Genomic DNA, 141,308 nt, shown 5'->3' on the forward strand with positions numbered 1-141,308 from the left:
TGCTCAGCTGCATCCGGTTAGACTGGAAGCCGACCCAACATAGTTGGGAAAAGGCTAGGCAGATGATACAGATGATACAGACATTTTACAGTTCCCAGTTATCACCCAAAACAAGGTTTAGATGGTAAGTAATAACGATAGGAGTAATACAAAAATATGTACAATATACAGCACTCGTAAATAAAATCATGTGTGAGTTATGAACAATAGGAAAATCCAGAGTTATGATATCCGAAAATTGAGATCTAGATTTATGTTCGCAGTTGTTATTAGAGCTAGTTTCAACAATATTTTACTGCAAAATTGGACTAATCTGTTCCTGCTGACCTATATTTTTGTCAAGTTATGTACGTGGGCACTATTTGTAGAGCCTCGGGAATCACGGCCTTTATGAAATCTAACATCGTCGATTGTGGTATGAGGTGTGATGCACAAATTAACGTTTACTGGTACCTATCACTCCTTTCACCACACCTTCACATCTCCCGAGCCTTTTCCTAACTATGTTGGGGTCGGCTTCCAGTCTAACCGAATTCAGCTATAACTAACCGGATACTCCTTTCACACTGTCCTGAATAATTTAATAATAGCAGTCTAATCAATTACTTCATGAAACACGTGAATAGGTACTGTAAACAGAAAAGAAAAAATGTATGGCCAAAATGATCAGTAACAAAACAAATTTGTTACTGACCAAAAGTTTAGTACTATTTGTAAAACCATTGTCCACAAATAAATTATGTTATTAATCAAAGTAACAAAATATTCATCGATTAAACAACCAAGTTTCTTTTCTAACTCACAAAATACAGCATTAAAATTGTATTTTCATCACAAAAGACAAATAAAACGTGTTTAGAAGTCCGACAGACGTTTTTAAATGCGGAGCGTGTCCGTTCATCGCTAATTGTATTGAAATAATTAGCAGCCATTGTGATCATTTTAATTAGAACGTTTTGTTTTATTGAGTAGAACATTTCTGAGTGGCTTTTTTTCGATGTTACTTACAGAAATCTTTGCTGTAAGATTTTTTGCATTGATTTGTTTATAAATCTGTCAATTGTAATTTTATTTTACCCTTGTAATTTTTGTTTATTTTTTTTGGGAATATGGTCTTCGGTTTTATTTTTTATTTTTTACCTAGGAGACAATGTCAAAACTTATTCCTATAAACTGAGTGACGGTAGACTAACTCGGTTTTCGAAATGATGATCTGAAGTAGTTATCTTGGAACACCAAAATCTACTATTATCCATAATCTATTCCACTCAAAGGCTATAAGTACCTTCCATCCTTACTCCAAAGTAAACAATCCCTGTTACACCCGACCGTGTACTGGTCTGACAAACTAACAACCCGCTGATCAAACACATGCAAACCAATTCGATCACTTCACCCACCTATAAATAACAAGAATGGGCCAAATTTACGTGCACGCACGTGTAAATGGGGGGTGGAGACAATAGCAATGTTGTGTACTGCGTGAGTTACAAAGATTGAAGTTCAGTGGAAAATTGAAATTGGAAATCTGCACAGAATTGGTACTATACGACACCATGTATAATGAGGAAAGGTAGGTCGGTGACTTATTAGTCATTGATGTAATGCTAATTATTTTGAAGAAATTGTGTCCAAAAAAACCCAGATAATTTATTGATAATTAATGTATATAAACTTAGTCATTATGTAGAACTAATGTATAACTGAGAATAAGCAAAACATATTTATTTGTAAATTAAGATAAGGATCACACAAATAAAACCCCAAATTCTGTCTATTAGTCTCGCACACAAACGAATAAATATCCCTCACATGAAGCTGACAGATTAACGGGTATCGGGGGCCGAAGGTACCCCAATAAATAAAATGCGAGAAAAATCGCTGGCAAGACGAGACCCTTCCCGGGGGATGCAGTGCCCGAGGCATTTACATACATAATGATGAGCCCTTGTGGTTCCCGCGACCGTGGACGATCGTTTACGACAAACCAATACCACTTTTTAAACATTTTACCGATGGCTGTGAACGCTGATTCCAATTTTGAAAATTGTGTGAAAATAAAAATATGTTTAGTGTAATTTTTTTTTTACTTATCGGATTTATAGTTTCAATCAATTATTTTTTTTATAAACACTCAGAATTTTATAGAGATAATAATTTTCTCATGAAATATGAAATGCTCGTTTTATTAGTATTTGAAGAACATCAAATAGTCTGACCAAGTTATTAGGCTAGTACGTCAGTTCATTAACGTTTTAGATAGAAAGCTGGTGAAAACCAATACATCATAAGGCGATCTTTTAAGGGGTCGTGTAAACTGGGGAAGGGATAATACTTTTTCATGTATTAGGAAGATTTTATTCATGTTAACTGTGGACTTCGCCCTAAGTTAAAACTATCTCCTTATAAAATATCTAAATAAATTATGTTCTTCTTTTAACCAGAACAAATCTTATTATTCAGAAAAAAAACGTTACAGTCGATACATACTGAGATCTTTTCGTGTTAGGAGGTACTAACTACTAACTTGAGGAAACTTCTTAAAAAAAAAACTCGTATGATAAAAAATATCAATATCTAGAGGCATAATTATCTTCTCCGTTTCTGTCACGTTCAGACCAGCAAGTTCTTTTAAAAACTATCAATAAAAGCGAGCTATATGAAGGAGCCCTAACAGTGATTTCAGCAAGGAAGTGCCCACACAGCCATCGGAAATTACATTTTTAATCTCCTCTCACACGCGTTACCTCGATTGCGGTTTGCGGGTAATAATACTTCTATGTGGGAAATAGGAAAATAAGTGCACTAGCCAGAAAATAGTGGAGGACGCTTTAAAATATATGAATGAGTAGTATTTTAAGTATAGGTAGGTTTTAAATCTTCGTGATTATATACATATGCAGATTGAATAAGAAGTGAACTGAAACTTGGCGCTACTGACGACCTGTGAAGAAACAACAGACAGAAAAAATCTTTAGCAGACTGTTAGGTACGACCGACCCACTATGAGTAACTGGTTGCTGGAAGGTAACTCCTATAGGTTCAGGAAAGATAGGTTAGGATATTATGTATCTTTATGTAGTTTTGCGTAGAAAAGGAAAAACATCCACAAATCACAGTTGTAATATAGGTAGGTACAGACTTTATGCAACTACCAAAATAAAAACATCAGACCGAACAATAGTGGCTTTTTGTGGGCCAGTGGCGCTCTCTACCGACTCGCGGTCGGACTAATGGCTCATTCATACATAAATAAGGTATCGAACAAAAGCTCTTAACTTCTGACTTTTTGTTGAACCTGAATGTTCCAAAAAATAACACCTGTTTTGTCGGAATTTTACAGCAAAATACCTTTGTGGTATGATGAACAGTTATTTTTTTAGTAAGAAAATTCTAAAGGACTTAAGTCACACTTGACTTCACAAGGTCATTCTTTGTACCTCTAAAATACCGCAAAGTCTTCGTCTTCCTGCGCTGTTTCCCAATTTTATTTGGGGTCGCCGCAATATGTCTTCCGCTTCCATTCTTCCCTGTCACTCGTCATACTGACACTCACTCCCTTGCCTTGTAGAATGCCGCAAAGTTACTAGTTTCAAATCTCATAACTTCGGATCCAAAAGGGAGATCTTTACATGGCGCACTCTAAGTAGCATTTTTCGATGCTGAATGGTAATTTTCATCACGATTAGGTTCGCATATACCTACATACGTACCATAAGTATTACAAGACCAGATTTTTTTTGCACTAGTATTTGGAAAAGATTATTACAGACCAAAATTATTACAATCTAAGAAACAATGCAGGTGAAATCCACTTAGGAAACCTAGATTATTTGCCTTCTACTGTCCATCTTCTTGAAGTGTAATCTCCATTTATAGGAGGAAACAGGTGGCCTATTTTTGTAAATAAATCCAACTAATAATTTTATAAATAATGCCAGACAGATGTTTTAATATTCATAATAGCTAGGTATTACAACGGGAGTATCCCTATTAAATTAATATTAGTTTCTATTTTTACCACATTTTATTAATAACCTTTAATTTATTATTTAATACAACACTTAACTATATAAATGTTTTTCCTTATATTTGTGTTTGACTGATTTGTGTCTGACATACGAATGTTCACTAATAAATAATATACTTTTAGTCAAACCACGGCATTAAAGTTAGTCACATTCCTAACCAAATAGGTAAAATATAGGTATCTCAAATGAGATAATGCAACTATATAATATGTAATTTCCTGTGTGAGATTCCACCCATTCTATACCTACCAGTAGGCCCTACCTATCTACATACATATTATTATTAGTGTCTGTCGATCTCTCGTAGCACGGTACTTTCCCGAACTTATCAATTTATTTTAGCGTATACCGTTCAGTAGATACTTATCACGATAAAACCAATTGACCTAGTAAATTGACCTTACAATCCTCGTATACTTAAGTCAAGTCAAGATGTTGTTATAATTTTATGCATTTAGAACTAATTTTCAATAGAAAGACGTGAAGTAGAAAATATTTTGCAAAGAGATCAGAATTCATCGGGGAGTACCTACTCGGGAGTGTTTAGACTAAACACGAACAAGGAAATAAAACTAGAACAAAAGTAATGGTTCGTGACATTTAATGATGTCCTCCTAGCTGATTATCGGCTACGGCGGCTATTCACGTAAGGAGATTAGTCAACTGCGCAGGACATATTATAGTGCACAAGCATTTGCGCAGACACAGGTGCACTCACTATTCCTTCACTCTCATAGCCCGATGGGACTTCAATCCTACACGACCGGAGAGAGGAAAGGCGCAGGACCGACATTTACGTGCTCTCCGAAGCACGAGTGTACCAATCAGCAACTTCCAGGCTCCGGGCTGCTTTGTGAAGTCTTCGAAAACCCACAAAGCGATTTCAGCCGGACTCGGGAATCGAACCCGATAACCCCTGTAACAGCTAGACCAACGAAGCAGTTAAAACAATAAAACAATAGAAAATCAATTGTGTCTCGCGTATATCTGAGCTCCGGCATACAACGGGTAATTGACTCCCAGAGTGAATATTGACAATAAGTTATTATTACCTGCTTCCATTTCAAAATCTTTAATTTAATCTGTACGGATTTGGTCAGAACTTCTTCGAAATTGTGCTAGTAGAAACTAGAAAGAGTTTCTGTCTACTGTGACTAATATAATTAATTAAACAAACTAAAACTGAATCATACCAAATTAGAAGAAGTATCAATTATCCAATAGGTAATGTTTACTGAGCTTTCATCGATTAACACTAATCTTTTGTTATCAACTTGACAAATGAAACTCAAACAGTCACGCAAACGAATTTCTCTATTCTAATTTCTATAGCAATAAGATATATTTTTGAGTAAATATCTAAAGTGCATTGATTTCTAACAAATAAGATTAGGATTAAGTAAGTACCTATAGTCTATTCGCTAAACCAGTGTCAACTTTAAAAATATTTTTTGTTTTAATTATTTGATTGAAAAAGAAATCTTCATTTTAGCTTAGTACAATGTATTAACAAAAATGACTTTAAACTCAGCGTCATCACAGTCAAAAACCGAACGTACGTTCTTCAACACAAGACTCAATATTGTCCAGCCACTGCACTGGCTTAGAAATCTAAAAAAAAAGTCACATCGTTACTAATAGGACGGAGCAGCCCATAGGTAGGTACTTCCCTATAAAATGGAGTATAAATATGAAGTATGAGTTCATTGATTCACAGTCACAGTTCATTTGTTTTGGTGTAACCTTGTTCTACTTGCTCCATAGACTTCATAATGAAACTCCTAGGCATTTTGTTCGTAATCAGTGTGGTGCTCATGGTAGCATTCGCTAAATCCTTGTCTATGAACCACGTACTGAAAATATACGAAATCACTCACGCGGATACAGGTTAGTGATGTTTTGATTGTGTTTTTTTACTATTTACGTATTAATATTATTTTTAAAAAGAAGCCAACCCCAATATATGTAGTTTTGGGCATAGGCTCGGAAGATGCTGATGATGATATTAATATTATTTTAATCATGAATAAGATTTTTTTATTTTCATTTCATTTAACTATGGCATTTTCTTGAATACTCCTTATTCCTATGGAAAATTGAATTTAATAAAACTTTTTATTTCTGAAGCCACTAGTCACAGTTAAACAACAAACCGTTTGATAGCTTATTTAGGAGACGATCTGGTTACATGCTGCGCTCGGTTTGCGTTTTACATATACGGATAGATAAAATTCCTCTTCTTCATCTTCCCAGCTTTTCCCCACTTATGTTGGGAAGCCTTCCAGCCAGAACCAACTCAGTACTAGCGATTTAGAAGGAACGACTTACCTGACCTCCTCAACCCGGTTAGGTTTGCAATATTGACTTAGTGGCTTCTGACTATCCCACTGCCAAAGATGTTCAAATGGCAGCCGGGACAGTTCATCTTACCATCCGAAACACAAGAACCCGTTATAGCTAGACAGTCACCCATCCACGGACTAACCGCGCCAAGCGTTAAAATTAACCTTGTACTGATGAATTGATACGCGCGACTTTGACATAGCCACGAGTTCTTCCTTCTTCTATAGATAAAATTCCTCTTATAACAACAGTAACCTTAACTTTCACTTGACACTTGAATAGCACTAGATTGGCTATACTCAAAATCAAAATCAAAGTAATTTATTCAAAGTAGGCTGAAAATCTGCACTTTTTGAACGTCAAATTTACAAAAGACAGCCCCCAAAACGCCCGCCCTTCACCACTTCCTATGTGTTTTTGTTGGGAAGAAGAAGTGGTGGAACTAGCTCCCCAGCAACTACTTTCACAGCGATATTTCCTGTTTTGTGATACAGCTGATATACCTACATAATTATTCCGCCATATATTCACACGACTAGATTATCCACAAGTAATGAATAAATATGAATGTTATGATAATACACATTTCCAATGCACAATAAAATGTTGATTACAATAGGTAATGTGGGAAAAATTAGACAAAGTTTCCTAGCTAGGCTTTCATGTCAAAAAGGGCATATCTTAAGCTGAACAATTAGTTTGCTTGAACGAGCTACCTCAGGAACTACCGGTAATATTAAGAAGCTAAATAGTTTTTTTGTTTGCTTGAACTCTCAAATCACAGGAGATACTGAACATATTTCGTTGTTAGAAACCCACTAGGAAAGGAACTCTGTATCTAGATGCTCTTAGCAATTTCTACTACTATAGTTAGCGGACATTAGTAATAAAAATATACCTATAATAACTACCACTAAATTTAACAGCCACCACTAAGAAAAACGCCAGTATTAACTAAGTATTTTTGTTTTGTTTCAGGAGAAACGACCAAAGTAGCGACTGAAGCTTTATACATACCGCTGACGTTGAAGGATTGTTCTAACTCGGCTTGTGACTATGTTTGCAGAATGCTGGGTTATAACCACGGAGCATGCATATCTTCTACAACCTGCCATTGTACCAATTAAGCCTATTAAATAAGATTTCGTTTATTTTTTATGTTTTTAAATGTCGAGCCGTGTGTTTCTAAGTGAAATAAATGTTTGAAAGTCTTAAAAAGGTTTATTTACTTAAACATACATATTTACTCTTTACTCCCATATTGTATTAAAAGGCTACCCCTAAGCTTTTTCAATTTCAATACAGTTCTAACCGTCAGTTGCACAAAGCACCATTAAAGTTAAAGCTTCTTTAAGTCTATTGCTGTCTCTTTCATTGTCAACAAGATAAAAAGTGTTAGCAATAGTAAAAATGTAATCTTAACCTTTACTTCCTAACTTATATACAAGAAAGAAACGGATATATTCCTCCAAAAGATGATGCCTTCCACTGATCAATTTGTAACTTAATAACTCGGTTGAATTCATAGAACTCAGTCTGTACTACGATACACGCGTAATCTATGTAGGTACTATGCTTCGAAATTTCGTAACAAAATACAATGCTACGTAACATCGTAGCATCCAATGAACTTCCTTATGTACTTCCCTTATGAACTTCCTTATGTACTTCCTTATGTACTACCCCTATTTTATTGTGATGTACCTATATAAAGGTCGTGATAAAAACATATTTTTTATAAGAAAGTGTTTTTATTGTTTGTCATAAAAATAGTGTTTTTATCACGACCTACGCTACTAAACTATTAGTGCAAGTAACCGGATTGTCCTACTGCAGGTCACTACAGCAAGACAATCCAATAATTCTTATCAATTTACATTGATAAGAACGATTGTTTACCGTAATTCATCTACATATGTGTACAGCACATCACCTACCTCAATCTGTGACTTCAATAGATTTTAACCTTATCACAATAGTGGAAGGTTAAAATCTATTGAAGTCAAACTTAAGAATGTAGTGCCACATATTTACACATCCCTACTATCCCTACTAATATTATAAATGCGAAAGTAACTCTGTCTGTCTGTCTCTCTGTTACACTTTCACGTGTAGACCACTGAACTGATTTTAATGAAATTTGGTACACAGATAGAGTTGACCTTGAGAAAGAACATAGGATAGGTAGTTTTTATCCCGGACTTTTGAAGAGTTCTCTTGGAAACGCGATATAACCGAACTCGACGCGGGCGAAGCCGCAGGCGGAAGCCTAGATGGAGGGAGATGAAGATGAAGGATGATAGAGGAAGAAGAATAGCTGTGACTACGCTATTATAAAAGTGAGGCAAGGAAAACATAGATATAAACATATAAAGAATACGGTCAGAACAAGGACATTCTGTCCTTCGTCAGTTCAATACAGATGAATAAATAGCTTCATACAATGATGCAACAGGATGGTCATGCGATATGCGTTCTCAAGTTCAAATGTATGCGTCGTACCTACGTACTGGCCCCTTATCTTGATGTTGTTTAATTAAAACTTCATGTAGGTACCTACCTGAGGACTATAGATAGAGGTACACTTGTATACCTTAAGGTTAAAGGGATTTGAAGGTACAAAAGCCGAAAATCGATCTCAGTGGCGTGCACTTGTAGAGGCATATGTCCGGCAGTGGACTGCGATAGGCTGATGATGATGATGATGATGAAGGTACAAAAGTAAGAGCAAGTTTGATTACTTTGAATAAATATGCATTTAATACAATGGAGGCTTGCTCATTGTCTACTTGAGAAGTAAAGTTTACTAAAATTATGCGAAGGTCTGTCTATCACACTTTCACGGCAATTTGAATGTTGGTACTTACCTAATACTATACGGTACACAGATAATCTTAAGCCTGGTTTTTATATGGTTGCTGGAAGTAGTTCTCTAGGGGTGAGAGTATTCTGAGAATACATGTAACAGATTGTCTACAAGTTCAAAAAAATCTATTAGCTACTTCAAGGTTAGGTACTGGGATAGAAAAAAATGCAACACATAGAATCATAAACATTTATTTATAATGCTAATAAAAAGAAATACAAAGATAAAAAAGAGCCGGTGTTTCCTACATCTACAGTAAAAAAAAAAAAAAACAAATTTCAGTGAAAACAGAAAAATCATGATTGATAACAGTTTAACTGTAACAGCGGCATGTTTCAGAAGAGACACATGTTCCATATTTGTAACCAAGGAACTTACACACGAAGTTGCAAGCTCCACTGGTACATGACCTCAGGTTCATTGGAACGTATAGAGCCTGATTGGCTACCTGCACCGAGTTGTCACCTAGAAATAAACATATTGACATTAGTTTATGGATATCATCACAAACAAGTCTTAAAGTCGAAATCTTTTTACCCAACTGCCAAGAGGGGTTAGGTTATTTTAAAGCTATTGGTAACTATTTAGGTACTGGATAATATTGTTCAGTAAACAATTTACGGTAGGTCTATGTATTTAATCAAGCCAGTGTGAAAAATACATTTTCAATACCTACTTTCACAACTGAATACAAAGCCAGTCGTTAATGCTGAATTATCTAGTAAGTTGGTAAGTAAATAAGTAAGAAAAAAAAACGCATATCATAAATATTTAAGAAAGACAAGTGCCGTTTGACCTCAGTTAATTAAATAAGAAACCGATATCAAATATTTTGTGTCTCGATCTGAGAGAAGTTAGTGCTTTTGAATACAACATTCATTTATCACACTACTAATTCATATACCTAACGTTTGAGAACTTCACACAATTGGCTTACTAACCTCTTGTAAGTCGCTAATTATGAAACAATAGAAAATCAATTGTGTCTCGCGTATGTCTGTCCGACATACAACGGGTTTATAACTCTATGCTATGTCTTTCCAACTTTTAATCCATCTCCATTGATTGATTTAGATGGGCATAGTCACTAATTGAAACTTTAGGGAGATCTAAAATAGAATCATCCCAGTAAATTAGAAAAGTTGCTTCAAAATTGGGAAAACAAGCTATATTATTACTTACTAGCATTCGCCAGCGGCTTCGCCCGCGTGGTGTGTTGATAAAAAGTAGCCTATGTGTTAATCCAGGGTATCACCTATCTACATACCAAATTTCAACCAAATCGGTCCAACCGTTTTTGCGTGATTGAATAACAAACATACATCCATACATTCTCACAAACTTTCACATTTATAATATACTAGCTTCCGCCAGCGGCTTCGCCCGCATGGTGTGTTGATAAAAAGTAGCCTATGTGTTAATCCAGGGCATCACCTATCTACATACCAAATTTCAATCAAATCGGTCCAGCCGTTTTTGCGTGATTGAATAACAAACATACATCCATACATTCTCACAAACTTTTACATTTATAATATAAGTAGGATATAAGTAGGAAGTAGGATAATAGGTAAATAAGGATAAACAGGAAAAACTAAGACTATTTTGACTTTACATGTATGTGTATGTATATAGGTGTACGTTGTCACTTACCAATTTCGTTTGTGTTCAAATAATATGCCTTTAGCAGGTCATCCATTGAAATCACGTCGGCATATGCAGCCAATATGATGGCACTTATAACAACCAGCACAAGCTTCATTTTGGTATAGCTTTAGATATTTCACACACGACTGACTTCAACGGGCTCAGACCACAGATTGACCATATTCAAGACCCGTTTAAACTTTAAACTTTGTAAGCAAAAAGTACTATAATCAATCTTTCATGTACCTACCTATATTGGATTGGGTAGTGATATGCTAATTTGTACTCTAACTCTTATGAGGTAAAGTTGAAATTGTAAGAGTAGGTATAGGATCTTGTTTACAAAGCCTTGTTTAAGTGGGTTATGGTGAGTTTGTGTGAAGGGTGAATCAGAATGAAAGAGGCAGTCATCATGCTGTCATTGAACACCCTTGGCAGTCGTTACGGGTAGTCAGAAGCCAGTAGGTCTGACACCAGTCTAACCAAGGGGTATCGGGTTGCCCGGGTAACTGGGTTGAGGAGGTCAGATAGGCAGTCGCTTCTTGTAAAGCACTGGTACTCAGCTGAATCCGGTTAGACTGGAAGCCGTCCCCAACATGATTGGGAAAAAAGGCTCGGAGGATGATGGATGATTAAATCATAAACTAATACATATGTTACATAGATAACTTAAAAACTAATTCACACGAAGTATCGGCGTCGTGTTACGCTGCGAGGTGTCGCGTAGCCATCCTCGGAACCTCCGATATACGACACCCTTCGGCCAAAACTCTTCCTTAAGGAATGTCTCGATGTGATGAGTTGGAACTCGCACCATGAACGAATTGAAGTTCGTATTGTGGCGCGACTCCAACTTCGCCACCCTCAAGGTCAGGTCCAGTTGGACATACTCCACGATCTGCTCCACCGTCGTGGTGTGATGTAGACGGGACACGTACAACTGCGTCGTTGGTACTGCAGGATGCAGCAGGATATTTGATCCAGTTTGTGCAGTTCCGCACTTATTCCTACAAGTTGGCCTCTTTTTTCTCCTTTCTACCTTTATATGAGAATAAATACAGGCTTGAGTAAATAAAAATAAGACAGCGTGACTACGAAAGATAAATACGAGGGACCTATTCTCATCAGAATGTTCGCAGCGAGCCCTGACCCATTGCTCCCTCACTTCCTTATCTTCTCACTTGCCCAGCAGATTGTACGGGGAAAACCCGAACCAGCGATATTTTGTAAATAGGTATTATGTATACTGACCTACTTAAGTAGGTATATTTCATCTACTCTTACTGTTCCTACTCCTAATATAGGTACATACCTACTTAGCTAGGTGTAGGTAGCTAAACCTGGTCTGGTTCAAGCCAACCTTCAAAAGTCTAATAATCGAGCTTCGATCACATTAATATTAGGCAAGTATCTGCCTACTACTGTCATCATCATCCTCCGAGCCTTTTTCACAACTACGTTGGGGTCGGCTGAAAGTCTTATCGGATTCAGCTGAATACCATTGCTTTACAAGAAGCGACTGATCAATCTAACCTCCTCAACCCAGTTACCCGGGCTACCCGATACCCCTTGGTTAAACTGGTGTCGGAGGAGGCCCAGAGTATTTATAAATTAGTAACTTTAGCATTTAAGCGTAGATAGTAAGTTTCTCTTTGTGAGGACAATGAATCATCATGGCATGATCATGTCTGATCAAACCTTCTTAAAAATAAAGAATAAAAATAAAAAATAGATTTCAGTGTTAAAATAACTTCTCAAAATAAAGTCTCTTAAAATACATACCCCCTACCTACTACTTTAAGATTTTTTATTTTGGTTCACCTTGTACATATAGTCAATGGGTACTTGACTACCCAATTCACAAACTGTCAAACGCCCAGACGATACGAAAACACAGTCAAGTAGGACCCAATATTACAAAAGTACCCAAGCCGTATTCCGATCACAAACGCTTCGTTTGTCCAATTCTCTTCAGACGCCTTTGTGAAGACATTAATTAGCTCACAATGCTAAAATAATTAAATGTGAAAATTATACGTCATTCATCAGATCTTAATTAAGTCCCAGAATAGGATGGCGGATTCAGATTTAATTTTCAATTGTATGACAATGATTATGTTTTAATCTTCGATGTCCAATCATGAAGAACAGTTTTGTAATATGATTGTAAAAGTTATACAATGATAGAACTTTCTCTTGTGAGTTGGTGCCTATCGAAATGTTTGTAGCAAATCTTCTTTAATCTTTAGCGTTTTATTTTACACAATGCCAAACATTTACCCGGTATGTGCAATTGATATAGAACCGCGTATTGGAGAGCTCCGTAGATACCTGTGAAACCTAGCACAGCCACTGTACTTTTAAGGAAAAAGTTCTAGATTTTAGGACTCAAGGGGACTCCCTCCACCTCCCCGCACTTTACTATCTTAATCCAGCACTTATTTTGTTACTTACATCCTTAATAAACAACTTAGGTAGGTATACCAAACCACTGCGATGTCTACTTAAGTATAAAAGAGAGGTCAATTTCAGGTAGGTAAGTAGGTACCATAAACAAACCTTGGGAATAGAAAAAATAAGTGCACTATTTTACTACTACTATTTTGCAGGTTAGTAGGTAACTAAGATACAATTAATAACTAGGTAAGTACGCAGTAAGATTATGAAACTAATTGCATGTTTATTTCAAGCACCAGGAAGGAAGTTAATTAAGTCAAGATTGATAGTTTGAGTAGGTATTCAAGTTTTTTTTTTAATATTATACAGTCGAACAATTATTTGAACGCGGTCATCTCAGGAACGGCTGGACCGATAAAAAAAAACTACTTAGTTACCTACAAGTGGAGGCTATTTTATAAGTATTCGTTAAACCAGAACGGAAGTCGTCAGACATTTAGATAAGTTAACTTCTAATAACAAGAAGGTTAACCAAGACATTTTATCGTGTGGAAATTCCTAGATCTAGCTATGAAACATAGTATATTCGGTAATGCCTAAACCTAAATTAATATAATAAATAAGTTTATTAATGTTATCATAGCAAACAGTAACAGCTACCAAGGTAAGGTATTGAAATAAAATTAAACAATTTCTTAAAAGTGATAAATCAATGTTTTATTTTCTTTCTAGACACACTAGCGACTGGTTCCGTCTCGTATTCTATTTCAACGCGTGCCTTCTTCTTCTGCGGAACTCTTTCAGCAATATCCTGAAAAAATTAATTAAGAAGTGATTTTTCTATTCTAATATCAAGAGGAAATATTTGTGTTTTTGTTTGTTTGTTCGTAATGGATAAACTCAAAAACTACTGGACCGATTTCAAAAATTCTTTCACTGTCGGAAAGCTAAACTTTTCCCAAGTAACATTTTATCCCGGTACGGCAGTTGTTCCCACTAGACGACTAGTTTTATATAAAAGATGGCCTATGTGAGGTGTGAGGAAAGTGATTACAGCTCTTGATATTGTGCAAGTACAGTAATATGTATCATATTTTATGTGGCTATTTAAATTACAAAATGAATATCTATAATTACCTCAATATCTGATGTCTCAGACTCAAAGTCACTGCCAACATCAACATTTTCCTTCTTCCCTGAATCAGAATCCTGAAATACGCAAAAAGAAAATATTAAATAAATCTACGGTTTAATTACAGATTTATCAAGGTTATAAATTCAATCTATTTTTCTCCTTATAATTCATTTTATTATATTATAAGCAAGTTGCAGAATACGGTGTTTTATTTAGAGTGCTTACAAATGAGTAGAAGTATCAGCTCAATTTGTCCACAGGCGGTATAGCAAACAACTGACTGTCTGTTAGAATGATGGACACCTGGAACCACGCACGTGACAGATTTTTTGCGCTCGGAAAGTGTCGCGACATAATCCCTAATGAAAGCGCCCTAAACAACATACAAGTTACGACTCGACTTACGAAAGGTAAAAGAAACTATACGCCCTTCAACATCTGCTTGTGAAATTTTGAATTTTTTCTCTATATACCCTTCAGAAAAGGCCTTTTAGATAAAGCCATCTTACCTCATCACTGTCCATATCACTGTCAGCTTCAACAAACTCGTCTGTCTGTTCCACTGTTCTCTCTAACTCTCTTTCCAACTCCGGTTCCATTTCTCTCTCAACTTCTTCTTCTTCCTCGTCCTCTTTCTCACTCTCACTTGATATCTCTTCAGCTTTGAGTGCAGAGTCAAACGCCATTTGTGGGAAGTTGTAGATGTCATTGTACTGAAAATAGTAAGAAAAAGTTATTCGGTTAAAAGTACATTGATATAATTAGGAGAATTTTTTAATTTCAAAAGTTCTACAGCAGAATCCGTTTATTATGACTCCGCTTATATTGACCAACCGCTTATTGTGACGTAATTGCAGTTGAAGTTTGGTTTTCAAATAAAATTTTCTAAAAGAGTCAGATATAATGACTTTGCTTGCTGACATGTCGCTTATTATGATGCATTTTTATCAAAAATCATCACAATAACTGACTGACCTGCATCCTACCTTCAACAGTAATTGGGAGAGTAATGCGTTAACCGATGACTTGTTCTAATTCTGAGGAAAAACATGGTGTCCTTATTGCATATTATTTCTATGTTATCTCCCTTATGGTTTGTCTACTGACAAAATGAGGAGATATTTTTTTATTTTCTACTTAATGCTTTGTATGATGTCCGCTTCGTTTAACGTTTTTGTATATACCCTTCGATGTCGTTATAAACGGATTCAACTGTACGTTTATTTCCTGATATTTCTCTAAACCTTTTTTTATTCTAAAAATGTTTATCACATTATTTTCATGATGGCATTTTAGTGGTGTAGCCCTATATCACACATATTGATTGACTGCTTGTATATTGTGTCTCGCGTATATCTGCGCACTGACATAGCAAGGCAAGCAACAACAACAATACAATGACATGGCAAGGGGTTAAATTATCCAGATTTTTAGTGTTAAAACCGTATATTATCTGATAATTATACTCACAGTGCCCTTCTTCAATCTCTCGAGCAATTGTTTTTCTATAGCATTGTCTATTCTTGCAGCAACTAAGGCCTTCTCTTCCCTCCTTCTTTCACGTCTTTCTATCTTACGCTGTATTGGAACTAATTCTTTCCTGTAAATGTAAAAGAACATGCAGTTTTACGTTGATATCTAAAATACTATTTATGTGAATATGGCCTTATGAAACTCAAACCAATGTTGTGTGAAAATTGTTTTTCTTTAAAATATGGAGAAGTATTTCGACGGCTCCTAAGTATACTGAGTCAACTAATAAATTTTGCGAATTGCCCTTTTTTGTGTATTTACAATATTGTTATTGTTATTTGTGTTAATACACAAAAAAGTGCAATTCGCAAAATTTGATAGTTGACTCAGTATACTTAGGAGCTGTCGATTTATATAGAATTGTATTTTAATAATAACACTTACACTCTTCTGAGCTTAAGTTTCCTCATGCGTATAAGATATTGTGTTATTTTGACAAATCTCTGCTTGCATTTTGCTTTGATAAAAGCAGGCCAGTATAAAAGATTTTCATTTATTTGATGTATTGCTTTCTCAAAGTTTCTTGACAGCTTCACTTTCTCCCATTGTTTGGCTGGAAACATTACCCTGAAAATTACAAGAGATAGTTCTATTTTATTTTAATAAATATGTAGTTGTAGAAAATGAATTCTTTTACTGACTAAACTTATTTCCATGAAGTGACTGGTTAATTTAGTATGTTATTTTAATTATAGTATGCTACAGGTAGTTAAGACTATTGCTACCCATTTACAACTAGCCTATGTAAGGGTGTCTGGCATAGAACAGAGCAACAACAGATTATTAATGTTACACCTACAAGATGAATTTTCTACAAGAGCTTTTGATATTAGCAGATACAACATGGTCTTACCTTTCAGCAGTCTTCATGAACAAATAAATAATACCATTCTCTTCCCTGATCGTCGCATATTTACTGTTTGCAAGCGGACAAGACGCACGACTGCACAAACCAGTCAGGTTAAACTCATTTCGACAAAACTGCTGAGTTTTTGTTCTGGAAAATCATCCACAAATATTAATTATACAATATTTAAAGAACCAATATTATTTTATTTATTAAACCTTGTCGGTACTTACGTTACTTTGTGAGAACAGTGTGTTTTGTTGATAATAGCCCACACTACCTATAAACGGTAATTAGATATTATTAATATGAACCAGTATTATATATATTTCGTAACGTAACTATACTTACGTCGTCGTGCTGCATTTTGACTTATTTTTCTAGCTTTGCCCACTATTTTTAAAAAATCACATGGATACATACAACATAACCTCAAATTCACGTTTGTTAATTTGTTGTCATGTCGAATCTGTCATAAAAATAAATGCGTGACAGTGTGACAGTCACTCCTTACATGCACCTTACTATGGCCTGTCTCTGGTATAATTTTAGTGCGGCAATAATCATTGAATTTAACTATTTATAATATTAATATAAAAATCCAACTAATTATAATACACAAATCATTTGGTGGTATAATATTAGTATATAATAATTTATTGTTGTTATATAATTCTTATTGCTAATTGTTTTTGCTCTGCTAGTGGTGGGACCTTTAACGTAAAATAATAAGAGTGTTAAGTGTATGAGTTACCTCGGAAAATAATAAACTTTCGTAGGATTCTAAACGAGAGAACTGTAACTTTGAGAATTACTTTTTACCTATTTATAATACTCCTATAAAAACGGATAAAATTTTACTAAGAGTAAAATTCTGCAGTTTATTTTTCTTTTAGTAGTAATATTTGTGCAATATATCAGTGAATAAACCCGAAAAATGCACCTCTCTAAATGAATCGATTACATTTCAAATCGATTATAGTAGGCTCACACATCACTAACTTCTAAATTCTATTTTTTCAGTTTGAAATCGCATGTCGGTTATTTTAGTGTTCTGTTTACGTTTGTTTTCTAAACGCTGTAATTGCTTAGGTCGCACATTTTAGAATAATGATTGTGTTTCATTTCCAGTCCTACTTTTGCTAATTCTTATAACTTATTAGGAAGTTGTAGAAAATAATGAAAGAAAATGAGTGACAATATAAAAGTAGTTGTCAAAGTTAGACCTCTAATTTCGCGTGAAATTGAAGATAAACTTTCTTACCAGTGGCGGGTCAAGAATAATACGCTTTACCAGCTCGGTCACAATGGCAAAGAAAACGGCCAATCTTTCACTTTTGGTAAGTGAAACTTTTAACCATTAATTTTTGCTCAAGTCTTGTAATGAATTGCTGTTCATACGTCACAGAATCGAAGGCTATTACGTTAAGCGAATGCTAATCGAAGAAAATGTTATTGCAGAAAAAGTTTACGACAAAGATACGAACACTGCAGAGGTGTACAATGATATTGCGAAGCCGATCGTGGAAGCCGCGACGGCTGGCTTCAATGGCACCATATTTGCTTATGGACAGACGTCCTCAGGCAAGACTTACACCATGACTGGGACAGACAGCTCGCCTGGAATCATTCCACTGGCAGTCATCAACTTGTTTGAGATTATCAAGAACATTCCTGACCGAGACTTCTTAGTGAGGTGAAACATATTCTAACTTGGTTCGCTTTGAGTATAACTTTAGCACTAAGAACATAAATTCCTTAAAAACTGAGGGTGAATGCTTCTATTTGTGTTGTTACATAAAGTTATTGAGCAAAATTTTAGGTACTACTTTCCTAGCAGAATTTAAAATGAATGAATCAAGGTTATACAAACAGAAGCTTTAACTTGGCACTAAAATAATATACATAAATCTGATTGATAGTAAACCTAATCAGCAAAACGTTGGCATTGTTATCACATAGCTAGATAATGATAAAAATTTACATTGAGATCACTACTACAATACTTTCAATAATCTATTCAGTAGACCTAATTTGAATATTTTAAATATTTTCACTGCCAAGTTCAAGTGGATATAATAAGTTACATAATCGATGTGTGTTTTAAAATATGTTTACACTATTGTGGTGGCTAGGGTAAGTTGAATTTTGGTCTTACCAATGTCTGAGAGTGAATTTGTATGTGGTTGTAAAATAACAGAGGTACAAATTGGCTGTATTTGTACTATATTACACTAGCTTTTAACTGTGAATTAACTGAAAATCCTTTCCTTTCATTTTATATGAGAGAGTAACATACCAACTTACATTTAGACTTTCATATCAACATTAAGGCATATTATTGCAGTCCTATTTACTGTCAGGAATTACTTAGTTGTGTAAAAATTACAAACAAACAGGTTTCATCACAGCTCCGACAATATGATGATTACCCCAACTATTTAAATAAATGGTTATCCAATTGAATCTAGTTATGCAACACAACAGTGTAACTTATTACATAAAATAATTGTACTTTCAGAGTGTCTTACATAGAAATATATAATGAGACGTTGAGAGATCTGTTTAATCTGAGCAGAAAATATGTGAAAATCACGGAATCCCATCAGGGAATTAAAGTGGAAGCCACTGAGAAAGTCACCTCTTCCCCAGAAGAAATTCTAGAAGCTATGAAAGAGGTAAGTTTAGATCACATAATCATTTATTTTTTATTGGCTATGCTGGGAAAAGCCTCCCCACAGTCATTTTTCTTCCATCGTTTGCTATTTGTGGCCAGTTTGCGACATGAATATATTATTATTTTTAATATAATATTGTGCCCTAGTCAATTAAACGTTTCTCTTTATAACTGCTGAACTCTTAAAAATTATGTCTCAGATTTTCTAGAAAAATACATAGGTACTTGTTTAAACAAAATATTTTTTACAATTATTTTGTCTTTAATTTCAGGGAGAAGCGAACAGACAAAAAGGTGCCACAAATATGAATGAAGAAAGTAGCAGGTCCCATACAATATTCCAAATTGTAAGTATTTTAATGCAACATTAACATATAAGTTGTTTTTCCTTTTGTATTGATATCTGATCTCGACCTTCATTTTGTTATCGCATTGCATCACCTGCTATTTACTTTTCAAAACTGTTCAAATACTCTTGTGTACATTGGCAGTATAAACATTAAAAATGCATTTAGAAACCAAACCTAATTAAAAAAAAAGAAGCACTTAGTCAACCAGTATTTTTATCACTCTAATGAGCAATTTTATTCTAAGTGATTCCTTATAAAGTAGTATGAAGAACAAAAAATGTTGTGTGGGCCTTGATTATGGCTTTCAACCTTAATCATTATACAACTGATTTGGATGTACTCTGATGTAATAAGATACACCCACATTCAAGCATGTTATTTACTTTACATACATATACATGAGTGACCAAGTTTTTAGCACACATGAGCTGGGAATCATCTGTAGTCTCCTATATGTATAAATTGCATACACTATTTACATACTTGCATTCTTCATAAGCCCAGGCCCGCCGCTAGCTGTTTGTTCGCCCGCGTGCAAAACTGATTATGCCGCCCTACGACTACATACGTTTTGTCAAAAAATATGGCGGATACAGGGGGTCCGGACCCCCCCCCCCCTCCGCCCATTCATATCCATGTTACAGTCCAACAGAAAAAAATATGTACATGCACCGCTCTGATTGCAGAAAACCCACCTACTTTTGGATAAATAACTATTGCAATACATAACATACGTACATACGTAAAGTACTTGAAATGTTCAGAGTAGGTAACCTAAGCAGTCCTGGGTTAGCCCATAAGTAAACTAAGCAATTGCTTAGGGCATCAATGCAGTGCAATCATTACCCAAGTGGCCTCTATGTATTGAAAGATTGTGATTAACTTAAACTAACGCACTTAAATATCTATAACAATGTTTAAATTCAGTAAAATATGCTATTTGGTGGGTTTCCCGTTGAAAAGTCAACTTATAAGACACATGCCATATGTAAGGAAGAATTATGTAACGAAAATTTTTTAGTCTAAGAACAAAACAAATAAAAACCACTGTAAATTAACAAAGCAAAGTCAAAAAGTAAGACATGCACAGAAGTGAAGTGCAAAAGCCGCGAGCGAAGCGAGCGCAATTTTTTCCTTAGAGTTTTCTTGAAGTAAACATATCATAAAAAGCCATAACGGACGTGCGCGAAAAATATTTTTTCGGAATTGAATGCCTCAACAATTAAACTAAGATAAAATGCGAAATCTGACATGGAGCCGCGAGCGCAGCGAGCGCGAATTTTTTTGGGGATGCAAAGGGTGAAACAGTCAAAATTGATAGGAGACGACCAAAGCTAGGGCGGCTTTTTCCGAAATTTTATTGGTTTAATTTTGCCGCCCCCTAAATAGCATTTGCCGCGCGCTACGCCACTGGTTAAGAATCTTTTATTTTGAAAATGTCCTTTTAACAGATGTACCTAACTGAAACTGGCAGTGTAAGTAAGTTCTTAGCGCTATTGCTGTGTTCGGAAATATTGAAATCAAATCATAAGTAAAAAGATATTGTATTTTTTAAATATTACGTGATAACTCGCTGGATTTGCCGCCCCCTAGGACGTGCCGCCCGCGTGCTGTGCACGCGCTGCACGCCCGTGTTAGATTTGATACATAATAGAGCAATTTAATGTATTATTTAATTATTGAAATCCCAAGAATAAGTGTAGAAAGCAAGGAATAAACATAAAGGTATAAAAAAATAAATAAAACATTTTCTATGATCAATATCAAATCGAAATGAAAAATCATTTATTCAAACTTGGCTGCAAAACAGCACTTTTAGAACGTCAGGATTTTACAATAGACAGCCCCCAAAACGCCCACCCTTCACCACTTCCTATGTGTTTTTGCTGGGAAGAAGAAGTGGTGGAACAAACTCCCCAGCAACACAATTCTGTCTGTATGGTTATAACCCATTAAAACATAAATCATATATATCATAAAGAAATAATTCCATATGGTAACCCAATGTAATACAGCATAAATATATCTTAAAGACATGTATAAAGCGATAGATCACTATACATTTTAAACATCAGCACAATAATACATAAAACAACAATTACAATAATCATATCACAGTAAGAAAATATAAATCAGGAAGAATACTTAACTTTCGTGTGTTGTCTACACCTCAACGTCCACCAGAAAAGTGCCATGACTATTTTAAAACATTATTTCGAACAGTCATACTATCCCGCCACAATTGACCAATCACAGACAAGTAAGCTTTATACACAAATAACTAAATTCACAATTGAAATAAACTAATTTAAACACACCAAATCTTATTTAAAACTTATAACGATAATTTTAATATTTATTTTAATCATTAAACATGTAAGATTTTAGATATCAAATTTAATGAACATAAAACAATTAAATAAAGGTACCCTCGTTTTGATGTGCGTTTACAGAGACAGTAAAAATATTCAATAATTTGTCATTCAAAGTTCGTTTACAGAGATAGTTTAAATCAAGAAATATACAATAATCTAACACCCGCTTACGGCGGGCCTGCATATGCCAAACAAAATGGCAGCTCAGAACAACTACCACTTCATTATCTACCTAGCCTTTTCCCAACTATGTTGGCGTTGGCTTCCAGTCTAAGCCAATGCAGAGAAGTACCAGTGTTTTACATAGAGCAACTGCATATTCGACTTATCTGGCCAACCCTTTGCAAGACTGGTTGTCAGACATTCGGGCTTCTTTTTACCCATAAAAACTTCTGAAGATGTTCAAATGAAAGCCCTGATATCATGCCAATAATTTGGCAAGAACTGTGCTTATGTTAATTCGAATTAATGAACTGTAGTCATTTGCAGTTGGAATTTCTAAGCTTCCGCTTAGATTAGATAGATAAGACCGATTTTGAATTATAAATTAGACAATAAGTTATAGATAATTTCAAATAATGTGATAATTTTTGGACTGTGTTATACCTTCTGTTCAAAGAATGTAAGATTAACTGTGTCATCAATATTTACCATAGTATTTAGTATGTATAGATAGATAGATAGTGTTTAGTTACTTGACTCCTTAGCCAAGGTCGAGATTGTTGCATTGATTTAGGAAAAGATAGCGTAATAAAAAAGGCTAACTTCACTTATTCTTGAAATGATGACAGTAGTGTAGGCGTGAGTATTTACAATAAGGTAATAGGGTATTACATGCATTTTTGAAATATATCTTAAATAAATTCTTTAGTCTTAATATATCTCTAAAAAATTAAAAATATTTTTTTTTCTCACGTTATGTACGAATATAAATTAATTGTTTTATCATAATTTCAAATTTCGCGCGTATTTCGCGAAAACGCGGCACACAACGGACGCCATGATTGTTTTTTGGTCATGACGTCATTACGTTAGTAAACAAACTACAGCTGTCAGTAATACATATTTTGATATGTATTGAAAATTTTAATAATGAGTAATTATGCTCCGTATCGTTGGTATGTTGTTTCTGAATGTGAGAACACTAGTGTAAAAACACCAGACAAATTATGGATTCAAGTACCAGTCAGGATATAAATATGAGAAACACTTGGTTAAAAGTTGCGAGACGAGATCCCGGACTGTTATCAGATAAATCTCGTTTATACTTTTGTGAAGATCACTTTGATGTAAGTAACTGTATTAACATTACCTATCTAATGAAATATACTCTTTAATGATAGGTTAACTACTTCAAGAATCAATACTTTGGGAAATGTGGATAATATTTAGAGGTTATACACTTTTGTTTACTACCGTAATGACGTCATTAGCATGGCGGCGACATTTCGTAGTGTTCAAAGACAGATAAAAAAACCTAAAAACTTTAAACTGCAATAAAAAATATATTTAAGTACCTTACGAAGTGAAACTAACATTTCCCGATTGCTTTTCCTCTAAACAATCATTGTAATACACTTTTAATTTTTTTCTCATCTAGACTAAAATACCCTATTTCTGATTATCTATACTACTATGCTCTTTCAAAACCGAGATCCACTATAATAGCCAATCCAAGTATTCTATCTATTTTATTATATTTATTTATTTATTTTCACTTTCCTACTGATAGGAATTGAACATTACTCATATGAGGTTAGTGGCAAAATTCTATCTCTAGTAAGCAAAACATCTTATAGATAGAATATTAGGAACTTCCGTAAGCAGTAAAGTAAGCTCCTAGTGAAAATTGCACGTTCATCATCCTCCTGCCCTTATTCCAATTTTTATTTGGGGTCGGCGCAGCATGTTTTCTTCTTCCATACTCTTCTGTCAGCAGTCATTTCACAAGTAACGTTCTCTCTAGCCATGTCAACATTCACACAATCCATCCATCGTTTCTTTGTTTGAAAAATGCTTGTTGATTCCAGATAATAGAATCTCGCGAGCACGTAGAAGGGGAAGAGGAGCCGGGCTGCGTGAACGTGTCGCAGCTGAATCTCGTGGACCTGGCGGGGTCGGAGCGCAGCGGGCAGACGGGCGCCACGGGCCGACAGTTCATAGAAGGCACCCATATCAACAAGTCTCTCTCTGTACTCGCTCTCGTCATCAATCAGCTGTCAGAAAACCCTAATAGGTACGTATTTACTTAGTATCACATTTTTTCTGCAATTTCGTCCGAGTTCTGAGGTAACTAGGTCTCGTACCGGGATAAAATATAGTCTACTTTACTCGGGTAAAGTGTAGATTTCTAACAGTATGAGAAGTTTTAAAAGTGGACCATCATTACAAGCAAACAAAAATACATTTTTCCTCTTTATAATATTAGTACGGATTAGATGTTTTCCGCAGTTTCGTCCCTGAGTCCTGAAGAAACCGTAAAGCGCACTGGATTAAAAATGGCCTTTACCATTCTTTAATAAATAGTGTATAAAATTTTGATCAGTAGTTACTGAGATTTACTCGCTTTGCATCTGGCAATCAAGCATAACATAGAAAAATGTCTAATAAACTTTACAATATCCTTTCAGATATGTGAATTATCGCGACAGTAAATTGACGCGTATCCTGCAAAACTCGCTCGGAGGTAACGCAAAGACGACAATCATTTGCGCCATCACACCAGCCGCTGTTGAGGAAACTATTTCTACATTGCAGTAAGTTTTCATATTCATATATCGCGGATATATGCGCTATATATGGTGAATTGCATATTAAACATAGCTCATATATATGTGCATTAACTAAAACGCACAAGCCTTCATTTGCGCTGTCGTCACGTCAGTTGGCTGTTGAAGCAAATGATCTAAATATAATATGTCATAGAAATTATGTAGTTTATTATTACTTAGCCATGTGATCATGGTATTCAAAATAATATTCAGACACTAAAACATTGGATGTAAACTTAACATTCTTCGATTTCTTCAGTGTTTAGACTCTAACAGCCAGTTTCTTCATCAAAAGTTAAAGCCAAAGTAATGTCTAAAGTAAAAGTAACGGTCAAATTCAATTTTTCTATTCGTTTTGCTGTCACTTTAGCCTTGAAAAAACGAATTTGACCGTTACTTTTACTTTAGACATTACTTTAACTTTTGATGAAGAAACTGGCCGTAAGAGTCAAAAGTCCTATGTGTTTTTAGATTCGCGAACCGAGCCAAAGCTATAAAGAATAAGCCTGAAGTGAACGCCGTAGCCACTTCTAACAACACCATGATCCAACGACTCACGAAGCAGATGTGTGACCTCAAAGCTCAGTTGGAGAGCAAGAAGAATATAGAGGTTTGTCTCCTAACTTTACATCACACTAATATAAAAGTGAATTTTTCGACCATGCTTCGTATCATTCGAGGTCACGCCTATCTACTGATAACTTAAGTAAATCATCAAAAAAATAATATTTGAATACCCTCCTACCAGTTGGAGCATTTACTAATTAATTATTTATTTACAGCAAGACAATCATAAGTTACAAAGCAAGATACAAAACCTGCAGAAGTTAATATTGAACGGGTTTGCTCAGAGACGTAGTATGGACCTTATTAGTGGCCCTCGACGAAAACTACAGCAGCCTAGGAGAATAACTATATCTGCATTTAATTCTATATCTGAGGAAGAGCCGGTCGTCAGTATACCTAAGTTTTGTACACCCAGTTTGAAGTACAAGTAAGTACCCACATGCTTTTGTTCAATATTTTCTGAAGTCCAGTCTGGAATCCTGTGTTTTATATGGAGTGATTGCTTATCTGAGCTTGTTGTGACTGATTGTTAGATTTCCTGGCTTCTGAATAACACGTAACAATTGCCAAAGCCTCCACTTTCACGTGCATTCTGGAAAACGGAGAAACTCATCATGATGCCAAGCATTACTTAAACGTGTGACTGTTACTTCTCGAGCTAGCCATTTTGAAGTTACTCACATCCCGGGTACCTAATATTCTTTTGTACCAGGATAAAATACAGCCTCAGTTACTGGGTAGCAATTTAGCTTCCCAACAGTGAAACTGACCTACATTCATGGATTTTGTCGCAAAAACTCGTAAAAGTACTTTTATTTAAATGTGTAATATTCGCGTAAGTGTCAGAAATGAATAAGTGTGGTATTGTATTGCAGCCCCCTGGTGGTCCCGAAGCTGGGCGAGCTGGCGCCGGTGGCGGAGGAAGGCAAGCTCTCGGCCGAGGCCGGCGAGCCGGCGCGGGTGGTGACGCCGCCGCCAACAAGGACCGTCTTCTTCAGCAACGAGGTCATCGAACTTGGTCAGTTCTACTGCATCTATAACGCAGGCTTTGAACTTTTTGTCAGTACTCAGTGCAATAAGTACTAAGAAAGATAGCACCCAAATTCAAGTCCCTTCTCCTTTTACATAAAATAAATATATTTTGAGTGATAGAAGGCCCAATCTTAGTACCAAACATTTGGACCAGTACCTGATTGTTAATGTCTACAAGGACACAAAATGTTACATTGTTAATGTACCCTGCAATTGCATGTAATTTGCATTTAATGTTGCATATTTCTAGCTTTTTATGATGCGTTTAATCCGGTCGTTATTTATAATAGTAATATTATAGATAGATTTATGTACTCATACACAATACAGGAGAAATCGAAACGAGTCGAACCGCCGTAAAGTTTGGCGAGAACTGGCTATAAGAAATACTATTGTATTGTGAACTTCACAATGTGATAGGCATGTGCAAAAAAAATGTGTTTATGGAGTGTCTTTCCGGTTCTTCTCCAAGAGCCCTACCCCTTGGAACCATGCAACTAACTTGACATTTCAAAAGCTTTTATAGACCTATTTGAAATAAGAAAAATTTAGTTTGAAGGACATTCTCATAATATGGCCATACCCAGCAACAACTAATGACATGTTTTTTACTTTATAGATAGCGATGACGACTCGACACGAGACGATGTACCGACATGCTCACCCATTCACAAATGCTATGGTAAGTAAATAACATATTTAATTTCATAATATACAGTGTAATTCGCGCCAAATAACTGTGCGCCTCTGAAGTTGACATTCGACCTTGCCTTTGCGCATTAGTATATTGTTCATACATTTTGATTATTCTAAATTGGGTAGTACATTTATTTATTTCATAACATATTATTTATATTTTTAAATAATAAATTAAAAAAAAAATAAAAAAAAAACATTCTAAATTTATTAATAACCACCTTTGGACAAGTAAAGCTACTCGATAAAAACTGTTTACTAAAAAATCATTTTTCTAATCATGTAAAATAGGGTGCGTTATATAAAAGTTATTATTACTTTCAGGTGCAACAAAAACACCGCCATGCGTACTCAGGCGAAATGCTAAAGAGGCTGAAAGAAATTTAAAAGGCTTAATCGAGCTAACCGAAAGAGAAAAAATGTATTCGCCTGAAGTGGTAAGTTTGACTATCATGCTTTTACCATCTCACAAGTTGTTTATAAATTACACCGTTTTCCCCACATAAACTCCCTTCCTCAGAAAATGTGCAATCTATCATCATCTTCCAAGCCTTTTCCCAACTATGTTGGGGTCGGCTTCCAGTCTAACCGGATGTAGCTGAGTACCAGTGTTTTACAAGGAGCGACGGCCTATCTGACCCCCTCAACCCAGTCACCTGGGCAACCCAATACTCCTTGGTTACTCGTGACTGGTGTGGTTAACTGGGCTATCTACCACTGAAACAATTTTTCAAATCGGTACAGGACTTCATGAGATTAGCGCCATCACAAGCAAACAAACCCTTCAGATTTACAATATAAGTATAATATTGTAAAGACTTATATAATATATGTAAATTATTGTATCTATTAACTAATAAGACTTTGTGTTTTTTCAGATTGAATATATAGAAAAATTAGAACAAAATACCACTGTGATAGCGAAACTACAAGACGAAATTGAAGTACTGAACAGAGAAAGCAAAGAAAAAGATTCAGAAATGGACTTATTGAGAAGCAAAGTTAAGAAGTCTGAGGAAGATATGAAGGCTCTAGTTGCTGCTAAGGTAAGCTATATAAATTAGTTTTTACCAATTTATATGTCCAGTTTAATTTTACAAAGTAATAAATCATTGTACAATGTACAACTAAAACTGTCAATACTGCGTACACTAATATTATGACCTTGAATGATTGGTTGTACGGATGGTTGTTACTTTTTAACGCACAAAACCAGTGAAAGGATTTTGGTGAAACTTTGCAGTAATTTAGATTATTTATCTGCCAATATAACATAGGCCAATTTTTTGTACTTGGGGATGCGGGCAGCAGCTACATTCAAAATAAATATATTATACTAGCCGTTTTCCTGCGTTTTCACCCGCGACCCGTGGAAACTACTGCCCATACCGGGATAAAATATAGCCTATGCTAATCGCAGATAATGTAGCTTTCTAATTGTGAATGAATTTTTAAAATCGATCCAGTAGTTTTTGAGTTTATCCATTACAAACAAAGTTTTCATCTTTATAATATTAGTATAGACTCAAAAAATATTCATATTTGTTCATAAAGATCGAGCTGCTATCTCAATGTGACAACTTTAACACTAAATTGACGGACGCGGAAGTGAGTTACGAAACCCTTCGGAATAAAGCCAAACTTCGTGAAGAAGAATTGCTGTCTTTGTTAGAAGAACTCACTGCTAAAAATAAGAAGCCTGAAGATATTGGTAAGTACATAGACATAGAAATAAAACTTCAACTTTGAAAGTTCAACAAAGTTCAAACTTTCAACTTTAAAAGGTATTTTTGTATTCATGGCGCAATCGTATTCCTTAAACTATTGAAATAAAATATTTGTCAGTTATTTGGACACTCTTAACTAATGATAAAAAATTTAAAACGGTCGCATATGTGGTAATTTGACCGCTTGAAATGGGTCAGTCCTTTGTCTCTCTTCCTAAATCTTTCTTGTGTTACAAAAACTGTATTATTTTATAGGTAAAATGCTGTCCCGTACGTTAGACAAAGAGGTACATTTCATGGATATCTCGAAAGACATTTCTCTTGTCAATAGTGACAGTGATAGTGTTGTCAATGGGAATGATGATGGAACCGATCATATTAATGAACTAGTCGCCGAAACTCAATCTCAACTCGATATGAGAAATCAAACAATCATAGATTTAGAGGCTACCATATTTTCCCAAAAACAAAAGATCTCCATGTTAGAGGACCTGAATAAAAGTCTCCAGGAAGAAGTTAGCGCGGTTAAAGATAAACTCGTTTACATAGAAAATGAAAATACTTTACTCAAATCTACACTGGATACTCTAAATTCTACAATAAAAGAACAAAAAATAAATTTGGAAACCGCAAAAGCTGACATAGATTCGTATAATACTCTTATACGGGAACTGCAAATAAAATTAACCCAAAAAGATAGTTCATCATCCATTGACATCAATGATAGTGCTCTTGATAATATGATAGCCAATGAAGAAAAGTTCATTGCTAACAATGAGAACATGAAAAATATAATTCGGTCTCTTAAAACTGCCCTCGAATCGCGTAATAAAGAAGTTGAGAGACTAAAATCTGCAGCGCAAGTGAATGACAAAGCCTCATTAGATAATTTAGCTTTAACGAAAGAGCTTGAATTAAAATCAAAAGAAATTGATGCATCACATGAAAAGGTTGAAAGCTTAACAAAACAAATTAATGAGAATGTAACTAGTATACACAAACTTATGCTTGAAAAGAATGTTCTCAAAGTAGCCGAAAACGAACTCTCTGAGAAACTGGCAAATTGTGAAAACAAAATTAGTGAACTCGAAAAAATTAATCTAGAGAACTCCATTTCTAATGAACGACTCAAAGAAGAAAATCTTGAACTAACGAAATCAATAGCAGAAAAAAATGTCACGGAAAAAGAATTACTTGAATTCAACAAACAATTTGTTAAACAAATCGAGGAAATGACTGCCAAGACTAACCAGTTAGAACAAGAAATAAGCGAAAAACGTGATCTTATATCTTCTCTTGAGAAAGAAGATAAAGAATCCAAGGAATATTTGCTTAACGCCAAAGCGGCCGTACTGAAATCACAACTTATACTCGGTACTTTGACCGGGAACATGCAAGAAGTACCAGAAATTATTGACAACTTTGTAAACGTTTTTAGTGTACTAAGTAACAGCATGAATACTTTGGAAAAGGTTGCCAATGATGTTGCCAAACAAAAAGAGGAAGCTTTGAAAAATAACAATGACTTAAAAATCAAGTTAGAAGAAGTGATTTCGTCACATAAATCTGAGATTTTAGTACTGCAGGAACAACTTGACATACATAGCATCTCTGAATCCAACGTCAGTCAGGAAAACTTATCATTAAGTAACAGAATAAGTGAGTTAAACAATGAGCTCGAAATGAGCCGCCATGAGCTACGTACTCAAATAACACAAAACGAGAATTTGGTAGCTAATTTAACTCAAGCTACAGAAAACGTCGAGACATGCAATAAGATAATGGATGGTTTACGGACAGAAAAACAGAATTTAGACCAGACTGTAATAAACTTGCAAAAAGATATAGAAAATCTAATGTCGAAGCTGCAAGAAAAGGATAGTTTGTTAAATGATAAGATCTCCGAAATCAATATTATTGAGGAACGAATTATTAACTCTCAACAGGAGCGAGACGAGCTGTTAAATAGTATTTGTAATAAAATTACACAATTCACGATCAATTTCAATATTCAAAATGATATTGGGGATGAAGGCCATGGTGACTGTAGTAAGGTCCACGAACGTATTCTTCTTACATTAGACAGTATAGGAAATCACATATCACTAATGAACGTGAAAAACGTCAATGATGATAGTGCCAATGTAGACGAAATATTGTTAGAAGCCCAGAAGGAAATAGCAGCTCTGACACAACAGAATCTCAGTCTCATAGAACAGTTATCTCAAGTAGAAAACAAACATAGTGAATTATCTTTTGCAATGAAAAAGATTCAAGAAGACAATAAACAACTAAATAAAGAATTGACTATGAGTCAAAATATACTACAAAGTCTACAATCAGAACTTGAGCAAAAATCTGATGATTTAACAACCATGGAACGCAAAGTTCTGGAATGGAAAGAACAGTTTAAAAGTCTTGACACTATAATGACAGAGCAGATGGCAGAACTTAAATTGGAAAACGAAAAACTTAAAGCTCGCATCGCGGAAAATAAACTGCAACCGCAAGCAGTAGTAACTTATGAACATAAAGATTCTTATGACAATAACAATAAAAAAGCTGGTGAATTAAAAGAGAGCTCAAGCACATGCAGCGAGATTTCTTCTCCTCCTAGCCTGTTAACGATATGCTGCAACAAAATAGTAGATTCCATACAACCTAAAGAAAATGAATCTAAAACTTCGACTGTAAGTTCTAACACTGAGTATTCAGGTGAAACTCACAAAACTTACATAGTCGAATGCAAATGCAAACTACTTGCCGCAGAACTAGAAGCTTCTAAAGAAGAGAACTCTAGAATCATTGCACTTTTACAGCAAATGGAAGCAGGAAACAAACATCTTATTCGAGAACAAGAAACCTTACAGTCTGAAATTCGGCATCTTCTTGGCCCTGCCGAAGAATTGCAAAAGAAAATCGTAAGTCATAAAACTAATTTAACTATCTTAACTGCCACCACTAATGCAGAAAACAAATCTCTAAAATCCCAAGTAAAAGTATTACAACATCATCATCGCCGCTTCCACAATGTATGTCAGCGAGATTTACCAGAGTTTAAAAAACAATTACGAGAACTAATGATTTTGTTAAAGGGAGATCCTTCGGTTGCTGAACAACAAAATGCCAGTTTTAAACGATATTCGCTGCCCGATGTGCTAGACAGCAGCACTGCTCTTCCTAACTTTAAAAACGAATCTACTTTAGATGGAGACCTTTTGATGCTTGATACCAATGTAACCATAACTACGGCTGCAGATAACACCTTGACTGGTCAAGATCAAACATGTTTAGATTTAACACAATTCTACAATGAAGCTTCTTGTCAGACGAATGATTTAAATCAAACTGATAACCAAACTATGCAAGACATGACAATTCTATGTGATCATAACCAGAACATGACAGAAATGATAAATATGTTAAAAGAAGAAAATGCAACTCTACGTGAGTTAGTAAATAAATATGGTGAGATTAAAGAATTTACGACAGATGCAGCAGTGAGTCCTGTCAAGTCGAATGAACCCGTTACTAATTCTGTGGATGACAAGATCAGTGTAATTTATGAGTGTGCTAATTGTAAAAGGCAAGCAGAGTTACAACAAGCACATGCAAAACTATTTGATGATTTAAAAACAGTAACTCAAGAACTGACAGAAATAAAAGCACAAAAATCTGAAATCGAAGAAAAGTACAACTATCTGGTCCTAGAAACACCCTCAACTGATATTCTAATAAAGAAGTTAAATAGTTTAGAAAAAGATTGCAATACTAAAATCCAAGAAATTGCCAAACTTAATAAAATATTGAGTATTAAAACGGAGCAATTGAAAAGTTTACAGGATGAAAACGATACATTGTCAACACAAGTTTTTGAAAATGTTTCCGAAGCCGATGACTTGAACAGAGAGTTAGACAATGTGAGAAAAATTAATACTGAATTGTTAGAGAAATGTAGCAAGTTAGAGCAATCTGCCAAGGAATCTAATGAAAGCTTAAGCAATATTGCTACTATTTGTTCTGAATGTATAACCAAAGATGAGCGTATAAAGGCAATGGAAATGAAGCTAATGAAATCGCATTCAAAATTAAACAGGAGTCTAAGCGATTCGGATACCTCTTCTAGGTTTAACAAAATTGTTACTTTACAAAGTGAATTGCACGCGGGCAGAGAAGAATGTAAGGAGATAACCGAAGATGTAGCCAGTATTAAAAACCATTTAGACCGCAGCAATCTCGCGATGGATTTAGATGATAGTTTGAGTGAGTCGAACATCTACCCATTCACTAAAGATTATAGCATTAGTAGCCCTCAATCTATCAAATGTACTATGCCCGACATTCCGGAGGAACGCACCTCGGATATTTATGTGATGGAAAAAATTGACTGTCTTAATTACTACGTTGAAAAGACAGGCTTCAACAAAGATAATGTCGGCCGTGATATCAAAATTATCGATCTCATGAAAACGTTTTACGAACATCTAATCACTCAACACGGCAATGAAGTACAGAATCTAACCAATAAATTGAAAGACTTCGATGAGTCTAAAAGCCAGTTAGAAATCCAAATCTGTTCCCTAATAGAAAAGCATTCTCAAGTAGCCACGGCATTGCAACAAAAAGATCAAGATTACAACACAGTAGCAAACACATTATCGTTGATAAAACAGAATATTCATACTCTTAATCAAGAAGTTACTAAAGCATCTGACATTGACATCAATAAACTAGTGAACATGTACAAAGATAATTTCTTTAAAGTGCTAGACAAAGATTTAGGATTTTCGAGCATGCAAATCATCGATGCTCTAATCAATAACATTGTAAACAAGCATCAAACAGATTTAACGGAAATCAAGGATCGTTATACCAAATTACAAGAACATATGGAAAATGTTACTCTGGAATTGAAGACGGTCAATGAAAACTTGGCACAGATGAAAGAGCAGTTGGCTGCCAAAGAAAGCGAATACAATTTACTAAAAGCCCAAAAAGAAAGGATCCATCAAATAAGCAACGCTGTAACATTAGATATAATTAAAAGAGACAAAGAGCTAACAGAGACACTTAATAATGGTTATAACAAACTTATGGAACTTAATATAGTAAATAGCGAAAACGTCGATATGACATTGCCAGCAAATGTGAATGTTAGCCTTCTCTTTGATCACCTGATTAACAAACATAAAGACAATAACCATCTTGATAAAGAAAAGGAAAAAGAAAATCTTGCTCTAGAAGTGAAGACTTCGAAACAAATCATAGAAGAAAAACAAAAAGAAATTGAAGCACTTCAATCACGTGGAAGAAACTTACAAGAAATCAATAACGGAGTAACAATAGACTTAGTTGAAAAACAGAACAAACTACAAGCCCAGAATCAGATATACGAAAGTCAACTCGAAGAAAATAAAACTAATGTTGAATTAATAAAAAAAATGGAAGAAGAAATCCAACAGTTACGGAATGTCGTTGTAGATAAAGAAAACACTATCGAAAAACTTGAAATGAAAATAAGTACTCAAGTTGAATTAATAGAAACTGTTAAAAACTTACAAAATGATATTTCTCACTTGAAATCAATGAATGATATCATAGTGAAAGAAAAAGATTCTTATTCTTCCGAACTTGTGAAATCTGGTGAGACGCTCAAACAAAATAGCATGGAAATGGATAGGATGACGTCAGATATATTAGTGCTGAGGGAATCTGTGAGGGAAAATACTATGATAATAGATAATTTGAATACGGAAGTAAAGAATTTGTTGAAGCAGAATATGGAGTTGAAGGGACAGTTGGAAGAAAAGTCAAGGGAGTGCTTTAGATTGGAGACTAACATGAAAACTCATGAAAAGACAGCTGAGATTCAATCGAGAATGATAATGAGGTGAGTTTCCTATATTCTTAGTACACTTACAGCTTTCTTGGGTGTTTCTGACATGTATTCCCAAATATTGTACTTTTTTTGTTCATTATTTTTCAATACGTAACTATATACACCAACCGACACAACTAAATAAACAATAATGACACAATACCCCTGCCTACCCGATTTCAGTACGAGATCCAGATTTGAAAGTAAACATGATTGTATCCATGGCACCCTAACATGATTAAAAACTTGTTGCTATGATAACGAAATCCTAAACAACACTTAGCTATTTTGTAATAAAAAAGTGAATAATTTAATCAAAATAAATTAATGAATAATTGATTTGAAATAAAATGTTACAATATTGTAGGTAAGGATAACACTACACTTGAGATGAATTTCAGAATTAAACAATACATACTATCCATCAGTGGACAAAATATTCAAGGGCATCATAGCGATTTTATCAGCACTTATTATTACAACTTTGATCATGATTTAAAAAAATATTACAGGCTAGAAAAACAGAAGAATGAGGACGACAGCACTATAAGTGAGAAGAGCAAGCTAGTAGATGAGCTCAAACAAAAATGTGCTGCCTTACAGAAACAATGCGATTCAGTACACAATGGCACAAATGAAATTGACGCCTTGAGGAAGAGTAAAGAGACTTTAGAGGTATGTTGATAGCCTAATTGTATGTATATTAACTTTTTCGCTAACTTGCTTTTCCGCTTTTTCGAAAATTGGGAGGTTTGGCATCTTATACACTGCTCTGTGTTCGTGTTTTACATAAAGGGCCTGCCTGTCGAATGTACCTCAATCCTGTTAGTGTAGCCTTGTTAACACTGGTGGTCACTTTTACTACTTGCAATCATTTTTCTAATGAATGCATCGACGTCTTAACCTGCTTCCTTAGGTTTAGAAAAGCACTCGTATCATCCTGACAATGATACAATGAATTTAAGAATTAAAAAAAAAAAAAAAAAAAAATTGAAAAACAAAAGAATATTCTATTCTGTTAAGTATAATTTAAATTGTATTATTCAGGCTCGGGTGATTGAACTGGAAACGCAATTGGAGGCGAAATCCCGGCCGTCCATTGATGCTATCGCAGATTCGTCGCGGCGAAGACGGCAGAGCTTACACGACTCCAAGCGATTGTTTGGTGAAGATCATCATGAATTGGGAGGTAAATAAACTGTCCTAGCCAACTGGTTAAAATAGACATTTAATCATACCAAGCCCTTTGACTGAACAATGCCATTTAGTCACACGTTTAAAGCCCTCATATATGCAACGCCTGAAAAAGGCCGTTACTGAACTTTAGTACCAACACCTGTAAATACCTTAACAAGCAAATAAATATTTTGAATTTGAGTTTATATGCCGTTCAACCGGATTTTTCATCTGCAACATTCGTGATTACAACTAGACCATGCTTAGCAAACTGCTTAGCTGTAGTAAAAGTGATAGATTTATTGCTATTTCCCTCTTTCAATCAGCAGTGTATTTATGTAATTATTTTTTAAAGATAAAATTGAGAAAATCACTAAAACTGTTACTATTATATTATCTAAAAATAAAGTAATTTTCTATGAAGTAATTAATGACGTTGTTTGTTTTTTCAGATCACAGTAACGCGGAGGCCATATTTGAGTCTCGTGCAAAACCTGATGACTTGTTTATGGATGTTGACGATGATATTTCTAATAGAAGCAGCCCCATTATGAGACTCAGTAAAGGGTAAATAGTTGTTTAAATAATTCTAGTTAGGTACTATTATAACAGCCTACAAAATCCACCATTTTGTTACAAAAATGTGATAAATGAAGAACTTTTAAAATGATGGTGCAAACTTCACTTAAACCATCTACTGAATAATTCGAACAAAGCCGAAACATTGGGTTGGATAGGTGAACCCTTTCTTGACAAATCTAATTACAACGAAAAGTGGCATTAATTTTTATATATTATTTGTAGCAGCACTATCACTTCTACACTTGAAATTGTTTGTTTGTTATGTTGTGTTATGTTGTATGTTATGTTATGTTGTAAGGTTAAGCAATAAAAGTGACCGTTCCCGTTGGCTGTGTTTATTGAACTAAAAAATACATGTTATAAAGTATATAGTTTTTTTTTTCGTAAATGCTATCTGCAATTCAGAAGTCAACTTTTAGTTTAGCAGTTATACAGTTAAGAGAAACTGAATTGAATTTATTTTTATTTTTGTTTCAGACGGGATAGCCTATCTCTTTCGCGAACTGATCAGGTAATTATAACACTCCGTAATGAAATGGTTTAACATAATACATCATTGTGTTCATATTTCGTAAATGTATAATCTTCTAAAAGTTTATAAATATGAAAATAAATACTATCTCATAAAATATAAACGTCAGATAATTTTGCCCCTGAAAGTAAAGTACACATCAAAATGGCTGACTATAAAATCGTGTATCCTATCTTGTTATAAGGAGGAAGAGCATCCATCTCGGCCGAGCAGTGTGGTAGCAACTCGACGTCGCAGGCAGAGTATACACGACCTGCATAGAAGTGTGCTGCGTCATACGCCTTCACCTCACGGTAAGATAACTAGTATTTTTTGAAATAAAGGAAAATATTTTATTGACAATAATGTCAATAGAAAAAGTTACAGATAGTAAAATATATTTTTTTTGCGCCAATATCTCACAGTCACCGTTCAACATATCTTTAAGTGGTCAGACTGCACAATAGTACTTTCCACTTGACTCTGGTTTTCAGCTGCAACCCAAAAGTGTAATACGCTCGAAACAACGATATTATTTTTTTATCTTTTAAAGTTATTGCAATTCCTGAAAGCTAAAATTAACAGTACCAGAAATCTTTTCAAACAGCCTTGTCATTATTTTTTTTAACTTTATCTTCATATACAATGTATTATCATTTTGTAGGTATGGACGCATCGCACAGGATAATTGATGAAATCAACCATTCGAAACCTTCTGATATGTCCGGTGATTACGTCAGGTTGGTAGCAAACTGCTTACTTCACTAGTTCAATTCTAAACAATTCGATTGTGTAAGTAAGTCAGGTTTTGGTCATGTAATTTAAATAAGAAAAGAAAAAGTTAAAACAATTACGCACTATATGGGTGGTATACTCTTTATATGGGTACAAAATTGCGAAACAATTTAAATAAACCTTCTCTTCGAATTCTTGAGTAAAATACCTTAGAAATATACACATTCTTTTTGTATAACTATAATTATAGTAAATCATAATATAAATACTTCATCATCATCACCTCAGCCGGCGGACGTCCACTGCTGAACATAGGCCTCCCCCTTAGATCTCCACAGATACCTGTTGGAGGCGACCTGCATCCAGCGTCGACGGCGACCGACATAAGGTCGTCTGTCCACCTTGTTGGTGGACGTCCTACGCTGCGCTTGCTAGTCCGTGGTCTCCTCTCCAGCACTTTTCATAAATACTTACATAATTTATTTTTTACCAGTGAAATGACTCAACTGAAAGACCGTCTATCAGCCTGTCAGCAAGAGTTAGAAGAGTTGAAGGAAAAATACAGAGAATTAGACGACGAATGTGAAACTTGCGCCGAGTACCTGCGCGAGAGGGACTTACAGTGTGCACGGTTGAAGAAGGAGAAAACCGCTTTGCAAGTTAGTACACTACAATTTTATACCGAATATTGTTTTAAAAAAATATATAGCATAACCCATTTATTGAGTAGGTATACAATCTTGTAAGACTTTTACTACAAGTACATTAAACAAGTAAACTATCGCTTAAAATAATGAGTCTTGATTTAAAAATTGTTATTGTAACTACAAGTAAAAGTAAAGTTAAATATTCGAACGTAACTAACATCAAGTTCATAAGAACATAAGAATAATGTTTGACCAGTATTTAAGATTGAGTGACGTGTTCCAGCATATGGCAGAATATAACCTGAAATATTAAATGTATTTTTCGAATGAAGTCGAGTTCGTATGAAGTCGTGGTGGCCTAGTGGGTAAAAGACCAACCTCTCAAGTATGAGGGCGCGGGTTCGATTCCAGGTCAGGCAAGTACCAATGCAACTTTTCTAAGTTTGTATGTACTTTCTAAGTATATCTTAGACACCAATGACTGTGTTTCGGATGGCACGTTAAACTGTAGGTCCCGGCTGTCATTGAACATCCTTGGCAGTCGTTATGGGTAGTCAGAAGCCAGTAAGTCTGACACCAGTCTAACCAAGGGGTATCGGGTTGCCCGGGTAACTGGGTTGAGGAGGTCAGATAGGCAGTCGCTTCTTGTAAAGCACTGGTACTCAGCTGAATCCGGTTAGACTGGAAGCCGACCCCAACATAGTTGGGAAAAGGCTCGGAGGATGATGATGATGATTAAATGTATTTTTACAGGCAACAGTGTCAGAACTCAAAGAGAAGTTACAGTCATGCAATCCAGCCCAGTCCATGAATCAGAGCCAACAGACTACTGCCAAACCAACCGTCTCTCACGTTGGAGTTAACACTGACGAAGGTAAAAAAGATTTTTTATTGAAAAGATATTGCAACAAGCAGCAGAGGTACACAAAACATGCTCTTTATTTTGGCGACCTCGTTGGCGCAATGGTCGCATCGACTACCGAACTGATGGTCCCGGGTTCGATTCCCGGTACGGTCAACACTGGTGTGAAGAGCATGTGTGTTGGTTGTGGTCTGGGTATTATAATATTGTTATTACTATTTATCAATATGTATGTAACGTTTAAACTAATGAAAGAGCTAGGTCTAAAAAATATAATACTTCAGAATTCAATTTTTTCTCTCATCCATTTAATTAAAATCATGATAATTTTAACCAGATTGGACGAACCTGCACTCGGTAGTCGTAGATCGCATGTCGTTTGACGCCGAGGTGGAGAAAAACAAAAGGCTGACGAAAACTATTGAAGAGCTGCGATTCAAGAAACAAGACTTGAAGAATACGCTCGCTAAAATGCAGAAAGCTTTGGAGAAAAATACTAGTAGCAGGTAAGACTTACGAAGCATAAGTAATAGTCTATATCAATTATTAAGATATTAAAGGTAATATATTTTAGGCTAGATTAAATTATAGACTATTAAAAAAATGTCAGCCATGTCTTTTAGGCCCATTTTCATCGACAGCAAAAATATCAGTATTTTTAAAACAACTGTTTAGTTTTAAAATTGAATCTGAACATTTATAGTAAACATTGTTTTGCGAAAACTGATGTTTATTTTGTCAATTTACATGGACCTTATATTGCCAGTTTTTTTTTGTCAGGTTTTCCTTATGACATTGTCTATCCAAGTTCCATCCGACGATGCTAATCTCATCATGAGTGTAGTCAATGAATTTTGTACTCTATTTCTCAGGGAATTAGAATCAACTCGTCACGAACTGCAAGCGTGTAAGCATGAGCTGGCGCAACTCCGACAGAAGTACAAAGACTTGGACGAGGAGTGCGACACTTGTGCGCAGTACCTGAGGGAAAAGGAGGAACAGTGTCGCCGGCTCAAGGAGGCTAAGAACGCTTTGGAGGTAATTATTAATGACTAGCCGTTTTCCCGCGGTTACACCCGCGTCCCGATACCCATACCGTGATTATATAATATAGCCTATGTTAATCGGGAAGAGTATAGTACAGGAGTGTACCAACTATCAAACAAAAATGTAAAAAAGTCTATGCTAATATTTTAAGGATGTAAAGTTTGTATGTGTCTGTGTGACTATATAGCGAGCTAGTGGTTCTGCTGAAGCAGTTAAGAAAATTGTTGTATAAACAGGAAGCTGTTTAATGGTTCTTTGTAGTGTATTTGTATTTATATTTGTACTCATATGTGTCTAAGTGTTAGTATAATCATCGGCATGGATATTGAGCCGTGACCTTCACCTGCGCAGAAGTGATTTATTGGTTTATTGCCTTAAGTGTACAGTGCGCAAAGCGATCCCCCCTCTTCCGCCGAGAGCTCATTATCCGTGCCGATAACTATACCAACATGGTTTTTTTTAAAGTTTGTACTAAATACTGAGGCGCTTTGAGCCGTTGTCGCCCGACAATAAACGATTTTTATTTATTGCATTAGTACAGATTTTCGATAAAAAAATGCCCCTTTTGAGTTTAACAAATTTATTTTGTTGTACAGATGAAACTGCACGAGTACCAAGGCACAAACGCGATGGCGCATTCAACGCGTAAGAAACGACAGAGCTTACACGATCAGAACCGATCCTCTACCGTCGAACTACAGGACGCTTCTACTGAAACTTGCGATGGTAAGATATTCCGATCAAACAAAACTCCATACTTTACGTACAAGAAATTCGATAAAAAATATCATGTGTTTATTGACCAAAAGTATCTTTATACGTTATGCTTGCGTTTACGTTGTATTCGATTCTTCAATTTTAATTAACTAGCTTCCGCCCACGATTTCTTCCGCATTCCAAGTAAGCTTGTCACAAGTGGATAAAAAATTGCCAAATATTACCAAAATCCATCCCTTCGTTTTTGTGTAAAAGAAGAACAAATATACATAAAAACTATCGCGTTCATAATATTAGTATTTCATTTCATTTCTTTATACTTTGCTACTATGATTAATAATCCGCTTTCCAATAATTATAGATTTCCTCAGCAACCAAGTGGAGCGCGATGCGCGTCCCTTGACCGAAGACATGCAAGACAAAGAAGTCAGGCGAATGAAATTGGTAAGTACTATCAACATTCAACACTAGCTTTTCCCACAGTTTCAAGTTTCAGTTTCCACGTCCCAAGGAAACTACTTCCTGTATATGGATAAAGTATAGCCTTATATAGGCTCGGAGATAGCTCCCTAACAAAGAAAGAATTTTTCAAATCGATTTAGTATATTCGGAGCCTTCAGGGTACAAACAAATAATAGACAACTTTAAAGCTAAGGGGAAATCTTTAGTCTTCCTCAACTTCAAAACATTTATTTCAAATAGGCCTGTGCAAGCTCTTTCAAAACGTCAAATTAAACAAAAAACAATTATTTACAATAGTTTTCTAGCTATTCCTGAGAAAGTTATACGTTGTTTACAGATGGTAGAGAAATTATCTCAACAGAAGGCGCTACTAGAACAACAGTTGGTGAGCATGTCGCATCCCATGTACGTCGCGACCGGCAGCGCTATTGTACAGGTATGTGTCTTTATTTACATAGATTATTTCTTTAAAACAGGTATATGCTTCAGTACAATTTTGTAACATGAACTTACACTCACAGCCAATATCAATTAATGCTGTAAAAAATCTATAGAACTAATTATTTCGCGACTAATTTCAGAACCAACAACTAACAGACGTGATGAAAGAAAACCAAAAACTCAAGAAAATTAACGCGAAACTCGTTAACATTTGCAAGAAAAGGGGCAAAGACTCTAACAGAGAAAACGAGGACCCCGCCGGCCAGGGCTGAGTTATATCAACGTAGATTTTATAATATTCATTTGTCTAAACAATGTGAATGAGTTGCACCATTTAAGTATAACGATAACCAAGCCTTCGAAATAACGCCCAGTGCTCAAACCGTCTATTTCGCAGCTATAGTTATCGTTATAGTTAAATGGTGCAACCCACCCTTAGTTAAATTTCCTTTGACCAATGCACAAATAAGACGGGTAACGACATAATAATCATAATAAGCTGGACTTTTTGATTCCATAATACTCATAATGTGGTATTTTAATTGTGAGAAATTTTTAAGTATATTTTCGGCATGTTTTTATTCGCCTAAGCGTAAAGTTTAGATGTTCGGAATTATGAAGGAACTGTCCGCGAGATATAACTTTACGTAAATGGACATGTTTCTAGCACTTTTGTTGTAAGGACCAATCGTTGTTCATTGAAGCCACAACTATATAAGACTGAATGTTACAACGACATTCCATACGCATTTATAAAAGGGAATGGTGCAAGAGTAATGTGAGTTTTTTGTGTTTGATCAAATTATTTTAATCATTAATAGAATTTCATTTTATTTTTCTTTCTTAATTGATTTATTTTATCACGTCCCATTGATACCATTAAACGTTACTTTTGCGCTGTAAACTTCGAAAAGTATTGATAAAATGTGATTGTCTGACTCTAAAGCTAACGTTGTGAGTATGGGTGCCATTGTAAATAGTTTATTCTCATAGATATATTGAATGCGGTACAATATAGTATTATTAGGGTGTACTTAAAATGTTTGTGCCTAAAAGTATTTAGTGATATTAGTTTGAGAATGCAGATAATATTTATTATAATGTTTATATTGTCCGTCTGTAAATATAAAAATTAATGTTTACATGTTGGCAAGAACATATTTAGCTTTGCATAAATTCAGTCCAAATAAATGAAAAATCAAATCACCACACACTGATAAAGCCGTTTTTTTTTTCTAGAATTATCTTCGCTGTAATTTTCTGTTTCTTTTCATTCATTTCATTCATTACTCCTAAAGCTTTATATGTATGCATACTTTCCTATGTATGTCTAGCCTACCACTAACTTAAAATAAGTAATTCGTCCATGAATAAAATAAAAATGCACAATTAATTAATTACTCAAAGAGAATGTCTAATATTATTGAATTAATATTGTTTTACTGCAATTTAATTTTAATTCACTGTTAATCTTCCGATATTGATGGTACCGATACAAAATAAATGTTTGATTTATTATATCGCAATTTTATTTCGACATACTGTTCCTATAGTATAGATTATAATTTAAAATGTTATCTCTCACAATCAGTTTTTTAAAGTTGGCTGCAAAACTGAACGTCAAAAATTTACAAAATACAGCTTCCAAAACGTGCGCCCTTCACCGTTTCCCATGTTTTTGCGGGGAAATGGTGCAACATACTCCCCTGCAAAACATGCCAGTCTGTAAGTTAGGAGATCAGGAAATTTAATTGAACCAAATAATTATTATTTTAAAAACATTTAATTGATAAAGTATTTACTGAAAAGTTGTTACACAGAAAACATAACCCTTGGCAGTCGGGCAAAAATGCAATATCATAAATGGAAGAGACTATTTTTTACAGCACACTGAGATTCGACTCAAGTCGATAATACACATTAAAGTTAAAATAATTCGTTGGTTTAATGATCACCATTTAAAATATCACTGTTAGAGGTTTCGCCGTTTAACGTATCACTATTTTGAACCTTATTCTCCTTCATAAGGAGTTCAATTTTCGACGGAAGTTCTTTTAATATCTCTTCAGTCTTTTCAGATGTTTGTGATTTCGATTCCTTAGCTTTCTTCTCTACTTGGTCAGCGAATGTGGTCCTGCCTGCAATTTTAGCGATCTCCGCAGCTAGGCTGAGACATTCTTGATCGTGGGACATCGCTAGCACTTGAGCAGCTTGAGATAGATCATCCATGGCGATATAACTGAAATAATAAGTTTCGTTATTTTCAAGCCCCGTATTCGTGGTGAACTGTTGATAAACAAAGTTGCATCAACATTTTGCTGAGTTGCTTGCAACATGTTACAATGATGACAGAGTTGATAATAAAATGAAAAGTACTTTTTTCCAGGAACATTCTTGTTGCTCATCAACAATGTTGCTTAACAAAAATTTGCCATGAATGTGGGGCTTTATGATAAACTAGCTCTTTCCTGAGTTCCAAGGGAACTATTTCCCGCACGCGGATACAAGTCTCTAGACTGTGCACACATTTAAATCGGTTTAATAGTTTTCACGTGAAAGCCGAGAACAGACAAAATTAATTTCGCAATTATGATGTTAAAGTAACTATTGGCTAAAATAAACTAAACGTACCATACAGCCGCCATCGGCATGTTCCCAGTAAGCTTCAGATCAACAGCCAATTTCCTTAACATTTCCGTAGCAACACTGTCCATATATCTGTAAGAAAATATACGGTAATATATTTTTATATCTTGTTCAACAAAGAATAACAACAGGGCCGCGATTCTCCTAATTTTACTTAAGCGTCATACGATTCACGTTCGACTCGATTCGACTGAGATCCGATCCCGACTCGATTACGATTGAAGTGTATGTGGCATTCCGCTATTTTTTCTTTGAAATAAATGTTTTTATCCTTTTCTGTCATTCAATAATGAATCATTTTGTCTGCAAATGATTTACGATTGCAAAATGATTGCACAGCAAACTACCGTATGGACCAAAATCACCAAAATAGCAGACCAATCGCACACCAATCAAATGTCAATCGAATGCGATTGGTCTTTTATTAGTAGCAGAATGCCCGATATGGTTAAAACTGCTATTGCGATTCGATTTCTACTCGATTTTGACATTATTAACTTAGGAGAATCGGGCCCCAGTATTCAAAATTAAATGTAGTAGTTCTCAAGTAGCTTTGCTTGTCCCAAATTGGCATTTTCATCAATGACACGATAGAATGGCTGACTTCAGAGGGACAGAATTACTTGAGAATTGTTGTCAGTAATTAATTTTTAATTTTAACAACATTAATTAATTTTTTACCTTATCCGACATAGTATGTAAGCTTCTTTGAAGAGTTTTCCGTCACAGAGAGCTTTGACTGCGCCCATCACATCGTGCATACTAAGTAAGATGGCAGCCTTGCGGTATGTCGACCCACCATAATGCCTGTTATCTAAAACAAAGCAAATGTCATTATTACACAATCAGTACTATGTAGTTACGAAAGCTAGTAGTAGTAGGAACTTACCATAAAGTTTTTCTTCTTCACCTTTGGCTACGAGTCGATCTATTTGCGCTAAATAAAGTTGCGTGGCGTCTTTCCAATATCTATAAACAATTATATAGTTTGATAAATACAAAACATTTATACGTTTTTTTGGTTCACGTAAAACAGTTATACTACAACCATAGTTTTATCACATACTTATGTAATTTTACCACACACTTATGTAATTCGTTTCAACATCATTTTTAACACAGGATAATAACCCTTTTGGCATGAGAAAATGTCTTCTAACTTTTTTCAACTGTAAGTTTAATTTTCGTACCTACTTCTCATATGAACAGACAATAATTGGAAAGTTTTGGACACCACTATTATATTGGGTAATACCGTAAAGATAGTGTGTATGTTTAATAATAAATAAATAATAAATTGTTCTTCAATACTTACTTGAATGACACGCAAGGCGCCATACTAAGCAGGAAGGGGCAGAGCATATCACGCTTACTTGCGAATTGTATCATAGTGTCGATATGTCCGCGGAATATCGACAGCATGATCCAAGATTCTGGGTGATAGGACTGCAAGTGACTGGCCACTATAGAATAAAACAAGAATTAAATGGGAGAAAAAAATTCAGGAATCAAAAAGAGGATGTCATAGTTTGAAGGTCTATATATGTTTACTAGCTGTTCCACGCGGTTTCACCTGCGTCCCAGAGAAACTCAAAGAAACAATCAAATCTTTCCTCTTTACATATGATATTGTTTATAATGAAATATAAATCTGTATTTAATAACTGATTGCTCAAAAGGCTAATCAAAATAAAATCGCTCAAAGAGGAGATATAAAAATAAAGTTAAAACGGGATAACCAAAAAGGGAAGTCGATAGAGTTCATTTGATAGATAAGTAAAAATAAACTTACTCTCCAAATCCAAATATTCGTTAACATCTCTTATGCTGCCAAAAATCTTGAGGAAATCTAAATTGAATTCTCTGGAATTCTTGCGTGTTTCCTTTTTTTCTTCTTCTATTTTAATTTTCGAACTTTCTCCTACTTCTACTTCAGTCTTAACTGTTTCTTTAGCATTAGTATTTTCAATACCATCGCCTTTTTCTTCTATGTCACCTTGGTCTTTTACGGAAATTGAATCCGCCTTTTCATCAACAGTATTCAATTTTTCGTCGTTTACATTATCTATTCCGTCTCCCCTTTCGCCTTTACGTTCAGTCTTTTCCAAAAACATTTGTAGCATTTTCTTCGGTGCCATTATTTTAAGCGGATCATAAATTCGTTTGTACATAATGGGTAATAGGAACTTTTTGGGTGGTTTCGGTGTTTTGGCAGTAATATCTATTTTTGTGGCAACATTTTCTGGTTCGGCCGCTGTTGCGTCCGGTTCAGTTCGGCTAGCATTTTCTTTCTTACGTTTGGTTTTTGAGTGAACTTCGTGTTTCAATTCTGGTGGCAAAAAATAATATAAAACTACATATTTATGAATTGATAATACTCTATTACTATGAAAGAAAAAATAGATTTAAAATAAGTTTAATATTTTGGCGGAAATAGGATTTGGAGACAAATTAATCCCTACTCTCGAGTCAAATATGACTTAAAACATTTTTATATACACAAAATTCATCTCAGCTCAACTGTTTTTCAGGATTTTTTACTACATTCCCAGGTGATAAGCCGTGCCTTTACTAACCTTCATAATCTTCAGCCTTATGCTGGTAAATATCCCAGACCCGCAGACAAGCATCAGCGCCGCCCGTGATGACGTGATGCGGTAACTGCGGCTCGCTCACCCAGGTGACGCCTAACGACGATTGCGCGTGACCACCGAATATTGATATACAGGAGCCTGATGACATTTCCCATACCTGTAGACCAGAGGATATGAGAAATTAGTAATAAAAAATAGGCGAAGTCAAATGAATGTTTACGGCAAAACTGTAAATTGAATTAAACTTTTTTCTTCGATGGCTACTTATTATTGGTTACTAGCTGTTGCCCGCGACTTCGTCTGCGTGGGCAATATAGAATTGCCAAAGTACTACTCATCCCGTAGGTGTATTCTTTCACATGACAGCATAATAAATATGCAATTTATTGCGGAGCTAGCGGATAACTACTTAGCTGCCGCACAAGTTGACCGATCAAGGTTATGTTGTGGATGTGTGACCATTTATCTAAACAAACGAAGTAAAGTTTTTGACGTCGTGAAAATCTCTGGATCTAGTCAACCGATTTAAATAATTACTACGTATGGTGCGTAAGTAATTCTCATAGGAAACAGCTATAATCTATATATGGTCTGAGTCTGACAAAGCTGTCATTTGTACATTTTCTGCAGCTGCTGCGACTAATCGGAAGCAAGAAAGTCTGTCAAACAGTCTTACCATGGATAACGTGGTGTGTAGTTCACTGGGTTGAGAAGGTAGGTAGTCAATCCGAGTAAAAAATTTGGTTCAAAGAGATTCGATTCGACTGGTAGCCAACACCAACCTAGTTGGTGAAAAGTTAGGTGGATGATGACTGAATCATCAGGCAGGCGCGTAGTTTCACTACAGGGGGGAAACACTTGTAAGCCGCGGATTTTCTGTGCACTCACTCGCTACTTTAAGGTGGGATTACACCGAAATGTTTGCATTAGTTCACGAATAGGTAAAATGTACGTATCTACGAGAGTCCACTTCATGTGTTCGTACGTGAAACCTGCAGTTTTGCCAAGATGTTCAAAATGAACGTAATTTGTCACTTCTTGGTGGTGCTAGCAGAACAGAAGAAACATAAGTGATGTGCCTCTATACTCTGCGTCACTACCGCACACTGTTAGAATTTCTCCTTTGTACATAGCACACACGTTCGTTTTCTTGCGGAGGACATTTAAATACCATATCGTAACATACCGTTGCGTGCAGGACGATAATAGGTATCCTCCGAAACGCTTTCAAAGATCTGATGAGGGAACAAAGACCTGACTTGATCTACTTGGGCCAATGAGAGCTCTGTGAAGCAATCGTCTGCTTTGTTTACTACCATAATTGTTCTGCAATTTTTTCTATCATTCAACGATAAATGCAGTTCTGAACATACTATTACTGCTACATCGCCTGAAAAATGCTCAGTGCAAAAGCTGCCGTTAGCAGGCCATCGGCGCCAGTATGGACCATAATGCATATCAATTCTAATCAGGAAGGATTACGTTGGAATTTTGTGAATTACACTAATAATATTAAGATTACCTTTTCAAGATTTGATGCAGAAAGGTTCGACAGCGGGCTATAGTAGCGTAGATAATATAACAAACTAAAACAATCTTCAATAAAGCTACAGAAGCGGGTGTGCATGACGACCACTAAGAATTGGTAAATACGCGATGAAGACGACCAAGTCCCCGCGACCAAAACTATTGCGCGTTACAAAAGACGTCTTGTTTTAATTTGTGCATGTACCGAAATCTCAAGTGAAGGTGAAGGAAAGGATTAAAAGGCTCTCAAAGCCCTGGGCATTTGCAATACGTTGTATTGCCTCCTGGAGATGGATGTAATTCTCAGCCATCAGTTTGACTTGTTCATAAGAGAATGCGGTCTTCTGTCCACGACAATGTAATTGCACTGGTCCGGCTGCGGTCCGTGAGGGAGTGTCAGACTCTTATTGACTAAAACCCACCATGTTCTTAAGCCTTTTGTGTACCAGGGCTGCGATAAACTCTTTTGAACAACTCCGCAGCTCTGGCAGGCTTTGGCCCGGATGAGCCCCACTGGGGTTTACTGACTCTCCATAAGGGGTGCTGGCACGCGCCTGTTGTCTTCTAAGAGATAAGATTAGGTCGATAAGCCACCCGAAACTCATCGCCCCACAGACCCACGTCTTCGGTGGCCGGGAATCGTCTCTCTCCCAGCTCTCGTGGTGTCTTTCACGTCCACCGCAGCGGCTGGGGTGAGAGGTGCAAGTTTTCCTTTTTCGTCATCCCATTTCTTCTCACCCCGGACCATAGCTTAAACCAGGGCCGGGTGCAAGAGGTTTATAGATATGTATGGCTCATTCAAAGTAAAAATTACTTTTAGGCCACCGTATTACTGGAAGATAAGCTAAACTAATAAAACCCCAGCTCAATTTGGTCGAAAAAATGCACAACTCCATCTATGACCTTGAATTGTTCTGCTAATGTCCTTATTTTTGACGTTAATATTCAAAAAATAATGTAGATGGCATCGTTTTAAATTTGACTAAGAACTATCAATTTGCCTTGCATCAAGGTATGTGTTTTTGCGGCATTTTAATGTGGCGCGGCAACCTGACAAATTTTATTAAAACATCTATCGAAAAATCACACCCTGTGTTACAATATGGTGAATTACGGAAAATGCACAAATGTTATTTACCACCTTGGTGCTTTGATAAATTTGATGTATTTTATGTACGGTAGATGGAGCTACTTTAACCTTGTCTAAACACAGTTTTCATAAATATTATTTTTCTTCCCAATTTACTTATAAAGGCGTTTTTTTTGTTTAAGGATTGATAATAGGCCGATCAACTAATATATAAGTAAAACGTTCAAATACGTGTTATTAGTGCATACGCTGTTACAGAAACGTTAACAGAAATAATGGTTCATTGCTAATCCCCCGTAGGTGATAGCGTGATAATATATAGCCTATATGTTGAACCGGACTCTGAGTAATTTTCATGCCAAATTTAGTTGAAGTCCATGCAGTACTTTTCGAGTTTATCCGAGACAAACATACAGACAAACAGACATACAGACAAAAATTCTAAAAACTATATTTTTGGGCTCAGTATTGATTATCGATCACACCACAAGTATTCTTTAAAAAAATATTCAATGTACAGTTTTGACTTTCCTACCATTTTATTATATGTATAGATTTATTTATCATTTACTAGCTTCCGCCAGCGGCTTCGCCCGCGTGGTGTGTTGATAAAAAGTAGCCTTTGTGTTAATCCAGGGAATCACCTATCTACATACCAAATTTCAATCAAATCGGTCCAGCCGTTTTTGCGTGATTGAATAACAAACATACATCCATACATTCTCACAAATTTTCACATTTATAATATAAGTAGGATTATACTTTTTGCACACATTTTACAAAAAAAAAAAAAAAAAAACAATGTGAAAAGGTGGACTTAACGCCTTAGGCGTTCTCTACCAGTCAACCTTCACCTTTCGATTTTTTCATGTTTTACCCGACTGCACCGGATGGAGGTGTACAGTCTTATTCTTAAGCTATTTGTTTTCCGTATTTAGTTTTACTCACCCTAACAGTAGCATCTTGTGATGAAGACACCAACAGACCATCACGATGTGGATTCCATGCAACTTGAAGCACCGGATTCTTGTGTCCCACCAATGTCTTCCAAGTAGTAAACTGTCTAGTACCATCTAAAGATAAAATAATTTTAATTTTACCTGTTGCTTTTATATCTATGAGGCTTATTAAAATATTATACTTTTTTTTATTTTGTCAATAAAAATATAATTATTAAAAAAAAAACAAATTCGAAAATTACTTAAAAGATATGCAAGTACCTACACATTTAGCCAGAACTTACTTCCTAAACTTTTTTTAAATTACACTAACGTTATTACTGCTATAAAATACTCCAGTATATTTATTTCTTATACCTTCTTTGGTCCCATACTCCAGTACGACAATGTTACTCTCTTTAGCCAATGAGGTGACAGCAATCAGATTTTTGAATGGAGACAGATCGCTTGAGCTTGACGTCTGTTGAGGGTGCCATTCCATAGCATGTATCATTTTACTGAAAAGAATTATAAAAATAAATTATTTGTTCTGTATTAAAAGGTTATTTGACAGTTCTAAATGTTTTTAATTCCTATGTTTTGTTTTCGTCACCGACATGCATGCCAAGCGTAGTGAGTATGGGCAAATCCCTCAGCTTGGGGGAGACCTTTGTCCAGAATTGGACGTTTTTCCAGCTGTTATGAAGAACACTTGACCGAAGCTATTCATAGTGTCCTCTCAAATTATTAGGATAGAAGTTGTCAGTAGAAAAAAAAAATGTCAAACAGTTTTTTTAAAGAGTAAATTGGTAAAATATTTTTTTTTGTTCTGTGACCAAATATCAGTTTTTTAAGCCACTTACGTAAAAACAAAGGCAGCAGCGATAAGCGTATGCGGTGCGAGCTGAGTCAACAACGCGACCGCACCCGCCTGTGACCCCACCAGCAGACCCTGTGACGTCCACGACACGGCACAGATCTGCCACGACTGACCTTCTATGTTCACGTTTATCTGTTGCGGAGCTAGACAAGAAAACACAGATTTATGGTTTGAAAGTCTAGCCATAAACGGACCAGTGACAACTTAGTTATAGCCAACAGATCAAGCTACCCGAATCTGATTTTTAGCAATCGAATATTAACGTAAAGCTATTGTGATAAGGTTGAGAGTCTATTGAAGAAATTTGATAGATTGAGGTAGGTTGATGTGCTGTCTGTACATTAATTTTTTTATAAATAAATCCACACAGATCACGACTTACGTTCATCCACATTACTAGCGTTGTAGACGACAAGAGCACCGCCGCCGCTGGCAAACAGCTGCATGCCGTCCCCCCAGCACAGCGAGTACACCGCCTTGCTCAGCCCCGGGTGCAGCACGCGGCCCGGCCGCTCGTAGCGACCGCCCGTGTCTAGCAGCCCTACCTAATGTTATAATAGCATACTGTAGTACATAGTAACGTCCCGTCAAATACACAAAAATAACACCATAAAGAAATGAGACTTACCCGAGCCTCTCCCGTAGCGAAAGCCAGTAAATTCTCTCTTGTCGGATGCCAGGCGATAGTCAGCACTTTGCCTTGAACATTCTGCCAGTAGGACATGACGCTAGGAACTGTTAACTTTGTGTCATCGTCAGGTAGGGTCGCCATTTCTAGCACGCGAATTGTACCGTCGCCCACGCTTACTGCCACTCTAGGGAAAAAAAGGATTTTTGTTATGTTTGAATACTGAGCCAAAATGATCGATACACTGTTTGATAACACGTCAAAGTGATCAATAAGGGTCAAAGTGATCAAAGGTCTAAAATAATAGTGGATGGTATTATACGTTACAAAGGACCAAAGAACTGAACTTATACTTAGATCCAAATCATGAAACATTTTTTACCATAAAATTAATAAAAGTATAACTAGAACTTACTTCCCAGCATCATACGGGCAACTCAAGACCGTATATAAGAAACCTCCACAAGTTGAATGGACCGCTAAAGACTTCTTACTCTTCAAACAGTATCGTATAATGTTGCGGTCTTGAGAGGCTGACCAGACTGACCAATCGTCTGACGGTACTGTTGTTTCAGTTTGTACGCGAGGAGCATTCGTGACTATGCAGTACATACCACGCTTGTGTTGTTGATGAACTAATTGGCAAGCCAGTTTGTTCTTGCTGGGGAAGAAAATAGAGTTCAATTTTCATTGGCAGGCAGTAGTATCAATGTTAGGTTAGATACTATGGATAATATGATTTGAGGTAAGAAATTCAAGTGTTAGAAGTATTTAAAGCAGACAACATGACAGCTTAATATGTCTGCTGTTAGTTTCATATTATTTTTCATATGGGTTGGTGGAAGACATAAGGTTAATATTTATTTATTTACAACTTTATGCATAAGAGAACTTACTTGTTAATTTGTAGTGGATTAGTCTCCAACAGTTGACTCTTGGGATCAACAATGAGCAGGGTATCCGCTTTGTACCAGAGAATTGTAGATGCTACAGGCCCTTTCTTGACTGTTTTTTGAGAGGCATTTACAATACTAGAGCTAACTAGCTGACCAGATTTAGACCATACTCGAACACCTCTGAAATATAATGATTTGCTTATGATTTAATTATAACTATGATACATAGCATAAAACTCATTATTTAACACTATTAGCATCAAAAACAGTTTTTAACATTAAAACACATGAATCAGTAATATTTAAACTACCAGGCCTAACTGGTATCAATATATTTAAGAGCCAGAAATATTGTCTAGCTAGTATAATATTGTGAAAGGACAAACTCACCCATTTTTTCCTATAGAAGCAAGTAGATGTTTGTGATAGTGACTAGATTCGTTAGCGACTTTGGCATCAGTATTATCACATTTTGCCTTACTAGTGCTTGCCTCAACACTTTCAGACTGCGTTTGTGCACTATCAACTTTAGTATCAGCCGAATTAGCAGTTCCCACATGAGTTTTATCTAACGCATCAACCAGTGACTCAATACTCGGTTCAGTTTGATTCTTCCTTCTCAAGATCTCCTCCTTGAGTTTCAAACATTCAGCCAAATAATCAACATCAGCAGCTTTCTCCTGCTTTACCTTAACCACTATATCTTCTGGTACATACTTCTTGTGACCAAACTCTTCAGCCTCATGGTCAGCATAGATATCAAAGGTATCATCTTCTTGGACTATTGAGTCATCAAAACTGTCATCCGGAAGGGTTTTACCAATACCGGATTGTTCTAGAACATTTGTTTCTTTTGTTTTTGAGTTTGTGCCTTCACTCCTTATTGATGCTAGTCTGTCTGTTAGGAATGATTTGGTCTCTTTGAATGTTTTCTTAACGGTCACTTCATATTGTGGACACCAGCTTAGATTTGCTACTTCTTCATCTTGGCTTCTAACTTTGTATAATATACTTCCTTTTTCTGTGGGCAAAGATTTTGTTATACTTTATATTTATTGTTGTAGAATACTGTAGTGTAAGATCAAAGAAAACTTTACCATGAAGATCCAAAACAAAGATGACACCCTGCTTTGTTCCGACAGCAACTTGTAATGGCAAATGAGGTGAGCAAGCCATGCAGGTTGGCTTCAAGCCCTTAATTAAGTGAGGGTATCCTGTGGTAACATTGGAAGACAAGTCCCATTTCACTACATTACTGTAACCCCCAACTGATATGGCCATTGTTGAACTACTGTAACCTACTCCAACAACATCCTGGAATAAAACAAAAATCAATTAATTACAATAATTTTCTCAACCAAAACAAAAAAATATAGAAGTTAAAGTGAAGCTGTCTACAGCTAGGTGTAATCAGCAAATACTTAGCAGAATCAAAAACCTAGCTCTAACCATTGAGAAATAGAGTCCACCGAACTTTACCCATGTGAGTTAACTTTACCTAGATGTAGCCGTTATGATGAAGGCTACATTTATTTATTTATTTATTTATACTGCATGGAAGACTTACAGCAAGATAAAACACATTGTAATTATGAATGGTAATCGGATAGCCAATAACAAGTCCTCACGTTTAACACTAGAGTATAAAAATAACCATGAACTACAAATTTGAAAAAATAAGAATACTAAATTACTAAGGAACAGTACTTACTACTTAGTTATATAATAAAAGCGCATAAAAAAACTATGTGATTACTCCACATCGTTGTTTCTGAAAAACTCAAGACTCAGACGCCGCCTGGCCGTGACTATAGTAGTATTAAACAAATCAATATCATGCTGTTTCCTTAACTTATTTAAGTTTCTGCTTGCACGCACAATACAAGAATTTTTCCTATAGTTTGTTGATGCAAATGGCACAGAAATAGGTGGATTATATCGGGTTCTGGATGGGATATTAAAACTAAATTTCGATAAAAGTTCAGGGCAATTAATGTCATTTTTGAAAATTTTTAATAGAAGTATGCAGTCAGAGATCTCACGACGAATTGACAGAGGTAGTAAATGATACTTTTTACAAAGATCAAGGTAATTTTCAGAATTATAAGGAACTTTCTGATGGAAACATAAAAATTTTAAGAACCTTTTTTGGATATTTTCAATCCTATCAATATATTTTTGGTAGCAAGGATTCCAAATTTCTGACGCATACTCTAACTGGCTTCGAACAAAGGTACAATATAATATTTTTAAGGTTTTTGCATTTTTAAAAGATTTAGAGACCCTCATTATAAATCCCAGAGATTTAGTCGCTTTAGAGACAATAGTATCCACATGTGTTTCAAACAAGAGTTTACAGTCATGGTGTACACCTAGATCACGAATGGAGCTTACTCTGGGCAAAGGCTGACCACCCAAAGTGTAGCTCATTTCGATTACTGAACGTTTACAAACGAATTTAGTAATAACCAAAGGTAAGGGGACCATTTAAGGTAACTAACAAACCTAGGTGTAGTCGCACTTCAGGGTCTAGCCGCTAGCCGCTGATATTACTTTGACATTTTCATTTCATGGAGAGCCTTAATTACTAAATCTGTGTACTAAATGTATTGTTTAACTAAGTGGTTACATATAAAAATTATATGTACTATTTTTTATATTCTAAAGATGTTACAACAAACTAAACTATGTACTGACTTCTTGTTCTGCTTGATGTACATCATTGACATTTTGAGCTTTGATTTTAATTCTATTGTTAACAGTTTCTAGAACCCATTGCTTGACCACTCCGTCTTGACTGCCGGTGAGTAAGGTCCTTTTTTCTGACCATTCCGGCGAAATATTCACTGCTACAATACTGAAAGAATAAAAATATTGTTCACATTTACTTGGACATTACTGTCACGTTTTTAAGACCAGAGTGGATAGAAACAATATGTGATAGTTACCGTTCGGAATGTGCCCTGAGAACCACATGAGCCTGATATTTTTCATTTGAAGAAATAACTCCTTCATCTGCCTTTCGTGGCTCCAAAACACAAAGACTTTTAGACGGGCCACCGTAAATAAGCCAGCCATCAGAGCTTACGGCCAAATTTGAAACAAGAAACCAGTTCGGTGAAGGTAATAATACTGTTTCGTCCATGCTTGAAATCAAATTAAACGTAACGTTTCGACAAAACTAAACACCGCCCGGTAAAATACAATTTTTCGCCCGCGCCGTATTTTATTCACTTTTATTTCATAGACAACGGTTCACAGATTATGACACAATATAGACTTTTTTAGTGCTGTGGCTTATCAATCAAATGAAAGAATCAATCAATTTTGCTTCGTCTATAACCAAATATGAAAAGGTTGATATCCAAATAAAGCTGCTAAAAACCGTTCCGTCATAATAGAATGTCTCTGGTCTATTGTTGATGTTTCTGGAAACTGCAGCTGTGTCTTCCTTCGTGTTTGTGCTTCGTAAAGTTTAATTTTATAAGAAAAGTCTTTTAGATCTGCTTTATATTGTGTTCCTCGTAATATAGATACATTACACAACCATGGCTCATTACAAGGGAGCAGCATCAGAGGCTGGCAGAGCCATGCACCTGATGAAAAAACGCGAGAAGGCTCAGCAAGAAGTAAAACTACGTAAAAAGAAAATAGAAGAAGATCTCAAGATGGTGAATATTGAGAACAAGTTTGCTACGCACTACGATGCTGTGGAGCAACAGCTGAAGAGTTCCACTATCGGTCTGGTGACTCTTGACGAAATGAAAGCAAAACAAGAACACATAGTTCGGGAGAGAGAGAAAAAGTTGGCGCAGAAGAAAGCTGAGAAGGAAAAGGAAAGGCAGAAAGAGATTGAAGCTAAACAAGCACAGAAGAACAAACAAAAGAGACAGGTGAGATGTTGCACCTCAATATCTATGTGGAATAGCCTCTAGGCACCAATGGAATCAATTGAGAAGATTGAATTACATTAAGTTAAACATGCAGGCATTTCGTTTTTACTTTATTTACAGTTGTCTTTTACATGAATATTTGCATTGTTGCCCAGGTAACTGGGTTGGTGGTTTCTCCTTGATAAATATGGTATTCTGCAACATTAGGTTAGACTGGAAGCCAATATAGTTGGAAAAAGACGAGGCAGATGATGATGATTTGTGTTGTTGCTTACTTACCATTACGCTGCATGCAATGTACCTCTTTTGGTTAACATTATTCTAACACATTTTATACCAATTCCTTCTACAGATTCAAGCATTATCATTTGATATGAATGAGGAAGAAGAGGATGATGATGAGGAGAGAGAAGAGGAAGCTGCCGAGGAGTCCTCGGCCGATGAGAAACCACCAGCTGATGATAAGTCCTGGAGGGACAAGGAGGAACCGGTATTTTTCTTTACATCCCTTTATGTCTATAAATGTTTATAGACTGTATTTATGTAAAAAAACAAAAACATTTTTGTATGAACATTGCAAAAAATAATCTTCTAAATTCTTAGGAGGTCTAAAAACCACAGTAGTATTAGTAAATCAATGTATGTATTTTTCAGGTGTTCAAGAAAATAAAAAAGAATCCAGATGTGGACACATCATTCCTGCCAGATAGAGAAAGGGAGGAGGCTGATCTCAAGTTACGAGAGGAACTTCGGCTAGAATGGGTGATGACTCAAGCAAGTCTTAAAGATGAACCCATAACCGTTACATTCAGTTATTGGGATGGTTCTGGGCACAGAAGAAATGTTACCTTGAAAAAAGGTATGTTGTACAATTGAAATTCTATTTTCACATAGAGGTGGAGTGAACCTATTGGATGAGGTCTCCAAAATTTCCAAAGACACCCCCTGTCCATGTTCCAAAATATGACTCTGGAAAGATACCTAGTTTTTTAATCCATGAGCTTAAGAAGTAGAATATATTTTAAAGCAGTGTGGAGGTATGAGAGCAGAGAGTAAAGCTCATCATACCTCGCAGTAAAGGGAGGCTCCTCCGACCGGACAGCTGTATTTGTCCAGTGGGCTACTGCCCGACAGTTGTTGTCGGGGTGATCTATCTATATTCACTGCTTGTGCGATGCAGGTTAGTTGCGTCTCCGAATGTGTAGATGGCGGTGTTGTGAGTTGTAGCTACAGTAGTTTTGATTAAGTACTATACCAGTAACAGATGACAAAAGAAATAACATTATTTTTTCAGGCAATTCCATATATCAATTCCTACAAAGATGCCTAGACACATTGCGGCCTGAATTCAGTGAACTGAAAACTGTATCTGCAGACCAGCTTATGTATGTCAAAGAAGATCTCATATTACCTCATCACTATACATTCTACGATTTTATAGTTACTAAGGTAAGTTTCAAATATTCCAGATTACCCTGTAAAGTTGTAAAAGCCTGAGAGCTGGTTCACATTGTAGATACGCAACAAGTCAAAGAATTATTAATTTTGGCTTCTTCACATCAGCTTTTAACGTCACATCAGCGATTTTGATGCGGTTTTCACCAAAGTATTTATCAGAAAAAGTTTTTGGGTTTAATGTCGGGACACCTTTTCACACACGGTTGGTTAGCCTCATGGTAAGTTATTAATTAACTTGTGTTATGGGTGCTAACACAACTGATAAACTACATATATGTATACATATTGTAACACCCAGACCACAGCCAACAAACATGCTCATCACACAAATGTCTACCGAACCGGGAATCGAACCCGGGACCTCAGGTCCGGCAGTCCGGCATGGGTTTAATTTCTTTTTTTTTTTTTAATTTTTATTATATACTGCGATCTGCCTCCACAGTGGACAATAAACAGTAGATTTGGAGTGTTGTAAAGGGTCATGTTCAAGGAAGCAGCCAGTGTCGCTTCCTACTCACTTCTATATCCTTAGGATATATCTTGGGGCATCTTTCTCTTTAGTCTCCGTCTACCAGATTTCTCCATTAACAGCCAAAATGTTTGGGTGACTGGCAATCCTGTTTTTGTAGGTTTTGGTGTATTTGCGTATTTCATCTTGAACTGTAGGCATTTTGAGGTCTTTGTGAAGCTGGTCGTTTGTCACAAACCATGGGGCATTTGCTATTATCCGCAACATTTTGTTTTGGAACCGTTGTATTATTTCTATATTAGAGTGTGAAGCAGTACCCCACAGCTGGATACCATAGGACCATACAGGTTTGAGGATAGCCTTGTACAGTAAGAGCTTATTTTCTAGTGATAGCTGGGATTTTCGGCCAATGAGCCAGTAGAGTTTCCGCAGCTGAAGGCTAAGTAAGCTGCTTAAGCTTGGTGAAAATATGTTTTTGCCAAGTGAGGCGTTTGTCTAGATGCAACCCTAGGTATCGGACATGGTCTGCTTGGGGGACATCTACATTGTTTAATCGAACAGGTGGGCAGGATTCTCTTCTCAAAGTAAATGTGACATTGACAGACTTATTTTCATTGGCCTTGATTCGCCACTCCTTTAGCCAAGTTGCTATGTCGTCTAGGGCAAGTTGGAGTTTTCTGGTTGCTATGTCCGGCTGACTATCAACGGCTAGAATTGCTGTGTCGTCTGCGAATGTCCCAGTAGTAACCGTTAAGTTACCTACTGTAAGTCTGCAGTATATAACAGGTAGAGAATGGGGCCTAGAACGCTACCCTGTGGGACCCCTGCTGAAATTGGACAAAGGCCTGAAGTAGCATCCCCGCTTTGGACCATGAAATGGCGGCCAGTTAAGAAGCTTTTTACTATTTCATACAGGTAATGTGGCAAGCTATATTTGATTTTATATACTAAGCCCTCGTGCCATACTTTATCGAAAGCTTGGGATATGTCTAGGAAGGCTGCTGCACAGTATTTCTTGTCTTCAAAACATTTCATGATCTCGTTTGTGAGTCTATGGACCTGGTCTATGGTTGCGTGCTTATGGCGAAATCCGAACTGATGATCTGGAACCAGATGCTTATCGTGGATTACAGATAGGATGCGAGTCAACAGTAGTGCCTCATAAACCTTAGAGGCGATAGGCAATACACTGAGAGGCCTGTAGGACCAGTGGCGGCCCTAGGGGTGTGCGAACTGTGCCATCGCACAGGGCCTCGCGCTTGGGGGGGCCTCGCGCTACAACCCACACTAATATAAAAAAAAATATTATAAAAAAATATAAATCTGGTCCAAGAAAAAAAATGTGCATTTTTTCTTTACTTCTAATTCATTCTGCGTTTACTTTTTGAGTCCTCAATTTAACAAAAAGTTGGCACCAAAGTAACAAAAACCACTGGCTCTCGATCCAGTCACGAATTCTTTTTATTTGTGCTTAATTCCGAGTTTAATTTGAGAGTCCTTAAACAAACAATTTAAAAAATTCGCGCTCGCTACGCTCGCGACTGTTCACTTCGCAGTACCTTTCCTTCTAACTTGATTAGAGTAGTTTTATGTCCCAAAACTACGATTTTCGCGCTCGCTACGCACGCGACTTCACCTTCCACTGTTGTTTCTTATACAAGTTTAGGTGTTTCAGTGACCCAAACATCAAAATTTTCGCGCTCGCTACGCTCGCGGCTTCACCTTCCGCTGCTGTTTGTTATACAAGTTTAGGTGTTTCAGTGACCCAAACATCAAAATTTTCGCGCTCGCTACGCTCGCGGCTTCACCTTCCGCTGCTGTTTGTTATACAAGTTTAGGTGTTTCAGTGACCCAAACCTCAAAATTTTCGCGCTCGCTACGCTCGCGACTTCACCTTGCACTGTTGTTTATTATACAAGTTTAGGTGCTTTGGTTACCCAAACTTCTAAATTTTACTTGATTTATTTTTTCATCGATCCTTTTTTAACTGAACCTAGACGGTAGCGCCGCTTTTAAGTCCTTTTATTAACAAGAAAACAACTCCTAGTTTCCGTATGAACCTTCTTATTTACGACGTTCGAACTACTCAAGTCACAATCTTTCAATACATAGGGGGCGCTTTTGTCATGATTGCACCCGAACGCTACATGAGCTAGAGACGGCCCTGAATCAGTTATACGAAGAGCTGAATATTATCTCGGTGCTGAAATATATATTAGAAAATAATTTAACTGAAATTTATCCCACTACCGAAATAGTCTTGAGAATTCGAATAATAAAATATTCATATCGAAAAAGCAGTTTTTCGAGGCTTAAAATTATTAAAACATGTTTAAGGAATTCGATGACACAAGATCGACTTTCAGCCCTTGCTATTCTTTCGATCGAAAATGACGTTGCACATACATTCCATTATTCTGCTTTAATTAAAGATTTTAGTCTTAAGAGAAGTCGCAAGCATCAGATCATTTTAATATTTGTTAATTTTGTGATTCTTTAAATATAAACTGTAGTAAAATTAAATTTTATTAATTTGTTTAACTTGAGCATTTTTCCTCAAACATGACGTTTAGCTAAATCAAAACACCAGCTTACTTTCGCAACACATACTTTTCACGTAGGACAAAGGGCCTCGCATAGACCTGCCGCACGTAGCCTCGCAATGGCTAGGGCCGCCGCTGTGTAGGACTTCGGGTCTTCCGGTTGTTTATCCGGTTTTGGAACCATTATTATTTTTGCCACTTTCCACTGAGGTGGAAAGAATTTTAGCCTGGTCATCGCATTGTAGATGGAAGTCAGCAGTATCAATCCAGCATACGGCAGTTCCATGAGTACGCGACTTGTGATGAGGTCGTATCCAGGAGCCTTTTTGTGATAGATTTTTTTAATTTCCCGCAGTACCTGTTCCTTGGTAAATTTAGGTGTCTCATATCCTTCTACCTCCTCTTGTACTGCATCTTCAGATAAAAATGAGTGTACTTTTTGCAGATGTGAGGTTGGGCAATCATTGGGGTGGGGAGTAAATACTGACTTCAAGTGGGTAGAAAATGTTTCTGCTTTTCCCGTATCTGTACGGGCCCATTTACCATCAGGCATATGTAGCGGCGTCGAGGCATTTATTGGTCGTTTCAGTTTTTTGGTGGCCTTCCACAAAGAGTAGCTCGAAGATGGAGTTGCATCAAGTCTACGAATGTATGACTGGAAGTGATAATTTCGATCCTGATCAAGTTCTTTTTTAAGTGCTCTGATGCTGTGATTCAGTTTCGTTTTTATATGCGGACATTTTGTTGTTTGCCAAAGCTTTCTGAGTTTCCTTTTCTGAGACACCAGTTCTAAAATATGATGAGCCACTTGGCGACTTGTTGCAGAATGTTTAGTCAAAGACGTAGAGTCCCAGGCTGCATTCTGGACAGTTTCCGTAAAATATTCGACCGTATCACAGATATCGTGTTCGGTTTTCAACTGCACCGGTTTTTCGAAGGCAGTCTCGATGAGGTCTCGAAACACTGCCCAGTTTGTCTTTTTATTATGTAGGACACATTTTGGTTCTTTTTCCAACAGCTCAGTGGACAAGCTAACAATGACAGGCGAGTGGTCAGACGATAAATCCAAGGAATTAAAACAGGAGAGGTAGCTCCTTGAGATTCCCTTTACAACACAGAAGTCTATGAGATCTGGGGTTTTCTTACGGTCAGTCGGCCGTGTGCCCCGTTGACAGTACATCCATATTTCTCGCTTGTATGCATTTGAGTAATTCTCGCCCTCGTGGAAGAATTAATCTAGATCCCCAGAATGTGTGTTTTGCATTATAGTCCCCACCAGCTATAAATCGACTACCAAGTGAGTTAAAGTACTCCTCAAAGTGTGTTTGCTTAACTTTGTGCTTTGGTGGACAATAGAGGGCCGAGATAATGATTTCACTAGTCCAGTCTAACACGACTACACTTGTTGCCTGGAGATACTCTTTGGAGAATGATGCAGATTGGTAATGTTTAATTTTATTTTTTACTAAAATTGCGGAACCTCCATGTGCCCTCCCATCGGGGTGCATCGTATGATACAGAATGTATTCTGGTATTTTGAAGTAGCTTTTATTTGTGAAACGTGTTTCGGATATCTGCATTATGTAAATTTTTGTGTTTTCAGAAATAATTTTAACTCCTCGGAGTGTTTTGACAAGCCATTAGCATTCCATACGCAGATTTTCAGTGATTGAAATGTAAGGCCATTTTGGACATGAATTCTGTTAGCAGTTTTGTTAAGGCTAGCATTTGATTCATAATTGATGACATAATTCTCAGTATTAAATGTATTTTGAATAGCGTTATGGTCTTTAGATGTTGAGTTGGTTTGAAGCACTTCGGCATAAGATTTAATATCGTGTTCTACTGGATCTGGTCTTTTAGTTTGGGGTGTTGGTTTAGGTAGCTTTTTCGGACGTGGGGCTGGGTAATGGATCTTTTGTAGCTCTTTGTACACGGCGCATCCTTTATAATTGGCTGGATGGTTGCCTCCACAAAGAATGCATTTTACTTTGTCTGACCGTTCCTTTCTGGGACAGTCTATGGTGCGGTGGGTACCGGCACACTTTACGCACTTTGGTTCTCTATGGCAGAATTTTTTTGTGTGCCCGTATTGTTGGCAGTTTGCGCACTGAGGAATTTGGCGTTTCGGTCTCGGGGCTTCGAAGAGAACCCTATAATTAAGTAAATTCTTAATGTTGTAAATATCCTTATTGTTATTGTGCGGCTTTAAATCGATGAAGAACATGTTCAGAGGCTGTTTCGTTTGTCTGTGTTTAATATTCCCTATATTCCTCACTTCATGCTGTAAGTCCCCAAGAGCGAACTTTATTTTATCCAGGTCCGTAGTCGGATGGATATGTTTCAATACTACTCTAAAGCTTCGTTCTTCTTTAGGTTGGTAGGTGAAGAATTCAGTGTTTCTTTTCTTTAATTCCTTGCAGGCAATAGTATATGATTCTGCAGATTTGACTTAAATTTTGACGCGCTCTGATTGTAGTATTTTAATCTCAAAATCTCCTTGGGTTTTTTCTTCTAGCATTTTTGTTAAAGGTTGAATGTTGCTAACCTTGTCCACAAATATAGGTGGCGGTTTGATAGGTTTAGTAACTTGGATTTCTCCTGAGGCAGGGTCATTTTCAAGTTCAGAGAAACGATTGTACACAGGAGTCGGTACGGCTAGCCAGTAGTTTGGTTTACTTTGCTTCTGAGTACTAGTTGTTCCGTCTGGGCTGTTGCGTTGTCTTTTCCGACTTGAAACTTGGGACCATTCTGGTTGAGGTGAACTGTGATTTTGGTGATTGTCATCACTGTTTTCCAATCTTGAAGAGCCAGATACAGTGTCCTCAATATCTAAATCAATTATAGGTGGTCGTTCATTAGAGGCATGACTGGGTTTAGTGCCCTGCTTACTTCCCAGGGAAGCAGACCTTGGTCGGGTGAGCTGGCCTGGATGGAAGGCTTGCTGTACGAATTTTTTACTGTTGTTGCTGTTACTGCTGCCAGGAACATTCACCGAGACGGGAGCCTGGTCGCCCACTCCCGTGCGGTCTTCGATATTTCACACCTGCAGGCCCGGGTACCTGCAAGCGCCGGGGGTTAGCCGGATCGCATGACATCGTATCCTCATTATTTATCATTTTCATATTTAATTGATGGGAGGGTTTGCGTAATACTTTCCCAAGGCATTACGACCACACTTTCCAGACTAGTTTAGATGTTATTTAGTCCATCAGGGCTAGTGGGAGCCCAAAGACAGGTTAGTTGACCGCCGCCTGTGACTCGGCGTTATTGCTCTTTTAGCACCACCCGGGGAGGACGTGTAGGGTGGGCCTAGGAAAAGGTGGTAAATCCTACGGACGCGAGCAACTTACCCCCCCAAGTTTAATATTGAAGTTGGTTTTATTGTTTTGTAAAAAAGATTTTTTTACTTTTTAGGCCAGAGGAAAAAGTGGACCACTATTCCAGTTTGACGCTTCCGATGATGTCAGACTGGTTAATGACGCTACTCAAGAAAAGCAGGATTCACATGCTGGCAAAGTGTTGTTGAGGTAAGTTTATAATACTTTTGCATATTCATGAGACCTTCAAAGGTTTGGTTAACAATGGCAAGGTTGACCAAACCTTTGAAGGATCTTGAATAGTTAATTTCTTATCTTTGTTTGTTTGTGTTAATGATGTGTTACTTGCATTAACATAAGATTTGTGTACATTTATAAGATCCACACTTCTGGTGATGTTTTGAAAAATACCTACTTAACTATTTTAAATATTTTTTCAGATCCTGGTATGAAAGAAACAAACATATATTCCCTGCTTCAAGATGGGAGCCCTACGATCCAACTAAAACTTACTCCAAATACACAATCAAGGGAAAATGAAGTAACAGCAACAATAAGATTATGAAGTTATCGTAAAGCAATTTATTAGACAATGTAGTGAACGCAATAATACCAACGAATGTATTAAATTATGTGTATTATAGCATGTTTCTGTTTTATTTACTTTTTGTAATAAGATAATACAATACCATAGTACATATTTCGTTTTTAAGTATGTAAGTCACCGTCATGCCTGAAATCTTGTGTGCTATCAATGGAACAGAAAATATGGAAATGTGAAAAAGAAAAATAAAACATTTGTTAATCTTTTTTATTACTGAAGTGTGTCTGTACAATGATGAAGATAATGGAAACAATAAATATTTTAGAAACTACCAACATTTCTAATTTTTATACTCTCTATGGAAGTTTTATCCAACAATTAAAATAAACAATAAATTCTATGAACAGCTAACAATTTTCTCCATTTGTTGCCATCTTTGACTTTCTAGTTTATTCAGAAATTCTTTCTTCGTATCACTGATACTTGGCAAAGCTTTTGGAGCGGGGGCGTGTCTTTGAAAATGTATAATGGCAGACAAAAGGTTCCAAATACTAAATTCTGGCCATAAAACGTCTGTGAAGTATATCACTGTGTTAGTGTTTGCAACCTGAAAGAAAAAACTCAATATTAATAAATGTAAATGTTACACAACCACAAAAAAAATACCTGATTTTTATTCATAAGTTAAGGTCACAAGTGATGGATGACAAAGGTTCCATAAGATTACAGGTAGTTCGTAAAGCGTCTAATTATAAATTTTCATACCTGCCACAACATAAAGTCTGACAATCTGACTTCCCCTGAAGTTCTGACAAGGAGTTCAGCTTCCCCAAGTTCTAATGTTCTGGAGACGAGATCAACATCAATGTCTTCTGGTGATATTTCATTGTTTTTCACACCATCTACTAAGTGTGAGGCTGCTCGGCTAATTTCATCCCTTCCTGTAACAATACAGTATGTTCAAAAAAAAATTTGAGGTTGAATTGAGAACTTCCTTCTTTTTTTAAAGTCAATCAATAAACAGACATTTAAAAATGTAACATCAATTTTTATGCAGTAGTACAGAAGTAGTTATAAATACGAAGCAAGAGCAAAAATAGTGGAAATAATATTTTGAAAAGCAATTTCTTGAGCTCCTTATCTGCTAATTTTGTCAGCAATGCAAGATAGATGGATTTACAAAAGAAGTAATTTACCTGTATATGCATAAGCGATGTTAAGTCTTAGCTTATAATTGTGTCTGGTAGCAAGCATTGCTTTTGATACAAGTGCTCTTAAATCTTCTGGTAATAAGGACAGCCGACCCGCCACATGGATTCTTACACCCCATTCATTGATTTGATCACTGTTAACAAAAAATATATTTGTTTAAATAATATTTTATATTCATATTTAAACTTATACTACTGGGATTATATTTTTAACATTCATAAATCTGTAAAATAATAAGTAAGTGCATACATTTCATCCAATAATCTTTGAAACTTGTCTCTGGCCAAATTCATCAAAGCATCAACTTCTTCTTTACTCCTCTTGAAGTTTTCTATGCTGAACGCATATACTGTCACTTCTGGCACTCCTAGGTCTAAACACCACTGAAACCAAAAAATAACAATAACACTTATTTATGGTCAAAGGATTTAAGATGCAAAAACAGATTTTAAGAAAGGTGGCCAGTTCCTGTTCCTTTATCAGTCTTACAATTTTTGAACGAAAATTGGTTGATAAAACAACGCTCAATATACTCAGAACAGGACATAAATGTGCTATCCGGATCCACAGCGCATTAAGAAGATGGTTGTAAAATGCAAAAAATATAAAAAACCCACCTTCAAAGTTTCAGACAACTTGTCAAAGCCTTTAACATGTCCTGCAGCGCTATCAACACTGTTTTTCTTGGCATACCGACGATTTCCATCCATTATAAATGCTAGATGCTGCGGAATGCGACCAGTCTTCACCACTTTAATGCAAAACAATTGGAAGAAGGAAACACAGTTTTCTTTAACCCAAGTCGACATGGCTATTCCTTGTTCCAAGTTATAATGCTAATATAATTTATAAGATACACAATTTGCTAACTATAGCTGACCAAAACCACGTCAGTGCTACACAATGACACTTTGTATCAGTTGTTGACGAGATTACAACAAGGTATTTATTTAAAAAATAGGAAGTATCATACATTAGTCGTGTTGTTTAGTTAGTATACAAAAACGATGATTTGAAATGCATAATTAATTTGGTTTTGTCCTTAATTATCATTCAAAGTAACCAACTATGTATCTCAAAAACACCGATGTATTTCGTACTAGAGACACCTGTCAAAGTCACGCACTGTTTCACGATGCGACGACAGCGACGACTTTAGATTACATTGACAGATCTGAAGTCCTGCCAACCAAAGAAAAATATTATTCAAGTGTAGGTATAGACAATGCCTACCTACCTGTCATTGTTGTGAAAATCTGTAATCCTTGTTGCAGTGTTTATGGTTCCAAATCGCCGGAATCGCAGGTTATTATTGTGGTAAAGTCGTCGATAAAAGGCGAAAATTTTATTATGAGCACTATATTTAAGCTTAAACTTAGTGCTTTGGGCCATCCTAATCCAGAAGATTTCAACTGTGATGGTAAGTATCCAATTACAAGACTTGTTACTCCTTATTGACTCCTACGCGACGATTTTACTAGATTCTGTTCCAATTTGCAGATGAAAAGGAGTACAGGAGCGTAATACTCTGGCTAGAGGATCAGAAGATCAGGCATTACAAAATAGAGGAAAGGGATGGTCTCAGAAATATAGAGAAAGACAGTTGGAAGGAGGCTTTTAACACTTACCAGAAGGATTTGGTCAGCCCTGTCGCTGAAGGAAGTCCTCACGAACAGCTTAACTGGATACTATCGTATGCCGTAAGATTAGAGTATGCGGATAATGGTGGGTTATACTTATATTCTTTATTGATAATTTACAAAGTCTTGGCTGTGGTCTTGGCAATTTGTTACTTAGCATATGTTTGGTTTTTTGTTCAGTACAATTCAATATTGTTTGTACAGTATTCCATCATTTATTTCAGTTTGTAGCAGTCCTAGACCATTAAAAATTAAAATGTACTGGAAATATCTGCATAATATGGAAATTAGTGCAACATAATTAATTTGTTTCATTATCATTGCATCATATTGATTATGACTGATTGATGACTAAGCTCTTGCATAATTTTGATTTCAGTTGAAAAATATAAGAATGCCAAAGTGGAGAAGCCAAAACAGGCTACACCTAATGTAGTGTCTTCCAATCCTCTGGATAACCTTGATTGTGAGTTAATAATTTGTAAATATTACCATCGTCCTCTTGCACTTACCTAATCCATTATTTAGAGACAGTCTATATCTTATGTTTCCATACTTCTCTGTCTGACATTATGTCTTAAGTCACTCTTTCTTGTCATGTTGTCTTTCACACAATCCTTCCTTTATTTCTTTAATTATCCCCTTCCTCTATATCCATCCACATTCAGGTTCAATACCCCATTTTTTTTTTGTTTTATTCATACTTTTAATATGTTTTTCTTCACAGTTTCAAGTCCAGCATTCAAGGCAGGTGTAGAAAGAGTATCTACATTAGCAGGAGTTGGGCCACACCCTGACCCCAAGTTCCGGTTGTCAGCCCTAGCTAAAATACTTAAGACAACCCCCCACCCTGATTCACCACAAACCGAGGGGAACATTATTCAGCAGCCATCCGATGTGCTCAAGCTACTATTTGTTCAAGACCTAAGAGATTTGCAGACTAAAATCAACGAGTCCTTGGTTGCAGTCCAAAATGTTACTGCAGATCCTAGAACTGATACCACTTTGGGTAGAGTAGGCAGATAAATCATTAATATCAGTGGGCATCTTTGGAATAATATATTATCTAGTCTGTTGTGTTGACTAAATACAAATATTTAACACCATTTTTCTTGTAACTATGGTATTGCAGATGCCCATCTTATGTACTAATTAATTTAATCTACATCACTGCATTTACTTATTAAACAATTAAGTTTCAGTGAGAGTTGACACTATTCAAAAATATGTTAAGCCCAAAAATATTTTGAAACTCCTTAAAAAGGTGTACTTATATTTTCTAAATGTAAAGTAGTGCAGTGAAAAGTACAGACTACAAGTGAACTGATTTGTAAACTATTTATATCAATAAATAAAACAATTTAATTTAAATACCTTAGTTTAATTCTGTCATTAAATCAACAATTTCTTTAGGTACTAAATGTACATTTTTGGTACAGCAAACAACAGCATGGCCACTAGCTACTAAGATAAACAAAAATGCACTTTCATATGAATCTTGAACCTAAAATGCATAACAGTTGCATACATTGACTGAGCTCTTATAGACCAGTTTATAACAAATATATAACTAGGAAGATTCAATGCATTCCACCTCCTTTCTCAAGCATCTGTGCGAATCTATTGGTGATAAGCAGAGAGACATCGATAAACCTCTCTACACAGTTTGTAATGCAGGTTTCTGTGCGAGAGTCCAGCTTTGCTCCAGGCTTGTCAACACACTTGTCCCAGCAAAAGTCATTGAATTCATGAATCTGGAATTGAGAGCAACCTTTTTATTACTTTTAAAACTCGTTGTGCAGTTAGCTGTGCAACGAACCTTTACAATGATTTAAGATCATAACTAAATCATTTATTAGTATTTTTTCATCCCCGCTATCGGTATGTTCACAAGTCAACAATTTTTAAAGTCGTTTTTATACAAATTTAATTTACGAAAAAATACTTCAGATGTTTGAAGAGAAACAATGATGCAAGTTACTGTAATTATAATAATTTGTATGAAATTTACCTGTGCATGGAATTGAGCCTTTTGCTTTTCTGCAAGGAGAAAATCTTGCAGCTCAGAGTCTGCACCCTTGGGGGCCGAGAAGTCTGAGAGATCACTCATTGTGGAATTTCAATTTTTAGCGATTTCTTCAATGTTAATTCCCTTCAGCTTGATGACTTTTGGAGGTTATATTTCTTGCGTTACGATTCACGTCAACGAATAATCAGCTTTACGAATTTTACCCCTTGTATTTAACTATTAACACAGCTCTAGAAACGGAACGTATTTTTATGGTCTATAGTCTGTTTTTTAATCTCGTAGACTAAATTGACACTTGCAAAATGTCAAACTTTCTAATAATTTTGCTAGCTCTGTGGTGCAGTGTTGTACTTACGATACCGGTACGTTGAATCGTAACTTTTTACAATAAGTCATCCTGAAATAATGGGCTTATCCTTGATGATTACGCATGGCTTTGCGTGGTCAGATATCCCTGGCAGTTTGTAGCACGTCGTACAGCCATGTGTACGTACGTGAATTTTAAATATAAAACTTTGAATGAATATTAAATTCGTCTATTATAGATAAAAAGTTACGATTCAACGAACCGGTATCGTAAGTACAACACTGCACCACAGAGCTAGCAAAATTATTAGAAAGTTTGACATTTTGCAAGTGTCAATTTAGTCTACGAGATTAAAAAACAGACTATACGCTGGTTATTTTTTCGTTGTTTAGCACAAAGGCCTTTTGTCTTTTCTTTCAAATTAAAGAATAATTAAATGATGATTTAAAAATCGATGACCAAAATTCTAGAATTAGATTTTGAAAATTGTTTAGGAGTTTAGAACCAAGTAACGGTTATAGGATATTTTTATTCTCATCCGGGCACGGGAAGTAGTTCTCTCGGGACGCGGGTGAAGGGGGTAGTTTATTTGTAAAAGCGCAAGTTATTTAAAATGTATTTCTTTAATACCCTGTACTATTACAAAACAATCAAAAGCCAAAATCACAGAGAATTTTTATCAATAAAATTGAGTAATTTGTCGTTGAGCGTTTTACGAACATTATCGGCAAAAACATATTGACAAGCGTTCAGGGCCAATCTCGCAGTCTGATAGGATGTAAGAGAAAATGTGTTCACACATATTTGGTATTCTCGTGATAGAGATGTTGCGAAAACTCCTTTGTCATCCGTCTGCAAAAATAAATGTCCGATTAGCCTTTTTCTTCATCAAAAACATTGTTAGTTCTCGCTGAAACCTTTGGTGATATTGAGAGAGACGTTCTGCACAAAAGGGCGCGAGCGGTAAGGCCCACATGCGTGGACTTCTGCTCGGATAATAGATGCGAGCCGCCATCAAGTTTTGCAAAAATCTTCTTCCATTATTATACTACTTACGCATATTATAACGGGTATTTCTGCATCGTAAAGTAGTTTGAAGTGGTGCGAATCATAGTCCGGGACTGACTTGGTATTAACATTGCTTGTTAGGCACACCTCTGAAAAGTAATTGAAAAATATAAAGTACTTACGCACAGTATGTAAAGGTATATTCAGTGATACCAAAAACTGTTTTAGTTTCTTACCAACAGGTATTTTAAGTTTACAAAGGGTTGACCAAGTTTCTTCAGTTCCTCCATATTTTGGATGAATACAAATACCATGACCGATTCTGTCAGGTTTGAATTTCAGCATTTCCATTACTTCCTCTGGGTTGCAAACCTCACCACAGTGTAATGTTACCTGAAGTAAAAAGAAAAGTAATTACATTATTTTGCTTTTAATTGATGCTTTATTTTATTGACTGACTTAAAAAAAAATGGAGTTTATCAGTTTGACCTATGAGTATGTTTGTGCCCTACTATCTCATGTTTGACTGAACCAATTTTGATGTAGTCTTCAGTAGGGTATTTGTCATATATAGGATTTACCTTCAATCCTGCTTCCTTTGCCTTTAATAATGCTGGAACAAATTCTTGAAAAACTCCAGCCATGGGGTCACCACTTAATTCAATACCCACTATCACATCTGGGTATTTTTTGTAATATTCTATGGCTAGATCAGCTATTTGTTCCGCCTCCTCTAAGGGTGACCTTCTATTGATTGAAACTATGAGCCGAGTTATCATGGTGAGATGTAAAGATGATTTTCTGTAAGGGAGTGAAATATTATTTAAATAGAAGCTTTATTAGAAAAAAATCTTCTTAGTATTGTCTTGTCAATAGATAGACTTGTCTGTTTGCAAGTATATTATTTTAGAGCGACAAAGGCTAGTAGGAGAGCCATATATTTTTAATAGGTAATATGACATTATGTCACTTACTGTATAGCCTGAACAAGTGTTTCAATGTACTGCAATTTGGTCATCTGTGGTGTGTCTCTTGGTGTACTTCTGAGTTCAAGATAACAGCAGCCGTCATCTTGAAACTCCTGAAGGGTGAGGCTTGTAGCCAGAGCCAGTGTTTCAGGGGTACTTGTCAAAGAATGTGCGATGCTGAACACTTGGAAGCAACTGTAAGATAAATTACATGTGATGTAGACATTATATCTGATTTTATACAGCTGTGATAAACTCCGGAATTTGCTTCGAATGGTGGATGATATAATTATGTCATTTTTATATTTTTTACATAAAGAATAAGTCTTTGTCTTGTGATACAGATTAAATTACACATAATAAATGAATCTTAAAAGCATCTTATTGGCAGTCAAGCCTGCACTTGGACTATAAATTATTGTTTGCATCAACATACACTTATTTATTTTAATTAGATTTATTTATATGTACCTAGAACAGGCAGCGGTGAGTCATAACACATTTATAGATAAGATTTGCATAATGCAATGGTAAACTTCCAGTGAGAATGCCGAGATAAATCTCATTGTTTAATTATGCACTTAACAAAATTGATTAGTACGCTGCAGTAAGATGCATTGCATTTATATTATTTTAAATGGAATTCATAATCTAAGCAATTCAATATTAATGCCACCTATATAAAATTAGGTGAATTTATATTTTAAATCATGCAATTCGTCAAAATGCATTTTATTGTATGTAAGGTAACAAAAGCTTGAATATTGAACTTACTCCGTCAAGTTTCTCGAGTCACCGGCGCCAATTTGAAATTCATCAAAGAAAGCATTTGTTTTATCTTCTAAACCAGAATCGGCGTGATATCTCTTTAGTTGTAGCATCGTAGCCGGACTTAAAGACCCATTCAAGTGAGCATGCAACTCCTACAACAAAGAAAAAAGGTAAAAATATATTGCGATAAATAAGAGAGCGACATTGTTTTAATCTACTTACAACTTTTGGTAAATCAACAAAAAAAGTTTCTGAATCCATGGTTACTAAAGCAAGGTTTCTCTATAAACTTTCCGTGCGTCGCGGTGCAAATGCATGCACTACCGATATAATAAATTCAATTCACAGTTCATGTGTTCATCAAAACAAGGAAAAATGACAGTACCTACTGACGTTGTGTTGTGATCATAGTTATCTTTGGAAATGACGATGAGCCAATCATAGCTTGGTAACTTATCAATCTCTTGTCCTATTGGCTGAGGAACTTTTTTTTTGTTCGTCTTAATGTTGGCATTTTTGTAAAATGAGACCCCACATATTTAGCGAAAAATAATTAATTGATTAATAGACATCTTTTGAAAGCGTTGTTGCGGTACAGAATAATCGCAAAAAACACATTGTAGGTATAGCTATAATATAAGAGCTGAACATTAAAAGCTGGTTAACTTTTAATCTTTAAAGACATGTATTCCAATTTTGTAACTTTAAAAAGTAATCATTTTAAATGTGGCCTTGGACGACCGAGCCTGGATTCAGGCTACTCTTCCCGTTCGCATGGGAGGGCTTGGCGTCCGCAAAATTTCAAGTATTAGCCTACCGGCCTTTATATCCTCCGTCCATGGTACTGAGCAATTGACCAGGAAAATTCTTCCTATCACACTGGCCAATTGCTGACTGACTGAGGTTGTAGAGGCTTGGAAAATCACCTGCCCGAATACTGATCCACCCGTCAACCCGTCCTCCCAGAGACAGTGGGATGAGCCGCTCTGCAGAGTTATACGGAATAATCTGCTAAATACGTCAATTTCTTCTGCAGAGCGAGCGCGCCTTCTGGCTGTGGGCGAATGGGAGTCGGGTCTATGGCTTCTGGCACTTCCGTCGTCAAACATAGGCACATTGTTTGACGACACCACTTTCCGGCTTGCTGTTTGCTTGCGTTTGGGTGCTCCGTGCTGCTCTCCTCACCGCTGCCACTGTGGTGAAGCTGTCAGCAGCCTTGGACACCACGGCTTGTCGTGCAGCCGCAGCGCGGGACGATTTGCACGGCATGCGAATATCAATGACATAATCCGTCGTGCTCTTGTTGCCGTAGGCGTTCCAGCCATATTAGAACCCAGTGGTCTGGCACGCGACGATGGCAAGAGACCAGACGGTATGTCGTTGTTCCCGTGGAAGATGGGTAGGTCTTTAGTATGGGACGCGACTTGTGTCGATACTCTTGCACCATCTCACCTTCCTAGCTCGGCGCGATGTGCTGGTTCCGCTGCTGCGGCTGCAGAGAACCTCAAACGGCGCAAATATAGCACCCTGGTTGGTAACTATACCTTTGAGCCGTTTGGGGTTGAAACCCTCGGGCCGTGGGGTCCAAGTGCTCATCTGCTTTTTAAAGATCTGGCAAAGCGACTTGCTGACACTTCAAGTGACCCAAAGGCTGGTTTTTATTTTGGTCAAAAATTAAGCATTGCCATCCAACGTGGCAATGCTGCCAGCCTCTTGGGTACACTCCCGGTGGGCAGCGATGAGGAGTTTTTTGATGCCATTTTTTAGTTGTATATATGTATAAATAAGGCTTTTTTTTACGTCATGTAAATATCTAGATTTAATATTATATGGAATTTAAAAAAAAAAAAAGTAATATTGTCAATGTTGAAGGCATGTTGAAGGTCAGTGATGTCAATATTGATAACGATAAGAATCTCGGCTTTATTGAAGTTGTTTACTTTTGAAATAGGCCGGTCTTTATAATGTTGTGGTTGTCGCTAATATTACTTTCAAGTTTTAATTATTATGTAGTTGATAGCGAACCAAATGTTCCAGTAGTCATAACAACGTGGTGGTTTTCAAATGCTACAGTAAAAGGTACGTCCTCGGACGAAGGTTTTTCTGTTAAAATATAAAACTGTTGATAATAATAAATACTTAACATTTCAAGTTTTACATATTTCTGTAGTATCCTACTTAGAAATTGCCCGCGTGAGTCTTATGGCTAATACCATTTATCATTATAATATTTTGCAGCCTGGGAGGTCCTAAAAGAAGGAGGTACAGCATTAGATGCAGTAGAGCAAGGTGCTTCAGTATGCGAGGTCCAACAGTGTGATGGAACAGTGGGCTATGGAGGCAGTCCTGATGAGAATGGTGAGACAACACTGGATGCTCTCATTATGGATGGGTAATACAGATTTCACTCCTCTAGCTTTTCATTTTTCACAAAAATCTACAATAAGTCTGTTTGAAATAAAAACTGTCATTATTTCACATAAAATATGAGTAGTTTCAATGTAACATCTCCTAAATAAGTTACAATACAAGAGGAAATATCTACCCATATTTTAAATAACAATCCTACTTATATTATAAATGTGAAAGTTTGTGAGAATGTATGGATGTATGTTTGTTATTCAATCATGCAAAAACGGCTGGACCAATTTGATTGAAATTTGGTATGTAGATAGGTGATACCCTGGATTAACACACGCGGGCGAAGCCGCTGGCGGAAGCTAGTATCGCTATAAATTCTTCCTGTTATTGTCTCATGAACAACAATTTTCTTGAGTTGTCTTGAGATAAACTGTATTATTATAATAGTTTTAGGTACTTCTAGGTACATGTAATGATTTATCTCATGTAAAAAAATGTTTTTCAGGAGGACCATGAATGTGGGAGCTGTAGCAGCTCTCCGCAGGATAAAAAGTGCAATATCAGTCGCTCGCCATGTCTTGGAACATACAAAACACTCATTCCTGGCTGGTGAACTGGCAACACAGTTTGCTGTCCAGATGGGATTCCATGAAGAGTCTCTTACTACTGCTCATTCTAAGCAGCTTTGGTTGAAGTGGCATAATGAGAATCACTGCCAACCTAACTTTTGGATGGTAAGGTATTAAGTCTGTTTAAACAAAAAACTTGATGTAAAAATAAGAACTATAATTTTTGGTTAATGTTCAAATGTAATCATTTCACATAAAATATAAGCTATTTAGATGTAAACTTAATTGCTTGCTTATAAAGTAGTAACAATACAAGAGGAAAAATTTGCCCATATTTTCAGTCACAACATTGCCTAGTTTTCAGTCATTACTGTGTTAAAAAAATAGTAGAGATCTGTGTTATTCAGGGCCTTTTCTGACATGCTACACACAGATATTTCAAGTACTTACACAAATCTTTTATCTAATCTCAGGGTGTCAAGCCAGATCCTACCAAACAATGTGGTCCTTATCATGAAATTAAGAAGAACAGTTTTCGAGATACACAGCCTGAAGTACATATGATAGTAGATAGATATAATCATGATACTATTGGGATGGTGGCCGTTGACAGCAATGGCGATGTCGCAGCCGGCACTTCAACAAATGGAGCTAAATATAAAATTCCTGGGTAATAATTACATTAAAATAAAAATGAGATTATTCATGTATCATGCAATTAATATGTTACTCAGGTATGCCTTTTTTAGGGTTCCCTACCCAAAGGGTAAAACAAGACCCTAGTGTTTTTTCCTCTGTCCGTCCATCCGTCTGTCACCAGGCTGTATCTCATGAACCGTGATAGTTAGAGAGTTGAAATTTTCACAGATGATGTATTTCTGTTGCCGCTGTAACAACAAATACTGAAAACTAGAATAAAATAAATATTTTGGGGATCTCCCATACAACGAACGTGATTTTTTCGCGCATTTTATAAATAATGGTACGGAACGGAACCCTTCGTGCGCGAGTCCGACTCACACTTGGCCGTTTTTTTTGCCTAAAGACACTTCTAAAGCTGTTAGGTGTTCTAAAGGTGATATTTGACGAACAGGAGGGTTGGTGATTCCCCCATACCTGGGGCTGGTGCATATGCTGATAATGAAGTAGGAGGAGCTGCAGCCACAGGTGATGGCGATATCATGCTCCGGTTCTTACCTAGGTAAGTCTTTATGACACGGAATCACCCAAAAAAACTTTAGAGAGATACCCTTACATGCTCCGAGATTGTTATCGAGTTGAGCGTGACTACCGGATCGTCTTGCAATTTGTGACGTCATTTACCACTATACATAATTCCATCGGTCGCCAAAACTAACGAACCCTTCAAAATTGACGACCGCGAGCGCTTAACGCGATTACCCTCGAGATTATTTTGTGCAAAAGCATCAACACATGCTTAGGGTCAATCCCCACTGAAAGAGCAGCGGCCGGCAGCGGCCGGCAGCGGCCGTAAATGCAAGTGATTGAGCGCGAGCGCGGCGGGCCGCCCTCTTACATTGTCCGTGCTCTTACGGCCGCTGCCGGCCGCTGCTCTTTCAGTGGGAATTGACCCTAACTGTCCTTTTAGTATTAAATACATAAATTCTTAATTTTTCAGCTTTTTGGCTGTCGAAGAAATGCGTCGAGGCGCATCGCCTACAGACGCCACGCAAACAGCCGTTAAAAGAATAGCAGCACATTACCCTGATTTCATGGGAGCTGTTATAGCTTTAACGAAAACTGGGCAATACGGGGCTGCATGTCATGGAATACCTACGTTTCCATTCGTTGTACAAGATAAAACTCGAAATGTGTTTGAAGTTATTACTATAAAATGTTAATGTTTACAAAATAATTTTATATTTAATAAAAGTCACATATTATTTGATAATAATATCTAGCTGTTTCCTTTACGTTGTGAGGGCACTACTTCGCACATTTAGATGATAGTAGCTAAGAGACTATCCCAACCCCATTAACTCAGAAGAAATCTTAAAAACTCGAAGTATATTCCTGGTTTGTTTGCCTGCAGTAGTCGTCCCGAATGTCTCTTAAGACTCCAAGTAACCCCTCCACTGCTTCTGCGAGTCTGGTCTCAACCTGGATTCACCTCAACTCCAGATCATAGACCCTACGAGATATTGACCCCCTCTTTGTGAAAAAGAAAATTGAATAGAAATTGAATCGCAATAGCAGTTTTAACCATATCGGGCATTCTGCTACTAACAAAGACCAATCGTAATCTAACGACATTCGATTCGTTTGCGATTGGTCTGCCATTTGGTCTATATAGGGTAGACTGCTCTTCAATCATGTTGTAATCGTAAATAATTTGCAGACAATATGATTTATTAGGTCCTCCCGCGAGCAAGTTTTAGTGCTTAGGGCACAACGGACATGCGATAAGGTGAGACATGGTCTGTACAGCAGCCCCGCACTCGCACATGCACTAATATAATGTCCAGTTGTAGATATTCTCCATACCGATTTTTTTTATCCAAGATTAAACAAATAAATATATAAAATAATCGCAAAAGACCATGGGTTGAAATTAAAAAAAAGGTACCATAAACAATAAATGCCGCTGGTGACTCGGTAAAGTCAAAAGGCAAATTCTTCGGCCATTTTGTGTTTGACTGTCTCACTGCGCTCACAGTTCAACGTAAGTTTTATTTAATTTATTTTGATAGACTTTTAAGTTTAATATTTAAAAAAGGTTGGCTAAATTGACAATAATTACAATAAACAATAATATTTCTTTATTTAGAAGTCATAACATTTCTTTCTTTAGCTAGCGACAATGTAGCAACCACCACGTGGTTTTAAATTTTCATGATGAGACTTAAATCCTATTTCATTCGTGGTATCTACCATAGTGTTTACACGGTGATGGCCTTAACGCGTCTGATTCTCTCCAGAAATTCATAATATTGTGTTCAATAAGTACCATGCGTCTTAACAAATAACCTTACTTGCAGAATGGCGGACGCTGCTCCAGCCGGTGGACGTGGCGGTTTTCGCGGCGGCTTTGGGTCTCGTGGTGGCGATAGAGGCCGTGGTGGTCCTCGTGGCCGTGGACGCGGTCGTGGTCGCGGCCGTGGACGTGGAAAGGAAGATCAGAAGGAGTGGGTGCCGGTGACTAAACTGGGCCGTCTCGTACGCGAGGGAAAGATCGACAAACTCGAGAGCATCTACCTGTTCTCTCTGCCCATCAAAGAGTTCGAGATCATCGACTTCTTCCTCGGCCCATCTCTGAACGATGAGGTCCTCAAGATCATGCCCGTACAGAAGCAGACCCGTGCCGGTCAGCGTACTCGCTTCAAGGCCTTCGTGGCTATCGGCGACAATAACGGACACATTGGTTTGGGCGTGAAGTGCAGCAAGGAAGTCGCTACCGCTATCCGTGGTGCTATCATCCTTGCCAAGCTGTCTGTCCTTCCAGTCCGTAGAGGCTACTGGGGTAACAAGATCGGCAAGCCCCACACCGTGCCCTGCAAGGTAAAACTGTCTTCTAACTGTTTACAAACTATTTCCACTAGTATTTTAATGATGAAGCAGATAATCATTTCATTCGTGGTATCCCCTGAGGTTTTTCCAATGAAGTTCGTTAACGCGTCTGATTCACTCTTGTAACTAAATATCTAGAGTATTTTAAGTACAAAAGACTATAACAATTGTGATTTATCCTTTCAGGTCACTGGCAAGTGTGGTTCAGTCACCGTGAGGTTGATTCCTGCTCCTCGTGGTACTGGTATTGTGTCTGCCCCAGTCCCCAAGAAGCTGCTTCAGATGGCTGGTGTCCAGGACTGCTACACCTCAGCTCGTGGTTCCACTGGCACTCTTGGCAACTTCGCTAAGGCCACTTATGCGGCTATTGCCAAGACCTACGCTTACCTTACACCTGACTTGTGGAGGGACATCCCATTGACCAAGTCGCCTTACTCTGAGTTCAAAGCCTAAAGACAGTTATGATTAACTGAAATAAAATGACTTTAACATCTTACTTCCTGCATTTTATTTACATTAATCCTACAGTAACAATTAGTAACTAATATGTCTATATTCAGTTGGCAAAGTATTACAATACTCCTGTATTGGTTTCTGAATGAAATCAAACATGAATGTATAATTTTAGCATGGAATGGTGGAGGGATTGTATCAGACTAAAACAAAGTACAAAAACTGAAGACGGCAAACAGTGGAGGAATCTGGCATTCATAGCTGTCGTGCAGATTAACCTTCGCTTATTTAGTACTAGCTTCTGCCAGCGGTTTCACCCGCATCCCGTGGGAACTACTTCCCGTACCGGGATAAAAAGTAGCCTATAGCCTTCCTCGATAAATAGTGTGCGTTCGCGCAGCGGAATGTTGTTGAATTTAAAGATTTTAATTATGCAGATAATTAGTGTAAGACGTCCTATAATTGTGTATGGTAAATAAAAATTTGTGTATGCAGCCATTGTGGAGAAATTCACCAAAAACAGATTCCGCTGGGCGAACGTTGGCGAACGTTGTCCTGGCGGAACTTTTTTTAATCCATAGACTTTAGAAGAAAAGAGATGTGTCCGAAAATTAGTGTGTATTTGTGTATAATTGATTATGTATGAATGAAATCAGTGCATGCATAAACTTCGGAGAAATTCAAGTTTCCGCTACCCGAACGTTTGGCCATTAGCTAGTTTTCATATAAAGCGCTTACATAGAGAGCTGTAGATTTTTACATACGTTGTTTTGAATTTGTTTATATTTGTTTAAAAAACAGATTTAGAAAAAGCCGTAGGGTTTAAAAGATAAAAATATAAACGTAAAATACACTTATTAGGTCTTAGTTCTTAAAGTATGCAGTTTGGGGTCTAGATTTTCAACTTGGAAGGTTAGTATATTTATTAATATGGTACAGTTGCGTACACAAGCGTTAGGAAAAAATAAAACAATTGTATTTCTTGATTGAAAAATATTTTTTTAATAATAATGCCACTATCTACGATAAAAATAAATCTTCAATTAACAAGTACTTCTCTATTTAAATATCCGTGTACAAAAATATTTTTATTTTTGTATGTCTCTAACCGACCACGGGACTACAGAGTCCCGGATTTTTGGAAGGCGAACGTGGGGCCGAAGCCAACACGCTGAAGCCCTTTTGAGGCAACTTTAATGAAATGGTAACACAAAACCGACGATTATCCCTGTATACACTATAGAAATGTACCCAAGAACAATCCCCGGTTCTGTGCTAAACTATTGCTAACTATGGATAAAAACTACTTAGGCTATTGTGATGGGATGCTAATGGACTAGGAATGGGGAAACTACGGGAACTATGGCACCTGCCGATGACAATGTATTAAATACATGTTAAAATGGCAGGTGGAGACTCGCCAACTCACTTACTGGGCCCCCGGGAATCAGTCACTGAAAAGCAACAAGAGGGCAACAGGGACATGAGCGGCTGAGAAGGGTGAGGATACCTCGGCGGACTTTAAACGCAGATCACGCGCTCCCTGTGGGTCCAGCATCACCGGCCCACTCGCCACTTACCACGAGGCACCTACCCTCCGAGCAGGACTAACCTTGCTCTAGCGACTCCACTCTGACCGGCCGATGAAGGCAAGCCAAGAGGCGGGAGACCTATCCCCCGTCATGCTTCACTCCGGCAAGCCGGAGGTGGGGGACAGTATACTCTCCCTGGAGCACTCGGATATATAGCCCCGCGGGGTCGCTACTCCCCGTCATCCGCCTCAGATGCCCTGCGGGGCATATTTTTATTATTATTACTTACATAAATTACTTAACTACGTGATTAAAAATAACGTTAATAAACGTTACGTATTTTAACTAAAATGTCGTAGATAGTGGCGTTATTATTAAAAAAATATTTTTCATTCAAGAAATGCAATTGTTTTATTTTTGCCTAAAGCTTGTGTACGCAACTGTACCATATTAATAAATATACTAACCTTCCAAGTTAAGAACGTTTCTTAGACATATGGCACGGCCGCTTTTTTGTAGCTATCCGAACTTGGTCGGATTATGTAGGTTTTCGATGCTCCGTCAGTATTATAATTGTCTTTCTTTAATTACTGAATTTAATGACATACAATTTTGCAAGTGAATAGTTGAATGATTAAACTAATTATTGGCATACATTTTACCATGCAATTCCTTTAGAACGTCGTGATATTCGAATGCTTTGTAAACAGTGATCTATTCATGGTAAAATATCCTATAACTTTTTAATTACTAACGGAACATCATTGATACTTGGCAACATGTTGGAGACACTTACAAGGTTTGTGTAAACGTGAAAATCTAGACCCCAAACTGCATACTTTAAGAACTAAGACCTAATAAGTGTATTTTACGTTTATATTTTTATCTTTTAAACCCTACGACTTTTTCTAAATCTGTTTTTTAAACAAATATAAACAAATTCAAAACAACGTATATGTAAAAATCTACAGCTCTCTATGTAAGCGCTTTATATGAAAACTAGCTAATGGCCAAACGTTCGGGTAGCGGAAACTTGAATTTCTCCGAAGTTTATGCATGCACTGATTTCATTCATACATAATCAATTATACACAAATACACACTAATTTTCGGACACATCTCTTTTCTTCTAAAGTCTATGGATTAAAAAAAGTTCCGCCAGGACAACATTCGCCAACGTTCGCCCAGCGGAATCTGTTTTTGGTGAATTTCTCCTCAATGGCTGCATACACAAATTTTTATTTGCCATACACAATTATAGGACGTCTTACACTAATTATCTGCATAATTAAAATCTTTAAATTCAACAACATTCCGCTGCGCGAACGCACACCGATAAATATATCGATAAAAATGTTTTTTCATTTAATGAAATAACCTTTAAGATATGCATTATTTTGGTTTTATTATTGCCGAACAAATTTAAACTAAGTCCTAGGAAGTCATGTACAAAATATGATAAGAATCCGCTTAACCATTTCAGAGATCTAGCAAAACCAAAAACGTTACCCCAGCAAAATCTCGAATAACTTCGCAACCGAAGAAAGAACAAATACAAAATATGGCACAACATTTACTTTATCTAGACAACTAATTTTATAGGTAATATTTATTTAAATATTCCCATCAGAAAGAAAAAGGTCTGGCTGGGGTAACGTTACGCCAGCAGGAAATGTTTTTGTGAAATAATTAAAAAACTATAAGCGCAACAAATTTAAAAATGTGCGCAACAATTACAGAAACCGCACAACTAATTATCTATAAGATTAAAATGACGATTTTCGACAACATCTGGCCTGGGTAACGCACACGAAAAAGAAATTTTCAAATCGGACCAGTAGTTCCTGAGATTAGCGCGTTCAAACAAACAATTCAGCTTTATAATATTAGTATAGATGAATACATGGATTATCTCACCTACTCTTGAGGGATTTCTTACACCTGGAAAAAAATTGCATTCTTACTCTTATGTTACTTGGCATTACTCAACAGCCTAGCCAGGTTATACTCTGTTACTGCTGAGAAATGGCTTTAGGTTTTTAGCTTACCCGTGCATGTTCATCTTTAGGTTATAAGTCAGTTATAAGGTATGTTGTCATAGAATAGAAAACTGGATAAGGAAGATTATCATACTATATAAGGTATATGATAACAGGCATGCCAAGGGTGAAGGGTATGGTAGTTATGCAAATAGTAATTAGGTACCTATACACTGGCTCGGTTTTACAAAAAAAAAAATACAAATAAAACAAAATCTTTATGCTTTCCCAAAATCATTTACTTCTTTTTCGAATAAATCTATTGTGTGGTCACATACTTTTTCTAAGTCTTTCAAACCTCTTTTTAGTATTTCTAGCGCTGGTGTTTTATGTGCTTGTATCCTGAAGTGCATTTTAGATTCTGCTGGATGAGGTACAGTGTAGCCACAGAATTCTACATCCTCACTGTGAACAAAAAAATAAAATAAAATAAATAGGCAATCATTTGAAAACTGTTTTAGTTATTGATCTATATTCCTAGGGAGCAATTTGGCATGTTATCTTGTAGGTCCGGATAAGTTAAAATTTAAAAAAAATATTAATCTGTGTAGGTACCATCTAAGTTTGGCGATTGAAACCAACTAAAGAAGAAAAAATTAATCCAGTAAGCAGTAGTATACTTACTATCTACTGATAATACATTTTAAGGCATTTCCTAGCGTGTGGCTCTCATTTTGGAAAACATATGTCCTACATGTTGGAGCTGAATTCTCATCACCTGGAAGCTGAAATATAAAGAAATAAATCATTAATGAAAATGTGTGTTAAGATCTTGAATATAATAACTACAAGCTTATGACGATGTCTGAAGTAAATTCAACATTTTAGAAGGCAATTAAACATTATGAACATCCAAGTGGTTTGTTTTGAATGTTTGAAGGTTATGTTATCATGTGGACATAAAATATTTTGCTTGAATAAACCTTAACCACTGAAACACAATTAATTTCACGTTATATGTTAAAGTAAAGTGATTATGTGATATTAATATTTACATTTTACCTCCGATATCATCATTTTTCAAATCAGGTACTGTGTGTGATGGAAATGTTTCTGAAACAGTCACCGTTTATACTGAGATAGGTAAACGCAAAACCAAGCTGGGGTATAAAGACGTCTGAAATATCCTTATTTATATGGCTTTAGTTTATTATTTATCATCTGTTAAATTCAAAGATTTTGTAATAAAATAGGTTACAAATTCAATGTTTACTTTTTTCTCTGACACTTCTGAAATATGAAATGACAGTGACAGCTCAAAACAGAAAATCTGTCATCACTAGACTTTGCACGCGCACGTAGTCTTTTAAGCCATGAGTAAAGCTTACCATACATGCTTCATAGATGGCTCGGATAGATGAGTCAAGGAAGTCTGATTTTAATATTTCCCTTTTAGACCCAAGCACACCAACAACACTTTATTTTGAAACTTAAACGTGAAGATTCATAGTAAACAGTCGTGAACTTGGGCCAATCGCAACGTTGTGAGTACTTGTGAGGGAACTACTCATGCATCCAGATAATAAGTAGCCTTTCTTCATAAATTGGCCACCACGCATGGTTTTTGTTTCAAGTCAGACTAGTTAGGCTTGAAATTAGCGCATCTTCAAAAAGAAAATAAATTATATCTATTTATTTATCTTTTTTAATCGATTAACAAGCAACGAGCTGGAAATTAATAAAAGCGTGGGTGCTTACCGTTTACCGTTGCTTATAATGAAGTGCTTATAACAGACGAAGTAATTCCCCTTTAAAACGTTTGTCACCAAGTTTATCTCATCATTGCGTCTCGCGTGTGATCTTTCTCGGGGTAAATTAAACTTTGCGGATGGGGTGTGCCATTAGGATTGATGTTGACATCGCAATATTTCAACGTCGTCGCTGATTGTATTATTTTACTAATTATGACTAGAGGTGTTCCCCAGGTTTACCCAAGTCCCGAAGGAACTACTTTCGATACCTGAATACGAAAAGCGGCATAAGCAAATTCGTTCAACTAACTTTGGTCCAGAGAGTTGGTTTTTTCAGCTAGAATAAAGAGACTGACGAAAAAAAAAAAATTAGAAATTAAATATAAATATTTAAAAATATTGATTATAAATTATATCTAATATTTAAAAGTTTGCTAATAATATACAACATGTAACGTAATTAACGCACACCCTCAAACACGCCAATTAGAATATTATGTTATAATCATAATACATACACTGAATTTTTAATTTAACATGTATATGCATTGTTATTTACTAAATTAGTTATACCAATTCTTGGAGAACTTTTTGGTCATACTACTACGCACGCAAATATCGCGCCGCGCGCCGCTCGACTCGACACAACATAACGAAACTACGGAAAAAGCCGACAATACACGAAGTCTTATTACTTTGAGTTACGGTCTATTTGAATTTGTTTTGACTGTACAGGGTTAATATGACAATAATTTCCGTAGTTTTAATTATTTTTGGGATAAATAATTACCTATATTAAAAATGATATAAACCGATTCAGTAAACGACTGAACAAACTAATTTCAGGATGTGCGTTAATTAAGTTACATGTTGTATACAAAGGAAAATTACTGGAACTGTGACCATGTAAAACATCTGAGTCTAAAAGAGCACAAACGTAAACTTTCACGAATTTAAAAATAAAAGTCCGTTTAAAACGTTCTAAGACGTAAAAGAAGTAAAAAAACGGGTGTTCTTTACACAAACTAGTCTAGTTTCTAGCTGAAACGGCGTGTGGAGTAGCCTAATTACTGCTATAGGTATGTAGTTGAGGGGTAGTAAGCGCGACAGTTCTGCTTTTGTTTCTTCACAAACTGGGTAATGCTTTGATATTTGAACAAGTCTAGTAAGCGGTTGGATGGTCTTCTTTTGTCATATATTTTGGTCATGTACCTAATGGCATAGAACTAAGTACGAAAAGCAACTTGTTCATTTGTGTCAAATAATGGTCTCAAACTTTGAAAATATTAACCATTAGTAGCACTGTTTTTGGTTAGATAGATATTTTTTATCAAATATCGTACTTATTTATATAAGCAAGTCGGTACCTACTTACCTATTTTATAATCTTAAAAAAATTTGGTAATGCTATTGTACAAACTTCTTGGTCATTTCTCATTTCTTTCTTTTTAATTTTAATGTCCTGGCACGACGAGTTTCGTTTTTGTTTTCTGTTTGTCAAATATTTTTATCGCCCGCGGTCAGTCAAAATATCAAAAACCCTCGCTAGAAGAGCTGTCCACTAGTGCCCGTACCAAGCAGACCCGAGGAAAGGCTTTGCCGAAGAAAGTGCGGAGGAAGCTTCTCGCTGGCCGGCCGGCATCGAGTGCCCCGTCGTTGGCGGGTCTTTCCCCGTCCACTTCCCACTTCCCAGGTACGTTTGCCTTTTTCACGCGTTTAGAGGGTCACGGGGTTTCAACGAGGACTTCAACGGACTTCAGTTATAATGAGTAAATGAGCTAGATACCTAAATTACGACACTTTTTTTTTTTTTTTTTTAACGACGTCAAAAATCATCAAATGATCCCTCCCGCTGTGGGTTAGCAGCGGTGAGGGAGTGTCAGACTCTTACTGACTAAAAACCGTCGTGTTCCGTCATAGGCCTTTTATGTGCCAGGGCCGCGGTATCTCTTTCGAACAACCCGCAGCCCCGGCAGGCCTTGGCCCTGCTGGGCCCCGCTGGGGTTGCTCACATCTCTTTGAGGAGCGCGCGGAACAACGCGCGCCGTCGACACGGGTCTGTCGTCTAAGCAGACAGAGGGACGATGAGCCACCCGAACTCACCGCCCACAGACCCACGCCTACGGTGGCCGGGAGTCATCTCGCGACACCCGGCGCCCATGGTGTCTACCTGGTCCAGCGCGGCGGCCGGGATGAGAGGTGCGAACTCTCTGGCGTTCCGCCTCCTCCTTCTCGAGCATGACCGCTTCGCAGAAGGAGGCGACGGCATCCCATTCCCTCTCGCCCCGGACCATGGCCTGAACCAGGGCCGGACGCGAGAGGTCGCCGCCGCCCAAAGCCTCGACGAGGACCCGGCGGTGCCCTTCCCATGCGGGGCACACCTGGACTGTGTGGTCCACCGTGTCCTCGGGGCTGTCCGCACAATGGTGACACCCGGGCGCCTCCTCACGACCGATTCGGTGCAGGTACCTCCCGAAACAACCGTGTCCGGTGAGGACCTGCGTCACGCTGTACGTGAGGGCGCCATGGCTCCTCCCGAGCCACTCCTCAAAGAGGGGACTTACCGCCACGATGGTGGCGTGCCCTAAATTACGACACTTCTGCCTGACTTGGATTGTGTTGGGTTTAAAGTTTGAAGAAAACTACTTTGCAAAGCGAAAAAAGATACGATACCTCACCTCGGTACCTTATTTAATTTAATTTCTTCATTTGTTTGTTTTAACACCGAGTATAAAATCCACAAGTCACTTCATTCAATTTACTAGAACTCGTAAAACTTAAGGGTTCACTCATAAACGTGGTTATGGGTTATAGGCGACGGTATTAAGACTCGTCTGAATGTGGCTTTTGCCTCAACATCCCCAAATAACTTGAATTCCACGTCATCTTACCGAGGTTGTTTAACCCTCCCGCGGTTGCACTAATTAAAGTAAATATGGCCCATAAAGCGTTTTGTTACGAGATTAACATTTATGGGCATGATACATTTGAAACGATATACCTAGTAGCAGGTGTATTGTTGTCATTACTGTAAGTTCTAAGCATCGGATTGAATACTGAAATACTAGTAAGAATCTAGTCTATACTAATATTATAAAGCTGAAGAGTTTGTTTGTTTGTTGTTTGAACGCGCTAATCTCAGGAACTACTGGTCCGATTTGAAAATTTCTTTCAGTGTTAGATAGCCCATTTATCGAGGAAGGCTATAGGCTACTTTTTATCCCGGTACGGGAAGTAGTTCCCACGGGATGCGGCTGAAACCGCTGGCAGAAGCTAGTGTTTTATAAAGGTCAGCCCAAACATGGAATGTTGCGTTGTTTTCCTCGAAGATCGTCCACCCACGGTTGAGTCGTGAGCCTGAGCAAACTATATTGAAATTAGTTTGCAAAGTGTCATTGTTTGGCAAGGGCTCAACTTTGATGGTTACAGATTAAAGGTGTCTTGACGTGAAACTCCGATAACTAGCTAATTTAAAACAGGTGGAGCGAGATATATTAAGTTAAGAAGTAATCAAAGTGCGGTTGACCGTGGTCGATGAGTTTCAGATGACTGATGAATGTTCAAATAATAGTACCTAAGTGTGGAGATTTTAAATGAGATTTTTTCTTAGTAGCAGATTATTATAGCGTTTTTTCGGTTTATTTGGAAACTGGTTTGCTTAATGTATAAAAAAACTTTGATTATCAAATACATATGGGTGACATGCAGCAGTTTAAAATAATCGCAAACCTCGTATTTTGATTAGCTACACTATACGCTTAGCCTGTTACGGAAACATTCGTTTATGTACCTAGGTAAACCGCTTTTTAAAACAAGTTTACCTTTGCTATTTGCTTAGCTGATTCTCTCAACTTAACCTTGGACTATGAACTAAGAGGAAAGTAGTGAGCTCATTATTATTATTAACGAATATCGTCTATTGCTTCAGTCATAACATTTAATTCTTAACAAGTAAAAAATCTCATAAAATATCACAAAATTAAATCATTATTTCCTAGGCATAAGTTTAACGTGGACTCCATTCTTAGATCTTAGTACGATGTCTGCGCTCAGTTCAGGCTCTTGAGATGCTGGTAATATGTAGAAGTTTTTTACGATTTCTGAGATGGTAATTTTCAGTTCCACCATCGCGAATTTTTGACCTGAGGAAGAAAGAAAGAACTTAATGTACTTTTTTCGAAAAATAAGGTCACGATTGTGACTCTATGTGCAGTCTTTCAACCATCGACAAATCTATATTTTATTGTGACTATCGGCTAACGGGTCCAAATGTAATGCTAAAGTGGTCTATTTCGACCTATTTGGAAGAATCAGATAACAATAGGTAGGTACTTGACCAAAAATAAGTGGATATCGAACTATAACGGTTAATGTATTAATAGGTCACTATTGTTTCATTGTGGTTACAACTTGGAGTACACTTATCGATTGTGCAACCAAATATGATATTGAATGGCCCGTACGAATGAAATATTGAACTTTTAATTACTGATTGTGGAAGATCAGACGACCGATCCGACGATATAAAAATATTGATGATTGATCCTTCACAATCGTATATGCCATCAACTAGCGATTAGTTTTTATGGAGTTGTTCCTCTTTCACACAAACACTACTAGATGGATTTTGAAGAACTAACTTAGCGAGAACAACCATATAACCATATCCTAAACCATGTGCGGAAAGGAGAGCTCTAGGGGCGCGCGTGAGATCGGTGGTGGAAGTTAGTACCTATAACAATGTATCTACACAAAATCGATGTAATGAAAATAACCTCACCTATACAATTTCTAGGACCAGCACTGAATGGAATCCAACTGAAGGGATTCTTCAATGGCTTTTCGAACCGCTCCGGCCGGAACTCCAAAGGATTCTCAAACATATCTGGCTGCCGGTGGATTTGGTAGATGTTGATGAGGACCGATGTGCCTTTCACTAGTTTCATGTCTCCGATTTCTGTAAAGAAATGTGTTGAATAAGCAAATTTTCAATGAGCTCCAACTACTGTCCTGATAGGTCAAAATAACTCTTGTAATAAAAATAACTGTTGTACTCAAGGATCTTCTAGCTAGACCAAAGTGAACCATTGTTCAACTTGTTCGTGTCTTTTCGTTTTCGAAATATTAGATTTTTCTTGAAGGCTTTTGATTGTTTTAGCACGTCATGTTCAGGAGGGCAAAATGTTGAATATGATGTTCAAAGTAAACTTACCACAATCCCTCATAATCTTTCTCTCAATGAGTGGCACTGGTGGGAAGAGCCGCAACGATTCTTTGAGCACCAACTCCAGATACTTCATTTGGTTGAGTTCACTAAACAAGAAATTATGCATTTATTAGAAACTGAAAAGATGAGCCAACTATCCAACAACTCTAGAAATATAATTTTAATGTACTTCTGGAACAACGTCGTCATCTGACTAATTAAAAATGACAGTAAAAGAATCCACTACTTAATTAAAATGGAAAAAATTGTCCGAAAGGCTTGAGGCAATTCAAATCTTGCTTATTTCACTTAGATGTAGAAAAGTTTTGTAAATACATTGCGCTGACGAGTACATCTATTTTCCTTCGCTTTTGACTTATAATTTTAAATATTAATGTTGCCTAGTCATTGACTGGCTTAGCTAGTTTTCCTGCGTGGTCCAAATTATGCACATATTGGGGCTTCATTAATTCAAGATTAATACGTATTTGAAATGGAATTGAGATTATTTGCACCAATTCCTTATCAAAATAGTCTCGTTTGCATAGCAGACGGCTTAACCGAGTCTAACACAAATGCAGGAATGAAGAGTAAGTTCGTAGTTTATGGGTATTCTGTTCACTATTGTCGCCTGCAACTTTACGGAGCAAGTTTAAAGTGTCTAAGAGAGCTGTGCCAAATTCCACCATCTAATAATAGTTGCTTGATTCTAAAGCGCTAGGTTGCTATTATGAATGAAAACTTTGTCTGAGCTTAGTTTACGTAAGTGTGATAGTGTTTTGGAGTGTGAATTGTGGTGTTAGAATAAATGGCAGGTTGGATTATACGTAAACCTTACGTTAGTTTAAGCCAAAGAGTTCGGGCTGCTTTGTAAAAGTTTCTAAAAACCGAAACAAAGTGATTTCGGCCCGACCCGGGCTTCGAATCCGAGGCCTCGTGCACATCAGTCACGCTATGCGACTGCTCGACTGACGGCGCAGTTCAAAATTAATATTAAGTAGAGGTAGGTAGGTACTGAAGACATAGGTCAGTAAACAAAATAATATTATGCAATATTACATAACACATACCCATGTTTTGACAAATTAAATTATCTGTTTATCGAGGTTCCAAAGTCCACGGTCTAAAGTCCCAAAGTTTCGAAAACAGACGTCCGATAACATGATATTTAACACACTTTTGATAGAAACTATAAATAATGACTTAGCCTTACTAAGAACATAACATCTTATCACGGCTCCAAAGTCCACAAGTTCCAAAGGTGGACTTTGATAAGTTTATATAAGTATCCTTACCAGAATTATTATAATAAGCTACAAAAGTTCAATTATTGCTTTAATATTTAAATTAGGATTCTATTTATCTATTCCAATATTTTTATTCGTAACACTAGAGGTACCGCAAGTGATTTTAGCCTTTTTAAAAAGCCTACTTCTTTTTAAGTGAAGGTTTGAAGGAATAAGTAATACTTACGTAAATGTAGGGTCTCTTTCCATTTCACTGCCAAATATAGTTTGCAGTTCTTCGTAGATCTTTTCTTGGATATCTCTGTGTTTCGATAGGCAGTAGAGTGTGTAAACAATGCCTGAAGTCGTCGTGTCGTGACCCTGGAAGATTCATATACAGAGTTACATATTTAAATTGTCATAACTAAGTAAAGATCGATCATAACGATAGGATATTGTAGCTGCCTATGTATGATCAAGTTTGATGAATCGAGTCTTACACCAATTTGATTCCAAGCTTCTTTATTTTAATTTTTCTTATATCAATTCGGCGAGACTCAGTCTTGGCAGAATGTAGTTCAGAAACTCACCTCAAACATGAATGTGTCGACCTGTTCCCTCACACCTTCATCGTCTATCTTTTTGCCGTCCATTTCAGCTAACAGCAACAGGTCCAAGAATGCGTGCTTGTTCTTAATACCTTTTGGAATAGAACAAAATTAAATAAATATAATCATGATATATGCCTGTACTTGTACGGAATTTTCTTGTATGAATCAAAGTCTCACCAACATCATTACTGTCGGGAAGAGCAGTTATATTAGCACGTCTTAATTCCGCTCGTCTTGCTTCAATTACTTTATGGGTCTGTCCATGTACAATCTTCAAAGCTTTCTCCTGTTTCGTCTTGTAAGGCAACAAATTGAAAATAGCGTCTTGTCCCATGAAAGGATTTTGCATCCTCATCGTTACTATTGCGGACAGTCTATAAATAATGCAAATGTTATATTTATATTTTTTACAAGCAATCTATCTACGCCGGAATAATGTACAATTTGTACAAAATTGAAAGTACAATTAAAAGAGTTAAACTTACTCTTCGATACTTTTCACGTATTCAGACTGATGTTTCTGTGCGTCCACGCAAACTCCCATTATGGACTCTAAAATAATAATTTAAAGCCTTTAGATTAATTGCACATTAAGTATTTATTCTCATTTAGCCGAAATCCTCAATTAGATAAAACCGCTAGCGGAATCAACGGTTGAAACCGCTTCCTGTGGGAACTATATCCCGCATAAAAAGTAGTGAATATTTACTTTGGATAAACTTTTCATATTAAAGTTACCTGTCACGTTATCAAGAGCATCCAAGGCAACAATAGGGGTCATATCAATAGGTTGTCCGTTGGCAAGACCCCGCAGTTTATCTGTCAAATATCTCTGATTCTTGCAAAATACTGGCAAGAAGTTTTGTAGTATATTAAAGTGGAAGGCGGGTGTTAAGAATCTCCTTTGAGTCTTCCACATCTGGCCTGAAAATAATGGTTTATTATTAAAAAGAAGCGATGGAAACCTCTTAGTCTAAGTTGATAGTTTAGCTCGAAGAAGGGCTTATACGTATAGAATATCCATCAAGATCCTTCATAGGTTAATACTAACCAAATTATTAATTTCTGCGTAAAGTGACGAGGGCAGAAAGAATTTTCTGAATATTTCAAGGTGAGTTGTGAGAATAATGTTTTATTATTATCATCTTACCTGTGGATGTCAGTAGACCTAGACCAAGCCAGTTTAATAGGAAGTCGTAGGTCCTGCCTTTTGTGATGTGCTCCGTGCTTGATACTAGTGCCTGCAATAATTATACTTGTTACTATCTAGCAATGAAGAAGCTCGTCTCGAGTCAATGGCAATTCTTGGGCCGATCGGTCTACAATGTCTTAAAGGGTGCCTGTTTTATAAGTTACGTTGCGGCTGTCATTTGAAGATCTTTGTTAGTCGTTACGGGTAGTAAGAAGCCAGAAAGTCTGATAACCATTCTGCTAAAGTTATCGGACTGTCCAGGTAAATGGGTAGAAGAGGTCTGATAAAAAATTCCGGGACTCCTTTGTGTGCATCAGTTTGTAGAAAAAATTTAATAATGCGGCCTCGCGGTAGAAGCTTGTGAATGAGAAGAGGCCTATACCTTACTAATAAACTGATGATGATTATGCCTAACATACCTCAGCATATCTAGAGTGGGTTACAATCACGACAGGAGTGGAGAATAAATGCACTCTGAACGCATCGCCATACTTGCTCGCCAGTCTCGCTAACAAGTCCAACATTTCTGTAACAATAAGTTTTAACTTTAAATATCAAAATTAAGATATAATTAATTTTAAAACTATGTTCTGCTGCTAAATAAGATATGGTATCTCCATGACCATCTATAGCCTCACATTCGGATGAAGTTGGAGTTTCTTTATTCTATCAACAGTCCTGACTTACCTTCATACAGATTTAGTACACACATTGTTTACTATGTGTTTTGTCTATTATTTGTGTGTTTATTTATTTTAACTAACTATCATAAGGGATAAAGGTAAGATCTTTACTTATTGTTAATAATACATAAAAATACTCTATGCTTGTAGTTCACAAAAGGAACAAAAATCTACGGACAAGAGTTAATCTCTATATATGGCGTAAGATTTAATAGATACCGGCTTGTCCTAGGTCGGGAGATTAAGTATTTTACATCGTATATTTATTTATCCTTATAAATAATTATCATATTAATTTGTTCATTGTATAAATTCATCAAACTATACTATACTAACTTCTGCCAGCGGTTTCACCCGCATCCCGTGGGAACCTCTGCACGAACCCGGATAAAAAGCCTATAGCCTATAGCCTTCCTCGATAAATGGGCTATCTAACACCGAAAGAATTGTTCAAATCGGACCAGTAGTTCCTGAGATTAGCGCGTTCAAACAAACAAACAAACTCTTCAGCTTTATAATATTAGTATAGATAATTATTTTGTTACAATTGTATTGTGTATTTTTTAAATATTTTTCAAAATTGACAGAATAAGTGGCTACCTAATTAACCATTTAATTGATAATCAATCAATTTCAATTAACAAATTAATGTTTAAATTTTCAAATTAACATATCTACCTGTTGATTTAACAATAAACAGATGTGCATTTCCCAAAATAGGCAAAGCCGTGGGTCCATTCAGGTTAAACCGTCGACTTTCCTTCACCAAATTTATCCATGATAATAACAAAACAAATACTAAAACCGTACATATTAATAATGTAATCATTTTTTCGAAAAAATAAAAATGCTAGTGGACTAGCCGGTTCGCGCGGTTATCCGACTGACAATGAGTATGCGAGATGAATTCGCCAAAATTCGAACGTAGGCTATTTATACACAAACGAAGATACTGCTTTACCTACAACTTATATAATCGTGAAATTGTCACAATCATTGCAGATTAATATAAGTCGGTTTGATAGAGACAGACAATACTTTGAAAATGATTTTAGGGTCCTGAACTTCTGAAAAAAAAAAAAAGAAAAAAAAAGTCTCTTACGGGGATACTTCGTTTTCCTATCGTAGAAAAATTATGTATTAAGTAAAACCTAAGGTCTCGTAGATTTTAATAAAACGCGATTATTATTTTTTTGAAGTTTGTTTACTAAAATACTGCGCATTCACAGAAGCCACAAAATGCCGCTCTGCACAGACTAGCATTTCTATTTGTGTAAACAGACGCCGCCAAAAAAATAATTTACGTAATCGAAACTATGAAAAGAAATTATTGTCTATTCGCTGGAGAAAATTCCTGCATACATTGGAACCTTCACCGATCTAATTCGACTCGCACTTGACCACTTTTTTGCTATCTAACTTATCGGATTGTTTTGATGCAACGTTACTGTCCATAATGTTATCTTATCGCTTGCTATAACGTCTTGGAAGTAACAGGAAAGTCAGTATAGCGCAATAAATGGATAATTATATAGGTAAGTTTATGTGTTTAGTAGTATGTGGTACAAAGAAGTCATCAGGAACCCGCTTGCAGAGTCTTCGCGGAAAATTGAAAATATTTGAGTGGATTTCAAAGAGGATAATGTAATGTGAGATCTGTTTCAGCGTTAGTACCGTGTGTGAGTCGCCTTATTTCACAAACCGCTGTAAAAACGAACTTTGCTCTTTACTCAGCTTAACGCGGTTTTTAACCTTGGACTATGAACATACCTACGGATTCCTACGGAATGCTGATTCACTGTGACCAGGGCATTATAAATTTAGACTGTTATCTTTGATGGCGCGAGGCATCATGATAAACAGTAGTCTATGTCCGTCTTCGAGGTATCCCCTATATATTGAACCGTTCTATAAATAAAATTATAAAATATTAATTAAAAAGAAAGGGTGCTCCCACATTGATATAAAAATATTCACTATTTTATATTTGTAAATGTTTTTTTTATATATTTAATGTTTAAGAATGTAATTTATGTGTATAAAAATGAATAAACATATTTTGCACTATTATATTTACCCCTGTACAGTAGTAAATGTTTTTATGTTAGATACGGCAATATTGGAGCATCCTAAGTAATATTGTATTAAAATTGTGTTGCGGCTAGCATGTATGATGGACCTTTACCTTTTAAAACCTATGTTTCATGCTTTCTTATCCATGATCGCCATAAATATTAGAAGTGTGATATACTTTAAAATCACACATTTGCTTTTGTAAGTAACAGATTTATGACTCAACGAGTACTTAAATTGTAAGTCCTATTTATGTTAATTACATTATTCGTGCTAGACCGACAGTATCCGCAATTGCGACTAAAGAACCGATGAAGCGATACAATTTTGCAAGATCTATGTGTTACTCAAGTACCTACTTGCCTTACTACATAATATGTAAGGGTCGAGTTGCATAAATTGGACCGGCTCGTAAATTGTACCACCTCAAAATCTACTAAACTGTAATGTTTAGTTTTAAATTAGTAATACTAAAAAGCAGTACTACCAAAATGACGCAAACGCTGCCATTTTGGATTCGATAACACAACATAGTAAATTGTAGTGAAGAAAAATATGTTTTGCGGCGTTCTAGTATTATTTTATGGGTTTACCTACGAATTTCTTGTAGCAATGATATGTTTAAATGATATGAAAATGTTTTTGGAAAGTAGACATATCAGTGACCTTTTTTGAGACTATTGTTTTATGTTTAGCATTTCGAGGTTATAATGCCGGCTCACATAAAAATAAAAGTTAGTGTTGCCTAATTTGTACCAGCTGTTACCACACCTAGCACCTACCAATAAAATGTACCGATACAATTTAAGTGTATTAACTATTTACGTACTACTAGATTGAAATGTTTTCAGATGTCTGGAAAAGATAAAAAGTATTATTGTGAAAAATAAACCGGAAAATAAAAATTTCATTCCAAATACTTGTCCATATTTTATTTTACTAACTACATAATTAATATTCAAATCTATTTGAATAATATTTTTCATAACCATGATTGTACTTTTAGTTAACACAGTTATCACTTTAATCTCATTTAGAATATGAAGTACAATTTTAGGAAACCTATGGTACAATTAAGGAAACCGGTTTCCTAAATTGTACTTTTTGAGACTTTTTTAAAAACTTTAATTTTCATATTTATTTTTGAAATTCCTCATTTTCTTTCAAAACAAAATTATTGCTAATAGAACAACCTTTTTATTTATAGTAATATATTCCTTTAAAATTAAGTAGTTTTTGTGATAGCGTATGAAGTTTGTTAACTGGTACAATATAGGCAACTCTCATATATATTCGCGTCGCCTATTTTACTACGAGCGAACTCATCACGATTTCACTAACAATACAAGTTTCCCTCAATTTGAAGTATGTAGTAAACCTTTCCGACAAGGAAATTGACTACCCTGGTATAACAGTTACATAGTGCTCGCGAAGTGCCGCTACCCTTGAAGCTGTTACATTCCACGTGCAATCACAGGGAATTGTTATGTTGGTATACATTACTTAGTTCCTTTATTGAGGAAAGCAGTGAGGACATGATTATTATTGTTTTGTGGGTATACATCAACGTATACGGTACAGACGCCAGCAGGTCAACCTACCTGAATCAGTGAAATACCAATTGAACAGTAGCCTTCTTATATTGCGATGAGGTTGAAAATCTATTGAAGAAAGACAGATTGAGGTAGGATGATGTGCCGTCTGTTTTCGTTGTTTCTAACTGAGGAACTTACTCGATAGTTCTGTATCTCTGTTTTCGATGTCTGCGATAAAGGATAAATAAAAAATACCTTTAACTTACAACATTTAATTCCTTCCCAAAAAAACTTATATATAATGACTTCACACATAAGTATACAATATAACAATATTTATCACTGATTATTTCCTAGGCATCAGTTTGATATGGACTCCATTCTTAGATCGTAGCACGAGGTCTGCACTCAGTTCAGGCTCTTGTGGTGCTGGCAGTATGTAGAAGTTCTTGATCATTTCTGAGATAGTTATTTTCAGTTCCATCATCGCGAACTTTTGACCTGAGGAAGAAATACAAATAGTTTAGTACTTGTCACATCCATTGCTTAGGTTCATACCTAAAAATGTCTAAATTGGCAAATCTTTATACTGGCTGTTTCATTGTTATTTTTTTTAAATAAAGGTGAAATCCTAAGCTCGATGTAATTCATTTTGAAGAAGTTGTTTGGAAGAGTACCTAGTACTGAATGGCAATACTTGACCAACAAGGATATCGAACTAGTACTACTACTTACTGTTGTATAACTGGTAATATTAAATGCACCATTGTTTCATTGTGTGAACAAATTGGAGTACCTACACTTATCTATTGTGTAACTAATCATGTAATTTTATGGGCACCTTCTGAATGACTCGTCTAAATAAAGAATTGTACTAATTATAGATTGTTGGAGATCAAACGACCGCTCATATTTATTGCTGTATTTATGCTTAACTATATACATTGCTGGTAGCTGTGTTTATAAATTTCAGCAAAGTTATGAAATTGATTTCCTGAGTGATTCTATAAAGTTGTAAAGAGACCAAATCTGCAGCCGGGAGTGTCAGACTTTTACTGACTGAAACCCGCCATGTTCCTTCTTGAGCCATTTGCGTACCAGGGCCACGGTAACTCTTTCAAACAATTACGTAGCGATATGCCCTTACCTATACAATTTCTCGGACCAGCACTAAATGCCAGCCAACTGAAGGGGTTCTTCAGGGGTGCTTCGAACCTCTCCGGCCGGAACTCCAAGGGATTTTCATACAACTCTGGCTGCCTCTGGATCTGGTAGATGTTGATGAGTACCGAGGTGCCTTTTACTAGTGTTAAGCCTCCAATCTCTGAAAAAAATAAATGTGCGATTAGTCAGACTACAAATACAATAACAGATCATAATAATGATTATTATATTCCAACAATTCCCTTCTTAGCTAAATTGTATCGTGTAAATAACGTTTGTACTCAAAGAAAAATAAGCAATTAATTAAAAGCGCCTAAACGTTACAACAATGTGATTTAACGTCTGGTTTTTGTACTGAGTGCGATTTTTAGCTGCAAATGAGACTTGTCTACACAAATATGACGAATGCATTATCTTTGTTTTTTTTGTTAAAATTACTTGAATTAATTTAAAACTTGGTACACTGAACTTTCAGCTGGGACAACTACGACTAAAATGTAAGTATTATCTATTCATATTTCTCAATACCGGATCAGATAAGAATGACATGAAGGGACTGCCCTTCATGTAAAAAATCTTATCCAACCTCGTTAAGATATACTGAAAGTTGAACCTAACCTAATTAGGGCAAGGTTAGAAGATGAATCGATTTATTACATTATTACCATACTATTAAAATATTTTAACTACTTATTTCAATAACAAATAGTTGTAGTCAATATTGATGGAGACTACATTGCAGCTAATGCTAATTGTAGTTAGGTCAAAGTTCAAGAAGTAGGTACAATGATTGTTATATTATTATTTCGTCCAAGACTAGTCATATAATGGACTGTGATAATATGTTATTTGAATGAAGTACGTAATTTAAAATAAATAAATGTAATAGAAATAATGCTTGTTTTTCAACAAGCATTAATTTTTAACACAATTGTGGTACAAATATAAATCATTTTTGTCAATCTTTTGTAAAAATTAGTTGTATATTATTTGATATATTATAATTATGATGATATCTGATATCTTTAAACGCTCTTCTTTATATTATATTACCACAGCTTAGCTTAATACAAGGGCTAGATGATGATACTATTATGATGATGTTCTAAGTAAACTTACCGCAATCCCTCAAAATTTTTCTCTCGATGAGTGGCACTGGTGGGAACAGCCGCATCGACTCCTTGATCACCATCTCCAGATACTTCATTTGATTCAGTTCACTAAAAAATAAATTAAGCATTTAAATTGGTATGATTTTTTTGAGATTATTCGTAAATATACGAGTATTTAGTTGGACACACGCAAAGTCAATACAACTGGCTAACAGCCAGCAGCTTCAATCACGTCCTGTGCGAACTATTCCGTGAATTCGGATAAAAAGAAGCCTGAGTATATATATGTCATAAGTATATATATCTTTATATATCTTCCTTGTATATATATATGTATCGTATATATATCTTCCTTGACAAAAGGGGTTATCTGACGCTGAAATAGTTTTTCAAATTGGATTACCTAGTAGTCAAACAAACAAAATCTTCAGCTTTATAATATTTGTACAGAAAATTATTATAATTAATTTAGGCAACAGTTAACCAACACATCTTGAATTATCATTAAGTAAAAGAAGTCGGTGCGAGTTCTTTTACTAATGAAAGGTTTCCTTAGAATAGTTAAAAATATCATTAAAAAGTACGTCGAAAAAGTAAAAAAACTGAAAAGCTTGGGGCAATTCAAGTCTTGCCTACTTCGTTTCAGAAGCAGTTTTGTGAAAAGACATCAGGCTGTGAAATTGATATATTTTTTTCGTACGCTTTTTGCTTGTAATCTAAAACATTCAGGATGTTACTTCACTAGCCTTACCTAGCTTCCCAAAATGGGAAAATTGCATCCAAAATCACGAATTGGTAAATATCTATTATTTGATTTGGCAAACCAAACTTAAGGAAAATCGTACCTAAGTCACATTTTTGACATTAAGATAATTATTAAAACAAATAGGTAAACTGTAAACAATGAGTTAGCTTAAAAAGTTATTCAACTACAGTTTAAAGTCCTAAAGTTCTTTAAACTTTCGATAACATAATGTACCAAAATGATTATTATGACACGTGTAAGACCGTCAACAATGAGTAAGTTAAAAAAGTCTTATCAAATGCTTCAAAGTCCTTTTCAAAGTCTATAGATAAACTTTCTTTAAGATGGCGCGAGTATCGTTTAAAACTGCATAACGTCATTGAAGGTTTTACGGTGCGTAAATTGATATTTTATTTGTTTTTATATTTTTAGACTATTGGATGTCGACGAATCCGATATTTTTCGACTAATCAGAGAATCCTTACTAAGTTAATTTTAAGTATATTTTCCAAAATATTGTTGCTTACTAAGTTTACTTTTAGATAATTGATTATTATTGTACTCCTGTCCGTACTATTTTTTTTTTTTAATAAATTGTACCTAGTGTATTTTACTTGTATTCCTTGCTTCCTTGTTATTTGACTGCGTCGTTGGTCTAGCTGTCGTAAGTGCGACTGCTGAGCACGAGGTCTCGGGTTCGATTCCCGAGTCGGGCCGAAATCGCTTTGTGGGTTTAAGAAGACTTTTACAAAGCAGCCTGTAGCCTGGGAGTTGGTGATTGATACACCTGTGCATCGGAGAGCACGTAAATGTCGGTCCTGCGCCTGATCTCTCTCTGGTCGTGTCGGATTGCCGTCCCATCGGGCTATGAGAGTGAAGGAATAGGGAGTGTACCTGTGTCTGCGCAAATGCTTGTGCACTATAATATGTCCTGCGCAGTTGGCTAATCTCCTTAAATGAGAACAGGACATATCATCATCATAATTAGCAGTGTATTCTGATCTGACTGATATTTTAATTAGCATGTAGGTAGTAGTTATGACGTGTCTTTAACTAAGAACCTGTATTTAATATGAATAAATGTCATTATATTTAAATCAAGTGCACGTGTTAATAGTAATAACTACTTGCAATAAAGTACTACTACGTATTAGTGGTTTGTTCTCTTTTATTAGAATAACCTTTGACATGAAAATCCCGTAGAAATTAAGTAAATTGATATCAGAAACAATAAAAAAATGAGTTAGTACGAACCACTCACATTCGAAGCGCATTATGTACAAAGTATATTATGAAGTATCAATTTGAAACTTATGTGTCTACAAATTTCTGAGAAAAAGCTCTTGACGGACGTCTCTTTAAGTTTAGAGTTCCGGAGTTATCTCCCGAGCCTTTTTCCAACTATGTTGGGGTCGGCTCCCAGTCTAACCTGATGCAGCATTTTTTAATACTTTTTTAAATTCTAGCTACGTTTTCCTGTTCCAGTAGCTTACGTAGAGTTACGAGTAATTATGATAATACAGCAGTAGATTACAAAACAATAGATTAATTATATCATCAAGTAAAAGATAAGTGTAATTATAATTACTGTTACACAAACACGTGTTAGTCTAGTAGGAATCTCCTTCTGTTATAATTATCTACGATTATGTAGATAAACCTATTTAATTTTATTGCGGTTAAGTATAGTGTAACTTAAACGTGAATTCAATGTCAATGCAGCTGTTTATATATAATAAGGAATGTAATTAATATCTTGACATATTCTTATGAAGTTGAGTTTATTTCATAATATTATGTAGTTGGTATCAGCTTACAATAAAAGCGATATGTACAAATTTACACAACTACACCGACGACAGAGTGATCTGACTGAATTTGCTTATCTGATAAGCATTGATGCCTCGTGCTTTCTCTGTAGGTAGTGTTTTGTTATCACATTTTGACTATCTTCAAGAAAATGATTTGCATATATTTATTTATAAGTAGCTAGGTACATACTCTCGAACTTCAGTGTTCGTATCATCTCTATGCCGATGACCTGCAGCTTTACCGTCACACCAAAGCTATTAACTTAATGGAAACACTTGACAAAATTAACGCAGATTTAGAAGTGGTAAAGAATTGGTCTGACAGGTTTGGGGTGGTGGTTAACCCTACCAAGTGTCAAGCAATTATTATTGGAGGCTCGAGAGCTATGAGCAAAGTTGATGGTCTTGTCTTGCCACCGTTAGTTTTTAATGGTATCAACATTCCGTACAGCTGCACTGTGAAAAATCTTGGCCTACACCTTGACTCCACGCTGAATTGGCAATCACAGGTTGCAGCTGTCAGTCAGAAAGTGACCGGTACGTTGCGGTTCCTCTATCGCTTGAAAAACTCCCGGTTAACGTGAAGGCGACGCTTATGCAAACCTTAATCTTTCCCATAATCGACTATGGTGATGTTTGCTACTATGACCTGAATGCAGATCTGCTCAATAAACTTGACCGGCTTCTCAACAATTGCATTCGATTCGTTTTTAATCTCCGCAAGTACGATCATGTGTCAGCCTATCGAGCGCAACTTAAATGGCTACCGATAAGACAACGACGTGTGATGAGGGCATTAACTACTCTTTTTTCTATACTATATACCCCGTCTTCACCTTCATACTTAACCTCCCACTTTCAGTATGTGTGTTCACAGCACAACAAAAATCTCCGCTCCTCTAATAATCGTCTTCTTCATTGCCCTGCTCACCGTTCAGATATTATTCATTCTTCCTTCTTTGTGAAATCTATTCTTCTCTGGAATGAGTTACCTCTTGAGATCAGGATGGTTAACAGTCGTTATACATTTTAAAAAAATTACGCGACCACATCCACAGGAAATTGGCAGAGTCACTACCGTAGATTTTTTTTTTTTTTTAATTTATTTTGTCTCTCTTGGCAATTGTATTATGTATAGTATGTTTATGTATAATATATATTAGTATTTATTTTTTACGCTAAATATCATAATATATAATCTTTGCACCTACCACTGCTATTTCTCCACCACCCAAAGGTAGACTGGTAGAAAACGCCTAAGGCGTTAAGTCCGCCCTTGTACAAAATGTGCAGAAATATTAAATAAATAAAAAAATAAATAAATAAATACATAGCATAAATATGTTCAGTTTTTTTTAATAAGCTGATATCTACACTTCTACACTTATATAACTCAATATAATGAAGTAGAAAGAGTTTTTTGTTTGTTTGCTTGAACCCCCTTATTTCAGGGACGATTGCCTTGATAGAAAAAATATTATACAAGAACCTAATAATCGAGGAATGCTTTTTATTTGCGTGCGTGGAGAAGCTCCTATAGGATTCGGGTGGAACTAGTAAGAGAGATCAATGGAACTAAAATCTTCAGGAAGAAGAATACTTACTGGTATGTAGGATCCCTGTTCATTTCACTGCCGAATATAGTTTTAAGTTCGTCGTAGATTTTCTCTTGTACATCTCTGTGTTTTGACAGAAGGTACAGTGAGTAAACAATGCCTGAAGTCGTCGTATCGTGACCCTGGAAATCATGTTACAGTTTTACTTACTTCGTGTGTATGTAAATACACTACAAACTATGCCGAATTTACGTGGCATGATTACGAATGCAATGTTTTTTGTATATACCCAATTATATTATGAACGAATTTCATTCAGGCCTTCTTTTAAGGTTTTGAATTTACCGCAATACAAGGACACCGGGACTCCTAAGTCACTATTATAGTGTAATAAGTGAGTGACAACGTCGAAAATGTCCAGATTTTGATCTCTACAGAGAGTAAGAGTACGTCATGTTTCTTTTTAATTTAAAAGTTTTGATATCCCCCTCTGCCCACAGCAACCCTGATTATCTTCAGATATCACCTTCCCTCATAGCAACAATTGATTACGGTTTAAACTATGGAAAATGTTTAGAACTCAATCGTAGCAAAGGGTCTTAACTCGCTTAGGTGCTTTTGATGTACATATATTCAAATTCTTGATTAACTTGTGAAATAGTTTGCACCAAAGTGTGGTATTATATTGCCTGAAAGGGCAATAGTAAGGATTACTTGTCAGGTGTACTTTGATGATTAATTATTGGTATTTCGAGTAAACAAGCTTTACAGTCTTATTTTTCTCCTATGAGGCTCTCAGAAGCTTTCAAAAATGGAATTTTACGACTACCTTCTACAAATGTAAAGGCCGGGAACAACACTCAACCACTAAAGATTTGAGTAGAAACTTTCCGATTTCAATACCATGATTAAGTTAAGTAAGTTTTGATTAAGTCAGTGGAGCGTAGTTCAAGAACTCACCTCGAACATAAATGTGTCGACCTCTTCCCTGACACTTTCGTCATCTATCTTCTTGCCGTCGATTTCAGCTAACAGCAACAGGTCCAAGAACGCGTGCTTGTTCTTAATACCTATAAAATAATAACAATTGAATTGTAACTATTAATTGAATAAACAAAGAGCACATTCAATGTTCCACATTTATGTATTTTTTCGATATAATTCCGGTTGAAGTCTTAATGTCTTGAAATTATCTTCAAGTCGAATTATTATTTTGTATAGTTCGTTATTTATTTGATCTGAGAGTTCGTTTCTGTATATTTTACTCTGTGTGGGTATATTATTAGCTGTGTTCAATATTACGCCGTTTCTCATGACAAATACCTACAGTTTTTATCTTAAAATTATGTGTGCCTATGACCCGATATTATTACAATAGGTCACACAGTTATTGTAAACACTAATATCAATGATAACATCTACATTCGTGAAATGTTCAAAAAGAATACATAAATCTTAATTTTATTTGGTAAATTAACTTTGTATTTGTCAATATTCTTACCAATATCGTTGCTGTTGGCAAGAGTGGTTATATTAGCTTTTCTCAATTCTTCCCGTCTTGCTTCAATTACTTTATTGGTCTGTCCGTGCAGAACTTTCAAGGCTTTGTCTTGTCTCGTCTTGTAAGGCAGCAAATTGAAAATAGCGTCTTCACCGAAGAAAGGAATTTGCATCCTCATCGTCACTATTGCGGACAGTCTAAAAAATATATCGTTTGTTCAAAGTTCCATTTTTTTACTTCTATTTAAACTAAAGACGGCTATTACTGGTCCACAGTCAGTAATTTTGTAGAATTTAGAACACCGAACAGGAATTACTAAACAGATAGAGATTAACAAGACATAAACCAGAAACATTTCAAAAGAATTTTAAAAATTGAACTTACTCTTCAATTGATTTCACGTATTCAGACTGGCTGTGTTTCTGAGCATCCACGCATACACCCATTATGGATTCTAAAAAAAGAACTAGTATTAAAACTATTCATAAAGGTTTTTTCATAAACATTTTCGAAGACGTTCCAAATATGAAAATTAAAAAAAAACATTGCAATACTCTTGTATCTTAATCTCCCGCCATAATTTGAGATTGGAACTCTTCGATATTCACAAAAGTTCACCTGTCACATTATCAAGGGCCGCCAAAGCAATAAGAGGGAACATATCAATAGGGCCGCCATCGGCAAGTCCACGGAGTTTCTCTGTCAGATTGCGTTGGTTCTTGCAAAATACTGGCAAGAAGTTTTGTAGAATGTTGAAGTGGAAGGCGGGAGTCAGGAATTTTCTGTGAGTCTTCCATCTTTGACCTGAAATACAATGAAACATAATTTAGTAGAGCATAGAACAGTAAATAGAGTTTCTCATAAAGTGATCGGTTTATCGTTTGTACGGATTCAAGTACCTACTAGTTAATAAATTAATGACCATCAATTCGCAAGTAATGAATAGCAAAAGAGACACTTTGGATGAATAGCCAATTTATCAATTTCTTAAGTGTTCTTTGTTTCAGAAAGAATTGGGGTATCCCCGACAATCAAGACCATCAGAAGATTATTTTGAAAATTCTTTTTTATATTTGCTATACTATTTAAACAATTCTTTTGAAATTGCTGATGTAGGTAACTTTGGCTAGATTATTAGATTTCACCATTTTCACCCTCAGTTCCGCAACTTCGTCCGTGTTTCGAGGGAACTACGTCCCAAACCTAAATAAAAAGCAGCCTAATTCCATCTTCGACGATTACGTTCGATCGTTATGCCAACCTCACCTCAACCAGTTCACCCGTTTTAACTTAAAGGCTTCGAAAAGAAACTCACCTTCGCATTATAATATTAGTAAAGGATTATCTTACCCGTGGCAGTAAGAAGACCTTGACCAAGCCAGCAGGTCAGGAAGCTGTAAGACCTGCCTTTTGTGATGTGCTCCGTACTCGATACTAGTGCCTGCAATAATTATACTCGTTACTAATCTAGTCAAGGTTTTTCAATAAAGAAGTACATAGGTTTACTTATCGCTATGATGAATCATGTCTTCTAGCAATTGTGTACCTATGTTTTTCTATTAGAACTTTGGTTATCTCTATGGCCCGATATTTTCCCTGGCTGTATGTAAACTAAAATGTTGGCCGGCATCATAGTTGGCCCTATCGTTGGCTGACATTTTAATTCGAAGAATCGTGAATCCAATTAAACTTTTAGCAGGTCTGATGCCGGCCGGATAATGTGGTAAATAGACGTTCAAATACTTCTTCTTCCTCCTAGCCTTTTCCCAATCACGTTGGGGTCGGCTTCCAGTCTAACCGGATTCAGCTGAGTACCAGTGCTTTACAAGAAGCGACTGCCTATCTGACCTCCTCAACCCAGTTACCCGGGCAACCCGATACCCCTTGGTTAGACTGGTGTCAGACTTACTGGCTTCTGACTACCCGTAACGACTGCCAAGGATGTTCAATGACAGCCGGGACCTACAGTTTAACGTGCCATCCGAAACACAGTCAATGGTGTCTAAGATATACTTAGAAAGTACATACAAATACTTATTACATTCAAATACTACACGCTTCATATTTCATTAAGGTTATATAAAAATATATATTAATAGTTTCGTACACGGAAATAATTTATTAAATTAAATATCGTTCACGTATAAAACCTTTGGCATTGCTATTAGGATATGACCTTTTGGAATGAAGTAGCGCGTAACGTCACCTCACATTAATTCATTTCCGACCTCGTGATGTAAAAACTACTCATTTTTTAAATATCCAATGTAAATAAGAGTTGTCTATACATCTACGCACAAGGTTTATTTTTTTATGTTAATATCTGTGCTAGCATACCTACTCAACATTTGTCTAGCCTTTTCCCAATTATGTTGGGATTGGATTGATTCCAGTCTCAGTGGATGCAGTTGAGTACCACTGATATACAAGGAGGGACTGCCTATCTGACCTCCTCAACCCAGTTACCTGGGCAAACTACCACTTGGTAATTTGCATAGAGTTTATGTATGTAGGTGAGAAATATTAACATTTTCGGCAAAAAAACATTTATATAATAATTTTGACAATGCTTAGGTTCTAATTTATGATTTTATTTATAGGTACGGGCCATATGCGGGTCCGAATTACGGATCGCCATCTCTGGATAATTCATTATGGTAACGTAGTTTCTTCCACAGAATACCTACGTAATAATAGTTCTACCATACAATTATCTGCTTTGATTTTCCTGTAAGTCTAGAAATTCTTGCACGACAAGTCAATTAATTTTAATGCGTCAACGTTTATTTCCTACACTTATCACTTTATAGAAACCTGTTTTACGTCCTAAGAAAATGTAAATTTTTAATGTTTTTTTTTTTTTTTATTAAGTACAGATTTATTCGCCCTTGTCAATATTAATCAGGAAAAGAAATCAAAGTATACATAGGTCAACCGGTTAAAGAGTTTCGCAGGATTTTTTTTACCGAATTTGAAATTAAAGTACCTATGTAAGGAACTAGTTTGGCAAGTTGTTTTTGATCACCGATCACGTTAATTCAAATTCAAAACACGTGCCTTATGTTTTTGTGTAAATAACTATGTATAATATTTTGATACTACTATGAAATGATTAGCTAAGACGGACACAAAAATATGTGGTTTATGTTCTTCTCGCTCTACCAAACAATAACAACAATTGCGATCGAACATTTTTAAAATGCCTGTAAAACTGAAACCTTTGTACGCGAATATTATCCTAGCTAGCAGCCTCGCAGTGGATATTGCTTATGACATTTTGGTGGAATCTCTACACTATTAAGCGCGATTTTATAGTGTTAATTTATCGTACAAATACCGAGTTTGAATAATTAAGAACTAAATACAGCTTTTTTTGTAGGTAGATACAACTTACCTCAGCATATTTAGGATGGCACATAACCACGTAAGGCGTGGAGAAAAAATGAACTCTGAACGCATCGCCATATTTGTTCATAAATTTTTCAACCAGGTTCAAGAATTCTGTAACAAAAAATATCGAATATTATATAAGATGAAGTTAAATTCGTTTTTACATCTACATTTGAATTTACAAAAACACTAAGGCGCCTTGACATTTGTCTAATTATTGTGGAATTAGCAACGTTCTGACCTACCTACATAACAAGTTAAAGCTGTAGATTTTAATGGATATGATAATACTAGCTTGCATCCGCAGTTTTGCTCGTAACTCTGTGAGAAACTACGCACAAACGCTAATAATATAAAATAGGGTTAAATTATTTTGATGTCATTATTTTACAACCTTTGAACCAATTTAAATTTAATACAGGAATAAGGCTGCCTGCCCCTTTCAGCTTTTTTGTAGGACAGATAATCGGACCGATTGTAGTAGAACGTTCTGATTAGGATTTTCCGACTGACATTTTGTAGGACGTGTGCGTTGCACTTTTGCTATCAGTGTATTCTCAATTTTCTCCTGCAAAAAATCGGTCCCCAATTAATCAAACGTGGACAGGCAGCCTTAATCAAAACGTAGGTATGACATCTAGGTTTATTTACGAAAGAGCTAGCAGACATTGAAATATTTACGAGTTAGTGTTACATCATTGCTAAAAAAGATAAAGAAAAGCACTCAGGTGTTAATTTGAATTGATTTATTCTCTACATAAAATCAAGGTCACTTTAAAACTTCTAGGTTTATACCTAAATAATTATGTATAACTACTATGTGATAATAGTATCTTTGTGCGTGAATGAATGTCATTTTAAGTTGTGTCAAACAGATAGATGTAGTCATGTTTATAATAAGAGTATTATACCTAATTGATAGCGCTAGAGTTTGGAACAACAATGTTCGGCAGTCAAAGGTGAGAGGTAATTAGGCCGGCAGCACACATCCGGTTTCCTGATCCGGTTTCCTGATCAGGAATCCTGATTCGGAAACCGGAATGCTCTTTTTTCATACAAAATGTTCACAAGAGCGCACACGTTCTTACTTTTTCCGGACGGAAAAAAACCTGACATTCGGTTTAAAATTTTCTCCGTGCGTTCGGGGACCCAGAACGGAATAAAACCTGATGTCGTCATTCCGAACGCAGCGCTCGCGAACAATTTGGTTTGACCGCCGCACACATACGGAAATTTTCATTCTGAATCAAGGTAGCCCTGTTCCGAATGGACGTGTATCAGAGCATTCAGAGCCCGCCTGTGACTGGCTTTTTATATATGTTTTTATTTTTGTATTAAATATAATATTAAAAAAATCCTGTTTATTGAACAATTCACAAACGTACACACATTTACATAAATAAACACCCAAAAATAATGAGTTTTTTTTTATTTCTCTCATATGTTTGCCTTTATAATAATAATAATCAATTTTTATTGAGATAATACAATCCATTATTGTTATAGTTCGGCCATTCAGAGAATGCGTTCCTGACACGTCGCGATTGAACTGACGACGTAACTACATTCATTGATTATTGATATAATAATGTTGTTTTAATGCTCCTCAATTGTTAAAACGGTAAACAACCAGCAAAAATATTTTTATCGTAACTGCAACGCCATTGCAAAGTTACGTCGTCAGTTCAATCGCGACGTGTCAGGAACGCATTCTCTGAATGGCCGAACTATAGTAAAGACATTTATGAAGTTCATCAAAGGATTTAATGGACTTTCTATAATAATTAATAAATAATTCTTCTGGGTATGCTCGTAATTTAGCTGTTTTAACATAGAATTGACTTTCGGATAATCTTTGAGCATTCTACGGTTGTACCCAGTAACGTCGTTTCCTCTTTTTCTTGTTTAGCGCCAGTAAAAGTGCAACAGCAATCAATTCGTCATAGTCCATGATGTCGTGCCTTCAATATGGTTCCTCTTTACGTACTGGCCATGTAAATTCCGAATGAAAAAAACCGAATGTGTGCGCTAGTGACACGGAATCCCGAATCTTAATTCCTGATCAGGAAACCGTATCCGGAAACCGGATGTGTGCTGCCGGCCTTAATCTTGGATAATAGCATTAGTTATTCTTTGAAACACGATACATAAAATATAATTAAGCAATGACGTCCCAGCCGATAGTCGGCCATTGCAGCTATTCTCATACATATAAGGAGATCAGCCAGCTCAGCCCAGCACAATTCATTTAATAGTGCACAAGCATTCGCGCAGTCACAGGTGCACTCTCTATTCCTTCGCTCTCATAGCCCGATGGAACGGCAATGATCTACTATTTAGGTAATTAATGACAAATGGGTTTTTTCGATATCGAATAAAAATATACATTATAGCTCGTTTTGAAAGATCATCTAAGAAATATTCCTTAGAAACAATGTACCTACAAGATAGTAACAATTAATCAATCAAACAGATAAATTATATATCACTAGCCGTTTTCCCGCGGTTTCACCCGCGTCCCGTGGGAGCTACTACCCGTACCGGGTTAAAATATAGCCTATGTTACTCGCAGATACTATAGCTTTCTAATAGTGAAAGAATATTTAAAATCGGTCTAGTAGTTTTTGAGTTTATCCATTACAACCAAACAAACAAACAAACAAAGTTTTCCTCTTTATAGTATTAGTATAGATGATAAGAAACTTATTTTATCAATTACTGTCTGGTTAGATAGTGTTGAATTTAATTTCATGTAAAGTTTGAATTAGAATGAAATTATAAGCAAAAGTACTGTTTAATTATAGGTAGGATATGGGCTGCTTTTTTTCTAAGGTAAAAATGGTAACTATACAAAATATTTAAAAAGATGGCAGTTGGTGGACTATCAAGTTGTTCCTTAGATTTGGTAACAGGTTTTTGGAATCTATACCTGTTTTTCAAGGACGAGGACCTCTTATAAATTCTTATCGCATTTTTTTAGATTCAAGTTACGTTTGTCTATATGATTTGATTACTTTTATAAAATATTTAAGCTATATTATGTAACTAGTATTTGCATTTTTTTAAATCTATAATAATTAAGTAACATATTTTTTAGGATGCGTAATCTTAACGGATCTGTAGAACGGATGTTCTTACACTAATTAAAATTATTTTTAAAATTAAGTCTTTATCTAAATAAACATACCTGAAGATTTGACAACAAACAAATGCGCATTTCCCACCAAAGGCAAAGGCGAGGGCCCTGGCACGTTAAACCGTCGGCTTTCCTTCACCAAACTTATCCATGACAACAACAAAGCGAACACTAAAACCGCTAAAAGTAATAACAAAATCATTTTTCCTAATCACAACACTGACACGTGCTACTCAGCCACATCCAATGAGGTTTGTAATGAAAATGCGAGTCAACAAGCTGGTTAGCACGATTATCTGTGAGGAATTAAAAAAAAAACTGTAGCGGTCAATGTCAGTGTGCGAAATGAATTCAAATATCGAACGTTTACTGTTTAACAATATGGACACATACAACCATTCGGACATAGGTAATCAACTTTATTACTATTAACGTTAATAGTTACAATCATTACCTAATGATAATAGTTCGAAATAAATTGTATCGACAGATAATGAATTGTTTTTTATTGTGTAACAAAATGATCTAAATGCTATCCTATCTTATCACTAACTGTTATGTCTGCATATAAGAAGAGAATACTATATTTTGAATAGGTAATACTTAATTAATAACCTTTTAGACTAAATAACATTTACAATGTGTATTAAGGCTGATTTACATTGAGTCAATAACTGACGTCAGTGTAGGCGCCGAAAACTGACGCGTGCTATTTACACGAAGTCAGTGTAGTGTCAGTGTTTCGTCAGTAGTACTGTACTGACTTCAAATCAATTTACACGATGGCAGTGCCGGGTCAGCACTGACTTGTCAGTGGACTGACGTCAGTTACTGACTCAATGTAAATCAGCCATTACAGTGTCAACATATTATAAACACACTTGTCTAAGTAATTCATTTATATTTATTTATTCAATACGTCCAAGATAACTTTTAAATTCGTATGGTTACCGGATAAGAAAGGTTTGTTACTAGGTGATATACCTATTAAAAAAAAACGAGTCACGAGTTGTTTTTCTCTATACCACAAACAAGAATTTCAAAGCTGTTTTTAGTACATGTCTACCTAACTCGTTTCTCTACGATTGATTAACCTTCAGCAAAAATATCTAATTAATACACGATTTACCCAGCCAATGCTATATTAGCCAATTACATAAGACGTAACCAAGTGCGGTCATCACAATATTATACAAAAGGACTGAAAGTCTAGAATACTGCACTATACAAATTACAATAATACCTCATGAAAATAGATTACCAACTAAGTACCCATTGTAAACTATTAACTAGTTAAGTAATGGAAAAATGCATCATAAACTTAATTACATAGGAAGAAACATTATTAAAAGGTACATACTATTTAATAATCATTCTAAACATAAAGATAGAAAAGAGTTCCTTGTAATAAAAATGTTTCAGACTTTTTGTATACCAAGGAGGACACTAAACGACATTAGAAAATGAAATGAAATAAAAAGTAATCGAAATCGAATTTCAAATCCCGCGTCCTATTCTAGAAAACCCCTAATAAATGAAAGGCAAAGGTATTATAGTGTCATACAGCCTAATTACAGAGGCCCAGGTGGGCGTGTGCCAAGAAATTCGTCGTAACATAGTGCAATGAGGCGCTTAGTATACAATGTGCGAGCGCACTACATGATGTGAATTCTGGTTTTGTTCAGTGGCGGATTTACAAATTTGCCGCTAGTAGGCCATTCAATTTTTGCCGCCCCTAATGATTGTGAACTTAATGATACTTCTGTCAGTTACTAGATTTTTTTTGCAACCCGCTATGTAACGAAGAGTTTAATGTTGACCTAACAAGTTCATCTGACAGCGACTTTAAAGCGTAAAGCCTCTGTAACTTTTAAACGGCTCAATTGATTCATTTGATAAAACACCTGTAATACAAAAAAAAAAAAAAACTAAATTGAAATCGGTTCATTCGTTCGTGTAGGTACGCCGTACCCCGCCGTACGCCGGGTAATCAGTGGCGTACGCCGCATCGGGTGGCACCCGGGGCGCAATGATATCTAAAGAAATTAGAAAATAGTAACTGTCAAGTGAAATGCGAAATTTTGGAGTCTTGGATCACAAAAATACTCAAACAAGTTTGAAAAAAACCAATGTAAAGTGAAAAAGTTGCAAGCGCAGCGAGCGCGAAATTTTTCGAGTTTCGGGACACAAAAGCGAAATTATTTGGGATACAGAAGTCCTCCACCTCCTGAACAGCTTAGAAATCGTCAGCGTAGAGCGTCAGTTGTTTTTGCTACTTCGGTGCTTTAACTTTTTGTTATATTGGACTCAAAGAGCGCAGAATGAATCAGAAGTGATGAAGGAACCGCGAGCGAAGCGAGCGGATCTTTCAATATATTTTTATTGAAACGCTATTGGAATATTTTAAAATTCATGATCACATAAACCTAAGCATATATTACAGAGCGTTTATTAATCGTTTATTTATATATGGATTGTGTACTCGCATAATTATAAAAAAAAAAAACTAAAAAAATTAGCAAAATTTGCCGCCCCTCTAAATCTGCCACCCTAGGCACTGGCCTACTTGGCCTATTGGTAAATCCGCCACTGGTTTTGTTACTGTACTTTGCAGTATTATGTAAGTCACATGGAGTATGTATCAAAATTAGTAAATGCAAAAGGTATTTATTTTTAAGCCCTTTCATATTACCTCTATATATATTTTTGTCCTCGGATGTCATGTATTTCTTTACATCGTTTCATTAAGTGTCTCAAATATAGCATATAAGCTATCAAAAAAATCGGCAATTAAAACTTCAGGTCAGCTAATAGAAGCTTACACATATTTTTGTTTAATTTTATTAGAAATCGCATTTTTTTTTCTAGGTATTCGCTTTGATTCCTTTATGACAGACTAGCCGTTTTCCCGCGGATTCACTGCGTTCTGTGGGAACTACTGCTCGTACCGGGTTTTTTTTTAAATCGGTTCAGTAGCTTCAGAGCCTTTGTGGTTTATAAAAAACAAGCAAAAAACGTTTCTCCTTTATTATATTACTTGCATACATTATTTAAACTGGGAATGTATCCTTTACCGTTAATCTAATTTAAACTGATTCCAAAATCCTTGTACAAACGTTAGTTTGCTGCATACACATTGATAAATTCACTAACAACAACGTAACCTAGAGATTTGTATGCCCCACGAGACGAGAAGACGTCGCGACGTGAGGACACTAGACCGAATGTTGCAATATCACAGTTTTTAAACTGATATTTTTGACGCTTTTGTTCTGGATTTTGAACGTGAATTGTTTGGAAACTGGCGGTTTGTAAAACTTCGTCTTTTTGGTGTAGATAAAACGTTCAGTTACTTTGTGACTTTAATAAATAAAGTAGCTGCTGGTAGCTGCGGTGTAGGAGTAAAGATTAAATTTTGTCGTAAAATTGTGTGTTTATTTCTTAAGAGTATCTAACAAACCAGAGACGACGTAGACATGTTTTTCACTTTGCCGAATACATATATGAGAGGGACGCTCAAACACGAGCTTATGATAAATTGTCATACTCAAGTTAATCGTATGCGTACGTCAATATGCAATAGAAACTGTATGAGTAAGCTATGACAATATGTGCGCTATATAGGTACACTATATGCTGCGTTACCTCTCCCTTGAAAAATGTTGTTGTAAACATAGGTAGTGTTCTGTAGTTTCCCCCAACCCCTATGAGTCTTTACTCGCGTTAATGTCTTCGTATAACTAGCTGAGAACGTAAAACAAGTTAACAAGATATGAGTAGTGTAATCTCACTACATGGCCCGCATGGGAATTATTGCCAAGATTACATGCAGGTTTGCTCATCACCACAAACTTTGGCAGCATGCAAAATTAGAAGTCTTATTACCGCAAATCATGCCTTTACGAGTAATGTGTAATTACCTCTATACTGCTTATTGTTTCCAAAACAATAATATACACAGGTTGCGAGTGTTGTATGGTTGCAGGTGGCAGGTTGAATGTGTGTGTTGAATGATAATTTAATTGGAACGGTCATGAGTACGACATTTCCAGTTTCAACTTATTTACGAGGAAGTAATGATGTAGGAAATGGAGCAAAATTGTGACACGATGGTATCCCAGAGAAGGTAAAAGGAAAAGAGGCAGACCACAAAAAAGATGGGATGATGACATAAGGCAAGTTGCAGGCGTCACATGGAACAGGGTGGCTCAAGAAAGGCATGAATGGAAAAGGTTGGAGGAGGCCTTTGCCGACTGGCAAACAGATCTGGAAAATGTTAAGAAAAATCAGATAATAGATTAGGTCAAAGGTTTAATTTTAAGTTGATAAGTTCTATATGTATATGTATTGTTACTATGATCTGAATAAAAAGGCTATTATTATTAATGATGTAGGAAAATAAGTTGTGTAAACTGATGATAACTAATTCTAAAGCCCTCACAAGCTACTGTAATATGTATAGTATACCATATCTTCCTATAGAATAAACAGTTTAATTTAGGAAACCAGCCACTAAAACTAAAACAACAGAAAACGTAAATGCCACTCACACATTCAAATGTTTTGTTTGAACACTTCTCACCATAAAGCCTTCCCAAAAGTTTGGCATGGCTGTTATGGAATCCAGGGGAATATTTACCTTTAAAACTCTGTAGCCAAATATGAGTTTAATGAAGGTCGAACTTCAGGGTTTCATGTGGCTCCCGTATAATTTTATTATGCAGATATGTTTAAAATTAGGTTGGCTTAACGTCGCACGCGCAACTCGTGAGAACGAGGTCAGAAAAGGGTTATTGGGTTTTTATATCAACGTCAGCAAACGCATAATAAAATATAGCAAAGGTGAACTTTTGTATTCTTGGAGGGACGGATGTTTTTACATTTTCACACAAAAACTATAAAATAAAGACGGGAAATTCAAGTATTTTATAATTTCTGATTTCGGTGTTATGTTTGCATACAGCTCTAATATCACTTCAGGTTTTATATGAAGGTGAACTAAACTGGTTCTCAAAGTTAGTCACTTCACCATTTATATCGACAAAAAATATTTATTACATAATGTGTTATTTATTACAACTGTATCCGCTTAGACTGGAAGCCGCCCCATCATAGCTAGGCAAAAATCTAGTTAGATGATAATCCTACTAGGAACAAAGTGTTTGCGAATTTTGGAGCTCATTCGCTTTCAACGTATCAATGAAACTTTTTTTCAGAAACATTTATTTATGAAATGTGGTACAGCTTAGTAAATGAGCAAGCTTTTATGTTCTCTCGAGAGATTTAATCCAAAGCGTTATGTTTTTCATTTCATAATATTACAAGTATCTTGTTTAGAACAGAATAAGTTGTAAAACTTACTGCTGTGTGTTACTTTATTGACTCATTTCGCTACATTGAAATAATTAAACAGGCATTTCCTGTGCATGCGGTCAGGTCATTCCCAAAGAAGAAAAAACTTAGGATGCAAAAAATAAGATGGGTACTACATTTACATTTGAAGGGTATGGGCTATGTCATTCTGCGGTCAAGGTTGAGGATTATTTTATTAGGTATTTTGAACTTAAATTACATTATCACTAAAAATTAAGTAGGTATGAAACAGGGGTAAAATACGTATTACCTTCAGCTATCATTAAGCTAGCCATATACCAAGATAATAAATTCATCTTTAACTACTCGATTGATATTGAGTTGTGTAGCAGTGAGTACGTCATGCTCCCTTAGACGGCACTGCTTGCGGTAGCGTCGGCGGTCGGGTTGCCTCCCTCCCTCAAAAATGTGCGAGGGGGGCGATGGCTGATCCTCGTGTTATGCTCGTGAACGGGTGCTGCTTGTGGTGCCAGGTCGTCTTACTGACTATACTATAAGTAGCATTATATAATTTTGTAAACTCTTTTCATATATTTCTTTTTTTTTCTGGCTGAGCGGTCCAATTTACTAGATTCATTACTTACCCATGTTGTACATTACATAGGGTTGCAATAGAATATCACATGAAGGTGGGCACTCCCTCATAAACTATTATAAATATTGGAGGCTATACAATTTTTTTTTTCACATCATATTTATTCAATGCTTGAGTTAGACAAGTCACGTAGGGTGAGTGCTAGCTAGCATGTGGTAGATTTTATAAATCATTTTGAAATGTAATTTTATTTTATTTTATGACAATATTGCGTATTGCATACTGCAATATACTCATTGTACTTTGTTGAAAGGTTCTTTTAACCTACAGACAGACATGTGTTGCTGGGGAGTTTGTTGCGCCACTTCTTCTTCCCAGCAAAAACACATAGGAAGTGGTGAAGGGTGGGCGTTTTGGGGGCTGTCTTATGTAATTTTTTTCTGACGTTCGAAAAGTGCTGTTTTGCAGCCAAGTTTGAATAAATGAGTTTTGATTTTGATTTTGATAGGTTCTCAAAAAAAAAAACACTCGTTTAGGTACGAGTACGCAATAACGATATTTATCATTATTTAACATTATAAACATATTTGGCCTTACTACAAAAACTTTAACCACTGTTTTACACTTGTCTAAAAAAAATGTGGCTCCAAAATGAACCATATGTCAACGTCATAATTTGACATTTTTTTAGACAAGTCTTAAACTGACGTTAAAAAGTTTTTGTGGTAAGACGGATTATATTTCAATGCCATGTACCTATATTATTTATCCTTATAGAAAAATAAGTAGACGGAGATCAACCGGTTATCGATTAATGTTTTTGTATTTAGCGATTAATCAATATAATAAACTGCGTATTAAAATTGAACCTTATAATTAATGCCAAGTACAAAAGTTCACGTTAGCAAAAAATACTACTACAATAGCGTAGTATATTTATTGTACAATAGCATATTTATTATACAACTAGCTTCTGCCCGCGACTTCGTACGCGGATCCTGTCCCTTATGCCAGCGACTACGGGGTCAGCAAAATCAAATATCTGAATCGTCTGATATTTAATTTAAGGGCCCGTTGACTTGAAAACAATGGAATACGCATAGCCATTAGAAACGTTCCATATATTTAATTTTTGTACTTCAACGGCAAAAGCACAGCAGACTAAAAACGCTGAGAACTGAACCGCATAGACGTGACCATAGGGATAAAAGTAGTGATTCTAATTAGTCCGCATTTAAGTTGTGTGTGTCAAAAATATTACACGTATTATTACGTAAAAAAACATTAAATGTTACTGAGATGACAAAGTCGTGATGACTTAGTGGAAGTCGTGGTGGTTTAGTGGGTAGAGAACCAATCTCTCAAGTATGAGCGTGCGTCTTTGATTTCAGGTCTGGCAAGTACCTGCCAATGCAACTTTTCTAAGTTCGTATGTACTTTCTACGTATTACTACGTAATTATACGTATTATTACGTATGTTTTGGATACCAATGACCGTCATTTGGAGGGGATGTTAAACTGTAGGTTCCGGATATCATTCAACATCCTTGGCAGTCGTTATGGGTAGTCAGAAGCCAGTAAGTCTAACCAGTTTTACCAAGGGGTGTTGGGTTGAGCGGTTAACCGGGTTGTGGAGGTCAGATAAGCAGTCACTCCTTGTAAAACACCCAATTGCATCGTGACTTTAAGTCGACCCTAACATAATTGGGACAAAGGCTCTTGAGATAATAACGACAATAATAATGAGATATAAGCACCGCAGGGAGGCTGATGACGGGGAGTAGCGACCCCGCGGGGCATATATACTGAGTTCTCCAGGGAGAGTATACCGTCCCCCATCTCCGGCCGGTCGGAGTGAACCATGACGGGGGTAGGTCTCACGCCTCTGGCTTGGATTGACCGTCCAGAGTGGAGTCGCTAGAGCAGGATTAGTAGCCCTGCTCGGAGGATAGGTGCCTCGTGGTAAGTGACCCACAGGGAGCGCGTAATCTGCGTTTAAAATCCGCCGAGGTATCCTCACACTTCAGCCGCTCATGTCCCTGTTGCCCTCTTGTTGCTATTCAGTGACTGATTCCCGGGGGGGCCAGTAAGTGAGCTGGCGAGTCTCCACCTGCCATTTTTACATGTATCTAATACATTGTCATCGGCAGGTGTGTTCCCGTAGTTTCCGCATTCCTAGTCCATTAGCATCCCATCACAATAGCCCAAGTAGTATTCATCCACAGTTAGCAATGGTATAGCACAGAACCGGGGATTGTCTTTTCTTTTTAACGACGTCCACCGGGGATTGTCCTTGGGTTCATTTCTATAGTGTATAAAGGGATAATCGTCGGTTTTGTGTCACCATTTCATTAAAGTTGTCTCAAAAGGGCTTCAGCGTGTTGGCTTCGGCCTCACGTTTGCCTCAAGAAAATTTGGCACTCTGCAGTCCCGAGGTCTGGAAGAGACATACAAAATAATAATGAGATATACATAACGCAACAAATTCGGAGAGTGGGGACTCGTGACGCCACGTCTAGGTATGTAAAATTTGTACTAAGCAGTGATTTAACACAAAATTCAAGCGTGTTATATCTTCTTTATTATTTGTATGTGAGAAGGAGAAAAGAAAAAATATGTGTCCATTATTTTAGGGTTATCTAAAAGACGGACTAATTACTTTTTTTGATTCACCATACTTATTTCATAACATTCATTTCTATACATTTCAAGTGTAGTATTGAAGTTCCACATCAGGTGTTCCAGATCTTCGATGTTTATACGTTAATAGAGAGTGCTTATCAGATTGAACCACTTTTGCTAAAACATCATATCTTTATAGGCTATAGTCTGGCTGGGCTCCTGGAGTTCCACATCAGGTGTTTTAGATCTTCAATTTGTATAAGTCAATAGAAAGTGCTTATCAAATTGAACAATTTTTGCTAAAACGTCATACCTGTATATGGTACAGAGAAGAGAAGTTCGGAAGATTAGCGTGTACAAACAAACAGACATACAGACATACAGAAATACAGACATACAGAGAGAATTTTTTTTTTGGATTTGTGCTCCATTACTGTTCCTAAAACCCACCCAATTTTTTTTTAATATATTCAATGTACAGACACAGTTTTTTTACAGATTTATTATATGTATATATATGTACAGACACAGTTTTTTTACAGATTTATTATATGTATATAGATGACAATAGCCTAACCTATAAAGAAACTAGATAATTAGCTGTTTTGTATCCACAATAATCTTTGATATAACGATAAATCAAGTTACCAAGCAGCATCTTATCTATATCATTGTCAGTCATCATCACATAACAATTATAATGATACCTGGTAACAAAACCTTTGAATTCACACTATGTTATCATAGAGATTAAAAAATAACTAATCAGATGAATTACCTAGAATATGTTAGGTAGGTATTTTCGTTATGTAAGACCAGTTTCTCGCGGTGAGAAGGGCCGAAGTTCGCTAAAGTCTTGTAACACATGCTTCTGTGTTACAAGAAGTTAGTCTAACAAAGTTCTAGGTCTAAGTTCGTCAGTCAGCCATGTGGTGTCAACTTAGACCTTTGAGGTCGAAAGCAAAATGATAGCTTGATGTTGAGATAACTTAATCTTTTCTTGTGTCTTTGTATAGTTTTGGGATTCAGAATATGGTAACACGTCATGTTTTATATATATCTTCCTTCCGTTACTTAATATTATGAAAATGACGAGTTTGTTTTTTGGTTTGATTGCGCTTATATCAGGAACGATTTAAAAATCCTTTCAGTGTAAGATAGACCTTTCATCGAGGACGTCTATAGGCAAACTTGTATCCTGGTGCAAGAGGTAATTCCCAAGGGACATGATTGAAACTACTGGCGGAAGGACTTTTACGTTTTTGAAATGAAACTTTAACACCCAAACTCTTGTACTTATACTGATTTCGCAAACATTCGACTTCGCTGAATTCTATCATCACTTACAAACTAAAGTGAGCATTCTATCGATATTCCCAACGGTTATCACGTCTCATAGAATCTCATATTATTTTAAGCGTCCGAAGGCCGCAAAACCGTAAGGACCAGTTTATGACGACGTTCTTGCTTAGGTTTTACATCGCTACTGTAATGTGTTTTCAGAAACGCTTACATTTTATAGACGGCGATAAAGGCTTCGATAACATCTCAAATAGCTTTCATATTTTTATACTTTTAAATCTAAGATATCAAAAGTACATTTTGGTATTTCGTGTAATAAGTCTAAAACCATGTTCTATAATTCTCGTTTCATTGTTCAAAAAGTTATGTTTTATGTAGCTCGCAGTTATAATCCTTAAATAATGTAGAGATTGTTTACACTGAAACCTTACGCATCTAAGATACCAAAAACCTACAGAAAAAAAATCATGTAAAAACAGACACACACATGTCACCTCGTCGTGTCAGTCCATATAATGAATAAAATTTGATCAACAATATTAGCAAAAGCATTATATAATATTTCCTTAATATATTATGTGCACGTTATATTGAAGTTGCTTATAATTTAATAACGAGTGCATTGTTAACATTACCTTTCTATAGCGAATTGTTGCTCGAACAACAACAGTTTCCTGGAAGCGATACAGTTCACAAAAGCTTTTAATATTTCCTTATTGTAAAAAGGCGAGGATAATGATACGCTTGGTCTTTGCACGGAGAGTTTAGGAAAGCTGAGACCGTAGCTCTCGCCAAACTTTTTGTCGTCGCGGAATATTACGCGGACCGCCCCATATCCTGCCTCTGCCGCAGAGGCAGGATATAGGCAACAGATGCATACTTTTGCTCTTAATTCAGTTACCAGTTCAGCAAGAACTGCAGCGGATGGTAAGATTAATATTTTTTTTGGATATGGATTGTATTCTTGTAATATTTCAACAGCCGATTTTGTGAATAGCTCATTTGATTTGCCAGGTCATTTGGTATAATGTATTGTTCCTCTTTATAAAGTTTTTTTTTTTTAATGAAGTGTTTGTTACCTTTTTCAGTGTATAAATAGATTTACTATATACTAACATTATAAATGCATTAAAATGTCACTATAAATAAGTTGCCTTGGACAATCGGCGCCAAAAAGGTAATGACATTAATACTGACCTCTAATAATAAAGCTGGCTAAAAATATACATATTTTTATTCTTAATTAATACAAGCACTTATAAATACATTTTTTGTCGGTCAGTACTCCAATTAGCACATGGTCTTCTAGTCAATTAATTTTGGAAATCTCAAAAGCGGGCTGAAAGGACCAAAAAGGTTTGTCCTTGAATTTCAAGCAGTTGTTAAGTGAACAGCGTTTCTCGGCGACCCTTATCAAGTGCAGACGGCTTCTGATGTATTTTAAGACAAACGTTTGGTACCGAATTTTAATTTATTAGCTAAACTTGTTTCTTATGCTAAAAATATTGTTGTTATTGCGTTTGAAATATGCAATATGCATTAGGATTTCAAGATGACACGGAACTATATCATGGTCGAATAGATCTATTTGAGTTGCGTGTTTCTAAGAATTTATAGAACGTCCAAAAGAACTTGAAGACACTTTAGTCGGACATCATGCATAAAAAATAATGAAACGAATTCTTAATTGAATAAAAGTGCCAAGGTGATAAGAAACTTAATTATACCTATTGGTTTCTGGCAAAGCGAAATGGTGAAAATGAGCTTATATTCCTTCAGGAATCTCCGTAAACATGGTTAATTATAAACCAATATTCCTTGATACCTTAGCATTACCGCAGGTAATTTCACAGTAATTGAATCAAATCTCCGATGCGATTTCCATCTATATCGAACATATGTATACATGTTGCTAATTGAGAATCCTATAATTGCTTAATAAGTTAATAAGCCAGCTGATAGGATGATTATGTTGTTATTACTGTTTGTATATTCAGTTTGTACATACGAGGTATTAGGGAGCCCTTAAAGGCCGAAAGAACATTTCTTCACTCAAGTAGAGGAGGAATCTAGCCTTATTTTAATGCATAGCTGCGGTTTCATTTCTTTTAAGACATAAAATGATATAAAAACATTTTTGCAATATTAAATCCAAAAACCAGCAAGCAATTATGTAAATGACTTGATTAAATAAAACTACTGCGCGGAACTAAGGAGCACTTTGTGAAAATGCATAACATTATATAGACTTTACCCAGGTACGGGGAAATATTACGTTATCCGGGGCAGGATTTCATGCAAATGGAATCCCGGCTTACTCAGTAGTTTCGAAGTTGGCGACGGTAAAAATCATACATCAGTGTCGCAGGTCCCCACCGAGGGTGTCCCCACGTTGTCGTCGTGGTGGGGCTTGCGTGCTTCTGGGATCCTGGAGCTCTGCCGGTAGAGTCACTCATGCCGGAAAGGTTCAGGGGAGAAGCCAGACGAAGAGGGACCCAGGGAGGGGCCGCTCCTGACCAGTCGACACTTGTGGACATGGCAAGGATGCGGCCATACCCGCAGAGGTGCAGGCGCACTGAAGCGGCGCTCGTTTGCTCCTCGTTCAACGAAGAGCAAACCTTTTGGTGGGTTTGCTGAGCCGGAATGGCTGGACAGCAGACGGAGGCATGTCTAATGCCGCCGCCGAGGGCTTGGCTTAACCGCCCGGCCCAGAGGAAGGACACCTCTTAGATAAAAAACCACCTAATCCCAAGTTTCGGGAGCGCGGCGTGGGGATGAATGGCCGTGGGGGACACGGTCGTTAGCGCTCCCACCTGTTGGGGCCAGCCGCCCCCAACAGTATGTAGGCTTACCCCGGTATGAGGCCACTGCCGGGGTGGACAGGTACTTGCTCTCATACTCGTGGGACGTATATGGATAGTAATATTAAAAAAAAACCCAAACAAAAAAGACGATAGGGAGTGGGATGCGGACTCGGACTGCGAGTCCGTATCCAGTGAGGAAACTGCGGGAGACTTCACAGTCCCCCGCAGCAAGAAGGACCACAGAGTCGAGGCCTTCCTCAAGAGGAAGGCGGACGACCTGGGGTCTTCCTCCGGTGGTCGCGGAGCTTCGGCCAAAAAGGCCGATAGGAGGCTCGTTCGCGAGACGGGCAACGAAGGAGACCACCAGAGCTCCTCTGAGGAGGACGCATCGGCCTTCGGCTCTGACCGGGAGAGGAGGGCGGACTTCGCGAAGACAGTGGAGTCCGCCTTCAGAGAGGTGACCCTTAAGAGAAAGAAGGCCAATCGTAATAGCGCGATTGAGGCCGCTACCGCCTCCATCACCGCTGCAGCGGTGAGCAACTTTGGCTTGGCTCCCAAGAGCGAGCTGGCCAAGTTGCAGGAGCAGGTAGCTCGCCTCACGGCCAACTTGGGGTCTCTCGTAGAGGAGAATAGATGTCTCCGGGCGGAGATAGAAAGGATGCGCGAGCAGGAGGCGGAGCGAAGCGGGGCCACCCCGCGGCAACCGCAGTCCTCTCCAGGGGAGAGCCAGGTTCTGGCCCTGGTTCGGCGGGAGATGGCGGCCTTCCAGGCTCGCTTCTCCGTCTTGGAGGGCAGAGTTCTGCGCCCTCCCCTCGCGGCGCCGAAGCCCCAAGCAGCCCAAAGGGCCTCTTATGCGGCTGCGGCAGCATCGGCACCGAGCGAACCCCCCGCCGCGGCGCCGATCGGACCGCCCAGGAGGGCAGCCGCCCAGCCGAAGCCAAAGGCTGCAACGGCGGTCCGGGCTCAGAGGACCCCGATGCCACCCCCAGCACCGGTCCCATCGTCATCACCAGTGGCGAGACGCCCCCCAAAGCCGACTCCGTCAGCGACTACTTCCCCTCCCACTCAATCCGAGTGGCAGGTGGTGGGGGAGAAGAAGAAGAGAGGGAAGGCGGCCAGAAAGAAAGCCCAAAGGCAGCGCCGCAGGGAGCGAGCCGTCGCGGCTCAACTACGCGCCCCTAAGACCGCGGCTGTGGTGCTCACACTACAGCCGGACGCGGTTAAGAGGGGCGTATCGTACCGCGACGTGCTCGCTAAGGCAAAGGAGGCGGTGGACCTAGCTGAGCTGGGTATCACCGAGGGCCTTCGGCTCAGGGTGACCGCAACGGGCGCCCGAATGCTGGAGGTCCCGGGAGCGGCCAGCGGGCCCACCGCAGACGCTCTAGCCGAGAGGCTCAGAGAGTCCATAAGTGCGGACGATGCCCGAGTCTCCAGGCCCTACAAGTGCGCGGATCTGCGCATCATGGGCCTGGACGACTCGGTCACTACGGAGGAGGTGGTGGCCGCCATCGCTAGGACGGGTGGGTGCTCCGCCGATGAAGTCAAGGCGGGTACCTTACGTCCCGACTTCAGGGGCACGAGCACCGTTACGGTGAGCTGCCCCGTGGCGGCAGCCAAGACAATCGTCGACGGCCGAAGATTGTTGGTTGGCTGGGTGTCGGCGCAGGTCAAGCTGCTTGACCCCAGACCACTGAGGTGCTTCCGATGCCACGTTGGGCACCATGTGGGAGTTCGTTGCACCTCGGAGGTCGACCGCAGCGCCCTCTGCTTCCGCTGCGGTCAGCCCGGCCACAAGGCCGTGTCTTGCAGCGCCACGCCGCACTGCACTGCATGTGCGGCTGCTGGAAGGCCAGCCGAACACCGGGCGGGGTGCAAGACCTGTACCCCACCCGTCAAGACCAGGGGCAAGGGTCGGCCGTCCATCGTCGCCACAGCCGCCATCTACGCGGTGGCCACTGCCGCAGCTCCCGCGGCCGCCGCCACCTCCGGCGAAGTCGCTGCTGCTGCTGCTGCCGCGGTGCCCGCTCCTGGGCCTGAAGAGGAGGAAGACGTGATGGAATTCTAAAACGGCTCCACTACGCTTCCTCCAGGCGAACATCAACCACTGCGCCCGTGCCCAGGACCTGTTGCTCCAAAGCATGGCGCAGTGGTCGATCAACATCGCCGTGGTCGCGGAGCCGTACTTTGTCCTTCCCAGGGATGACTGGGTCAAGGACCTTAGCGGCTCGGTGACCATCATATCGTCGGCCGCCGCTGGTACTCCTTCCCTCGAAGGGGTGAAGAGTGGAAGGGGTTGCGTCGCAGCACGGTTCGGGGAGATAGTTGTTGTGGGGGTATACTTCTCCCCGAACCGAACTCTCGCCTAGTTCCACAACTCCCTCCTGGAGTTGTCTGTCGTCGTCGGAAGTTACACCCTCCCTGTGCTAGTGTTAGGGGACTTCAACGCCAAGAACTTGGCCTGGGGTTCCCGACACACGGACGCGCGGGGAAGGATGGTGGAGGACTGGGCGCTGGAATCAGGCCTGGTCGTCCTCAATCGGGGTACTGTCCCCACGTGTGTACGGATGCGGGGCGACTCGGTAGTGGACATCTCGTTCGCCAGCCCCGCTCTGCTACCGCGTGTCTTAGACTGGCACGTCGAGGAGGGGGTGGAGACCTATTCCGATCACCGGTATATTCGGTTTGACGTCTCCGCCCAAAATCCAAACGTGCCGGTCCTGCAGACCCCGAGTGGTCTACGTTGGGCGCTGAAGCACCTTGACCGGGAGCTTCTCCTGGAAGCCTCAGTCGTGCGGGCTTGGGTGTCATCACCGGACAGGCCCGCCGACATCAACGACGAGGCGGAGTGGTTCCGGGAGACCATGTCCGAGATCTGTGACATGGCCATGCCCCGAGTCCTGCCAGGACGCGCCCGACGCCAGGTGTACTGGTGGTCCAGCGAGATTGCGGCCCTTCGTGAGGCGTGCGTCGCTGCGAGACACCTGTACACCAGACACCGCAGGCTGCGCATCCGCCCTCCGGATGCAGAGGCCAGGGAAGCGGAACTGTACGAGGGATACAGAGCTGCGAAGACCGCCCTCCAATTGGCCATCATCCAGGCCAAGGACGTGGCCAATACAGAGCTGCTGGGGACTTTGGACAGAGATCCGTGGGGGCGCCCTTACAAAATGGTACGGGGTAAGCTCCGCCCATGGGCCCCCCCGCTGACCCAGAGTCTTCGGCCTCAACTGGTGGAGGAGGTGGTGAGCGCTCTGTTCCCTTCGCGCGGGGAACACTCTCATGGTTCCGCAACCCGCGGTGTCGACTGTGGGCCATACATCCGACGACGACGATGTCCCCGAGGTGACTGGGGTGGACCTGAGAGTGGCGGTAACCAGGCTGAAAGCCAAAAATACCGCCCCAGGGCCTGACGGCGTGCCTGGCAAGGCCTGGGTTCTGGCCCTTGAGGCTCTCGGGCCTCGACTTAGGGGGCTTCTCAGCGCATGTATGGAGAGGGGCCAGTTCCCACTTCGTTGGAAAACAGGGAAACTGGTCCTCATTCGGAAGCCGGGGCGCCCTGCGGACTCACCGTCCGCATACCGGCCCATCGTGTTGCTCGACGAGGTGGGCAAGCTCTTCGAGCGAGTTGTCGCAGACCGCCTCGTTGCGCACCTTGGGGGGATGGGGCCGGACCTCGCGGACAACCAGTTCGGGTTCCGCAGGGGGCGCTCAACGGTGGACGCCATCATACGCGTGAGATCTCTCACGACGGGGGATGCTGTGTCCCGGGGGGGGGTCGTCTTGGCGGTGTCTCTTGACATCGCCAATGCCTTCAACACCCTTCCCTGGAGTTGCATTAGGGAGGCACTCCGGTACCACCGGGTGCCGACCTACCTTCGTCGCGTGGTCGAGGCCTATCTGTCGGATAGGTCCATCATTTACCCCGGTCACAATGGGGAATGGAACCGGCGAGAGATGTCGTGTGGTGTTCCGCAAGGGTCGGTACTGGGGCCGCTCTTGTGGAACATCGGCTACGACTGGGTGCTGCGCGCCGACCTCCCTAGCGGCGTCAGCGTGGTTTGCTACGCTGACGACACGCTGGTACTGGCACAAGGGAGGTCGCACCAGGAGGCAGCCGACATAATGGCGCGCGGGGTTGCGATAGTCGTTGAGAGGATCCAGCTGCTGGGACTGGAGGTGGCATTGCACAAGTCCGAGGCCATGTGCTTTCATGGGCTTCGGAACGCGCCACCTTCAGGTTCCCAAGTTACGGTGGGAGGGGTTACCATCGGCGTCGAGAAGGCGATGAAGTACCTAGGACTCGTCCTCGACGGCCGGTGGCACTTCGTCGAACATTTCCGACGTTTGGGCCCCAAACTGGAGAAGACAGGTGCTGCCCTCAAGCGGCTCCTGCCCAACCTGGGAGGCCCAAACGCCCCCTGCCGTAAACTCTACGCGGGAGTCTTGCGGTCCATGGCCCTTTACGGGGCCCCGGTATGGGCACGTTCGGTACGGCCGCGAGCTGTACACTACCTGAACGTGCCCCAAAGGGTGATAGCCATTAGGCTAATCCGGGGGTACCGCACGATCTCCCGCGAAGCAGCTGGCCTACTAGCCGGACTATAGTTCGGCCATTCAGAGAATGCGTTCCTGACACGTCGCGATTGAACTGACGACGTAACTTTGCAATGGCGTTGCAGTTACGATAAAAATATTTTTGCTGGTTGTTTACCGTTTTAACAATTGAGGAGCATTAAAACAACATTATTATATCAATAATCAATGAATGTTATAATTCAGTCAGTTCAATCGCGACGTGTCAGGAACGCATTCTCTGAATGGCCGAACTATACCACCGTGGGATCTGGAGGCGAGAGTCTTCTTGCGCCTGTACGACTGGCGCGAGGAGGCTCAGCGCCGGGGGGAAACCCCGTTGCCGCGACAAGTTGTCGCGCAGCGGGCAGAGCTCCGGCGGGATGTCATGGTGGCCTGGAGGGAGCGACTGTCGCAACCCAGTGCAGGGCACGCCACCATAGTGGCGGTAAGTCCCCTCTTTGAGGAGTGGCTCGGGAGGAGTCACGGCGCCCTCACGTACCGCATGACGCAGGTCCTCACCGGACACGGTTGTTTCGGGAGGTATCTGCATCGAATCGGTCGTGAGGAGGCGCCCGGGTGTCACCACTGTGCGGATAGCCCCGAGGACACGGTGGACCACACAGTCCAGGAGTGCCCTGCGTGGGAAGGGCACCGCCGGGTCCTCGTCGAGGCTTTAGGCGGCGGCGACCTCTCGCGTCCGGCCCTGGTTCAGGCGATGGTCCGGGGCGAGAGGGAATGGGATGCCGTCGCCTCCTTCTGCGAAGCAGTCATGCTCGAGAAGGAGGCGGCGGAACGTCAGAGAGTTCGCACCTCTCATCCCGGCCGCCGCGCTGGAGCAGGTAGACACCACGGGCGCCGGGTGTCGCGAGACGACTCCCGGCCACCGTAGGCGTGGGTCTGTGGGCGGTGAGTTCGGGTGGCTCATCGCTCATGTCTGTTTTTAGACAACAGACCCGTGTCGGCGGCGCGCGTTGTTCCACGCGCTCCTCAAAGAGATGTCAGCAACCCCAGCGGGGCCCAGCAGGGCCAAGGCCTGCCGGGGCTGCGGGTTGTTCGAAAGAGGTACCGCGGCCCTAGCACATAAGAAGGCCTACGACGGAACACGACGGCTTTTAGTCAGTAAGAGTCTGACACTCCCTCACCGCTGCTAACCCACAGCGGGAGGGGTCATTTGATGATTTTTTACGTCGTTAAAAAAAAAAAAAAAAAAAAAAGTGTCGCAGGTAAATGTGGGAAACTGAAATCGGATAGTAACTTTTATTAAGTAGAATTTACTTTAGGTCTTTTGCTGAATTCGTTTCCTTAGTCGTTATCTGATTTAAAAATATTGTCGTCAATGACCTAGTATTGACGTCATATGTAGTTTACCTACTACTCGTGGCATGTGGAAATCTCGCCAGGAACATATTTATATTGTAACTAAAGTAGTAAAGCCATAAAGGATAAAAATAAAATTGCTCCTACAGATGATATCTACACGACATTTTGAGCGTTTAATTTACAGCCCTTTTTGATATTCATACAGGTTAAAAAGATAGATGACAGATCTGTCTGTACCTTTTGTATTTTTTTTTTGGAAAGCCGATGTGGATTATGTAGGATTCAGTCCTCATTAGGTCAATAATCCTCTCGCTGTTGCTTGTTATCTGTCAAAGCCCAAGCATTGTGAAAACCACTTCATACATGACACCATTATATTATGTACCCAGCCCATATATTCTTTTTACCTGTTTAATGAATAATGAAGTCTCTTTGGCATATGACTTGATCTGTCTTGACGTATTTAGATCGGGATAGTTACAAAACCGAATGGTTTTTTTTTACAGCGGTCTAAATGTTTAATTGAATTTGTTAAGGATTTCAATGATGAACGACTCGCTTAGATTAACAATAACTTTAATAATTTACAGATCGATTTACAAACATATAAATTCTAATATTTGTGTGAGCGCACGATACGTCCGTCGCTGACCGAATCTGTAGGCGAGCCCCCTCTCCGGGGTGCGGCGGCGGTGCGCCCGATCAGCTGTGTTTGTCCCCCCCGCCTGCCGCGTCTCCCGCCGCTGTGGTTCACGCGTTAGATGCGTGAACAGAATTGTATGTATTGTTAATGGTTTCCAGATACATGTTAGGTACTAAGAAATTTATTATGCCACTTATACTTTTGAGAAGAAAAGTGTAAGCCTAATGTTAATTAATTTGGTAAATAACCAGACTTTTTAGATCTGTTTTGAAAAGAAACCGTGCCTAGACAATTTGTACGTTCACAGCAGCAAGTTGATAGATCTTTATTAATTACTTTCATTCAGCAAGGTGCAGGCGATGCATTCTCTTCCAATTTTGGCAGCATCATGATAATATTGAATTTTTAATATAACTTCGTTTTTCTTGACGTGATGAAGATTTATGACATCTTATTAGTGCAGCGTCAGGCGATTTATTAATCATGTTTCTAATAAAATTACTGTTTATGTTAATATTATTCTCAAATATTTGTAAGGGAAAATAAACTTGATAATGTTCTCTAAATATTTACCACAACAACTGGTTTCAGCAAGAAAATCTAGTTAATTAAAAATAACAGTTCCAATCCTATTGCGTTGGAAAAACGAAACAAAAAGACACAGATTCATTTATCACTGAGTGAAAAAATCTAAGCGGATTCGTTTACTTGTTAGACTAAGATTTAAGGCTAATGGTGTATTTAACTGACAGAAATTGGTATATATTATGTAGGTACGTATATGGTAAGAGTATGATTTTTATGAAAATGATTCAATTGCAAAATTTTCTTTTGCAGTTGCATTTCATCTTTAATTTTTATTATGAGCAACAAGTCGTTAACTAAGTCATAAAGCTCGTCTGTGTTGTTTCCAATTTGTATGTCGAATTTGGATAAATGATCATTTTCATACATGACGCTTTAAGATACACAGCCTCGGTTGATTGACGACTTGAAAACCAACCCTCAGTCATTATGTCACCCCTCGTTCACCATAAAGTCTCATAACAACAACTAAACAATAGAATATAGATCTGGAAAAGCCACATTGTTCTTCGCCGGTTATAAAAACGGTCGCTTTTCCATTGACTGTGCGATTGCACTGAATCGCAGTAAATCCCAGCTGAATAATGCACTATTGTTGCTTTTCTATTTTTTTATTTTTTTTCAACCGTATTACCGTGGCTGCCAGTAGTTTATTTACTTCGCTGTTAAAGACTAGGAAGGATTAATGATCAAAGATAAGTTAATTGTTTTTTATTTCTTGCTGAGCATTACATAATGTTTTATTTGCTGTTTAAGTATGTTGATGGTATCTATATCTAAATTCTTTAATACATGTATTATATCGGGTGTGTCATACCATGAAAACTTTTCGCATCTACTTTAAGGTAAGTATTCTGTAACAAATTCTAAAAAAAAATTACCAAACCATTCAGTGGTTTAGTCAAAGGAATTATTTTTCAAAATTAGAACCTCATGTGAAAAGCAGAGATAAAGTACGGAAGTATCTGGATCGCGTTACGGCGTTCGATTTGCCGACATATTGTTGTGATGCGATGTTGCCGCTCCTCCGTCACAGGTCAGTGAATTATGCGATGTATAATACCTATTTATTAAAATGTGTTCTCGTACATGTTTATTCTATCTAGGTAGGTACTTTGTTCGAAAAATTCATTATTTTTTTGAGTATTTTTATTTTTACTTTGTGTTAATCGACATATATTAACGTATTTAATTTAATGTGATTAGGTATGACACACTTGGTATAATGAACGACCTATTTAAATAAAGAATTGCACAAAAATGAAGCCATCGATCACATGGGAAGACAAAAAGATATCAACTTCAACTTATAAAATACTAAATTAAGCGTTCGGAAACTTCCTAACGACTACAAAAACGCTCCAATGAAAAATAGCTTTATCTAACTGAGCGTTTGTTGATTACTTCGCATATGTCTGAAGCCACGAAGCCTGCCAGCACTCCCGGTAGAATTTCGGAACAATTTAAACTCGTGAAGGATTTGTATTATTCCGAGCAAAATTAGTACAGCCGAGCTTATCTTTTGACGAGCCATGTGTGAATACCGCTAGAAGAAACATATTTCACGAGGCATTTCCATAAACGAGATGAAATTATTTCTACAAAACGTTGTGTCTCGGCTACAATAAGCCATAAATTTTAGACGATTTATTGCGCTTGAATTACTTTGTCTAAATGTAAAAAAAGAATGTAATTAGAAGATTTTCTTCAGTTGTAAAAGTACCTACTGTTTTGGGTTTCCTTGCTCGTGGTTTCGTGAATTGCGCACAATTCTCATTATGAAGGCAGGATATCCTTTTGTTCAATTAACGAAATTCCAAACACTGCTTCTAAATTAGTATTGACGGCATTGTTCCTAATTGTTTCGATTGGTCCTTGGGTTCGATAAAGCCTTGTATTGCCTTTTCAGTTATTTTTAGGCCGGCTTTTATTAAGGTGCGACTGAGCGAAGAAAATGAAATTCACGAAATCGTCTTCAATTAAGAAGCTATTAGTGAGTAATTTGAGAATATAAAAATGCTATTTTGTAAATACTTTACGTCTTCAAGCGCTTTTATTAATTCGAGGGGTTTAAGTTTAATCTTGAAGGTGACTATCGAATTAATACGAAACTCATTTTAAATTGGTGTATTGAAAACCATTACGCTTCGTGGTCCGATAGGTTCTAAATCCAAAACACTATTTAAGGCTAGTCAACTTAATCAAGTATAAAGGCAATTTCTGAGAAAATCAAAAAGGCTAAAAGGCACAATAGAGAACCCAAACTACAAGACTTGGCTTGTTAAACCTTAGTTAGCGTCAGTAACAGTAATTATGTTGAAAATTTCAACAGAACTGACCATCTGTCCGATCCGAAGTGGTTTTAACGTCAGATTAAGTTTAAGGACCTTCAAATACAGTGTTTAGTGAAACTTTAATTAATTCAACTGGACCCTAATAATTTCCGAGTGGTTGAATACGTTTTGGGATGTTCTTGTAAACGTTTTGTACCTTTCTGAAAGGGTTGGAGATTGGCTAATAGAAATCAATGGGAGGCGAAGGAATATTGCTCATATCAAAAAATCTTTTGAGCAAAATTGAGCCTTATTGAGTCTGTTGTGGGCACTACATATTTTAAAAATTTTACATTAAACTTTTCCCCTTAAATATGCAAAAAAATATTTCAGTGCCATATAGCTTATTTATTTGAGGCTATATATATTTTACCTAATTACGGTAAGTGATTCTCCCGGGACATGGATAAAACCTACGTGGAACAGCTTATACAATTTTGCAAACATTTATTTTGAATATCCAAGTATCAATCTCAATAACATGAGCACGTGTTGCGATTACCAATTCATAGGCAAACAGATTCATGTAATACCATTTTCAAAACAAATAGGATTATCGAATCCAATTATTAATTAGCTTGGGGATTCTAGTTGAAGCCGACGGGAGGGTAGGCATGTTAAAGGGCTTTGGGACGAAATCCCCTAACACCAGCTAAATCTGGTAGAGAGAAACAATTTGATATAGATAGTCTTTGGACACTCTCGATCAAGCGGCAATATCCATTGAAAGGCATGATTAACTGAGATTTTAGTATATTTACGAAGGTTTCTTCTAAAAAGTTAAAGTGAGTTAACCAGATCTATGAGTGCACACTTACGCTGATTAAGATATTGATGATATTTTGGAAAGATAGCCACAAGCGAGAATATAACGTAAAGTTTTTTTTAAGCAAGTTTTATTTAGACCTTTTGTAGAAAAAAACTAAGACCTGTAGAAAAAAAGTTGCCAACGTAATGTAATTAAATTAGAAAGGATTTAAAAATAGTTCTCGTTTCCTAAAAAAATAGTTTTATAAAACTTTTGAACGAGCAAAAAATCTTACTTCGACATTAGATTGGTAAAGACTGCACATTACGTTTCAGTGCGATTCGACAATAAAAGTCAAACTCATTTTTCAAAGGTCAACTTTTTAAACGGATTTTATTGCAGTGATTTTTTTTATTCATAGTCCCAATTTAATGGGTAAATCTTTTTTATTCGAGAAAATCCTAGTGGGCGCAGTAGCTTTCACGTAGATACGACACGGGCTATTATTAAAGTACTCTTCAACCCTGTGCAGCGCCATTTTAATAGGAGCCGTCATTATCTACGGCAGAACCTAATGAACGCTCTCATGATACTGCTAAATGAAACGTCGCGCCCTCAAAATTTTTCTATTTATTTTTAATGAAATAATATTTCATTTAAATAATTTGTGTAAGGAGGTTTCAGCCCACGCAGCGGATTAAGTTTTTAATTGTCTCCCTTTTCGCAGTTTGATGATAGTTTTAATTACGAAAAGTTTTTAATTAAATCAACGGCGCTTTCAACTATTTGTGCTAAGGTAAATTAAAAAGATCTTTTGTGAAGAGTTCGAAGTAACGCTTAAAACGTGACGAGAAAACACCTCTTGTTATTACTAGCAAGAAGAAAAAAAACATGTTTTCCCTGCGGATGTAAGCCATGGAATAGAACATTTTAAGCCTCTTGGGAAATTTGAAAAAATCTACGTTAGGTTTATCGGAGGCTCATCAATACTGCTAAAACCAGACATGAATTTTTGTACACACGGTAATATCATGTTTTTGCTTATATCGCTAAGAAAAAAAAGTTGAAAGGTGATTTTGTGACTAAGTTTAATTCGAATAAATTATAACCAAAAACATTCATTGAAATTAATCGATTTCATTTTATTAAGCTATATGAAGAAAGTAAAACGAATTGGTCCTAAACTCCTAAACTCTTAAATCTCGCAGCACAAAAATCTAAGGTTATTTTGTTCCAATTTAGCTTAGAGTCGGAAATAAATCCCCATTGATCTGCAATGAGCGATTTCGAGAGCCTTTCCATTCACAGATTACCTTTGAAAATACTAAATAGCAACGTTGCCCATTTCTAGTGGAAATTCAATCAATTTATTTAGAAGCTAATTTTCGGACCCACTCGGACCCAAAATACCTTTTGCCGATACCTTATAAGTGACAGGGGTTCTGTAAATTAAATCAGGCATTATGTTTTCAAGGGGCTAGTTTGCTTAAATATTAGGACCTTTGTAAAGGTTTCGCATTTGTTTTATTCGGGTGACGAAGAAAGTCCTGTCACCCATATTTTCTATTCAGAATAATGTAAATGAATGTAGTGTTATGTGCTTGCAGACAGAAAGCATATTTTCAGCCCGTTTGTACGTTTCCTAAGAGCTTATGTGAATGAGAATAAACGTGCACACGGGGAGCGTCATTCAAGCTTTATCTCAGCATCTTGAAATATCATATAATTTTTCCACATTCTCTGATGACATTCATCTCGGCGGCGAGAATGAACTGGAGTCTTCCTTTATTGAATATTTTAGAGATTGTTTGTTAAGAAAATATACCGGAACTTGGACTTACTTTCGAATAACTTCTTCGACGTTCCATTCAGAGGTAGCGAGAGCGTTCCAATTTATTCAAACTGTCCAATACTTTTTACTTAGTTGGGCACTTGGTTATCTCCGAGAGTTGAAATATTTCGGCTCCGTTTTCGAAAGTAAATTAAATTGTATTAAAAATGTTTGAAGTTGATAAATACTGTAATGGTGAAGTATTATTAGTTTAGTCTCTGGATTGAGTGGGCAGTTTACTGGCTTAAAGTAAAGTAAATAATTATAAGAGTCAAATGTTTTCGTTTGCCTTTAACCGCAGACCTGACGCTATTTTAATTCTACTTATTTATTATTTCGTGGAAACTGAAGATTATTCTGGTGATTATAGCTTTATCGAGTTCTTTCTTAAGTTACATCTGACTTGAGGAGAGGTCAAATAGGGATTAATAGGAATTTTGGTTATGTAATTTCCTAGTTGCTATTTTAAACATTGTCTTGTAACTCTGTTCCGTTACAAGAAGTATTGATGTAAAAATTATTTTTTAATATTAGGTATGAAGACAGAAATCTTTGCGAATAAGCAGCATAATTTGATTAATATTCATATATACTTACATAGATATAATAGATCGTGGTTAAAAGAGCGTGTTTTAAGATAAGCAGCTCATGAAGATAAATTATACATTTTGATTTATTTAATTTATGCAAAACCATTAACGATATAATGTATAATTCAAAAATCTTGGAGATTAACAAATATGTAGGTGAATTCTTGAGCGTCTTACTAAATAACATAGTATTAATATATTTCATATAAAATAATAATAGTTAATTATAATTATTTATGTGTTTACAGTTTTTGCTTTATCTAACTATATATGAAAGGTTAATGTAATAAGACATTATGCGTACAAAAAGTCTTGTTTACTCGAGTAATTAATTTGATTTCATTTATAGTTCATTACACTTAATAATCGTAATTATTGTGTGGTGATTAAGCATGATTTATTGTTTGTGCGTATGTGTGAGTTAGTTATGTACACGAGTACGAATTTAACGTCCAATAAAAGTTTTCTTGTTACTTACCTACTTTGAAAATGTCACCAATAAAGCTTTCGTTTTAAAATTCGTTCGTGTGTTTTGTTTCCCATGTTTATAAAAATACTATCTTATTTTTTAAGAATTGGTATCGGGTTGCCCGGATAACGGGGTTGAGGAGTTCAGATAGGTAGTCGCTTCTTGTAAAGCACTGGTACTCAGCTGAATCCGGTTAGACTGGAAGCCGACCCTAACACAGTTGGGAAAAGGCTCGGAGAATGAGGATGATGATTTTTTAAGAATTCATACATTGTTAGAGTTTAGTAATTTAAGTACTCTTCCCGTGTAAGGACTAGCTTATTTAAAATCTCATCAATGTAATTTTTGTCAAGGGCCCAATATGTATATTTCACAGAAACGTGAAATCCTAAAGGCTCGTCCTTTATTCCTTACATTCAATAAAGTTTAAAGCTTTATTCAAATTTTATCACCGTTCTTAGATATTCTCCATTTCATTAACATTTAAATTTTAAAGTCACCCTTCAGGGCCTATAGAGAAACATTACCATAAGTAAGGAATCATGAATCTAAGACAATGTTTAATTAATTGAAACCTTCAAATCTTTTGTGTTATGGGAATAATGGCTTTCTACAATGTTCTGAGGTTTTGTTCATTATAATTATTCTGGTATGTATATTTTTCGGTATTTTAACTTTTCACCTTTTACTTATACAATTTTATCATTAAGACTAGCACACTGCAAACTAAACAGACGACCGACAGTTGACTTGATTTTTTTTTCTTTTAACAATATCTTGATTCCAATCATAGTTTTCAGTCGGTCTAATATCGGCTAAATACCTGGTATTTGTAATGTTTGTACTACCATTCATACGGATTTATGATTCCAACAATCTATCGGCCGAGTAAAACTCGTCAGTGTGCTCTGTCTCTGATTAAATTCTCAATTTAATATGATTTGGTATTGATTTACTATTAATAGATATGGTGACGATGTTTAAAATTCAAATCGCAAACTTAATATGAAAACCTATATTTAGGATCCTAAGGGTAATCTTTCTCGTAGCTATTAATATGAGAAGCATGTAACGAGTACTTGATTAATGCTTAGCCCACCGCATTACTTAAAATATTCATAGCTTGCATATTCATAACGTTTCAACTTACGCATGGCTACTTGATAAATTTTCTTAGGGTCTCTTCATTTATTATTTCAAATTCATTTTATAGGCATAGACAAGTTTCAAAGAGACCTTTTTATTTAATCTATTTAGAAACTAAGCGTGGGCGGCGTTTTCTTAATCTAGGTGTAATTAAAGTTATGATTAATATTTTAAATTGTACCTTGGTGGGTTTATCATCTGCCTAGCCTTTTTCCAATTATGAGGGGGTCGGTTTACAGTCTAACTGGTTACATCTGAGTACCAGTGTTTTATAAGGAGTCAAGCTGCCCATCTCCCCTCCTCAACCTAGTTACCCGGGCAACTCAATGCCTCTAGATGAGACTGGTCAGATTTTGAATGAAATACGTACCCAAAACATAAATTTACAGTTTTACATTAAGTCATTAGACAAACAGAACCCGTTCAACGGCCACCGGTAAATACAAATTCAATAGGGGCGAAAAACTATGTAGTTTTGTAAGTGAACACAGTGGAAACGTGCTTACCGAGCTCCACCAAGCTTTATTAAATTTAGACTGAACAGAAATTCAGGGGAGACACCGAGGACCCAGTGGGAGAGATCAGCGGTTATGAATTTTTAAATATGTAATTTCACATAAGTATATAAAGTTATTGATTAATAAGGGTTTCTTAGATTATCCTTTTTAACATTTATTTCATGGATAAGTTAGTTTAGCCTTCTAAGGTAACTTTTCGTGAGATACCTTATTGTGGCTCCGATTTTGGTTATTGGTGTTCAACTGGAACATAAGTAGCTGAAAAATTATTTCACGAGAATAGTACTCATTTTAAATCGTCTCACGGTTCCCTAGAAAAAATAGCTATATCATATTGAAGTCATACAATTACAAAAATACTTCAATGAAGATTTTTCCCCAAAAAACATACATAAAATACCTATAAATCCCTCTTATGTGACTTGTATATTTACATGTGAGAAGCAGTAATAGCCATAAGTGCGTGTAAATGGCGGAACATAATAGTAGGGCGTGCTTTTTATGTTCGCAGTTATGCACATTTTACGGGAATCACGAGCTTGTGTGTGTCAAATGAATTATTTGTATGTGTGCGTTTACATCTGCTGTTTATTATAGTGGTAATGTGTACGTGGTGTTAGTCTATGCAGCCAGTATTTACGAGGTTATGAATAAGACCTTTTTTACGTTCATTTTTTTTGTTTTATTTGAGAAAAAGCTTTTATTTAATTTCGCATTCTGAATTTCATAATTTGTCTTTGGTTTTTATTTAGATTTATGGTAATTGTTGTGGGCATAACAATGAGATTTTAATTAATTTATTATAACATAAACATGTATCTTAGATATTAATGTACTATGTCAGGACACAATGCTACAGTCGCGGTTTTGCTTATCCGGCATCTAAAAATTATAATCTTATCATTTAGAATGACATTCGCAATAATCAAATAGCATTCTATTTTAATACTTTAACGAGTTTTCATATTCACATTGTCAATATCTTCTGCCAAGATAACGTTTACACGCTCGCAGTCTAACCTTATCCCAACTTAAACAGATGTATGTACGTATCTATTAAGAGAGTATTACCTCGGCAACATGACGGTAATACGTTTGGTGACGTTTTCATTTAAGAAATAAATAGCAGTATTACGTGGTACGCATGCCTTTTGGAGCTACAAACGTACATAAGTATGAACATATGTTGATGTCGCGAGTCGGCGCGTATTACGACAGGCGTGTCGGGGTTGGTTAGTCTTCACGGCATCTAATGTATGTACTTATGTATTTTATAGACAAATGGTCTATGTTTAATTTAATGTTTACAATAAGCCTTTCTGTAAGTCTGACACCAGTCTAACCAAGGGGTATCGGGTTGCCCGGGTAACTGGGTTGAGGAGGTCA

General features: G+C 37.1%; 15 protein-coding genes across 21 annotated transcripts; 6 read left to right on the forward strand and 9 right to left on the reverse strand.

The window, feature by feature from the left end:
• The first annotated feature begins 5,697 nt into the window (after positions 1–5,697).
• LOC124632479 lies at positions 5,698–7,592 on the forward strand. The gene is made up of 2 exons (XM_047167329.1): positions 5,698–5,918; positions 7,353–7,592. Exons 1-2 carry the CDS (start codon positions 5,804–5,806, stop codon positions 7,499–7,501), a joined length of 264 nt encoding a protein of 87 aa, XP_047023285.1. The 5' UTR covers positions 5,698–5,803; the 3' UTR covers positions 7,502–7,592.
• A 1,823-nt stretch (positions 7,593–9,415) lies between these two features.
• Positions 9,416–11,099, reverse strand: LOC124632394. The gene is made up of 2 exons (XM_047167219.1): positions 10,894–11,099; positions 9,416–9,705 (listed from the first exon to the last, which is right to left on the reverse strand). Exons 1-2 carry the CDS (start codon positions 11,000–11,002, stop codon positions 9,554–9,556), a joined length of 261 nt encoding a protein of 86 aa, XP_047023175.1. The 5' UTR covers positions 11,003–11,099; the 3' UTR covers positions 9,416–9,553.
• A 2,880-nt stretch (positions 11,100–13,979) lies between these two features.
• Positions 13,980–17,305, reverse strand: LOC124632738 (protein MAK16 homolog B). The gene is made up of 8 exons (XM_047167695.1): positions 17,151–17,305; positions 17,033–17,079; positions 16,806–16,949; positions 16,337–16,519; positions 15,890–16,019; positions 14,929–15,132; positions 14,422–14,493; positions 13,980–14,095 (listed from the first exon to the last, which is right to left on the reverse strand). The coding sequence occupies exons 1-8, from the start codon at positions 17,163–17,165 to the stop codon at positions 13,994–13,996; spliced, it is 897 nt and encodes a 298-aa protein (XP_047023651.1). The 5' UTR covers positions 17,166–17,305; the 3' UTR covers positions 13,980–13,993.
• Positions 17,306–17,806: 501 nt separating this feature from the next.
• LOC124632809 (kinesin-related protein 4-like) lies at positions 17,807–43,570 on the forward strand. 3 transcript variants are annotated; one of them, XM_047167779.1, is made up of 29 exons: positions 17,807–18,139; positions 18,261–18,495; positions 19,321–19,477; positions 19,749–19,823; positions 24,232–24,437; positions 24,832–24,957; positions 25,444–25,582; positions 25,755–25,966; positions 26,415–26,557; positions 27,191–27,253; positions 27,592–27,704; positions 28,146–28,313; positions 28,822–28,978; positions 29,250–31,915; positions 32,090–34,884; positions 35,385–35,547; positions 35,920–36,061; positions 36,501–36,615; positions 37,108–37,141; positions 37,347–37,455; positions 37,806–37,881; positions 38,370–38,535; positions 39,277–39,397; positions 39,723–39,891; positions 40,258–40,423; positions 41,029–41,158; positions 41,511–41,593; positions 41,949–42,047; positions 42,193–43,570. In XM_047167779.1, exons 1-29 carry the CDS (start codon positions 17,989–17,991, stop codon positions 42,322–42,324), a joined length of 9,111 nt encoding a protein of 3,036 aa, XP_047023735.1. In that variant the 5' UTR covers positions 17,807–17,988; the 3' UTR covers positions 42,325–43,570. The 3 variants fall into 3 exon arrangements, with proteins under 3 accessions (XP_047023735.1, XP_047023734.1, XP_047023736.1); XM_047167778.1 differs by having other exon boundaries at positions 29,250–34,884; XM_047167780.1 differs by lacking the exons at positions 17,807–18,139; positions 18,261–18,495 and adding an exon at positions 18,818–18,935 and having other exon boundaries at positions 29,250–34,884.
• Positions 43,571–43,816: 246 nt separating this feature from the next.
• On the reverse strand, positions 43,817–56,496 carry LOC124632810 (gem-associated protein 5-like). The gene is made up of 18 exons (XM_047167781.1): positions 56,200–56,496; positions 55,949–56,108; positions 54,349–54,565; positions 53,642–54,272; positions 53,252–53,431; positions 52,771–53,016; positions 52,356–52,542; positions 52,110–52,272; positions 51,711–51,870; positions 51,226–51,365; positions 50,858–50,982; positions 47,275–47,449; positions 46,491–47,027; positions 46,014–46,161; positions 45,588–45,667; positions 45,380–45,512; positions 44,684–44,770; positions 43,817–44,291 (listed from the first exon to the last, which is right to left on the reverse strand). The coding sequence occupies exons 1-18, from the start codon at positions 56,394–56,396 to the stop codon at positions 43,997–43,999; spliced, it is 3,861 nt and encodes a 1,286-aa protein (XP_047023737.1). The 5' UTR covers positions 56,397–56,496; the 3' UTR covers positions 43,817–43,996.
• A 155-nt stretch (positions 56,497–56,651) lies between these two features.
• On the forward strand, positions 56,652–65,809 carry LOC124632811 (protein FAM50 homolog). Its single transcript, XM_047167782.1, has 6 exons — positions 56,652–57,144; positions 57,497–57,634; positions 57,799–58,003; positions 58,439–58,593; positions 65,032–65,144; positions 65,375–65,809. The coding sequence occupies exons 1-6, from the start codon at positions 56,800–56,802 to the stop codon at positions 65,472–65,474; spliced, it is 1,056 nt and encodes a 351-aa protein (XP_047023738.1). The 5' UTR covers positions 56,652–56,799; the 3' UTR covers positions 65,475–65,809.
• LOC124632816 (dehydrodolichyl diphosphate synthase complex subunit DHDDS) lies at positions 65,732–67,826 on the reverse strand. The gene is made up of 5 exons (XM_047167790.1): positions 67,308–67,826; positions 66,940–67,073; positions 66,675–66,823; positions 66,244–66,419; positions 65,732–66,085 (listed from the first exon to the last, which is right to left on the reverse strand). The coding sequence occupies exons 1-5, from the start codon at positions 67,497–67,499 to the stop codon at positions 65,876–65,878; spliced, it is 861 nt and encodes a 286-aa protein (XP_047023746.1). The 5' UTR covers positions 67,500–67,826; the 3' UTR covers positions 65,732–65,875.
• A 110-nt stretch (positions 67,827–67,936) lies between these two features.
• Positions 67,937–69,701, forward strand: LOC124632815 (RNA transcription, translation and transport factor protein). The gene is made up of 4 exons (XM_047167789.1): positions 67,937–68,110; positions 68,191–68,415; positions 68,710–68,796; positions 69,058–69,701. The coding sequence occupies exons 1-4, from the start codon at positions 68,041–68,043 to the stop codon at positions 69,354–69,356; spliced, it is 681 nt and encodes a 226-aa protein (XP_047023745.1). The 5' UTR covers positions 67,937–68,040; the 3' UTR covers positions 69,357–69,701.
• LOC124632818 (mitochondrial import inner membrane translocase subunit Tim8) lies at positions 69,696–70,542 on the reverse strand. The gene is made up of 2 exons (XM_047167792.1): positions 70,342–70,542; positions 69,696–70,084 (listed from the first exon to the last, which is right to left on the reverse strand). Exons 1-2 carry the CDS (start codon positions 70,438–70,440, stop codon positions 69,911–69,913), a joined length of 273 nt encoding a protein of 90 aa, XP_047023748.1. The 5' UTR covers positions 70,441–70,542; the 3' UTR covers positions 69,696–69,910.
• A 728-nt stretch (positions 70,543–71,270) lies between these two features.
• Positions 71,271–73,783, reverse strand: LOC124632813 (adenosine deaminase-like protein). The gene is made up of 7 exons (XM_047167783.1): positions 73,636–73,783; positions 73,417–73,565; positions 72,649–72,837; positions 72,256–72,475; positions 71,911–72,067; positions 71,723–71,823; positions 71,271–71,518 (listed from the first exon to the last, which is right to left on the reverse strand). Exons 1-7 carry the CDS (start codon positions 73,672–73,674, stop codon positions 71,330–71,332), a joined length of 1,044 nt encoding a protein of 347 aa, XP_047023739.1. The 5' UTR covers positions 73,675–73,783; the 3' UTR covers positions 71,271–71,329.
• Positions 72,541–78,260, forward strand: LOC124632814 (N(4)-(Beta-N-acetylglucosaminyl)-L-asparaginase-like). Of its 5 annotated transcripts, none has more exons than XM_047167788.1 (6): positions 72,541–72,624; positions 75,652–75,805; positions 76,280–76,508; positions 76,817–77,013; positions 77,437–77,544; positions 77,983–78,260. In XM_047167788.1, exons 2-6 carry the CDS (start codon positions 75,798–75,800, stop codon positions 78,203–78,205), a joined length of 765 nt encoding a protein of 254 aa, XP_047023744.1. In that variant the 5' UTR covers positions 72,541–72,624; positions 75,652–75,797; the 3' UTR covers positions 78,206–78,260. The 5 variants fall into 5 exon arrangements, with proteins under 5 accessions (XP_047023744.1, XP_047023743.1, XP_047023741.1 ...); XM_047167787.1 differs by lacking the exon at positions 72,541–72,624 and adding an exon at positions 72,723–72,839; XM_047167785.1 differs by lacking the exon at positions 72,541–72,624 and adding an exon at positions 75,297–75,492 and having other exon boundaries at positions 76,283–76,508.
• Positions 78,261–78,894: 634 nt separating this feature from the next.
• LOC124632817 (40S ribosomal protein S2) lies at positions 78,895–80,367 on the forward strand. Its single transcript, XM_047167791.1, has 3 exons — positions 78,895–79,026; positions 79,343–79,862; positions 80,058–80,367. The coding sequence occupies exons 2-3, from the start codon at positions 79,344–79,346 to the stop codon at positions 80,322–80,324; spliced, it is 786 nt and encodes a 261-aa protein (XP_047023747.1). The 5' UTR covers positions 78,895–79,026; position 79,343; the 3' UTR covers positions 80,325–80,367.
• Positions 80,368–84,112: 3,745 nt separating this feature from the next.
• Positions 84,113–85,146, reverse strand: LOC124632322 (probable DNA-directed RNA polymerases I and III subunit RPAC2). The gene is made up of 3 exons (XM_047167112.1): positions 84,898–85,146; positions 84,520–84,620; positions 84,113–84,300 (listed from the first exon to the last, which is right to left on the reverse strand). Exons 1-3 carry the CDS (start codon positions 84,910–84,912, stop codon positions 84,114–84,116), a joined length of 303 nt encoding a protein of 100 aa, XP_047023068.1. The 5' UTR covers positions 84,913–85,146; the 3' UTR covers position 84,113.
• A 4,363-nt stretch (positions 85,147–89,509) lies between these two features.
• Positions 89,510–95,388, reverse strand: LOC124632323 (cytochrome P450 4d2-like). Its single transcript, XM_047167114.1, has 11 exons — positions 95,183–95,388; positions 94,241–94,347; positions 93,780–93,870; positions 93,368–93,553; positions 93,115–93,181; positions 92,807–93,003; positions 92,609–92,718; positions 92,266–92,399; positions 90,799–90,899; positions 90,367–90,543; positions 89,510–89,728 (listed from the first exon to the last, which is right to left on the reverse strand). Exons 1-11 carry the CDS (start codon positions 95,331–95,333, stop codon positions 89,574–89,576), a joined length of 1,476 nt encoding a protein of 491 aa, XP_047023070.1. The 5' UTR covers positions 95,334–95,388; the 3' UTR covers positions 89,510–89,573.
• A 2,980-nt stretch (positions 95,389–98,368) lies between these two features.
• Positions 98,369–112,810, reverse strand: LOC124632321 (cytochrome P450 4d2-like). The gene is made up of 11 exons (XM_047167111.1): positions 112,579–112,810; positions 109,396–109,502; positions 107,352–107,442; positions 106,620–106,805; positions 106,386–106,455; positions 106,002–106,198; positions 105,461–105,570; positions 104,549–104,682; positions 100,396–100,496; positions 99,260–99,436; positions 98,369–98,613 (listed from the first exon to the last, which is right to left on the reverse strand). The coding sequence occupies exons 1-11, from the start codon at positions 112,727–112,729 to the stop codon at positions 98,459–98,461; spliced, it is 1,479 nt and encodes a 492-aa protein (XP_047023067.1). The 5' UTR covers positions 112,730–112,810; the 3' UTR covers positions 98,369–98,458.
• Between the last annotated feature and the right edge of the window lie 28,498 nt (positions 112,811–141,308).

This window comes from Helicoverpa zea, chromosome 8 (assembly GCF_022581195.2).
Source record: "Helicoverpa zea isolate HzStark_Cry1AcR chromosome 8, ilHelZeax1.1, whole genome shotgun sequence".
NCBI lineage: Eukaryota > Metazoa > Arthropoda > Insecta > Lepidoptera > Noctuidae > Helicoverpa > Helicoverpa zea.

What these genes read in the sequence shown, in the direction of transcription:
- LOC124632813 (XM_047167783.1), bottom strand. Translation starts at nt 73,674, where the DNA reads ATGGATTCAGAAACTTTTTTTGTTGATTTACCAAAAGTT. An exon ending in TTGTTGATTTACCAAAAGTT is followed by an intron (nt 73,566 to 73,635) that starts GTAAGTAGATTA and finishes TCTTTGTTGTAG; the next exon opens with GAGTTGCATGCTCACTTGAA. An exon ending in ACACTTGTTCAGGCTATACA is followed by an intron (nt 72,476 to 72,648) that starts GTAAGTGACATA and finishes ACTCCCTTACAG; the next exon opens with AAAATCATCTTTACATCTCA.
- LOC124632818 (XM_047167792.1), bottom strand. Translation starts at nt 70,440, where the DNA reads ATGAGTGATCTCTCAGACTTCTCGGCCCCCAAGGGTGCAGACTCTGAG. An exon ending in AGGCTCAATTCCATGCACAG is followed by an intron (nt 70,085 to 70,341) that starts GTAAATTTCATA and finishes TCTCAATTCCAG; the next exon opens with ATTCATGAATTCAATGACTT.
- LOC124632811 (XM_047167782.1), top strand. Translation starts at nt 56,800, where the DNA reads ATGGCTCATTACAAGGGAGCAGCATCAGAGGCTGGCAGAGCCATGCAC. An exon ending in GGAGGGACAAGGAGGAACCG is followed by an intron (nt 57,635 to 57,798) that starts GTATTTTTCTTT and finishes TGTATTTTTCAG; the next exon opens with GTGTTCAAGAAAATAAAAAA. An exon ending in ACGATTTTATAGTTACTAAG is followed by an intron (nt 58,594 to 65,031) that starts GTAAGTTTCAAA and finishes TTTACTTTTTAG; the next exon opens with GCCAGAGGAAAAAGTGGACC.
- LOC124632323 (XM_047167114.1), bottom strand. Translation starts at nt 95,333, where the DNA reads ATGATTACATTATTAATATGTACGGTTTTAGTATTTGTTTTGTTATTA. An exon ending in AGGTCTACTGACATCCACAG is followed by an intron (nt 93,554 to 93,779) that starts GTAAGATGATAA and finishes CATTATTTTCAG; the next exon opens with GCCAGATGTGGAAGACTCAA. An exon ending in TCGACACATTCATGTTTGAG is followed by an intron (nt 92,400 to 92,608) that starts GTGAGTTTCTGA and finishes TGAATCTTCCAG; the next exon opens with GGTCACGACACGACGACTTC.
- LOC124632815 (XM_047167789.1), top strand. Translation starts at nt 68,041, where the DNA reads ATGAGCACTATATTTAAGCTTAAACTTAGTGCTTTGGGCCATCCTAAT. An exon ending in AGAAGATTTCAACTGTGATG is followed by an intron (nt 68,111 to 68,190) that starts GTAAGTATCCAA and finishes TCCAATTTGCAG; the next exon opens with ATGAAAAGGAGTACAGGAGC. An exon ending in TCCTCTGGATAACCTTGATT is followed by an intron (nt 68,797 to 69,057) that starts GTGAGTTAATAA and finishes TTTTCTTCACAG; the next exon opens with TTTCAAGTCCAGCATTCAAG.
- LOC124632809 (XM_047167778.1), top strand. Translation starts at nt 17,989, where the DNA reads ATGAGTGACAATATAAAAGTAGTTGTCAAAGTTAGACCTCTAATTTCG. An exon ending in CCCATACAATATTCCAAATT is followed by an intron (nt 19,824 to 24,231) that starts GTAAGTATTTTA and finishes TGTTGATTCCAG; the next exon opens with ATAATAGAATCTCGCGAGCA. An exon ending in AAATGTATTCGCCTGAAGTG is followed by an intron (nt 27,705 to 28,145) that starts GTAAGTTTGACT and finishes GTGTTTTTTCAG; the next exon opens with ATTGAATATATAGAAAAATT.
- LOC124632817 (XM_047167791.1), top strand. Translation starts at nt 79,344, where the DNA reads ATGGCGGACGCTGCTCCAGCCGGTGGACGTGGCGGTTTTCGCGGCGGC. An exon ending in CCCACACCGTGCCCTGCAAG is followed by an intron (nt 79,863 to 80,057) that starts GTAAAACTGTCT and finishes TTATCCTTTCAG; the next exon opens with GTCACTGGCAAGTGTGGTTC.
- LOC124632322 (XM_047167112.1), bottom strand. An exon ending in AAATGTATTATCAGTAGATA is followed by an intron (nt 84,301 to 84,519) that starts GTAAGTATACTA and finishes TTTTGTTCACAG; the next exon opens with TGAGGATGTAGAATTCTGTG.
- LOC124632814 (XM_047167784.1), top strand. Translation starts at nt 75,378, where the DNA reads ATGTTGTGGTTGTCGCTAATATTACTTTCAAGTTTTAATTATTATGTA. An exon ending in TTCAAATGCTACAGTAAAAG is followed by an intron (nt 75,493 to 75,651) that starts GTACGTCCTCGG and finishes AATATTTTGCAG; the next exon opens with CCTGGGAGGTCCTAAAAGAA. An exon ending in ATGCTCCGGTTCTTACCTAG is followed by an intron (nt 77,545 to 77,982) that starts GTAAGTCTTTAT and finishes TTAATTTTTCAG; the next exon opens with CTTTTTGGCTGTCGAAGAAA.
- LOC124632738 (XM_047167695.1), bottom strand. An exon ending in CACTGTTCTCACAAAGTAAC is followed by an intron (nt 16,950 to 17,032) that starts GTAAGTACCGAC and finishes ATGATTTTCCAG; the next exon opens with AACAAAAACTCAGCAGTTTT. An exon ending in AAACTTAAGCTCAGAAGAGT is followed by an intron (nt 16,020 to 16,336) that starts GTAAGTGTTATT and finishes TTACATTTACAG; the next exon opens with GAAAGAATTAGTTCCAATAC.
- LOC124632394 (XM_047167219.1), bottom strand. Translation starts at nt 11,002, where the DNA reads ATGAAGCTTGTGCTGGTTGTTATAAGTGCCATCATATTGGCTGCATAT. An exon ending in TTTGAACACAAACGAAATTG is followed by an intron (nt 9,706 to 10,893) that starts GTAAGTGACAAC and finishes GTTTATTTCTAG; the next exon opens with GTGACAACTCGGTGCAGGTA.
- LOC124632321 (XM_047167111.1), bottom strand. Translation starts at nt 112,729, where the DNA reads ATGATTTTGTTATTACTTTTAGCGGTTTTAGTGTTCGCTTTGTTGTTG. An exon ending in GCCATCCTAAATATGCTGAG is followed by an intron (nt 107,443 to 109,395) that starts GTAAGTTGTATC and finishes TAATTATTGCAG; the next exon opens with GCACTAGTATCGAGTACGGA. An exon ending in TGCCAACAGCAACGATATTG is followed by an intron (nt 105,571 to 106,001) that starts GTAAGAATATTG and finishes ATTATTTTATAG; the next exon opens with GTATTAAGAACAAGCACGCG.
- LOC124632479 (XM_047167329.1), top strand. Translation starts at nt 5,804, where the DNA reads ATGAAACTCCTAGGCATTTTGTTCGTAATCAGTGTGGTGCTCATGGTA. An exon ending in AATCACTCACGCGGATACAG is followed by an intron (nt 5,919 to 7,352) that starts GTTAGTGATGTT and finishes GTTTTGTTTCAG; the next exon opens with GAGAAACGACCAAAGTAGCG.
- LOC124632810 (XM_047167781.1), bottom strand. Translation starts at nt 56,396, where the DNA reads ATGGACGAAACAGTATTATTACCTTCACCGAACTGGTTTCTTGTTTCA. An exon ending in GGAGTATGGGACCAAAGAAG is followed by an intron (nt 50,983 to 51,225) that starts GTATAAGAAATA and finishes TTTTATCTTTAG; the next exon opens with ATGGTACTAGACAGTTTACT. An exon ending in TGAAGAAGAAAAACTTTATG is followed by an intron (nt 45,513 to 45,587) that starts GTAAGTTCCTAC and finishes GCTTTGTTTTAG; the next exon opens with ATAACAGGCATTATGGTGGG.
- LOC124632816 (XM_047167790.1), bottom strand. Translation starts at nt 67,499, where the DNA reads ATGTCGACTTGGGTTAAAGAAAACTGTGTTTCCTTCTTCCAATTGTTT. An exon ending in CAAAGATTATTGGATGAAAT is followed by an intron (nt 66,824 to 66,939) that starts GTATGCACTTAC and finishes TTTTGTTAACAG; the next exon opens with TGATCAAATCAATGAATGGG. An exon ending in CAGACTTTATGTTGTGGCAG is followed by an intron (nt 66,086 to 66,243) that starts GTATGAAAATTT and finishes TTTTTCTTTCAG; the next exon opens with GTTGCAAACACTAACACAGT.